Source organism: Anomaloglossus baeobatrachus, chromosome 11 (genome assembly GCF_048569485.1).
Source record: "Anomaloglossus baeobatrachus isolate aAnoBae1 chromosome 11, aAnoBae1.hap1, whole genome shotgun sequence".
Taxonomy (NCBI): Eukaryota; Metazoa; Chordata; class Amphibia; order Anura; family Aromobatidae; genus Anomaloglossus; species Anomaloglossus baeobatrachus.
The window spans coordinates 23,109,585-23,253,285 of NC_134363.1; the positions used below are offsets into that span (position 1 = coordinate 23,109,585).

Consider the following 143,701-nt stretch of genomic DNA (forward strand, 5'->3'; position numbering starts at 1 on the left):
CAGCACTGAGTACAACTGTTCGGCAGGGGTGCCGGGGCTCAGACTCCAGCTGATCAGACATTGATGACCTATCCTATGGATGGGCCATCAATTTTAAAGTAATGGACAACCTCTTTAAGGCAGCGCTTGCAAACTGTATAAACAAAGAGCTTGTAAGCACTGTGCTCCTTGCCGAGGAGACTAGACATTACCGGTAGACTGCAGAGGTGGCCAGCAACCTAGGTAAAGAGCAGGAAACTATAAAACTAAAATTGGACATTTTTGGCAACAATGGTGAAGCCACAGGTGGTCCTCATAGTATGTTAGGGGACGTTTCCAAATTTTGCATACAGCTCTGGGGCTTACAAATTCCCCTTGATTAGCCCAGTAGCGATGGAGCTATATTTTAAGCAATTTGCCTAAATAAATAGGAGCGTTTTACTTTGTTTTCTGGTTTTGTGGTTTCCTTATTTAATAACCAGCAATTCCTTTCACTTCTTCTATTGCAAAAAGCATCCACACCTACCTCACCACCATCCCCACCCAAAAAAAAGAACACTTAAGGCTACTTTACACACTGCGATATCGGTCCCGATATCGCTAGTGTGCGTACCCGCCCCCATCTGTTGCGCGACACGGGCATATCGCTGCCCGTGGCGCACAACATCGCCCAGAGCCGTCACACATACTTACCTGTCCGGCGACGTCGCTGTGACCGGCGAACCGCCTCCTTTCTAAGGGGGCGGTCCGTGCGGCGTCACAGCGACGTCACTGAACCGCCGCCCAATCGCAGCGGAGGGGCGGAGATGAGCGGGACGTAACATCCCGCCCACCTCCTTCCTTCCGCATAGCGGCCGGGAGGCAGGTAGGGAGACGTTCCTCGCTCCTGCGGCGTCACACGCAGCGATGTGTGATGCCGCAGGAACGAGGAACAACCTCGTTACTGCTGAAGTAACGATAATTGGGAATGGACCCCCGTGTCGCCGATTAGCGATTTTTCACTGTTTTGCAACGATGCAAAATCGCTAATCGATGTCACACGCAACGGCATCGCTAATGCGGCCGGATGTGCGTCACGAATTCCGTGACCCCAACGACTCCGCATTAGCGATGTCGTAGCGTGTAAAGCCCGCTTTAGTCTCACGTTGTCCTCTTGATTTTAACCATTTTTGAACTTCCACACAAAAACTGTAACAGATATTGGTTTAAAGCAACTGGCCAAATCAGTCATTATGGTGTCACCCATCGCTTACCTCAACGTCGGAGAGGTCCGGATTAAGAATATGGATACGTTTTTGTACTGGATTCTTGCACAAAGTTTACATATGTCTCTTGCTCTGAAAGTAGTACTAAAAATGGACACAATATCCTGACATCGGGGGATGAAAAGTCACACTCTTTGCTACCATCCTGGTGATCTTCCATTGACGAGTCAACCCAACGTCGTAGAAGTTTGAATCTGGACAGGAGATGTCCACTCCTTTTCTTTGTCCCTTGTGATCTAAACTCCCCCTATTCTGACACTGTTTATTGGGAACTGTTTTTACGGCGTACGCTATGGCGTAAAAATAACCATGGAATATTATTCTCCTCATCGGTACGATTACGGTGACACCAAACATCTCCCATTTTTTTATTATTTAGGCGTTGTAAATAAAATAAAATCAGAAGTTTGTAAAACAAATTTTGGGGGTTGTTGTGTCGTCATTTATTGAGACCCGTAATGTTAAATTTTTGGTTGATGGAGCTATTTTTTTGCGGGGTGAGACCACGTCTTTATTGATACCATTTTGACATAGATATGACATTTTGATCGCTTGTTACAACATTTTTTATGGTTTTGCAGATGACCCAACACAACATATTTTTGAAGCTCCGGAGGTTTTACTGGCTACGGTGTTTAACGATCGGGTTAGTTATTTTTGGTGCTCTTCAATCACGTCACGAGTGCACCGATGGGTGCATTGAATGATGTGCCCCAATGTCGGCGCCTTGTAAATGCCAGTGTTAGGGTTTGACAGCGGCACAGCCCACGATTGTTAGAGGCAGGTCTTCACTATAACATACAGCCAGTTCCTGTCATGCTAGGTACAGGGAAGTACCAAGCAAGCGGCGAAAGGTAAGAAGGGATGGAAACCCCTACGTCTAGGGAAGGGGGAGCTGGTGAGCCCTGACCAAACCTACTGCTGGTCCCTTGTGTCCCACCACCCTAAATAGGTTCCTCACCTATGTGCTGAGCCGGATACCTGACCCTGAGTATCCCTAGTGCTGGACCCTGTTGGGGAATGGATGGGATGAGCTCTTCGTCAACCCCACTAAACGCCAAAGTAAGGCACATGGAAAAATGTATGAACTACATATCCACAGATGACTCACGTAGAAGCTCAGTAAAGCTTCAGTAACAATATTACAGATGAGTATAAGCTGTCTGCTTGCAACCAGAGCTTCAATTAACTGAAAAATATCACCAGCACTAGTCCAGGAAGATGGGAGTATTTAAGCACATGGGGAATACTGATATCAGCAGCTGGACGGAAGGAGAGCGCAGCTGGGTCCTAAAGGGGAAGAGATGAAAATCCAGCAGGAAACTACCTAGTACAATGAATACTAACAGCAGGAGCAACAGAAAGTCAGGGAGAATTCTGCACAGCCAAACGCTGTGACCTTCTACTGCCAGAAACCACATGATTGTCTGTCACCCATGACATTTCCTTGCTGTATACACTCGCTTGCACGTTACATGTACAGCGTATGTTATGAAGTAGTTATGAAAGAATTGTAGTAACATATGGGTGGCCATTAAACCACGCGGAGATGCGGTGGCACTTTTACAGTCTTGTGGTCATCTTTTCACTTTTTTTGCTCCTTAAGTCTTACGAGTTTCAAGCCAGCCCCGAGTGACTCTTTGTGTATCCAGCATTGATTTTACTCTACTTCCTTTTTTTCTACTTTTGGAAACAAGACTTCACAACATTTTGAAGGTTTTTCTTCTTTTATGGGATCACAATATCAGGGATCATCCGGCTGCTTGCACGACTTGTCAACTTTTTGCTTTAGGGGGTACAAACTCTAGCACAATGTAGGGAGAAAGTATAGTAGTGGGCAGTGTGTGGGGATCAAGTTCTACTTGCCCCTGAAAATCCCTCTCAAGAGGGGAGCCCACCTCGACTGGCTCCTAAATCAGTCCGGGTGGATAGTGCAAGCAAGATTGGGGCTTCTTGGCTTCGGCTATTGAAGACCACTAGTCCCTGACCCTCGTTGCAAGATTCTAGCTCGGAAGGACAGGCATGATCTATTGGAGACCCTTCTCCTGCTGGAGAGGGCTGTGATGGACCACATCCTTGTGCCCTTTTTTTCTGGCATATTTGGTTCCTAAAAAAAAATTTGCATAAGTCCTTGGATCTGGTGAAATTTACATTTCAATTTTCATATGACACAGGGGAGTGAACATGCCAAGGTTTAGGAACCTCGGCTCCAGTGCAGAGAAAGATCATGAGGCTACCGGTCCGAAGGTCAGAGGTGGTGACTTTTGGCCTGTGAGGAGTGATAAAGTGAGAAAGTTGCCTGCTGGAGAAAGTGCTGAAGTTTTCTCGTGGAGCTGGAGATACCGTACCACCTGGTTCATGCTACACAAGTAGGGTTGCTATCTATAGGTGGCTCTTAAAGTGGTTTTCAACTTTTTAAAAAGAGGTTCCCAAATGGTAACATTGATATAAAATAAAAAATCATAAAGTACTCACCCTCCCCGGGTCCAGCATCAGCTCCTGTCTGCGTGATTTAGCTGCAGAGGTGCCCTCGGGTCGGCAGCTCACATCACCGATGCAGCAAATCACTAAGCTCAGTGGATCTGCCGAGGCAGACGGCACAAGCTCAAAAACTGGCTGCAGCAGTGATATGCACTGTTGACATGACCGGTATAGCTCATGGCTTAGAGGCACTGTGTATTTAAGGCACCCTCCCATTAGGGGAGATGCCTGCAAAACCTTCCCACTTAGTCAGTGTCCTGTCTGTCTCGTTAGTTGTCAGGTCCTGTTACCCCTGTGTCAGTCAACTGTACCCGAGTCTGCCTTTCCATATCTATATGTCCCTATCGTGCGTACTCGCCTGCTTGTCTGCCCCAGCCATTCTGCCTGTATCCGTGTCCATACATGGGTCCGTCACCTGCCCTGGGGGTCAGCTGTCACAATCCCAGTCACCTCCCTGGGAATGGTATCTGACGTCCGCCTTGCGGTGGGCACTTAGTTAAACCCCTCCCACTAGAAGGTAAACCTGGGGCTCCCCTGTGGCCCAGTGGGTCCACTAATCCCACTCGCTGCTCCTACACTGCCCGTGAGCGTTACAATGGGACTGTTGCAGCCAAAACACAAAGACCTAGCTGTGTCGGAGAGCCAGGGAGGCCGAGGGCATTCTACTTTACATGAAGGGCACAGTTTGGGGGAAACCTTTTTGATGATGGTTCAGCTGATCATTTTGCCGATCTTTATCTCTACCATATATAGGAGCATTCGTTAGGCCAAGAAGGAAACCACCGGATGACATCTTATCTCCGGAAGAACAAAGTGACCGGCTGTCTGAGCTCAAACATGCACGATCAACGTCTCCAGCTGATCAGTTGGCTGGTGCACCCTTACACACTCTAGTGCCGATATCGGCGCACTCGACCAACATTGGTCTAATGTGTAAGGGGGTCTTAAGAAACAGATCTCTTTTTTCTTTAGAAAAGGTAATGTCCATACTTTTGAAACTTTTACAAAATACTGGATACATGGATGTGATGTGGGTAAGCAAGGACATGAAACCTGTCCATTGTTTGACACAGGACAGCTCTGAGTTTGCCGGCACTGTATGTATCAAATCAGGACAGTCCAGGCAGGTTTGGGACCTTCCAAGGATGTCCGTCAGCTGTTGCCTCTCCTCTATCCAGATGGGTGTTCATCGGTCGTTGGGTCTCGGGGTTGGAAGATGTGGAAGAGAAGGAACATAATAAGCTGTCCACCACAGATAGATTGTAAAAATATCACACAACATCCTCATCGCGAGCGTCTAGACAACGTGGGAACTTCAGGAGTTGCGAAAGTAACTTCCTAATTAGTTGAGACAAGTGGTCTCCAGCCGTAGAGAAGCGTCCAGCACAAGCAACGGTGTGTGCGGTGGTTACAAAATTTGCTTGTTCAGCCGTCTGTATCCGGAGATATTCCTGGAAATTTCGGAGGGACTTCTTTACATAGAAATAATGGTCATCAGCATTTAATTGGTTACAACGAACCTGCATGCCTCATTCAGGTACCCATTCCCTTCCTTTCCGGCAAGGTGGCGGGTCGTGATGAGTTGCCATTCCCGCAAAGACCCTACCACAATGGTTGAGGTTGCCAATTTTACTTTATACTGCAATACTCAGGTAGATACAGTGGATATAAAAAGTTTACACACCCCTGATAAAATTATTTTCCCATCCTTAATGTCGCCCATAATCTGTACAAATCCATTGAGCACGAACCTGAAATCCGTTCATGTGGAAAAAGAAAAAATAAAGAAGTAAAATTTAGTGGTTGTATAAATCTGCATATCCTTGCACTAATACTTTGTTGAGTCCGCTCTGAATTTCTGACAGCAATCAGCCTTTTTGGGCAGATGTCTATGTTGCGGACGGGAGCCGCTGCAGGGGCTACTCGGATCCGGGTCCGTTACTGCGGCTCGAGTGGTGACCGGACCCCGGGTCGCACGGCCGTCCGTTCTCACAACCATAGGAATGGAGTATTTACAGGGGATTGGTTTGTCTGTGACGCCACCAGTGGGTTGCGGTGAGAGTGGGTAGCACCGCCGCTGGGTGGTGATGGGACGCCCGGGGCTGATGGAGCGGGGCAGCAGGATGGAATCCCCTCCACGGGTAGGGGAGGTGTAGTCCCGGGGCCCAGGTGTACGGGTGTAATGGCTGCTGGAGGTGGCGCGCTGGGTTAGACCGGGGGTAAATGCTGTACTCACAGTTCAAAGAATCACACACAAGTCCAGTGATAAACCAAATTGCCAGTGACCGGTCGCCTCTGGCGGGTGTATTCGGGTTCCACACCCAGGTGTAGCAAACAGGGGTCCCTTCCTCCTGCACTTCAATGTTTGTGTCTTCACTCGGACGACTCCGCTTGGAACGGGGAAGTCCACTCCCGGTACTGTGTATGTATTTGGGAGCTGTAGCTCGCGAAATCTGACCCTTGGGATTTCTGTGGGTTCTGACGGACACCCTATCCCCCACGTTGGGATGCCGTTTCGCTCTCTGGGCTTCTGAGGAACAAGGCCTGAAACCTTGTCCCCTGCTGGTCAATTAACAAGGGGGCTTGCAACCGTCCTCATCCTAGGGTCCTGATACCCCGACTGTGCATGGCCTCTGGACCGGATTCCCGCTGTCGGCACCGGCGGGCTAAAACCCTGCCCAGTTTACTTAAGGTTTCCCGCGAACGGATTTCCGTCGCCTTTGGTTCTGCTTGCCATCTGCCACCAAGTTCGGTAGTCCAGGGGCCCCAACCCCTGACTCCACTGCACTTCTACACTCCTCCACTATCAACTGTCAACTCCAACTTCAACTGTCGTGTTCCCACCCCTGACACCTCAGGACCCCTAGGTGGGCGCTCCCATCCGCCTGGTCCCGCCCACTGGTGTGTCCATATTGTCATGAGGAGGTGACTAAGCTTTAATGGCTGCGTGTTGTAATTGTCATGAGGAGGTGACTAAGCTTTAATGGCTGCGTGTTGTACCTAGGTGTGGGTTTTGTGTTGGAATCAAGGAGGGTGGACTACTTCTGTGACTACCTGGTTTTGCCAGGACGTCACATCTATTTCTCGGCACATCTGGAATTGGCAATCTTTGCCTGTTCCCCCTTGTAGTAGCTCCACATCTATCACATTGTGTAACACTCTTGTAGCGCCCCTTGAGGCAGGCGGTTAACCTACTCGTCGCCGAGCCGTCAACTGTGGCGGTCACGGGCGGCCTAGCCCGGCTCCGTTGCCCCGAGGCTTAAAGGAAATGGCAGGGGAGTGATGGGGGTAGTAGTGAGGTGAATGTCGTGACGCCACCTGTGGTATGCGGCCAGTGAAGTAGCTGCCGCTGCTGTCGCTGTCCTCCAGTGCAGATGTTAGTAGAAGCCAGGGATGGTATCTCTCTCTACAGGTGGAGTGGGCCCCGTGGAGGATGATGAGGGAAGTAGTAATGGCGGGCGGCGAGGTGCAGGGCGGGGGTAATGGGAATCAAGAGACAGAGTCTATAGCTGCGGTTCCAGGTTGTTTACTCACTCTTTGTGCGGTGCTGCTCACCCGGGTAATACCAGTCACTTGCTATGATGGGCTCCGTCTAACCTGAACCCGTTTAGAGATCAGTCCGGTTTGGTGTTCGGTGGGTTCCCTCCTTGTAACGCCTGTGCTGTGGATCACCTGGCTTGAAGCTACGAGGGGACCCTGGGTTTCATGAGTCGAGCTCTTGTCCCTATCTGCAAGTGCCGCGGTTCCGATATGGGGTCCGCCTCTATGGCACTGGGCTCTAGGGCGCTTTGTGGTCAGGGAAGCTTGAAACTTTCCCCGTCCAGGCAGATTCTGGAAAACCAATATGGAGTATGATCTTCCCTAGGGTCCTGCCGCCCTGTGTGGCGTCGATTCCGTGGGGAGAAGATTCACTCTCCCACGGCAATGGTGTGACCTTCTCCTCCTTCCCACCGGAGCACCGGTAGATGTGACTCCTCCTTTCCTTTCCTGCTGGAGAACTCTCTACCTGTTGTGTTGGCTCCTAACTCCCCCTGCTGGCTGCACCTCCCCCCTACCAGGTCCTACGCTAGTGGGACTGGGGCCCCTGTGTGAGGGCATCCTGTAAATGCCCCTCTGTCAGCGACCCCTCTATTACCCGACCCTAGCCCAGCCCCAGTAGGAACAAGGGCAACCTAGTGTGTATTTGAGTGTATAATGTGGTGAAACCGGGACTGACATCTTCAGGATCCCAGTTTAGCATTACACCCAAATTTGGGTGCAATACTCTGTGGCAACTGAAGCCTCAGGGGCGTCACACCTGCAGCCAGAGATGGTAAAGCGGCAAACTGAAGTGGACCCACTGGACCACAGGGGGACCACGGGCTTACCCTTTAATGGAAGGGGCTTGACTAACCGCCCACGGCGAGGCAGACGCCAGGTGCTACTCTCAGGGCAGAGATCGGGATTGTGGCAGCTGACTCCCAGGGCAGGGACAGACACAGATGCAGAAAGGCAGAGTCTGTAGTGTAGACAGGGACCACAAGGATAGCTGAAGCAGACAGCATGGCCAGGACAGACAGGCACAGTCACTAGCAAGCCTGGAGCCACCGGAGTGGCTGAGGCAGATGGCACGGCCAGGGTTGACGGACACGGTCACTAGCACCAACAAGCCATGACAGACAGGTAGCAGTTACCTACAAGACAGTACAGACAGGAACCAGGTACCAACAGGGCAGGGGGGACTGGAACCAGGTGCCAAGAGGGCAGGACGGACTGGAACCAGGTGTAAATGTGTCGCCCTGGACAAGCCAGGGGCCACAGAGAACAACATCACAACACACCCCACATTCCCTGCAGGCACATCAAGGTCAGACACAAAACCCTTGTTGCCCTCCTCCAGGGGCTGATGTCCACACCAGGGGGTGGAGCCAGGCGGTTGGTCTCCACCCACCGAGGAGTTCACAGTCCTCGAGGCGGGAAAACCAGGCAGATAGAGTTTGGAAGGGAAAGAGAGCAGTTTGCGTAGTGGAAGTAGAAGGAGAAAAGTGACAGCAAAAGAGCCTGAAGTTGGTCCGGGTGTGTGCCTCGGGCGAGACAGCAAGGTTGGCAGACGGCGGTGACCGTCTGCAGGAGTGGCTGATCGGAGTTGCCGAAAGGACCGTGGACGGGTGGTGGCCCGGCGGTACCGGACCGGTACACAAAGTGAGGCCAGCACCATTGGCAGGGGCCTTTCGGACCCCGGCAAGGCTTGGAGTCGCCGTGAATTTGCCAAATCCGTCAGTGCAGGGGACCTCCGGGTTTCCAAACAACTAAGTCCCGATTGAAGTCTAAAGTCCAACCGTATGAGAGGGACACCGCCACCGCCAAGGCACCAGTTCCTCAGGGCCAGCGCCTGCGGGCAAAAAGGGGCTCCTCCGGCCCATATCCAAGTCGGGGAGCGGGTTACCGGTGGGAACCCATCGATACCAACTACCGTATTTAGGTGCAGGGAAGAGACAGTCACCGCTAACTTGCAGGGAACAACAACACAGCAGCCGTCCGAGGGACCCGTCCAACCAGCCGCTTGTTTTACCGTGAACTGTGTCATCATCATTGGGCTGAGTTAGTACCTCCGTGCCGTGCGGCACAGCGCTGCCCCTGCGACCCTGCACCTCATCAGGCCCCGCAACCCGCCTGCCATCCTGTCCTACCCCATCACCGGGCCCCGGGACCACCAACCCCCCTACCCACGGAGGGGAGGACTAACAACTTAGCTGCTCCAGTCACCGCTCCCGGGAACCCCGTTCAGAGCAGCGGTGGTGTCACTAAAATCACCACAACCGTGGGTGGCGTCACGGACAATAACCAAATCCCCACCACCAAAACAAACCCCCTTTCACTCACGGGCGAGGAGTGCCGCTCGAGACCCCGGGATCCGGTCCACCGCTCGAGCCACCACAGAGCAGCCGCAGCCGGACCCGAGCGGTGGGTGAGCGCAGCGTTGCCATCCTCCTCCCCGCCCGCGACATAAACAGAGCAGGACAGACTGCAACTAGGTACCAACAGGACAGGACGGACAGAAAACAGGTACAGGCAGGACAGGATGGACAAGGGGACCTGACAACTAGCTGGCTAGGGAACAAACCGCTAACTAAACACGAGCGTTGATCAGGCCCCTAACCTAGTGGGAGAGTGCCTTGAGTACCCAGTGCTTCATAGCAATAGGCTGAGAGGAACTTCCAGGAAATGGTGCTCTGGCCTTTTAAGAGAAGGGCAGGGGTAAGCGGTAGGAGCACTCCTGGAGGCCATGTGCATTCGCACAGGCCACGGGTGGGGGAAGCAGGAAGAACCCACGTCGAAGAGTGTGGGGACGCCGTGCAGCATGGAAAGAGCTGGCCAGAGCAGTGAGTGAGCATGTGTCCCTGCGGGGAGGAGAGTGAGGGGTGCAGGGATGTTTCCTGTGCACAGCGCCCTCTTTTGGTCACAACAGACTTTCTGTTAGACTCTGGGTCTGGGCTCGGGCTCAGCCATTCCATCTTCTCCTGGAGAAGTCGTTCTTTGGCTGATTTGGAGGTCACTTAGGGTTGTTGTCGTGCTGAAGGGTGAAACTCATCTTCATGTTTTTTGAGGCCTGAGGTTTTTGATGCAAAATTGACTAATAATTTGGAACTGTCCATAATTCCCTCCCCTTCACTAAAGCCCTAGTTCCAGCTGCCGAAAAACAGCCCTAAAGTACAATTCGGTTGCCACCATGCCTCCCTGTGTGGATGTGATCTTCTGGTGATGGCTTTGCACCTTTTGGAACCATGCCCAAAATGTTTCCCCTTCGTTTTCTCAGACATAACTCGTTTTCTTCATGCCTTTGGCAGACATGACGGAGGTTTTGGTAACGCGTACCCGGGTTTGGATGTTTTTCTTTGCAAGTAAAGACTTCCGTCATTCCACCTGACACCACAGACCGGATATATGAAGAATACGGGAGATTGTTGTCACATGCAGGCCACAAACAGTACTGGTCAGAATTCCTGCAGCTCCTTTATTGTTGCTTTCAGCCTCTCAGGCCAATTTTGTTCCGGTCTGTTCCTCAATTTTTGAGTGTTGTCCAAATTTTAACCCACTTTTTCTTTGTCTTGTAGTTCTAATGCCTTGGAAATGTTTGTCTCCCTTCTCCTGACTGACAACTTTCAAGAATGAAACCCTTTGCTCTATTGTCAGTTGTTTATGGCCCAGAAAATGTCAGTAAAATCCTCTTGGAACAGCGACAGATTCTCTGGGGTTAGTCGGAATCATAGTAAATGATGGTGGCCGACTGTGTAACATGGAATCTGCTGATCCTGATCACAACCACATCTCCGATTATAAGAGGGTGTGAAAACTTATGCAATCACATTATTTAAGCTTTTTAAATTCTGTTTTCTGCCTCAAAATGATCTCAGTTTGGTTCTGATTGGATTTGTATGGATTATTGGCGGCATTAAGAGGGGGAAAATGTCTTTGTAGGATTTTTTTACCCATAAAAGCTGAACTGAAAAAAAAAATGGTGGAATTGAGCGTTTTTTGCCATTTGAACGCACTTGCATTTTATTTCAGTAAATTATCTGGTAACAGCGCTACAGCTCGCAGCCCTCATTTGGCGATACAAAAGTTAAAAAAGGGTTAATGTGGCTGTTACCATGGCGACTCCGCACTAGTTTTGTACCCCAGAGCAGAATTCCTCACACCCTCACATATTCTGACTCTAATCAGTCCTGGAATGACAATTACAGGCACAAGAACTAAGAAATGGCAAGAATTGGATCTGCCCACTTGCCCTTCACCAAAATGGCGGCCGGAGCTTCACCTGATGACGTCACGGTAGCGACGTAGTAACAGCTCTGCCTAGCGACGGTCTCCAGGGAACGCTGCTCAGGCGGAAGCGTAGCTAGGAACGTTACGTGGTGACGTCTACGTAATAGGGCGGAGCTTCCTACCCCTGCATGAAAGCTTGGGAGCCCCCGTCCCCGCCCCTTCACATTCTCCCTGACAGGAAGAAACAAGATGGCGGCGGCTGACGGGGACGACTCTCTGTATCCCATTGCCGTGCTGATCGACGAGCTGCGCAATGAGGACGTGCAGGTGAGGACGGAGGGGCCGCCGGGGACCGTGTACAGGGGGCGGGGTGCGGCCGGTAATCCGCCGGGGACGGGCAGGCCTGAGAGGCCGGAAATGGCTGATACGGGTCCGCCCGCCCCTGTGTCCTGCCGAGGGGGCATGCTGGGAGCTGTAGTGCGGCACCGGGGCTTGAGCGGCTGCGGCTATTACAGCTAGGACACGCCCCCACCTGCAGGAGTATCACAGGGGAAGGGCTCAGATACCCTGTATCACCCAGGGTGAGCTGAGAGACTGTATCACACGGGAAGGGCTCAGATACACAGACTGTATCACAGGGGAAGGGCTCAGATACACAGACTGTATCACAGGGGAAGGGCTCGGATACACAGACTGTATCACAGGGGAAGGGCTCGGATACACAGACTGTATCACAGGGGAAGGGCTCGGATACACAGACTGTATCACAGGGGAAGGGCTCGGATACACAGACTGTATCACAGGGGAAGGGCTCGGATACACAGACTGTATCACAGGGGAAGGGCTCGGATACACAGACTGTATCACAGGGGAAGGGCTCGGATACACAGACTGTATCACAGGGGAAGGGCTCGGATACACAGACTGTATCACAGGGGAAGGGCTCGGATACACAGACTGTATCACAGGGGGTGGGCTCGGATACACAGACTGTATCACAGGGGAAGGGCTCGGATACACAGACTGTATCACAGGGGGTGGGCTCGGATACACAGACGGTATCACAGGGGGTGGGCTCGGATACGCAGACGGCATCACACACAGGGGGTGGGCTCGGATGCGCAGACGGCATCACACACAGGGGAAGGGCTCGGATGCGCAGACGGCATCACACACAGGGGAAGGGCTCGGATGCGCAGACGGCATCACACACAGGGGAAGGGCTCGGATGCGCAGACGGCATCACACACAGGGGAAGGGCTCGGATGCGCAGACGGCATCACACACAGGGGAAGGGCTCGGATGCGCAGACGGCATCACACACAGGGGAAGGGCTCGGATGCGCAGACGGCATCACACACAGGGGAAGGGCGCGGAGACGCAAACACACAGATGGTTCAGCAAACGGTATCACGTGGGATTGGCTTCAGAAGCTGGGATTAGATACATTGCTCAGCAGACACTCAGTAGTGGGGTCTTCCTCCTCTGTTGCCTGCTTACTTCATGCGTAACTGTCTCTGGGGGGCTGACGTCTGCTGAGTGGGGGGCCGCTGTGCTGCCTCCTCTTCTTTCTCTGGATTGCAGTCCCAGAGGTCGGACCCCAGTAGCCATAGTCAACATCCTCCAAAGTGATCAGATGTAATGGCTCACACGTGGGCAGGTGACATCAGCTCTGGGGGGGGCAGCAGGTTGTGCCCCAGGGGGAAGGGTAGGATCGCCTCAATAATATCATGATTTACTTTTCTATAACTAGAGGTTCTGCCCCATCTTCTAGAAAGCGGACATATCCTTAAATTCTGACGTCCTGCTCCCCGGGGGTCTGACTGACAGACCCTCAGAATCCCTGCACAGCGTTGTCCACGGAGTGGCAGCGCTACCACCGATCACTTGTTTGGGGGTTAAGCTTTTTAAAAGGAACCCCCTGGAAGCATGAATCAGTAACTCAGCGCTGTGTAGGGGGTTCGTTTTGGGTGCAGGACAAGTATTTTTTTAATTGCACCCTCCGTTTTGTCATGCCCCTGGCATCATGGTAATGTATCAGCCCCCCAATATCGTGTAGTGAGGGGCTGTTGGCACTTGGGTTGGGGTCTGAGTATTGGGGAACACTTTGTCTATTGACGTTGTCCTTTTGTTATGGTGGATATTCAGGTAGGGTTAGATGCAGTTTGTTTTGCAGAACATAAACGTCTTTGTTTTTTCCTTGCAGCTCCGTCTGAACAGTATTAAGAAGCTGTCCACCATTGCTCTGGCCCTGGGGGTGGAGAGGACCCGCAGCGAGCTCCTGCCTTTCTTGACAGGTACGTGAGGGGTAAGACAAAAAATACACTGGAAGATGGAGATTTAAAGGGGTTTATCATATTGAAAGCCTTTTCTTTTCTGCCCATCGTTATCGGATTTTTGGGGGTCCGGCAGCTGGCTGCTCCCGATTCTGGCGGCGGCCCTGTACACTGTAGTGATTGTTGACAGGAGCCTCAGCTGATCTGCAGTACCCTGGAACGGCCACTACAGTGTTTGGCGCTGTACATCTGGCTGCCGCTTCTGATGGGTGGGGGCTGCCGGGCGTCCGTCTCCCTCTTATCTGATACTGGCGACATTTTATATTGATCACCTGTCCTAAAGACTTGAAACTCTCTTTTAAAGGGTATGTCTATCTCTTTAAAGGGGTTGTCCATTACTTTGACATTGATGGCCTATCCTTAGGATAGGTCCTCAATGTCTGGTCAGCCGGGGTCCAACACTCCGCACAGACACAGATCAGCTGGTCTTGGTCCCAGCAGGTGGTAATGCTAATTTCCGGCACTGAGCCATCTTCCGATGGCGGCCGGTTACTGCACATCCACCTCCTATCCTAATCAATAGGAGGCGGATGTTCAGTTCGTGGCCGCTATGAGAAGACTGGTCAGTGCCAAAACTCCTCATTTTTTGGCTGCCGGGACCAAGAACAGCAGATCAGTGGGGTGCAGAGTATTGGACCCCAGCCGATCAGACGTTGATGACCTATCCTAAGGATAGGCCATCACTGTCGAAATAGTGAGCAACCCCTTTAAGGGATATCTTTAGGATGCGTCACCATGTTTTGATCTGTGGGGGTCTGATCTCTGGGACGCTCCTGGATCCTGAGGACTACTGGCATCTAGATCTGCATCCCCCATTCGAGTTATTGATATGCCTGATAGTTTGTGGTTTCCTTTGCCCACATACGGTGGAAAGGGTTTTAATCGCTCTTGGTCAGTCTGTAAAGGGGGCAGAAGTTTGATGTCAGGTGGGCATAATGAGAAAACCTGGATGTGTCAGTGTATGTCTTGTTACCTGCAGATACCATCTATGATGAGGATGAAGTGCTGCTGGCCTTGGCTGAACAGTTGGGGACCTTTACGTCCCTGGTCGGGGGCCCGGAGTTTGTGCATTGCTTATTGGTAGGTGTTTCTATGGAGGTAATGAGCACCGCTCTCTGGCCCTGTCTGTGCGTCGTCTCCCTGACCGGTCCTGTCTCTTGCAGCCCCCTCTAGAGAGCCTGGCCACGGTGGAGGAGACCGTGGTGCGGGACAAAGCCGTGGAGTCTCTTCGGGCCATCTCCCACGAGCACTCCCCCGCAGACCTCGAGGCGCACTTTGTACCCCTGGTGAAGCGCCTGGCCAGCGGAGACTGGTTCACGTCCCGCACGTCGGCCTGCGGTCTGTTCAGCGTCTGCTATCCCCGGGTCTCCAGCACCGTCAAAGCGGAACTCAGACAGTGAGTATATGCATTCATTACCAGGACAGTTATTCATTGGGGTGTTCCTCAGTTATTCCTCCTGGAAATGTATATGCTTTTAAGTCTGACAACATACAATCATTGCTGGCTGGGTTCAGACGGCCATATATCACGGGTTGTGTATGAACCACAGGACTGACTGTAGGTCTCCTAACCTGAACTAATGGCTTCATACATGCCCATAAGGCTGCATATGGACACACCCTACTGACACGGGGGGGAGTGGGAACGCCCTGTTGTATTTTCAAAAAGAGTAACTGAGGAGCAAAATAATGTCCAATTGTTGTTCATTTATTGTGTGGTTTCCTTTAGAGCTATATGTGTCCCACCTTAGTCCCAGGGGTGGTGCTGATAAAGCTGAGCAATAGGGAGCTGTTTGCCTGCACTGATGCTACATAGAGGGTGCACGCGTCCTCGCTCCCGCGCATGCTCGATTATGACGTGACGGCTGATGACTCGCGGGACTTGACCAGCGAGTCAGCGTGAGCGCCATCCCGGGACTTTTGGGTAGGCCTGAATTCCACGGCCGCTGTTTAAACCCGGTGAACTGAGGGACACAATCAGAATGCCTCTCCCCTGATGAAGAATTGACACCAAACATTTCGAAATATACGTCGGGCGTTTTTTTTTGTTAGGTTTCTTCCTGTGACCAGCCGCTATTTTTGATCTTATCATCACTGTCGGTAGTATATATGCAAGCAGTATAGGTTAATAACGCATATGGGATCCTGAGGGGGTCATGTTCACTATGGGCACAGTCCAAAATGGAATATTTGTAGAATAATAATTTCCTTGCAATTTTGTAAATGTTCTGTATATTCTGGACCCCTGAGTGATCTGTATATAGGGCTTGGTCCTGGTATATATTTTATATGCTTCGAATGGATGTTCACCTTATGTCTTAATAAAATCTTTTGTACTAGTTTGCACTATAAAAACTCTGTCCTCTTTTTATATAGAGGGTGCACGGTACCAAAAATTACCAACAGTTCCTTAGATCTCAGCTTCCTCGATCCCTTTAAACCACCAGCTCCTTAGATCTCAGCTTCCTCGATCCCTTTAAACCAACAGCCCCTTTAGATCTCAGCTTCCTCGATCCCTTTAAACCAAGAGCCCCTTTAGATCTCAGCTTCCTCGATCCCTTTAAACCAAGAGCCCCTTTAGATCTCAGCTTCCTCGATCCCTTTAAACCAAGAGCCCCTTTAGATCTCAGCTTCCTCGATCCCTTTAAACCAAGAGCCCCTTTAGATCTCAGCTTCCTCGATCCCTTTAAACCAAGAGCCCCTTTAGATCTCGGCTTCCTCGATCCCTTTAAACCAACAGCTCCTTAGATCTCATGTAAGATAATGGGGTTAATAATTTTTTTTTTTTTTCCTCCCCTCCTTCCCAGGCATTTCCGTAATCTGTGCTCCGATGACACCCCGATGGTCAGACGCGCCGCCGCCTCGAAATTGGGAGAATTTGCTAAAGTTTTGGAGCTGGAACACGTGAAGGGCGAGATAATCCCCATGTTCTCCAATCTGGCCTCTGATGAGCAGGTACAGGCCGTAACCCGTGTAGTGGGCCCGTCCACATACATCTCGCATGCATGGTCTAATCGAGGCCCTTTACGTGTGCTTTTTTTTCCCAGGATTCTGTGCGTTTATTGGCCGTGGAGGCCTGCGTCAACATTGCCCAGCTGTTGCCCCAGGAGGAGCTGGAGCCGATGGTGATGCCCACGCTGCGCCAGGCCACCGAGGACAAGTCGTGGCGGGTTCGTTACATGGTGGCCGACAAGTTCACTGAGGTAAGTGATTGTGTTCTGGGGGCAGAATTTGTAACTGAAAGAAACGACAATGTCAATTGTCGTTTCTTTAAATCCCAAATTTTGACCTATTCAGACCCACGGGACTGGAGATACAGTTCACCACCTCCTTGCCACTTAAGTCTGAGGCACTGACGAGGATGGTTGAGCACAAGGCTTAGTATGGTCCGAGCCCTTCCCTCCATTCATCTCCTCCCGTCTGTGGTCCTGCCGGAGGAGACAACCCCCCCCTCCCTTTTCTAGTGATGGGTGAAACCCACGAGATACAACAGTAATATCCTGGTGATCACTTTCTGCTAAAGTCTCGATAGTATAACCTTCATTATTTGTAATCCCGGGTCATGTCTTTTCCTTTACATGTAGCTCCAGAAAGCTGTTGGTCCAGAAATCACCAAGACTGACCTGGTCCCCGCTTTCCAAAACCTGATGAAGGATTGTGAGGCGGAGGTGCGAGCTGCGGCCTCCAACAAGGTCAAAGGTAACTACAAGGGCCGGTTACTACTATTCAGAAGTTAAAATTGATTGTCCAGGGTTTATTATATTGATGCCATATTCTTACAGTAAGTCATCAGCATCAAATCTGTGGGGGTCTGACATGCATCACCCCCATTGATCAAGTCATCAGTATCTTGATTGGCTGAGGTCTGACATCCCGAACCTTGCATTGATCAGGTCATCAGTATCTTGGTTGGTGGAGGTCTGCCATCCGGGACCTTGCATTGATCAGGTCATCAGTATCTTGGTTGGTGGAGGTCTGCCATCCGGGACCTTGCATTGATCAGGTCATCAGTATCTTGGTTCGTGGAGGTCTGGCATCCGGGACCTTGCATTGATCAGGTCATCAGTATCTTGGTTCGTGGAGGTCTGGCATCCGGGACCTTGCATTGATCAGGTCATCAGTATCTTGGTTGGTGGAGGTCTGGCATCTGGGACCTTGCATTGATCAGGTCATCAGTGTCAGATCGGCGTGGATCTGATATTCTGCAACCCCCATCGATCAACTGACAGTGGCTTCCTCAATGGTCACGAGTAAACTGTGTACGTGCTCTGAAAAAGGAAGGCAGTGCGATCTGTGTCCACATTATTTTCAGAGCCAAACAAGAAGGTCTTGCAAATTCTGCCCATGTGGTTGCCGTTAATAAGTACTGTCTCTTTGATATATGTGGGTTGGGAGTTAGTACTTTCTGTGCCATTATCAGTCACTTACTGGAGAAGACCGGGGTATCTTAGGTATTGTGTTTATAGTAACAGACAAGGCGATAGTGCACTCCATGATTTGCAGGGCGGCGGTACGGTCTGTGCCTCTGTGGCCTTCTGCAGGGCGGCGGTACGGTCTGTGCCTCTGTGGCCTTCTGCAGGGCGCGGTACGGTCTGTGCCTCTGTGGCCTTCTGCAGGGCGGCGGTACGGTCTGTGCCTCTGTGGCCTTCTGCAGGGTGCGGTACGGTCTGTGCCTCTGTGGCCTTCTGCAGGGCGGCGGTACGGTCTGTGCCTCTGTGGCCTTCTGCAGGGCGGCGGTACGGTCTGTGCCTCTGTGGCCTTCTGCAGGGCGGCGGTACGGTCTGTGCCTCTGTGGCCTTCTGCAGGGCGGCGGTAGGGTCTGTGCCTCTGGCTTTTTACAGGGCGGCGGTACTGTGTGTGTGCCTCTGTGGCCTTCTGCAGGGCGACGGTACTATCTGCGCTTATATTTACAATCGGAGACAGGAAGACAGTACTATCTGCACTATAAAACAGAGGAATGTCATCTTCCCTTAAGGTCCAGTCACACTAAGCAACTTACCAGCGATCCCAACAACGATAGGGATCGCTGGTAAGTTGCTAGGAGGTTGCTGGTGAGATGTCACACTGCGACGCTCCAGCGATCCCACCAGCAACCTGACCTGGCAGGGATCGCTGGAGCGTCGCTACACGAGTTGCTGGTGAGCTCACCAGCAACCAGTGACCAGCCCCCAGCGCCGCGTGGAAGATGCTGCGCTTGGTAACTAAGGTAAATATCGGGTAACCAACCCGATATTTACCTTGGTTACCAGCGCACGCAGCTACACGTGCAGAGAGCAGGGAGCAGCGCACACTGAGCGCTGGCTCCCTGCTCTCCTAGTTACAGCACACATCGGGTTAATTAACCCGATGTGTCCTGCAGCTACATGTGCACAGAGCAGGGAGCAGCGCACAATGCTTAGCGCTGGCTCCTTGCTCTCCTAGCTACAGCACACATCGGGTTAATTAACCCGATGTGTCCTGCAGCTACATGTGCACAGAGCAGGAGCCGGCACTGACAGTGAGAGCGGCGGACGCTGGTAACAAAGGTAAATATCGGGTAACCAAGGACAGGGCTTCTTGGTTACCCGATGTTTACATTGGTTACCAGCCTCCGCAGAAGGCGGCTCCTGCTGCCTGCACATTTAGTTGTTGCTCTGTGTCACACACAGCGATCTGTGCTTCACAGCGGGACAGCAACAACTAAAAAATGGCCCAGGACATTCAGCAACAACCAACGACCTCACAGCAGGGGCCAGGTTGTTGCTGGATGTCACACACAGCAACATCGCTAGCAACGTCACAAAAGTTGTTCGATAGCAGCGATGTTGCTAGCGATGTTGCTTAGTGTGACGGGGCCTTTAGTTTCTTTGTCGCTCCATTGGGAGACCCAGACAATTGGGTGTATAGCTTCTGCCTCCGGAGGCCACACAAAGTATTACACTTTAAAAAGTGTAACCCCTCCCCTCTGCTATACACCCTCCTGTGCATCACGGGCTCCTCAGTTTTATGCTTTGTGTGGAAGGAGGCACACATTCACGCAAGCTCCACGTTTTAGTCAGCAGCAGCTGCTGACTATATCGGATGGAAGAAAAGAGGGCCCATAACAGGGCCCCCAGCATGCTCCCTTCTCACCCCACTGAGTCGGCGGTGCTGTTAAGGTTGAGGTACCCATTGCGGGTACAAAGGCTGGAGCCACATGGTGTTTTCCTTCCCCATCCCTTAGGGGCTCTGGGAGAAGTGGGATCCTATCCGGTCATCCAGACACTGGGACCGGTCTCCCTCCGCAGCCCCTGGGGGAATCTGCCGGACAGGAGACGGGAGTATCGTCAGGGACATGGCCCTGCATCCACAGGTACTCTGTGTCCCCGTTGGGACGGCGCATAAAGCACCTTAGGCCCAGACGCTGCAGCGACTGCGGCGTGGGTATGGGTCCGGGACTACCGCGCCGACCGTGCACTGCCGGCCGGCCGCGGTTTTAACTTTAGTCCCCGGCTTTTGCGGCCTAGTATGGGATTCTCCCGCCCCCAGGCCTGCCAGTCAGGGAAAAGAGCGGGACGGTCGGTATGACGCCGACAGTGAGGGCTGGAGTACACTGAGCTGTCCTCCGCCCCCTCACTACTCACGCTGGGGCACCAGATTCCCGCACTTTTTGTGACTACGCTCACGCCTCCCTCCTGCACAGAGAACGCCGTCAGCCATGTTTTCAGCAACTTCTGGCTGCAGCTGAGGGAGACCCGGGGCAGGGAATCTGGTGGCCACAAGCCACATCCGCAGCCCCTGGGGGAATCTGCCGGACAGGAGACGGAGTATCGTCAGGGACATGGCCCTGCATCTACAGGTACTCTGTGTCCCCGTTGGGATGGTGCATGAAGCACCTTGGCCTCAGACGGAGCTGTGACTGCGGTCTGGATTTTTTTGTCTGGGACTACCGCGCCGACCGTGCCTGTTTGCCGGCCGCGGTTTTTACTTTAGTCCCCGGCTTTTGCGGCCTAGTGTGTTAAACTCCCGCCCCTGAGCCTGCCAGTCAGGGAGAAAGGCGGGACGGTCGGTATGATGCCGACAGTGAGGGCTGGAGCGCACCTCGCTGTCCTCCGCCCCCCCTCACTGATCACTATAGGCCACCAGATTCCCGCACTTTTGTGACTACAGGGACAGAGCCCTGCATCATAAGGTACTCTGTGTCCCCTGAGGGACAGTGCATGCAGCATCTGTGTTACAAACGCCGCAGCGGTTGCTGACTGGTTTGTGAGACTGGGACTACCGCGCCGACCGCGCCATGTTTGCCGGCCGCGTTTTTAAATTTAGTCCCCAGCTCTTACGGCCTAGTGCCATATACTCCCGTTCTCGGGCCTGCCAGTCAGGGGTAACGACGGGACGGCCGACTGGACGTCGGCAGGGAGGGCTGGAGCATACGTTGGTATCCTCCTTCCCCCTCACTGAGCACTGGGGGGCACCAGTTTTTCAGGTGCTGTCCCCCCCTTGGGGCCGCAGTGTGTGTGTATATATGTATGTATGTATGTATGTATGTATGTATGTATGTATGTATGTATGTATGTATGTGTGTTTATTTATATGGTATATGATCTCACTGTTCGGCAGCATTATTTGCTTTTGGCTGTATACCCTCACAGATTACTCTGCGGACGACATGCTGTTGTCTGCTCTTAAAGAGTAAGGGTGCCAAGGCACTGGCTTATTTTACAACCGGTACCTCTTGTGCGGCTATATTACAGGCACTGCACAGATGACAGCGACAGAGTTTGCATGATGGAATCAGCAAATCTCTGAATAGCTTTCACATCACAGGACTCAGTCTATGGACAGAGGGTCTGCTAAGATACTGGAAGCCTTGCAGTCCAGACCGATACCACAGGGCCAGGGAGCTGTGAGTTCATCGCTCCCGGGTCCCTCTGGGTCGGTACAACATCCTGGGGTAACACCCAGATCCCACGGTGAGAACTCCGTCACGGACCGCGGCCTATGATAGGCTAAGCGGGCCCGCTGGGAACCTTCCCCGAATTCATCAGGAGTGCGTGTTTTCGATCACTCTAACTCCAGAGGGGCCGTCCAGTAGCACAGAACTTGACGGACAAGCGCTTACTAAGCGCCTTATTGACACGCGTTACCCTTTTCCCCCCTGACGGGCTTGAGGGTTGGGCTCAGTGTCACAGGGTGGATCCTCCAGTCTCTAGGCTGGCGGCTAGATCCGTAGTATTAGGGGCAGATGTCCATCTCTCACGAATGCCACTGACAGGCAAATAACGCTTATGATGAAATCCATCTATGAAGCCATAGTCGCATCTTTTGCTCCAGCCTTCGCAGCCGTGAGGGCACTCCAAGCTATCTCAGCTTCTCTGGCTGAGATTATTTCGGTTGCACATACATCTGCCACGCAGGTTGTGTCCTTCACTTCTCAGGCGTAGGTTTTTTCGTTCTACGCCATGAACGCCGTTCCTGGACTCTGCGAGCCGTACAGCGGTAGCATCAACCAATTCAGTGGCAGTCTGCAGGGCCATGTGGCTACGGGAATGGAAGGCAGGCTCTGCTTCCAAGAAGTTCTTAACCGGTTTGCCATTTTCTGGCGACCGTTTGTTTGGCGAGCAATTGGATGAAGTTACTAGACAGTCTCGTCCTTGCCCCAGTCCAAGACCGATGGGTGAGAGACATTCTGTCTCACGGTTACAGGATACAGCTCTGCTCTCGTCCTCAGACTCGTTTCTTCAGAACATCTCCGCCCCCCGAGTGAACCAGATGCACTTTTTCAGGCGGTGAACACTCTGAAGCCTAGATGTCACAAGGAGACTTCCTAGCATCAATTGACATCAAGGATGCTTATCTCCATGTGCCGATCGCACCCGAGCTTCAACGCTTTCTGCGTTTCGCCATCAGGGATGAACACTTTCAGTTCGTGGCACTGCCATTCGGCCTGGCGACAGCCCCACGGGTCTTCACCAAGGTCATGGCAGCAGTGGTGGCGGTCCTACAGGGCCACTCGGTGATCACTTACCTAGACGATCCTCTAGTCAAGACACCCTCCTGGGTGGCATGTCAACACAACCTGACCATTGCTCTGGAGACTCTCCAGGGGTTCGGGTGGATCATCAAAATTCCAAGGTCAAAACTGACACCGACCCAATCACTGACTTATCTCGGGATGGAGTATTATACTCTCTCAGCGATAGTGAAGCTTCCGCTGCATAGTCAGCGTTCACTACAGACAGGGGTGCAATCTCTCCTTCGGGCCCAGTCACCCCTTGAGGCGCCTCATGCACTGTCCCAGGAAGATGGTGGCAGCAAGGGAGGCAGTTCCCTTGCGCAGTTTCGTCTGCGTCCGATTCTATCGGACACCGCAAATGGGACAGGAGGTCGACGTCCCTAGACAAGAACGTCTCTTTCCCTTGCAGCAAAACCTCTCTTCAGTGGTGTCTTCTTTCCACTTCCTGGGCGAAGGAACAATCCTTCCGGCCCCCAGCCGGGGCTGGGGTCACGACGGACGCGAGTCTGTCAGGGTGGGGAACGGTCTTCCTCCACCACTCGGCTCAGGGAACCTGGACTCCGACAGAGTCCTCCCCTCGGTTCAATGTTCTGGAGATAAGGGCAGTGGATCTAGCCCTAAGGGTGTTCCAGCGGTAGCTGGACGGCAGGCAGATCCGAATTCAGTCGGACAACGCCAAGGCAGTTGCGTACATCAACCACCAGGGCGGCACACGCAGTCATCAAGCTTTCCGAGCAGTTCGGCGGATTCGGCTGTGGGCGGAAGCCACAGCCTCCAACATCTCTGCAGTTCACATCCCGGGCGTAGAAAACTGGGAAGCAGATTTTTCTCAGTCGCCAGGGCATGGACGCAGGGGAATGGTCTTCACCCGCACGTGTTTCTAGAGATCTGTTGCCGTTGGGGAACGCCGGACGTCGATGTAATGGCGTCTCAGCACTACAACAAAGTCCCGGCATTCATGGCTCGGTCCAAGGATCACAGAGCTCTGGCGGCAGACGCGCTAGTTCACGACTGGTCGCAGTTTCGACTGCCTTATGTATGTCCTCCTCTGGCACTACTGCCCAGAGTGTTACGCAAGATCAGGTCAGACTGTCGCCGCGCCATCCTCGTTGCTCCAGACTGGCCGAGGTGATCGTGGTACCCGGATCTGTGGCACCTCACGGTGGGTCAACCGTGGACTCTCCCAGATCGACCAGACTTGCTGCCTTAAGGGCCATATTTCCTTCTGAATTCTACGGCTCTAATCCTCACTGTGTGGTGGCTCCTAGCGTCATCAGGGATATCTCCAGATGTCATTGCCACCATGAGACAGGCCAGGAAACCAACGTCCGCCAAGATCTAGCACAGGACTTGGAGGATCTTCTTATCCTGGTGCTCTGATCAGGGTTTTACTCCCTGGCCATTTGCCTTGCAAAGGGTGGCCTTCCTAGTGGCAGTCACATCACTCAGAAGAGTATCTCAGCTGGCAGCGCTGTCATGCAAAGCCCCCTTCCTGGTGTTTCACCAGGATAGGGTGGTTCTACGTCCGGTCCCGGACTTTCTCCCTAAGGTATCCCCGTTTCGTCTTACCCTCTTGGGGTCCGCATCCAGTTCACCAATGTGAAAAGGATTTGCATTTATTAGATCTGGTGAGAGCACTCCGGCTCTACATTTCTCGCACGGCGCTCCTGCGCCGTTCTGATGCGCTCTTGTCCTTATCGCGGACCAGAGTAAGGGATTTCAGGTTTTCAAGTCAACCTTGGCTCGGTGAATCAAGGAACCGATTCTTGAAGCCTACCGTTCTTTTGGGCTTCCGATTCCTGCAGAGCTGAAGGCCCATTCTACCAGAGCCGTCGGTGTCCTGGGCATTGCGGCACCAGGCTACGGCTCAGCAGGTGTGTCAGGCGGCTACATGGTCGAGTCTGCACACTTTCACGAAACACTATCAGGTGCATGCCGATGATTCGGCAGATGCCAGCCTAGGTAGGCGAGTCCTTCAGGCGGCAGTTGCCCACCTGTAAGAGGGGGCCGTTTTTCGGCTCTTTTATCGAGGTATTCTTTTACCCACCCAGGGATTGCTTTTGGACATCCCAATTGTCTGGGTCTCCCAATGGAGCGACAAAAAAGAAGGGAATTTTGTTTACTTACCGTAAATTCCTTTTCTTCTAGCTCCTATTGGGAGACCCAGCACCCGCCCCTGTTCCCTTCGGGCTGTTGTTCTTTTGTGTACACATGTTGTTCATGTTCAATTGTTCTTTTGGTTCATGGTTTCAGTTCTCCGAACATCCTTCGGATTGAATTTACCTTAGACCAATTTATATGTTTCCTCCTTCCTGCTTTTGCACCAAACTGAGGAGCCCGTGATGCACGGGAGGGTGTATAGCAGAGGGGAGGGGTTACACTTTTTAAAGTGTAATACTTTGTGTGGCCTCCGGAGGCAGAAGCTATACACCCAATTGTCTGGGTCTCCCAATAGGAGCTAGAAGAAAAGGAATTTACGGTAAGTAAACAAAATTCCCTTCTTCTCTTTGCTCCACTTGTGATATTGTAGATATAGATATTTTAGATATTTTCTATCCCATTTATTGCAATTGGCAGCAATGTTGTTTATCTGCCGTGTAACATTTGAGGGTGACTGTGCGGTGATAAATCTCCATGTTAGTATAATATACGGGTGCGTCTTACTGTGAGGATACTGCTGTCCCCGGGACTGAGGCCCCCGAGCCGTCACACAATGGGGTCCTAATCCTTAATGTGACATTTTAGTGTCATTGATCTGTAGACGCCGCCGTGCGTCTCGACTCCAGCCCTCCAGGCCTCTAGCAGCGAGGAGGCGGCCAAGAGTCTATTAAGGAGCCGCGCTGGGAGACTGGGTCGTTAGGATGTCTTCTCATTAAGCCTCAGCTTTTGTGAAGGATGAAAACAGTCCCTGGAATAGATTTATGAACCTGGCCATCTCCGATAAGGAGCGGACAACAGAAGTGATAATCCAAATAGTAAAATATCAATATTTTATGCATAGTAAAATGAGCAAAAAATGCTCCGCAGAATATAAAGTGGCCAATGGGGAAATCCACAGGGGGGGCTATTATGGGAAAATAAATAGTGTCAGTATATGGGCCCTGTAGATAATAGAAGTGCGACCCTCAGGGTGGATTTTGTTACTTAGGATTCTTATAAATGTACCCACCTGTAGATTTTTATTTTTTTGTGTGTATCCAAGAAGGTGATAATTTCCTCTTCTCTATAGACACCCTTCTGTTTCCATAACTTCAGCAGTGATTTGTGAAGTCAGGGACTGTGGCTAAACTAAGTAATACGTCCAGTCAGATCCGAAGCTAGATGAGTACCTGGGCCGTGTCACCAAGGTGTGGGGCAGAGTCAGCAGCCATGGGGAGGTTTACCATCCCATCACTATTGCATTTTTTTTTTTTTTGCAAAGGAAAATTAGAAACCTGTCCCTTTGACTTTTTTTCAAGGTCAACCTATATCTGCGGCTCTTAAAAGGTAACATTAGTGGTTATTGGAGCCATTGTTCTGGCGAGTCCGAGAGTCTGAGTCCGAGAGTCTGAGTCCGAGAGTCTGAGTCCGAGAGTCTGAGTCCGAGAGTCTGAGTCCGAGAGTCTGAGTCCGAGAGTCTGAGTCCGAGAGTCTGAGTCCGAGAGTCTGAGTCCGAGAGTCTGAGTCCGAGAGTCTGAGTCCGAGAGTCTGAGTCCGAGAGTCTGAGTCCGAGAGTCTGAGTCCGAGAGTCTGAGTCCGAGAGTCTGAGTCCGAGAGTCTGAGTCCGAGAGTCTGAGTCCGAGAGTCTGAGTCCGAGAGTCTGAGTCCGAGAGTCTGAGTCCGAGAGTCTGAGTCCGAGAGTCTGAGTCCGAGAGTCTGAGTCCGAGAGTCTGAGTCCGAGAGTCTGAGTCCGAGAGTCTGAGTCCGAGAGTCTGAGTCCGAGAGTCTGAGTCCGAGAGTCTGAGTCCGAGAGTCTGAGTCCGAGAGTCTGAGTCCGAGAGTCTGAGTCCGAGAGTCTGAGTCCGAGAGTCTGAGTCCGAGAGTCTGAGTCCGAGAGTCTGAGTCCGAGAGTCTGAGTCCGAGAGTCTGAGTCCGAGAGTCTGAGTCCGAGAGTCTGAGTCCGAGAGTCTGAGTCCGAGAGTCTGAGTCCGAGAGTCTGAGTCCGAGAGTCTGAGTCCGAGAGTCTGAGTCCGAGAGTCTGAGTCCGAGAGTCTGAGTCCGAGAGTCTGAGTCCGAGAGTCTGAGTCCGAGAGTCTGAGTCCGAGAGTCTGAGTCCTTTTTTTTTTTTTTTTCCTGCAATGTGCGCATATCAAAAAATAAGGTCGAAGGTAGAAAGTACAGTTAGAACTCGTCACCTGACCGACTCTAACAAACCTTTTATGTCCTTTTCTTCAGCGCTCTATTGGGAGACCCAGACGATTGGGTATAGCTACTGCCCTCTGGAGGCCACACAAAGCACTACATTAAAAGTGCAAGGCCCCTCCCCCTCTGGCTATACCCCCCCGTGGTATCACGGGTTCTCCAGTTTTTAGCTTTGTGTGCGAAGGAGGTCAGACATTCCATGCATAGCTCCACAGATTTTAGTCAGCAGTAGCTGCTGACGGTTTCGGATGGAAGAAAAGAGGACACATATAGTGTCCCCAGCATGCTCCCTTCTCACCCCTGGATGGTGTTGTAAGGTTGAGGTACCTATTGCTGGTACAGGGCTGGAGCCTGACATGCTGTTTTCCTTCCACATCCCCTGGTAGGGCTCTGTGGAAGTGGGATCCTGCCGGCCTCTCAGCTCTGATGCCGGGCTCCATCCACAGACCCATTAGAACCTGATGGATTCGGAGCAGGAGTACGATCAGGGACAGGGCCCTGCATCTTACAGGTACTCTGTGTCCCCGGCAGGCACAGACACACTCCGGGCTGGCTGGGTGTTGTAGTGCGCCGGGGACCGCAATGTTGGAGTTAGTGTCCCTACAGATTACTGGGGGATGTTTTGTGTATGGGAACGCAGCGCCGACCCCCTCTGGACCGGGCGGCGCTGCTGTGACTTGTGGTGCGCCGGGGATCCGCCGTCCGCGCTTTTACGGCGGCGGCGGTTATAACTTTAGTCCCCGGCTTTTTGGGCCTAGGACGCCGGCAGCTCCGTTTCGTTCCCGCCCCCACCCTGTCATTCAGGGTAGGGGAGAGACGCTGTTCGCAAGCAGCGACGAGGGCTGGAGCCTGATTTACATGCTCCAGCCCTCACACTATGCACAGAGGGAAGCAGGCTTCCCGCTCTTGGCCAGGAACGCCCAGGGCCCGCCCCCCTTCCTCTCTCGAGACGCCGGCAGCCATTACATGCATGCCTGGCTGGAGGAAGGACGCAAGGCTCTGGGAGACCTGGACTAGGGGCTATCTGGCGACCACACACCCGCTTTTTAAGCGGGCGGTAAGCGTTTTTTCTGTGCTGGTCCCTCTAGTGCCTCACTGTGTATCAGTGTACTGGATACAGTTATATAGATATTGTATTTCTTGCACTGTGAGGTGCGCTTCTGGCTGCATATCCCAGATCGCTCTGTGGAAGCAGCAACATGTCATCCTCAAAACGCAAGGCGGCCAAGGCAAAAAGGGCTGTGTATACTGCGTGTGCTGCATGTGGGGCTAATCTACCAGCAGGCTCTGATGACCCCCATTGTGTGCAATGCTCCGACCCGGTGCTGCTTCGCCAGCCGGAGTCAGGAGAGGTAGCGACCCAGGCTGAGACGCTTGTAAGTTCTGCCCCGGTGACAGGGACGGACTTTGCAGTTTTTGCAGATAATATGTCTGTATCTATGGCAAAAATCCTTGAGACCTTGCAATCTATGCATGGGGCTCAGTCTCTGGGCACGGCGAGGCCTCTGTCCTCAGGTCCCCCTTACTTGGAATGTATCCAGCCCATAGGGGGGTCCCCGGCTTCACAGGCCGAGGATTATGACTCAGATGATGGCCCCAGCCACCCTAAGCGAGCTCGCTGGGAAAGACCCTCGACGTCTTCACACTGCTCAGGGTCTCAGCGCAATCAGTCTCCCTGTGAGAGTGATCAGGAATCCACTCCTGGAACCCCTCTCAACCTGGATACCCCGGATGGGGATGCCATGGTAGACGACCTTATCTCAGCCATCAATAGGCTGTTGGATATTTCTCCCCCAGCCCCTTCAGCAGAAGAGGCGGCTGCGGAGCAGGAAAAGTTTCGTTTCCTTTATCCCAAGCGTAAATTGAGTGCTTTGTTAGATCACTCTGACTTCAGAGAATCAATCCAGAAGCACGACGCTCACCCGGAAAGGCGTTTCTCTAAACGATCTAAAGATACGCGTTTCCCTTTCCCCCCTGAGGTGGTCAAGCGCTGGACACAGTGTCCAAAGGTGGACCCCCCGATTTCCAAACTTGCAGCTAGATCCATAGTTGCAGTGGAGGATGGCGCTTCACTTAAAGATGCCAATGACAGACAGATGGACCTTTGGTTAAAATCTGTCTATGAAGCTATAGGCGCGTCGTTTGCTCCGGCATTCGCAGCCGTCTGGGCACTCCAGGCTATTTCAGCTGGCTTAGCAAAAGTGGATGCTATCATGCATCCAGCAGTGCCGCAAGTGGCGCACCTTACCACGCAGATGTCGGCGTTTGCGTCTTACGCTATCAATGCGGTCCTAGAATCTACCAGTCGCACCTCAATGGCGTCCGCCAATTCGGTAGTTTTGCGCAGAGCCTTGTGGTTAAAGGACTGGAAAGCGGATGCTGGTTCCAAAAAATGTTTAACCAGTTTGCCTTTGTCTAGAGAGAGACTGTTTGGCGAGCCATTGGCTGACATCATTAAGCAGTCCAAGGGTAAAGACTCCTCTTTACCACAACCCAGAACACCCAAACCTCAGCAGAAAAAGTGGCAGCAGAGGTTTCAGTCCTTTCGAGGTTCGGGCAAGACACCATTTACCTCGTCCAAAGGGACTCGGAGGACGCAAAGAAATTCAGATTCGTGGCGGACTCACACACGCCCCAAGAAAGCAAATGGAGGTACCGCTTCCAAAGCGGCTACCTCATGACTTCCAGCCCCCCCCCTCCGCATCGCCGGTCGGGGGCAGGCTCTCCCGCTTTTCCGGCATTTGGATGTCACAGGTCAAAGACCGGTGGGTGACGGACATTTTGTCTCGCGGGTACAGAATCGAGTTCAATTCTCGTCCTCCAGCTCGGTTCTTCAGAACCTCCCCACGGCCAGACCGAGCAGATGCTCTGCTGCAGGCGGTGGATTCCCTAAAAGCGGAAGGAGTGGTTATCCCAGTCCCTCCTCAGGAACAAGGGCAAGGGTTTTACTCCAATCTCTTTGTGGTTCCAAAAAAGGACGGCTCGTTCCGTCCTGTTCTGGACCTAAAACGGCTCAACAAGCATGTGCACGCCAGGAGGTTCCGGATGGAAACCCTCCGCTCTGTCATTGCCTCAATGTCCAGAGGAGACTTCCTTGCCTCAATAGACATCAGAGATGCTTATCTCCACGTGCCAATTGCTACAGAACATCAACGTTTTCTACGTTTTGTGATAGGAGACGACCATTTTCAGTTCGTAGCTCTTCCATTTGGTCTGGCGACAGCCCCACGGGTCTTCACCAAGGTCATGGCGGCGGTGGTAGCAGTCTTGCACTCTCAGGGACACTCGGTGATCCCTTACCTAGACGATTTATTGGTCAAAGCTCCCTCTCAGGAGGCATGCCAACTCAGCCTGAATGCTACGCTGGAGACTCTACAGTCTTTCGGATGGATCATCAACTTTCCAAAGTCGATCCTATCACCGACTCAGTCACTAACGTATCTTGGCATGGAGTTTCATACTCTAGCAGCGATAGTGAAGCTTCCGCTGGACAAGCAGCGGTCACTACAGACAGGGGTGCAATCTCTCCTGCAGGGCCAGTTGCATCCCTTGCGGCGCCTCATGCATTTCCTAGGGAAGATGGTGGCAGCCATGGAAGCAGTTCCCTTTGCGCAGTTTCATCTGCGCCCACTTCAATGGGACATTCTCCGCCAATGGGACGGGAAGTCAACGTCCCTGGACAGGAAAGTCTCGCTTTCCCAGACGGCCAAAGACTCTCTACAATGGTGGCTCCTTCCCACATCATTGTCTCAGGGAAGATCCTTCCTGCCCCCATCCTGGGCAGTAGTCACGACAGATGCGAGTCTGTCAGGGTGGGGAGCAGTATTTCTCCACCACAGGGCTCAGGGGACGTGGACTCCGCAGGAGTCCACCCTTCAGATCAATGTTCTGGAGATCAGAGCAGTGTATCTTGCTCTACTGGCCTTCCAACAGTGGCTGGAAGGAAAGCAGATCCGAATCCAATCGGACAACTCCACAGCGGTGGCATACATCAACCACCAAGGAGGGACGCGCAGTCGGCAAGCATTCCAAGAAGTCCGGCGCATTCTAATGTGGGTGGAGGACAGAGCATCCACCATATCCGCGGTTCACATCCCAGGCGTAGAAAACTGGGAAGCAGACTTCCTCAGTCGCCAGGGCATGGACGCAGGGGAATGGTCCCTTCACCCGGACGTGTTTCAGGAAATCTGTCGCCGCTGGGGAGTGCCGGACGTCGACCTAATGGCGTCCCGGCACAACAACAAGGTCCCGGCATTCATGGCGAGGTCGCGCGATCAAAGAGCTCTGGCGGCAGACGCCTTGGTTCAAGATTGGTCGCAGTTTCAGCTCCCATACGTGTTTCCACCTCTGGCGCTCTTGCCCAGAGTGCTACGCAAGATCAGATCCGAGTGCAGCCGCGTCATACTCGTCGCTCCAGACTGGCCGAGGAGGTCGTGGTATCCGGATCTGTGGCATCTCACGATCGGTCGACCGTGGTCACTGCCAGACCGACCAGACTTACTGTCCCAAGGGCCGTTTTTCCATCAGAATTCTGCGGCCCTGAACCTGACTGTGTGGCCATTGAGTCCTGGATCCTAGCATCTGCTGGATTATCTCAGGGAGTCATTGCCACAATGAGACAAGCTAGAAAGTCGAATTCGGCTAAGATCTACCACAGAACGTGGAAGATTTTCTTGTCCTGGTGCTCTGCTCAGGGAGTGTCTCCCTGGCCATTTGCATTGCCCAAGTTTCTTTCCTTCCTGCAATCGGGGTTAGAAAAGGGCTTGTCGCTCAGCTCCCTTAAAGGGCAAGTTTCGGCGCTATCCGTGTTTTTTCAGAAGCGTCTAGCACGTCTTCCTAAGGTGCGCACGTTCCTGCAGGGGGTCTGTCATATTGTACCCCCGTACAAGCGACCGTTAGATCCATGGGATCTGAACAGGGTACTAGTTGCTCTCCAGAAGCCGCCCTTCGAGCCTCTGAAGGAAGTTTCCTTTTCTCGGCTGTCGCAGAAAGTGGCGTTTCTTGTTGCAATCACATCGCTTCGGCGAGTGTCTGAGCTGGCAGCTCTGTCATCTAAGGCTCCCTTCCTGGTGTTCCACCAGGACAAGGTTGTGCTGCGCCCCATTCCGGAGTTTCTCCCTAAGGTCGTATCCTCTTTTCATCTTAATCAGGATATTTCCTTGCCTTCTTTTTGCCCTCATCCGGTTCACCGGTATGAAAAGGCCTTACGTTTGCTAGATCTGGTGAGAGCACTCAGAATCTACATTTCCCGCACGGCGCCCATACGCCGTGCCGATGCACTTTTAGTCCTTGTCGCTGGTCCGCGCAAGGGGTTGCAGGCTTCTAAAGCCACCCTGGCTCGATGGATCAAAGAACCAATTCTAGAGGCCTACCGTTCTGCGGGGCTTCCGGTTCCTTCAGGGCTAAAAGCCCACTCCACCAGAGCCGTGGGTGCGTCCTGGGCATTACGTCACCAGGCTTCGGCTCAACAGGTGTGCCAGGCAGCTACCTGGTCCAGTCTGCACACTTTCACCAAGCATTATCAGGTGCATACCTATGCTTCGGCGGATGCCAGCTTAGGTAGAAGAGTCCTGCAGGCGGCAGTGACACCCCCGGAGGGGAGGGCTGTTTTGCAGCTCTAACATGAGGTATTTATTTACCCACCCAGGGACAGCTTTTGGACGTCCCAATCGTCTGGGTCTCCCAATAGAGCGCTGAAGAAGAAGGGAATTTTGTTACTTACCGTAAATTCCTTTTCTTCTAGCTCTTATTGGGAGACCCAGCACCCGCCCTGTTGTCCTTCGGGATGTTTTTTTGTTGTTTGCGGGTACACATGTTGTTCATGTTGAACGGTTTTTCAGTTCTCCGATGTTATTCGGAGTTAATTTGTTTAAACCAGTTATTGGCTTCCTCCTTCTTGCTTTGGCACTAAAACTGGAGAACCCGTGATACCACGGGGGGGTATAGCCAGAGGGGGAGGGGCCTTGCACTTTTAATGTAGTGCTTTGTGTGGCCTCCAGAGGGCAGTAGCTATACCCAATCGTCTGGGTCTCCCAATAAGAGCTAGAAGAAAAGGAATTTACGGTAAGTAACAAAATTCCCTTCTTCCATCCATTATTTGGGATCTTGTATGGTTTTTAAAGTAGTTCTGACATCTCTCACTTCTGTTTCGATGGTGATGGTCCCTGATGACGTCTGTGTTCAGCCAGCGATTCTTCCTACCTGATGCTAATGACGTTGACAACTTTTTTTGCTTGATACTTGCCGTCTACTCAACTACTGCTGCTGTATAGTATGTAGTAAAAAATCAGTCTAATACGACGCCCCTGTCTATGGCCAAACATGAAAAATAACACGACTGGGACCTTCAGCAGGTTCCCGGCTTTCATTGGGAAACAATTGATTCCCGTGATCGCATCTCGGGGAGTGTGATTGGCTCCTGAATATCTGAGCTGGATCACTGTTATCAAATTACTTACAGCATTTAACAATGGCAGTTAAGACGTTTACAGTTGCAATTGATGCTGTTAGTCGGCTGATGCCAGCTGTGCAACACAGCCGACATAGCCGCCTCCAAACCCTCGGACACGCTCCATGGTATAATAGTATGTATCGAACAAATGTGCTAGAATTAGGGTGTGGGACACTGATACATTACTGCTTGTTTTTGAACTCTTCTGCCTCTTTATTGCAGAGTTCTGTGAAAACCTGTCCACCGACTGTCGGGAGAACGTGATCATGACCCAGATCCTGCCGTGCATCAAGGTACTTTGTATTTGTGGCGGATTCGTCACAAATTTCACCCTGCACAAAAGTGCAGAAGCCATTATCACAAGATGTCTCATTTGTGTGTTCTGCTTTCATTGTGACCCTAGGAGTTGGTGTCTGATGCCAACCAGCACGTGAAATCGGCCCTTGCCTCGGTCATCATGGGCCTGTCTCCGATCCTGGGCAAGGAAAACACCATTGAGCATCTTCTCCCCCTCTTCCTGGCTCAGTTGAAAGATGAAGTGAGTATATAGCGGCTACTGAGATGTGGGCCGGTGCGCTGTCATGTGGGTCTACAGAGCAATGTCTGCCGGTATGCTGTCATATATGGCTACTTAGCAATGTCTGCCGGTATGCTGTCATATATGGCTACTGAGCAATGTCTGCCGGTATGCTTGTGAAGGTGGTCTGAGCTATAGCTTGTTTGTTTAAACTTAATAAGAATATCTGTGTATGTCAATAATCAAAATTCTAGATGTAGTTGCATAATCTGTGTGTCTATGTAGCAATTGCACAGACCTATAATATAATCAAAGCTGTATAGTCATGAAGGGGTTACCAAGAATGAGTGAACAGATGTACAAACGATGGAAGTCTTTCAATGATGAATAAAGGTCTTATCACTAGTGTTCACACAGAATGTACAAGAAACAAAGATGTGTTTTATAATATGCTGAGAGAAATTAAGGAGTGGAATACTCCTCACTCCCTGTTTAGCTTCAAGGCCGAAGTGGCATTTTGTATAATTTTTTTCAAAATACACGAGTTCAGTTGATGACGCTGGCTGAAGGAGAGAACATGTCTGTGTGTTCATTGTCTGATACATTGATATATCGGCACTGATATACAGCTAATACGGCACAGTCTCTGGATTCCCTGTATGAAGATACCATTAGCACTCTTTACCCAAAATTCCTCCCTTGACATGCTGTCATGTGGCTACTGAGCAGTGTCTGCTGGTATGCTGCCATATGTGGCTACTGAGCAGTGTCTGCTGTGCGCTGTTATATATGGCTACTGAGCAGTGTCTGCGGTGCGCTGTCATATGGCAGGTCAGTCACGGCCTTGTGTCCTCACCTATATAGTCTAATTCTTCTCCGTTGCCTGTAGTCTGTGTGCTGCCGCTGTGTATAGATCTTGGGCGCCCGCCTGTGGTTTTGAAGGATCACATGTGGTACTTACGAGATTTCCCTTAGGACACCCCCTGCTATCGAGTCCGCACACAACAGCTTTCCAGCAGATCTGGGCGAAGGCATCTTTAATTCCCCTTTCATACACTTGAGGAACCTTTTGCTCCTGATTTTTAGTAATGGAGAAAGCTTTGGGAGACGCACAGCTTTTTAACAATCCTAAAATATATGTACGTAATTTTAACCCCTTAAAAGATATCTGCTGTAGATGTGTGGAGTGGACTCTGGATATGAGCCGGCTCATACAGCAGGGGGCGCCGACTGCGTTATGGAGAAGAGGTGATGGTCAACCTTTTGTGCCGATCATTGAGGTTCATAGTTGATGCTGACAGTCGGAAACATGACCTGCTTCTTGTAGATTGCAGTAATGTTACAGTAGCTTCTCGGGATCTACAGCCCTTAGTCAAACGTCAAGTGTGTGTGTGATCTTTGGCTTGTCCTGACCGGTGTCTCGGCTGTTTCTTTTCCTCACCTGATATCGCCCTCTCTCCCTCCACAGTGTCCAGAAGTGCGGCTCAACATCATCTCCAACCTGGACTGTGTGAACGAGGTCATCGGCATCCGGCAGCTCTCGCAGTCCCTCCTGCCCGCCATCGTGGAGCTGGCAGAAGATGCCAAGTGGCGCGTGCGTCTGGCAATCATCGAGTACATGCCTCTCCTTGCCGGGCAGCTGGTAAGAGACCTGAGCAATGGGGGGTGCAGAAGTGGATCACTTAAATGGCAGCTCCCAAACAGAATGTTATTGCGCTGCCTCCTTAAAGCTATGCGTCCACGGGACAATGTAACCGCGGATTTTACCGCAGAAAACCCGTGGATTTATCTGGATTTTCCAGATAAATCCGCGGGTTTACGCAAGTACAGACACTCCCTGTGTTATCCTATGGGACATGGGGAGGGCTGTATCAATGCTGTGGAATATGCTGTGGATTTCCCACATCCGCACGTGACTGTATGTCATATTGAGATAGAGGCCGGGACTTCCACAGGTTATGGGCGGCACGGTGGCTCAGTGGTTAGCACTGCAGCCCTGTACCGCTTGGGTCCTGGGTTCAAATTCCACCAAGGACACCATCTGCAAGGATCTGATAGGGAACCTAGATTGTAAGCCCCAATGGGGACAGTGTATGTAAAGCGCTGTGGAATTAAATTAATAAATATTAATAATTATAATATATTATAATTATATATATTATAATAATTTATAATAATATTATTAGTATATATAATGTAATTTTATTATTATAAATATATATAATAATATTATAAATATATATAATAATATTATAAATATATATAATAATATTATAAATATATATAATATTAAATATATATAATATTATAAATATATATAATATTATAAATATATATAATAATATTATAAATATATATAATATTATAAATATATATAATAATATTATAAATATATATAATAATATTATAAATATATATAATAATATTATAATTATATATAATAATATTATAATATTTATTCATTTATTTTAATATTATATTTAATTTCCGCACTTGTCCCGCAGGTTTACCGCAACAAAAATGCTGGCGTCCCGCAGCAATTGATAGCTGCGGATATCTGAGAGCTGCTGCGGGTAAACCTGCGGCAAAATCCGCGGGTACGTTGTCTTCTGGGCACGTAGCCTTATAGCTTTAAATGCAATAAACGTTTTCGGCACGGCTTGGAAATCTCTTAGGGTCATACTTTTTTCACCGCATAGGATCAGATGGTGATTTGTAGACATTTTCCGTTTTATTTGCTAAAATTAACACTTATTTTGTAATTGGCTGCAACACATCTCAATCTAACCAAAAAAAAACCAAAAGTTGGGACAGGGTTAACAAAAAGCCAGAAAAGTGGCGCTAATGAAAACCAGATGGAAGGTCGACTGCTCAGACTTGCTCTTTTTATATACTCGGGGTCTGTCCGAAGCAAAGGCAACCAGAGGTTCACCAATCCGTGAACAGCTGCGCCTAAAAATTGTGGAACAGTTTCAGAAAAACGTTCCTCAACGTAAAATCGCAAAGACTTTGAATATCCTTCCATCGACCGTGCACAACATCATCAAAAGGTTTAGAGAATCTGGAGATATCCACGTGTACAAGGGGCAAGGCCGGCGGGCAATATTGGACGCTCACGAAGTCCAGTCCCTTAGGTGACACTACATTAAAAACGGGCACCAGTCCATCGTGCAGATCACCGCGTGGGCTCAGGAGCATTTCCAGAAATCATTGTCTGTGAACACCGTCCGCCGGGCGATCCATAAATGCAAATGAAAGGGGAAGAAGCCAAATGGCAACAGGACACAGAAATGCTGCCAAAACTGAGGTTGAGGCACTGAGGCACCACGATATAATTGTGCCGTCATGGGTTTGGAAAAAACACATTACCGGTAAGTAATTACGTATTTTCATGGAATCAACGGACACTGGAGGGTCCAACCAGTTTATGGGCGCACCGTTCCTGCACCTCTGATAACATGAGGGTGCATTAAGACGGGGGGCAGCTAGGACAGGAAATGAGCTATCCATGCCGAGTATTTTATATAGAGGGGTTAGAATTTGTGCCACTTCCAAACCACATCTAATGTAAGGAAGGCCTTGCAAATATCCGCAGGCGAATGTTAGACCATATATTGTCTCCATCACATCGGCACCGCTCTGCAGAAGAAGGGTTCAGGGGATGGACCGGCCGCCTGCAGTCCGGACCTTTTCACCAATGGACAATTGTCACATTAAGCCTTCGGGGACCGTATAGCAGCAAGAGTCCTACATCTGGGACAAGAAGGGGACAACGTACCTCTCCTAAAACTACAGCTGTTCCTCCTTCTTTCCAGACATTTACAGACTATTGTCAAAAGAGGAGGAGAGGCCGGGGCACAACTTTTTTTTTTTTTTTTTTTTGAGATGTATTGCAGCAAAGTATCAAATGAAATGAGAAAATGTCTATAATGTTCACCTACTTACGGTGTGCCTACTCCAAATAAAAAATAAAAAAAAAATGCTACAAACAAAAAAATAGAGACTTACACGCCAAAGCTTTAAACTACTAAAAAACATAATAAAATTTGAGGTGTTTTGTATATTAAAATGGCCATTTTTATACCTGCCCAGTAGCCACGTCATGGTAATCTCATTATCCTTGGTCCTACTCGATTTTTTTTTTTTTTTTTACTTCCTCTCTCTGGGTTTTAAAACCTACATATGTGGACAAAGAGAGACCTGCTTATAAATGATAAACACCTGTGTCTAATGGAGGAGGGGAGGCCTGGAAACATTAATCCATATACATTAGAAACAAAAGACACACGTCAAAGCTTTAAACTACTACAAAAAAATAAAAAAAAATATTTCTTTATCGTTCCTATGGGAGACCCAGACAATGGGTGTATAGCTTCTGCCTCCGGAGGACACACAAAGTACTACACTCAAAAGTGTAGCTCCTCCCTCTGAGCTTATACACCCCCTGGAGAACCAGATCTAGTCAGTTTATCGCTTTGTGTTCAGGAGGCATACATCCACACATGCATTCTCATCTGATTTTTGGAAAGAGTTTGAAGAAAAGCGGGTCCAAGTCTGGACCCCCGGCATGTCCCTTCTCACCCCACTGTGTCGGCGGTGCTGTTAAGGTTGCTTCCAAGGCTGGAGCCTTACATGCCGTGCTCCTTCACCATCCCTCCTGGGCTCTGGCTTGAAGTGGGAGCCAGCACGGTTCTCCATGCTTTGCAGGAGACCGGTCTCCATCCGCAGCCCTTCAGGACCCTGCTGGACCGGAGCACTCATCCCCAGGGACTTGGAACCCTGCGTCTCAGCAAGCTAAGTACTTGAGACGTTTATATATTGGGGGTCCCTGTACTTTATTGTTGTGGGAGAGTGTGCTGAGTGTGTTTTATGACCTTTCCGGCGGGTTCTCTGGCTGTCGCCTGAGAACCGCGCCGATGGTGCCTGCGCGCCGGCCGCACCGCTCAAATTTAGGCCCCGGCTTCGCCGGAGGCCTAGTTTCGGTTTCTCTGCCCTCGCATGTCATTCATGCAGAGGGACAGTGCAGCTCCGCCCAGCGGCCGTTCTGCACAGGGGAGGGTCACTCCTCACTGAGTACATGTCTCCTCCCCTGTAAGTCTCTATGGCCCTCCAGATCCCGCTCCCAGAGTAAGTCTCGCCCCCTCTCTTCGCTCCGGCGCCATTTTATCAGCGTTTTCTCTGCGATCAGCGCTGGCTGCAGCATCCCTGCTGAGGTGCTTGGGGGTCCGGGCTTCGGGATCTGGAGGGCACACAACACCGCTCCAGCGGTCTGGTAAGCCACAACCTCCGGTTGTGGACCTCTGTATATACTCTCTGGGGGTCATTCTGGCAGAGCCCCCACTTCAGCAGCATGTCACACACGAGGAGCAAGGCTCCAAAGCTGTATTCAGTATGCACTGCATGTAAGCTCCTACTGCCTGAACCGAGCACCTATCCACATTGTGAGGTCTGCTCTAACCTGACAATGCCTCAGCCTGGAATCGCACCCCCAGGGGTCTCTCCGGCTGCTCCGGCTCCTGTGGCTGAACCCCCGGCTTGGGTAGAATCCTTTTCTAGGTCTATCTCCCAGTCTTTTGCCGACTCCATGGGACATCTGTCCAGGACTTTGCTGAACATGCTTCAGCCCCCTTCACAGGGTGCCTCTGCTGCTAGGGCTCTCTCAGCGGAGCTCACAGAGGATTCATCATCTGGTCCCAGACCCCGTCCTCCTAAGAGGAGACGCAGGGTCCCCTCTCCTTCCTCGTCCCGCGGCTCTGATTCCAGAGCTGACTCGCAGGACGAGGAGGATGCCGTTACTGGGGGCTCGGAGGCTACCTCCATGTGCCCCATTGATCTGTCCGAGAGTGACTCAGATGTTAGTGATTTGATTGCGTCCATTAATTCTGTACTGGACCTCAATCCGCCAGTATCAGAGGAGCAACCCTCTCTGGCAGAAAAGCACCAGTTTACCTTGCCTAAGAGGACAAGGAGTGTGTTCTTTAACCACTCCAGTTTTCAGGCCGCTGTGACCAAGCCCAGGGCCTGTCCTGACAAACTCTTCCCAAAGCGTGGTTCTGATGACAGTTTTCCCTTTCCACCTGAGGTGGTCAAGGAGTGGGCTCATTCACCAAAGGTAGACCCCCCCCGGTGTCTAGACTCTCAGCCCGGACTGTTGTATCAGTGGCTGATGGCACCTCTCTTAAAGATTCCACTGACCGCCAGGTTGACCTTCTGGCCAAATCTGTATATGAGGTGGCAGGGGCCTCGTTCTCCCCGACTTTTGCAGCAGTGTGGGCTCTCAAGGCCATCTCTGCTTCTCTAGAGGAGATGCATTCCCTCGCCAGGGAATCTATGCCCGAAATGGTTACCTTAACTTCCCAAGCTTCAGCTTTTTCATCCTATGCCATGTCTGCCGTGCTAGAGGCTGCTCACCGCACTGCGGTGGCTTCGGCTAATTCCCTCGCTATCCGCAGGATCTTGTGGCTTCGAGAGTGGAAGGCAGATGCTTCTTCAAAGAAGTACCTTGCTGGACTCCCCTTTGCTGGGTCCCGGCTGTTCGGTGAACAGCTGGATGAAACTAAGGAAGCTACTGGCGGAAAGAGTACTTCCATGCCACAAACCAAAACCAGGAAACCTGTCCAGGGTAGGAATCAGTCGAGGTTTTGGTCCTTTCGTTCCTCCAACTGGTCGTCCTCTAAGCCCTCGGCCTCGTCCACTAACTCAGCCAAGGACCAAAAATCTAACTGGCGCACAAAAGCGCGTCCATAGAAGACCGCAGGAGCTGCTGCCACTAAGGCAGCCTCCTCTTGACTATCTGTCTGCGCCAGCAACGTCCTTAGTCGGTGGCAGGCTCTCCCACTTTGGCGACGCGTGGTTTCAACACGTCTCCGATCAGTGGGTGCGGGATATCATCTCCCACGGCTACAGGATAGAATTCTCTTCCAGCCCGCCAAACAGATTTTTTCTGTCAACTCCCCCCTGCTCCAAGGCCGCCGCCTTCTCTCAGGCCGTGGCATCCTTGCAGGCCAACGGAGTAATTGTACCGGTTCCCGCCCGGGAATGGTTCAGAGGTTTCTACTCAAATCTCTTCCTAGTCCCCAAAAAGGACGGTTCCTTCCGGCCCATCCTGGATCTCCAAGCTTCTCAACAAGCATGTCCGGGTGCGGCATTTTTGCATGGAGTCTCTGCGGTCAGTCATTGCCTCAATGACCCAAGGGGAGTTCCTGGCATCCATCGACATCAGAGATGCCTATCTGCATGTGCCAATTGCAGTTTCACACCAGCGTTGGCTACGTTTTGCAATCGGAGAGGAACATTTCCAATTCGTGGCTCTCCCCTTCAGGTTAGCCACGGCCCCTCGGGTATTCACCAAGGTCATGGCAGGAGTGATTGCGGTTCTGCACCTCCAGGGGTTGGCAGTGATTCCTTACCTGGACGACCTTCTAGTCAAGGCTTCATCCAGCGCAGACTGTCAGCGGAGTGTCTCGCTCACTCTCACCACTCTAGCCCAATTCGGGTGGCTTGTCAATCTGCCCAAATCCACTCTGACTCCGATCCAGAGGCTCACGTACCTAGGGATGCAGTTCGAGACTCTGCCGGCTCTTGTGAAGTTGCCCTTAATCAAACAGCAGTCCCTCCAACTGGCGGTGCGCTTTCTGCTGAGGCCCCGCCGTTATTCCATCAGGCACCTGATGCAGGTGCTGGGTCAGATGGTGGCGTCAATGAAGGCTGTTCCCTTTGCCCAGTTCCATCTGCGCCCCCTGCAGCTGGACATTCTCCGCTGTTGGGACAAGCGGCCTTCCTCCTTACACAGGTTAGTGGCTCTGTCTCCACGGACCAGGAGCTCCCTTCAGTGGTGGCTTCGGCCCCTCTCCCTGTCCCAAGGGCGCTCCTTCCTGGCCCCGTCCTGGGTGATCCTCACCACTGATGCCAGTCTATCTGGCTGGGGAGCGGTATGTCTCCACCACCGAGCGCAGGGCACTTGGACTCCGTCCGAGTCAGCCCTCTCGATCAATGTGCTGGAAACCAGAGCCGTGCTTCTGGCTCTCCTAGCTTTTCACCACTTATTAGCGGGCAAGCACATCCGAGTCCAGTCAGACAACGCGACAGCGGTTGCCTACATCAATCACCAAGGCGGGACACGCAGCCGCCTGGCAATGTTGGAGGTACAACGCATCCTTCAATGGGCGGAGGACTCCAAGTCCACCATATCCGCAGTCCACATCCCAGGCGTGGAAAACTGGGAGGCAGATTATCTCAGCCGTCAAACCGTGGACAGTGGCGAGTGGTCCCTGCATCCGGCAGTGTTTCAGTCAATCTGCCGCAAGTGGGGCACTCCGGACGTGGACCTAATGGCATCTCGTCACAACAACAAGGTTCCGGTTTACGTGGCTCGCTCCCACGATCCTCAGGCATTCACCACGGACGCTCTGGTTCAAGACTGATCCCAGGTTCGTCTGTCCTACGTGTTTCCCCCTCTAGCTCCCTTGCCCAGAGTTCTGCGCAAGATCAGGATGGAGGGCCGTCGGGTTATAGTCATTGCTCCAGACTGGCCCAGACGAGCTTGGTACCCAGACCTGCTCCTTCTGTCCGTAGAGGTGCCGTGGCATCTTCCGGACCGTCCAGACCTTCTCTCACAAGGTCCGTTTTTCCGCCAGATTTCTGCGGCTCTCAGATTGACGGCTTGAGTCCTGGATTTTGACGGCTTCTGGTATCCCCCCTGAGGTCATCTCCACTATGACTCGGGTCCGTAAGTCTTCCTCTGGCAAGATCTATCACAGGACTTGGAAAATTTTCCTGTCCTGGTGTCGCTCTTCCGGCCATTCTCCTTGGCCTTTTTCCTTGCCGACCCTTCTGTCCTTTCTACAGTCCGGTCTGCAGCTGGGACTGTCCTTCAACTCTCAAGGGAAGAGTCTCGGCTCTGTCAGTGCTGTTCCAGCGGCGTATCGCCCGGCTGGCTCAGGTCCGCACCTTCTTGCAGGGCGCGTCTCACATCATTCCGCCTTACCGGCGGCCCTTGGATCCCTGGGACCTCAATTTGGTCCTCACGGCCTTGCAGAAACCCCCCTTTGAGCCTCTTAGGGAGGTTTCTTTGTTTTGTCTTTCACAGAAAGTGGTCTTTCTAGTGGCCATAACTTCTCTGAGTCTCTGATTTGGCTGCGCTCTCTTCGGAGTCACCTTTTTTGGTTTTTCATCAAGACAAGGTGGTTCTCCGTCCGACTCCGGATTTTCTTCCTAAGGTGGTCTCTCCTTTCCACCTTAACCAGGACATTACCCTACCTTCCTTTTGTCCGGCTCCTGTTCATCGCTTTGAAAAAGCGTTGCATACTCTGGATCTGGTGCGTGCTCTCCGGATCTGTGTCTCGCACCGCTGCTCTTAGGCGGTGCACCTCTCTTTTTGTGCTAACCACAGGTCGGCGTAAGGGCCTCTCTGCTTCTAAGTCGACCTTAGCCTGTTGGATTAGGTCGACCATTTCGGATGCCTACCAGTGTTCTCAGGTGCCTCCCCCGCCGGGGATCAAGGCACACTCGACCAGAGCTGTCGGTGCCTCTTGGGCTTTCAGGCACCAGGCTACGGCTCAACAAGTCTGTCAGGCTGCCACTTGGACTAGTCTGCATACCTTTTCAAAGCACTACCAAGTGCATGCTCATGCTTCGGCAGATGCGAGCTTGGGCAGACGCATCCTTCAGGCGGCTGTCGCCCATTTGTGAAGTTAGGCTCCGCCTACTTCTTAGTTTTTCAGTTTATTCCCACCCATGGACTGCTTTGAGACGTCCCATGGTCTGGGTCTCCCAAAGGAACGATAAAGAGAATTTCTTCGGCGCTCCATTGGGAGACCCAGACGATTGGGTGTATAGCAATAAGGATAACGTTTGGAACACCATTCTAAGTCTGAACTGGGTGCAAAAACCTAAAACCTATTCACACAGCAGTTTCTGCTATTCCATGTATTCCCCTTACATAGTCACTGGTGTGCATACCTTATCTCCCCGATTGGGTGTATAGCTACTGCCTCCGGAGGCCACACAAAGCATTACACTAAAAAGTGTAAGGCCCCTCCCCTTCTGGCTATACACCCCCCGTGGGATCACGGGCTGCTCAGTTTTCAAGCTTTGTGCGAAGGAGGTCAGACATCCACGCATAGCTCCACTGTTTAGTCAGCAGTAGCTGCTGACTATATCGGATGGAAGAAAAGAGGGCCCATACTAAAGGGCCCCCAGCATGCTCCCTTCTCACCCCACTCTTGTTGGCGGTGTTTGTTAAGGTTGAGGTACCCATTGCGGGTACGGAGGCTGGAGCCCACATGCTGCTTTCCTTCCCCATCCCCCTGAGGGCTCTGGTGAAGTGGGATCTTACCGGCCTCCAGGCTCTGAGGCCGGGCTCCATCAACAGACCCGGAGATCCTGCTGGATACGGAGCTGGGTACCGTCAGGGACAAGGCCCTGCAACATTCAGGTACTCTGTGTCCCCGTACAGACAGGCACAGACACACTCCAGCGTTGCTGGGTGTTCTAGTGCGCCGGGGACAGTAGCGCTGCGCGCTTGGGTTATACTCACTGCAGCTTAGCTGAGTGAGTTTGTGTGGGGAACTTCCGCGCCGGCCGCCCCCGGAGACTGCGGCGCGGCTGAGACTTGTGGTGCGCCGGGGACTTCGCGCCGACCGTTCTTTTACGACGGCAGCGCTTATAAATCTAGTCCCCGGCTTCTGCGGCCTAGTTACGTTTCGTTCCCGCCCCCAGCCCTGTCAGTCAGGGAAGGGGAGAGACGCTGTACAATAGTCAGCGCCGAGGGCTGGAGTCTTATTTACATACTCCAGCCCTCTCACTGGGCACAGTGGGACGCCAGTTTCCCGCTCTTTGTCTGCAGCACGCCCACGGCCCGCCCCTCTTCACAGGACGCCGGCAGCCATTCCTGCACGCAGTCTGAGCTGGAGAACGGACATAGCCCTGGGAGACCCAGACAGGGGATTCTGGCGACCACACACCCGCTGTTAAGCGGGCGGTAAGCAGCACCTAGGTGCTGACCCCACTAGTGCCACAGTGTTGTTTTGTGTACTTTTGTCTGTACCTATATATATTGCACTGTACGGTCGCTTCTTGGCTTATACCCCTATATTGCTCTGAGGAGACAACAGCATGTCATCCGCAAAACGCAAGGGTGCCAAGGCACAGGCTTCATATACTGCCTGTACCGCATGTGGGGCTGATCTACCGGCAGGTTCCACTGACCCCCATTGTGTGCAATGTTCGGTCCCTGTGCCACTTCGTCAGCCGGAGTCTATGCTAGTAGTGGCCCAGGCAGAGACGCCTGTGAACCCTGCCCCGGTGACGGGGACAGACTTTGCAGTTTTTGCTGATAAGATGTCTGTGACTATGACAAAAATTCTAGAAACTTTGCAGTCCAGGCCGGTCACTCAGACCATGGGCACTGTTGATTCAATGTTCCCCGGTCCCCCTCAGTTAGAACTAATCCGTGCTCCAAGGGGGTCCCAGGCATCACAGGCTGAAGGCTCTGACTCGGATGACAGTCCCAGGCAGCCTAAGCGAGCTCGCTGGGAGAGACCCTCGGCGTCATCACGCTGGTCAGGGTCTCAGCGAGAGGATTCTCTGTATGATGAGACAGAGCTAGGTGATCATGAGTCTAATCCTGAGACCGCTCTCAACCTGGATACCCCTGATGGTGACGCCATGGTGAATGATCTTATAGCGGCCATCAATAGACTGCTGGATATTTCTCCTCCAGCGGAGGAGACAGCAGGAGAAATTCCATTTCAGGTATCCCAAGCGTAAATTGAGTACTTTTCTGGACCACTCTGACTTCAGAGAAGCAGTCCAGAAACACCATGCTTATCCAGATAAGCGTTTCTCCAAACGTCTTAAGGATACACGTTATCCCTTTCCCCCTGACGTGGTCAAAAGCTGGACCCAGTGTCCAAAGGTGGACCCCCCAATCTCCAGGCTTGCGGCTAGATCCATAGTTGCAGTGGAAGATGGGGCTTCACTTAAAGATGCCAATGACAGACAGATGGACCTTTGGTTGAAATCTGTCTATGAAGCTATCGGCGCGTCGTTTGCTCCAGCATTCGCAGCCGTGTGGGCACTCCAAGCTATTTCAGCTGGTCTGGCGCAGGTGGACTCTGTCATACGTCCATCAGTGCCGCAAGTGGCGTCCTTGACCTCGCAAATGTCTGCGTTTGCGACTTACGCTATCAATGCGGTCTTAGACTCTACCAGCCGTACGTCAATGGCGTCCGCCAACTCTGTGGTTTTACGCAGAGCCTTATGGTTAAAGGAATGGAAAGCAGATTCTGCTTCCAAAAAAAAAAAAAGGCTTAACCAGTTTGCCATTATCTCAGGACAGACTGTTTGGTGAGCAATTGGCTGAAATCATTAAACAGTCCAAGGGTAAGGACTCTTCCTTACCCCAGCCCAGATCAAGCAAGCCTCAACAGTGGAGGGGACAGTCGAGGTTTCGGTCCTTTCGAGGCTCGGGCAGGGCCCAATTCTCCTCATCCAAAAGGACTCAGAAGGAGCAGAGGAGCTCAGATTCCTGGCGGGCTCACTCACGCCCAAAGAAAGCAGCCGGAGGAACCGCTTCCAAGCCGGCTGCCTCATGACTTGCGGCCTCCTCTCTCCGCATCCTCGGTCGGTGGCAGGCTCTCCCGCTTTTGCGACATTTGGCTGCCACAGGTCACAGACCGGTGGGTAACAGACATTTTGTCTCACGGGTACCGGATAGAGTTCAGTTCTCGTCCTCCGCCTCGGTTCTTCAGAACTTCCCCACATCCCGACCGAGCCGATGCTCTTCTGCAGGCGGTGTGCTCTCTAAGGGCAGAAAGAGTGGTGATCCCTGTTCCTCTTCAGGAACGAGGTCAAGGTTTTTACTCCAATCTGTTTGTGGTGCCAAAAAAGGACTGCTCTTTCCGTCCTGTTCTGGACCTAAAACTGCTCAACAAGCACGTGAAAACCAGGCGGTTCCGGATGGAATCGCTCCGCTCCGTCATTGCCTCGATGTCTCAAGGAGATTTCCTAGCATCAATAGACATCAAAGATGCTTATCTCCACGTGCCGATTGCTCCAGAGCACCAGCGTTTTCTACGTTTCGTGATAGGAGACGAACACCTTCAGTTCGTAGCCCTGCCATTTGGTCTGGCGACAGCCCCACGGGTTTTCACCAAGGTCATGGCAGCAGTGGTAGCAGTCTTGCACTCTCAGGGACACTCGGTGATCCCTTACTTGGACGATCTACTTGTCAAGGCACCCTCTCAAGAGGCATGCCAACACAGCCTGAACGTTGCGCTGGAGACTCTCCAGACTTTCGGGTGGATCATCAACTTTTCAAAGTCAAATCTGTCACCGACACAATCACTAACATATCTTGGCATGGAGTTTCATACTCTCTCAGCGATTAGTGAAGCTTCCGATGGACAAGCAGCGTTCACTACAGACAGGGGTGCACTCTCTCCTTCAAGGCCAGTCGCACCCCTTAAGACGCCTCATGCACTTCCTGGGGAAGATGGTGGCAGCAATGCAGGCAGTCCCGTTTGCGCAGTTTCATCTGCGCCCACTTCAATGGGACATTCTCCGCCAATGGGACGGGAAGTCGACGTCCTTAGACAGGAAAGTCTCCCTTTCCCAGACGGCCAAGGACTCTCTTCAATGGTGGCTTCTTCCCACCTCATTATCACAAGGAAGGTCCTTCCTACCCCCATCCTGGGCGGTGGTCACGACAGACGCGAGTCTGTCAGGGTGGGGAGCAGTTTTTCTCCACCACAGGGCTCAGGGTACGTGGACTCAGCAGGAGTCCACCCTTCAGATCAATGTTCTGGAAATCAGGGCAGTGTATCTTGCCCTACAAGCCTTCCAGCAGTGGCTGGAAGGAAAGCAGATCCGAATTCAGTCGGACAACTCCACAGCGGTGGCATACATCAACCACCAAGGCGGGACACGCAGTCGGCAAGCCTTCCAGGAAGTCCGGCGGATTCTGATGTGGGTGGAAGCCACGGCCTCCACCATATCCGCAGTTCACATCCCCGGCGTCGAAAACTGGGAAGCAGACTTCCTCAGTCGCCAGGGTATGGACGCAGGGGAATGGTCCCTTCACCCGGACGTGTTTCAGGAAATCTGTCGCCGCTGGGGAAGACCGGACGTCGACCTAATGGCGTCCCGGCACAACAACAAGGTCCCAACGTTCATGGCACGGTCTCGCGATCACAGAGCTCTGGCGGCAGACGCCTTAGTGCAAGATTGGTCGCAGTTCCAGTTGCCCTATGTGTTTCCCCCTCTGGCACTCTTGCCCAGAGTGCTACGCAAGATCAGGTCCGATTGCCGCCGCGTCTTGCTCGTTGCCCCAGACTGGCCGAGGAGGTCGTGGTATCCGGATCTGTGGCATCTCACGGTCGGCCAACCGTGGGCGCTACCAGACCGGCCAGACTTACTGTCACAAGGGCCGTTTTTCCATCTGAATTCTACGGCCCTGAACCTGACTGTGTGGCCATTGAGTCCTGGATACTAGCATCCTCAGGATTATCTCAAGGGGTCGTGGCCACCATGAGACAGGCTAGGAAGCCCACGTCTGCTAAGATCTACCACAGAACGTGGAAGATTTTCTTATCCTGGTGCTCGGCACAGGGAGTGTCCCCCTGGCCATTTGCATTGCCTACTTTTCTTTCCTTCCTGCAATCTGGTTTGGAAAAAGGCTTATCGCTCGGCTCCCTTAAAGGGCAAGTCTCAGCGCTATCGGTATTTTTTCAAAAGCGTCTAGCACGACTTCCTCAGGTACGCACGTTCCTGCAGGGGGTTTGTCACATCGTCCCTCCGTACAAACGGCCGTTAGATCCATGGGATCTAAACAGGGTACTAGTTGCTCTCCAGAAGCCGCCCTTCGAGCCTCTGAAGGATGTTTCACTTTCTAGACTCTCACAGAAAGTGGCCTTTCTGGTAGCGGTCACGTCTCTTCGGAGGGTATCCGAGCTGGCAGCGCTGTCATCCAAAGCTCCCTTCCTGGTTTTTCACCAGGACAAGGTAGTGCTGCGCCCGATTCAGGAGTTTCTCCCTAAGGTGGTATCCTCTTTTCATCTCAATCAGGATATCTCCTTACCTTCCTTTTGTCCTCATCCAGTTCATCGGTATGAAAAGGCTTTGCATTTGTTGGATCTGGTGAGAGCACTCAGAATCTAAATTTCCCGCACCTCGCCCCTGCGCCGCTCGGATGCACTCTTTGTCCTTGTCGCTGGTAAGCGCAAAGGATCGCAGGCTTCCAAATCCACCCTGGCTCGATGGATCAAGGAACCAATTCTTGAAGCCTACCGTTCTGCTGGGCTTCCGGTTCCATCAGGGCTGAAGGCCCATTCTACCAGAGCCGTGGGTGCGTCCTGGGCATTACGACACCAGGCTACGGCTCAACAGGTCTGCCAGGCAGCTACCTGGTCGAGTCTGCACACTTTCACCAAACATTATCAGGTGCATACCTACGCTTCGGCGGACGCCAGCCTAGGTAGAAGAGTCCTGCAGGCGGCGGTTTCCTCCTCGTAGGGGAGGGCTGTTTTGCAGCTCTAACTTGAGGTATTAATTTACCCACCCAGGGACTGCTTTTGGACGTCCCAATCGTCTGGGTCTCCCAATGGAGCGCCGAAGAAGAAAGGAATTTTGTTACTTACCGTAAATTCCTTTTCTTCTAGCTCCAATTGGGAGACCCAGCACCCGCCCTGTTTCCTTCGGGATTTTTGTTTTTTTCGGGTACACATGTTGTTCATGTTGAACGGTTTCAGTTCTCCGATGTTACTTCGGATTGAATTTGTTTAAACCAGTTATTGGCTTTCCTCCTTCTTGCTTTAGCATTAAAACTGAGCAGCCCGTGATCCCACGGGGGGTGTATAGCCAGAAGGGGAGGGGCCTTACACTTTTTTTAGTGTAATGCTTTGTGTGGCCTCCGGAGGCAGTAGCTATACACCCAATCGTCTGGGTCTCCCAATTGGAGCTAGAAGAAAAGGAATTTACGGTAAGTAACAAAATTCCCTTCTTCGGCGCTCCATTGGGAGACCCAGCCGATTGGGGTGTATAGTACTGCCTCCGGAGGCCACACAAAGCATTACACTAAAAAGTGTAAGGCCCCTCCCCTTCTGGCTATACACCCCCAGTGGGATCACTGGCTCACCAGTTTTCTGCTTTGTGCGAAGGAGGTCAGACATCCACGCATAGCTCCACTGTTTAGTCAGCAGCAGCTGCTGACTATGTCGGATGGAAGAAAAGAGGGCCCATACTAGGGCCCCCAGCATGCTCCCTTCTCACCCCACTTTTGTCGGGTGTTTGTTAAGGTTGAGGTACCCATTGCGGGTACGGAGGCTGGAGCCCACATGCTGTTTTCCTTCCCCATCCCCCCTCAGGGCTCTGGGCGAAGTGGGATCTTACAGGTCTCCAGGCACTGAGACCGGGCTCCATCCACAGACCCAGAGAACCTGCTGGATATGGAGCTGAGTATCGTCAGGGACAGGCCCTGCTACATTAAGGTACTCTGTGTCCCCGGGCAAGCGCGCACACACACACCAGCATTGCTGGGAGTGTTAGTGCGCCGGGGGCAACAGCGCGGAGCGCTCGTGCTATTATTCACTACAGCTTTGCTGGGTGACTTTATGTATTGGGAACTGCGCCGGCCGCTGCTGGGTGTTTTTTACATTGTGGCGCGGCTGGGACTTGTGGTGCGCCGGGGACTTCCGCGCTGGCCGTGCACATGGACGGCCGCGCTTATTACTCGAGTCCCCGGCTTTGCGGCCTAGTTTTCGTTTCGTTCCCGCCTCCAGCCCTGCCAGTCAGGGGTGAGGCGGGACGCTGTACAGACAGTCAGCGCCGAGGGCTGGAGTCTGCTTTGCATTCTCCAGCCCCCTTCACTGGACACAGTGGGACGCCAGTTTTCCCGCTCTTGTCTGGGGCACGCCCACGGCCCGCCCCTCGTCACACGAGCTGGAGAAGGACGCCGGCAGCCATTCCTGCACGCAGTCCGAGCTGGGGAACGGAGACATGCTCTGGGCAACCAGTCACAGGGCTCTGGCGACCACACACCTGCGTTATAGGCGGGCGGTAAGCAGCACCTGAAGTGCTGACCCCACTAAATACCGAAGTGTCCATTTGTATTTTATGCTTGTATGCTATACACTGCACTGTAGGTCGCTATCTTTGGCTATATGCCCTCCTAGATGGCGAGATAACAGCAGCAAAAAAGCAAGGGTGCTAAGGCACAGTTTTTCTAGGCTGCTTGTATTGCATGTGCTGAAGTGTTCATTTGTACTTATGCTTGTATGCTATACATTGCACTGTACGGTCGCTACTCTTGGCGATATTCTCCTAGATGGCCGGACAACAGCAGCAAGAAAGCAAGGGTGCCAAGGCACAGGCTTTATAGGCTGCTTGTATTGCATGTGCTGAAGTGTTCATTTGTACTTATGCTTGTATGCTATACATTGCACTGTACGGTCGCTACTCTTGGCTATATTCTCCTAGATGGCTGGACAACAGCAGCAAAAAAGCAAGGGTGCCAAGGCACAGGCTTTCTATGCTGCTTGTATTGCATGTGCTGAAGTGTTTATGCTTGTATGCTATACATTGCATAGATGGCTAGAATACAGCAGCAAAAAAAAAAAAAGCAACACAGGCTTTCTATGCTGCTTTTCCTGCATGTGATACTGTTCCACCGGCAGGTTCCACTGACCCCCATTGTGTGCTCCCCTGTAGCACTTGGTCAGCCGGGGTCTCTACTAGAGGTGGCCAAAGGAACCACCTGTGAACCCTGTCCAGGGACAGGGACGGAGTTGCAGTTTCGGCTGATAGATTGTCATGGGATAGAGACTTTGCAGTCCAGACAGGCCATGGGCTATCTTGATTAATGCTCCCTGGCCACCCTCATTTGGAACATAATCAGTGCTCCGGGGGGGTCCCAGGCATTCCAGGGTGAAGGCTCTGACACGGACGACAGTCCCAGACAGTCTAAGCCAGCTCGCTGGGTGCGGCACTCGGCTTCATCACTGGTCAGGGTCCCAGCAGGAGGACTCTCTGTATGATGAGGCGGACGTAGCTGATCAGGGCTTTGGTCCTGACACCGCTCTCAATCCGGATACACCGGATGGTGACGCCATAGTGAATGATCTTATAGCGTCCATCAAGGGAATGTTGGATATTGCTCCCTCAGCTCCCCCAGTGGAGGAGTCAGCTTTACAGCAGGAGAAATCCTTTTTCAGTATCTCATGCGTATATTGAGTATTTTTCTGGCCACGCTGACTTCAGAGAAGCAGTTCAGAAACACCACGCTTACCAGATAAGCGTTTTCTCCAAACGTATTAAGGATACACGTTATCCCTTCCCCCTGACGTGGTAAAGCGCTGGACCCAGGGTCCAAAGGTGGATCCCCCAATCTCCAGGCTTGCGGCTAGATCCATAGTTGCAGTGGAGATGGGACGTCACTTAAGGATGCCATTGACAGCAGGGCTGTGGAGTCGGTAAGCCAAACCTTCGACTCCGACTCCGACTCCGACTCCTCAAATTCTCTTGCACCGACTCCGACTCCGGCTCCGGCTCCGACTCCGACTCCGACTCCTACATATATTGCTTATAGTTAGGTGAAAAATTTATTGTAGTACATGAATGTGTGTATGTGAACATCAGACATTTAATAATTTTTATGATACAATAATCAAGATATTTGGATAGAACATAAAATATATTTATTGGAATACAACTTTAGAACACAAAAAACTGTAATAAATTGTAAATATGTAATACACTATGTAATATACAGTAGATTACATATATATCTTGTGTGTGTATATACACTATATATATATATATATATATATATATATATATATATATATATATATATATATATATATATATATATATATATATATATATATATATATATATATATATATATATATATATATATATATATATATAACATATTTACAATTTATTAGTTTTTTGTGTTCTAAAGTTGTATTCCAATAAATATTTTATGTTCTATCCAATTATCTTGATTATTGTATCATAAAAACAATTAAATGTCTGATGTTCACATTGTACTACAATAAATTTATCACTTAAATATAAGCATTATACTAAATGTTATTATTTAGTAAAATATTCAGCACATTCTGCATTGCACGACTGTCCCCAATTTATTATATATTTTAGGAGTCGGAGTCGGTGCATTTTATACCGACTCCGACTCCACCAAAATGAGCTCCGACTCCGACTCCACGACTCCGACTCCGACTCCACAGCCCTGATTGACAGACAGATGGACCTCTGGTTGAAATCTGTCTGTGAAGCTATCAGCGTGTCGGTTGCTCCGGCATTCGCAGCCGTATGGGCACTCTAAGCTATTTCAGCTGGTCTTGCGCAGCTGGTCTTGAGCACATGTACATCTGTGCCGCAGGTGGTGTCCTTAACCTCGCAATGTCTGCATTGCGACTTACCCTAGTAATGCTGTCCTGGGGGGACAGTCGAGGTTTCGGTCCTTCCCAGGCTCGGGCAGGTCTCAATTGTCCTCGTCCAAAAGGGCTCAAAAGGCTCAGAGGGGCTCAAATTCCGGCCGGGCTCAATCACGCCCAAGGAAGGCTGCAGGAGGAACCGCTACCAAGGCGGTCTCCTCATGACTTCAGCTCTCTCTCTCCGCATCCGCGGTTGGTGGCTCTCCCGCTTGGCGACATTTAGCTGCCGCAGGTCACAGACCGGTGGGTGAGAGACGTTGTGTCTCACGTGTACAGGATAGAGCTCTGTTCTCGTCCTCCGGCTCGATTCTTCAGAACTCCCCCACCCCCCCCCCCCCCCCCCCACCGAGCCGATGCTCTTCTGCAGGCAGAAGGAGTGGTAATCCCTGTTCCTCTTCAGGAACAAGACACGTTTTTTTCCTCCAATCTGATTGGGGTGCCAAAAAAGGGTGGCTCTTTCCGTTCCGTTCTGGACCTAAAACTGCTCTCCAAGCACGTGAAGGCCAGGCGGTTCCGGATGTAACCCTCCGCTCCGTCATTGCCTCAATGTCTCAAGGAGATTTCCTAGCATCAATAGATATCAGGATGCTTATCTCCACGTCCGATTGCTCCAGAACACCAGCGTTTGCTACGTTTCGTTATTGAAGACGAGCATCTTCAGTGCGTAGCCCTGCCCTTCGGTCTGGCGACAGCCCTACGGGTTTTCACCAAGTTCAGGGCAGCAGTGGGAGCAGTCCTGCACTCTCAGGGTCACTCTGTGATCCTTACTGGGACGATCCACTTGTCAAGGCACCCTCTCAAGAGGCATGCCAACACAGCCTGAACGGGGCGCTGGAGACTCTCCAGAGTTTCGGGTGGATCATCAACTTTTCAAGGTTACATCGGGCACCGACCCAATCGCTGACATATCTGGGCATGGAGTTTCACACTCCCTCAGCGATAGTGAAGCTTCCGCTGGACAAGCAGCGTTCACTACAGACGGGGGTGCAGTCTCTCCTTCAAGGCCAGTCACACCCCTTAAGACGCCTCATACAGAGGCAGTCACTTTCGCGCAGTTTCATCTGCGTCCACTTCAATGGGACATGCTTTGCCAATGGGTTGGGGAGTCGACGTCCCTAGACAGGAACGTTTCCCTTCTCAGACGGTCAAGGACTCTCTTCAGAGGAGTCCATCCTTCAGATCAATGTTCTGGAAATCTGGGCAGTGTATCTTGCCCTGCAAGCCTTCCAGCAGTGGCTGGAAGGAAAACAGATCCGAATTCAGTCGGACAATTCCACAGCGGTGGCAGACATCGCCCACCAAGGCGGAACACGCATCGCCAAGCCTACCAGGCAATCCGGCGGATTCTGACGTGGGTGGGGGACAGAGCATCCACCATATCCGCAGTTCACATCCCGGGCGTAGAAAATTGGGAAGCAGACTTCCTCAGTCGCCTGGGCATGGACGCAGGGGAATGTTCTCTGCACCCAGAAGGGTGTCAGGAAATCTGTAGCCGCTGGGGGATGCCGGACGTCGACCTAATGGCGTCTCGGCACAACAACAAGGTCCCGATTTTCATGGCGCGGTCTCACGAGCAAAGAGCTCTGGCGGCAGGCGCCCTAGTTCAGGATTGGTCGCAGTTCCAGCTACCCTATGTGTTTCCACCTCTGGCACTGTTGCCCAGAGTGCTACGCAAGCTCAGCTCCGCTTGCCGCCGCGCCATCCTCGTCGTCCCAGACTGGCCGAGGAGGTCGTGGTTCCCGGATCTGTGGCATCTCACGGTCGGCCAACCGTGGGCACTCTTAGACCGGCCAGACTTACTGTCCCAAGGGCCGTTTTTTCCACTGAATTCTACGGCCCTGATCCTGACTGTATGGCCATCGAGTCCGAGATCCTAGCGTCTTCAGGATTATCTCAAGACGTCATTGCCACCATGAGACGGGCTAGGAAGCCCACGTCTGCCAAGATCTACCACTAGACGTGGAAGTTATTCTTATCTTGGTGCTCTGCTTCGGGAGTGTCTCCCTGGCCATTTGCATTGTCTCCTTTTTCCTCCCTTCCTGCATCTGGATTGGGAAAAGGTTTGTCGCTCGGCTCCCTTAAAGGACAAGTCGCAGCGCTGTCGGTATTCTTTCAGAAGCGCCTAGTACGACTTCCTCAGGTACGCACGTTCCTGCAGGGGGGTTATCACATTGTCCCTCCGTACAAGAGGCCGTTAGACCCATGGGATCTGCACAGGGTATTAATTGCTCTCCAGGAGCCGCCCTTCGAGCCTCTGAGGGATGTTTTCACTTTCTCGACTTTCACAGAAAGTGGCCTTTCTGGTAGCGGTCACGTCTCTTCGGAGAGTGTCCGAACTTGCAGCGCGGTCATCCAAAGCTCCCTTCCTGGTGTTCACCAAGATAAGGTAGTGCTGCGTCCGATCCCAGAGTTTCTCCCTAAGGTGGTATCCCCTTTTTATCACAATCAGGATATCTCCTTACCTTCCTTTTATCCATTTCATCGATATGTAATGGCTTTGCATTGTTGGATCTGGTGTAGAGCACCCAGAATCTACATTCCCGCACGGCGCCCCTGCGCCGCTCGGATGCACTCTTTGTCCTTGTCACTGGTCAGCGCAAGGGATCGCAGGCTGCAAAATCCACCCTGGCTCGATGGATCAAGGAACCAATTCTTGAAGCCTACCGTTCTGCGGGGCTTCCGGTTCCATCAGGGCTGAAGGCCCATTCTACCAGAGCCGTGGGTGCGTCCTGGGCATTACGACACCAGGCTACGGCTCAACAGGTGTGCCAGGCAGCTACCTGGTCGTGTCTGCACACTTTCACCAAACATTATCAGGTGCATACCTCTGCTTCGGCGGACGCCAGCCTAGGTAGAAGAGTCCTGCAGGCGGCAGTTGCCTCCCCGTAGGGGAGGGCTGTCTTTGCAGCTCTAACAGGAGGTATTTCTTTACCCACCCAGGGACAGCTTTTGGACGTCCCAATCGTCTGGGTCTCCCAATGGAGCGCCGAAGAAGAAGGGAATTTTGTTACTTACCGTAAATTCCTTTTCTTCTAGCTCCTATTGGGAGACCCAGCACCCGCCCTGTTGTCCTTCGGGACTTTTGGTTGTTTTTCGGGTACACATGTTGTTCATGTTGAATGGTTTTCAGTTCTCCGATGTTACTTCGGAGTGAATTTGTTTAAACCAGTTATTGGCTTTCCTCCTTCTTGCTTTTGCACTAAAACTGGTGAGCCAGTGATCCCACTGGGGGTGTATAGCCAGAAGGGGAGGGGCCTTACACTTTTTAGTGTAATGCTTTGTGTGGCCTCCGGAGGCAGTACTATACACCCCAATCGGCTGGGTCTCCCAATGGGAGCTAGAAGAAAAGGAATTTACGGTAAGTAACAAAATTCCCTTCTTTGTTTACTTACCGTAAATTCTTTTTCTTATAGTTCCGTATTGGGAGACCCAGCTCCCTCCCTGTTGCCTGTTGGCAATTTTCTTGTTCCGTGTGTTATCACCGGCTGTTGTTGTAGACAGAGGCTCCGGTTGTTCCGGCTCTTACTCGGTTCTACTTGTGGGTGGCTATTCTCCTTCAGCTTTTGCACTAAACTGGCTAGATCTGGTTCTCCAGGGGGTGTATAAGCTCAGAGGGAGGAGCTACACTTTTGAGTGTAGTACTTTGTGTGTCCTCCGGAGGCAGAAGCTATACACCCATTGTCTGGGTCTCCCAATACGGAACTATAAGAATAAGAAAGAATTTATGGTAAGTAAACAAAATTCTCTCTTTTTTGCATATCAACGTGGCCATTTTCATACTTACCCAGTGATGTGGCTAGTGGGCAGGTATGAAAATGGGCATTTCTTTGTCGCTCCATTGGGAGACCCAGACAATTGGGTGTATAGCTTCTGCCTCCGGAGGCCACACAAAGTATTACACTTTAAAAAGTGTAACCCCTCCCCTCTGCCTATACACCCTCCCGTGGATCACGGGCCCATCAGTTTTATGCTTTGTGTTGAAGGAGGCACACATTCACGCAAGCTCCACATTTTAGTCAGCAGCAGCTGCTGATTGTATCGGATGGAAGAAAAGAGGGCCCCCACGGGGCCCCCGGCATGCTCCCTTCTCACCCCACTAAGTCGGCGGTGCTGTCAAGGTTGAGGTACCCATTGCGGGTACAAAGGCTGGAGCCACATGCCGTTTTCCTTCCCCATCCCTTAGAGGCTCTGGGAGAAGTGGGATCCTAACCGGCCACCTTTCACTGGGACCGGGCTCCCTCCGCAGCCCCTGGGGGAATCTGACGGACAGGAGACTGGGTATCATCAGGGACAGGCCCTGCATCTAAAAGGTACTCTGTGTCCCCTTGGGGACGGTGCATGGAGCGCCTGTGTTACAATGCTGCAGCGGCTGCTGTTTTTTCTGTGACAACCGGGACTACCGCGCCGACCGCGCCTGATCGCCGGCCGCGTTATTAAATTTAGTCCCCGGCTTCTGCGGCCTAGTACCATAACTCCCGCCCCCGGGCCTGCCAGTCAGGGGTAAGGGCGAGACGGTCGACTGGACGTCGGCAGTGAGGGCTGGAGCATACTTAGGTGTCGTCCTCCTCCCCCCTCACTGAGCACCGTGGGGCACCAGATTCCCGCACTTTATCAGTCACGCCCACGGCTCCCTCCTCCCCTGAGAACTCTGGCAGCCATTGTTACAATCACTTCTGCCGGTGGAGGATTTCAGAACGAGCTCTGTAGCTCTGGGAGGCCCAGGCTGGGAATCTGGTGGACACACAACCGCTTTGGGCGGTCGGTAAGCCACACCGGTTACCAGGTGCTGGCCCCCCTAGGGTGCCGAAGTGTATAATATATATATATATATATATATATATATATATATATATATATATATATATATATATATATATATATATATATATATATATATATATATATATATATATATATATATATATATATATATATATATATATATATATATATATATATATATATATATATATATATATATATATATATATATATATATATATATATTATACATTTTCTCTGTTCGGCCGCATTATTTTGCTTTTGGCTATATACCCTCACTGATCACTCTCAGAGGAGACAACAGCATGTCGTCCGCAAAGAGCAAGGGTGCCAAGGCACAGGCTTATTTTGCAACCTGTACCTCTTGTGCGGCTATGTTACCTGCAGGTTCCACCTACCCTCACTGTGTGCAATGCTCGGCCCCTGTGGCACTCACTCAGCCGGAGCCTCGGGCACTGGTGGGACCCTCGGCTCAGGTAGAACCGCCGGCTTCCACTGTCCAGGTGGCAGGGACAGAGTTTGCAGTTTTGGCTGAGAAACTCTGAGTCGCTTTCACAATCCATGGCTCAGTCTATGGACAAATGGTCTGCTAAGATACTAGAAGCCTTGCAGTCCAGATCGGTAACACAGGCCCAGGGCACTGTGAGTTCATCGCCCCCAGGCCCCTCTCGGTCGGTGCAGCGAAGTGCTCCTGGGGTGACACCTAGGTCCCACGGTGAGGACTCCGACACGGACCGCAGTCCCAGACCGGCTAAGCGGGCTCGCTGGGAACCTTCCCCGACTTCATCACGCTGTTCGGGGTCTCAGCATGAGGACTCTCTGGAGGATGAAGCGGAGGTCGCAGCTCAGGGCTCTGATCCTGACGTTGCTCTCAATCTTGATACACCTGAAGGGGACGCCATAGTAAATGACCTTATAGCGTCCATCAACCAGGTGCTAGATCTTTCTCCCCCCAACTCCACCTATAGAGGAGTCGGCTTCGCAGCAGGAGAAGCACCAGTTTAGGTTTCCCAAACGTACACGGAGTGCGTTTTTCGATCACTCTAACTTCAGAGATGCTGTCCAGAAGCACAGAGCATTTCCGGACAAGCGCTTTACTAAGTGCCTTAATGACACACGTTACCCCTTCCCCCCTGACGTAGTTAAGGGTTGGGCTCAGTGTCCCAAGGTGGATCCTCCAGTCTCTAGACTGGCGGCTAGATCCGTAGTATCGGTGGCAGATGGTTCATCGCTCAAGGATGCCACTGACAGGCAAATAGAGCTCCTGATGAAATCCATCTATGAAGCCATAGGCGTGTCTTTTGCTCCGGCCTTTGCAGCTGTGTGGGCACTCCAAGCTATCTCAGCTTGTCTGTCTGAGATTAATGCGGTCACACGTACCTCTGCTCCGCAAGTTGTGTCTTTGACTTCTCAGGCGTCGGCCTTTTCGTCCTACACCATGAACGCCGTCCTGGACTCTGCGAGCCGTACAGCGGTAGCGTCCGCCAATTCGGTGGCAGTCCGCAGGGCCATGTGGCTACGCGAATGGAAGGCAGACTCTGCTTCCAAGAAGTTCTTAACCGGTTTGCCATTTTCTGGCGACCGTTTGTTTGGCGAGCAATTGGACGAAATTATTAAACAATCCAAGGGAAAGGACTCGTCCTTACCCCAGTCCAAACCAAACAGACCTCAGCAACAAAAAATACAACCGAGGTTTCGGTCCTTTCGGCCCGCAGCCAGGTCCCATTCCTCCACGTCCAACAGGTCACAGAAGGGCCAGAGGAACTCTTCTGCATGGCGGTCTAAGTCACGTCCTACAAAGACCGCCGGAGGAACCACCTCCAAGGCGGCCTCATGACTTTCGGCCTCCCCAAACCGCATCCTCGGTTGGTGGCAGGCTCTCCCGCTTTTGCGACGCCTGGTGGCCACATGTCCAAGACCGATGGGTGAGAGACATTCTGTCTCACGGTTACAGGATAGAGCTCAGTTCTCATCCTCCGACTCGTTTCTTCAGAACATCTCCGCCCCCCGAGCGAGCCGATGCACTTTTTCAGGCGGTGAACACTCTGAAGGCAGAAGGAGTTGATTCCCGTTCCCCTTCAAGAACGTGGTCGCGGTTTTTACTCCAACTTGTTCGTGGTGCCAAAAAAGGACGGATCATTCCGTCCCGTTCTGGACCTCAAACTGCTCAACAGACACGTGAGAACCAGACGGTTCCGGATGGAATCTCTCCGCTCTGTCATCGCCTCGATGTCCCAAGGAGACTTCCTAGCATCAATCGACATCAGGGATGCTTATCTCCATGTGCCGATTGCACCAGAGCATCAACGCTTCCTGCGTTTCGCCATCGGGGACGAACACCTTCAGTTCGTGGCACTGCCTTTCGGCCTGGCGATAGCCCCACGGGTCTTCACCAAGGTCATGGCAGCAGTGGTGGCGGTCCTACACTCTCAGGGCCACTCGGTGATCCCTTACTTAGACGATCTTCTAGTCAAGGCACCCTCCCGGGTGGCATGTCAACACAGCCTGACCATTGCTCTGGAGACTCTTCAGAGGTTCGGGTGGATCATCAATTTCCCGAAGTCAAAATTGACACCGACCCAATCACTGACTTACCTCGGGATGGAGTTTCATACTCTCTCAGCGATAGTGAAGCTTCTGCTGGACAAACAGCGTTCGCTGCAGACAGGGGTGCACTCTCTCCTTCGGGCCCAGTCACACCCCTTGAGGCGCCTCATGCACTTCCTAGGGAAGATGGTGGCAGCAATGGAGGCAGTTCCCTTTTGCGCAGTTTCATCTGCGTCCACTTCAATGGGACATTCTCCGCAAATGGGACAGGAGGTCGACGTCCCTAGACAGGAACGTCTCTCTTTCACTGGCAGCCAAAACCTCTCTTCAGTGGTGGCTTCTTCCCACTTCTTTGTCGAAGGGAAAATCCTTTCTGCCCCCATCCTGGGCTGTGGTCACGACGGACGCTAGTCTGTCAGGGTGGGGAGCGGTCTTCCTCCACCACAGGGCTCAGGGAACCTGGACTCCGACAGAGTCCTCCCTTCAGATCAATGTTCTGGAGATAAGGGCAGTGTATCTAGCCCTAAAGGCGTTCCAGCGGTGGCTGGAGGGCAGGCAGATCCGAATACAGTCGGACAACGCCACGGCGGTCGCGTACATCAACCACCAGGGCGGCACACGCAGTCGTCAAGCCTTCCAAGAGGTTCGGCGGATTCTGCTGTGGGCGGAAGCCACAGCCTCCACCATCTCCGCAGTTCACATCCCGGGCGTAGAAAACTGGGAAGCAGACTTTCTCAGTCGCCAGGGCATGGACGCAGGGGAATGGTCTCTTCACCCGGACGTGTTTCAAGAGATCTGTTGCCGCTGGGGAACGCTGGACGTCGACCTCATGGCGTCTCGGCACAACAACAAAGTCCCGGCATTCATGGCACGGTCTCAAGATCAGAGCTCTGGCGGCGGACGCATTAGTTCAGGATTGGTCGCAGTTTCGACTGCCTTATGTATTTCCTCCTCTGGCACTGCTGCCCAGAGTGTTACGCAAGATCAGGTCCGACTGCCGCCGCGCCATCCTCGTCGCTCCAGACTGGCCCAGGAGGTCGTGGTACCCGGATCTGTGGCACCTCACGGTGGGTCAACCGTGGGCACTCCCAGACCGACCAGACTTGCTGTCTCAAGGGCCATTTTTCCATCTGAATTCTGCGGCCCTCAACCTGACTGTGTGGCCATTGAGTCCTGGATCCTAGCGTCTTCAGGGTTATCTCAAGATGTCCTTGCCACCATGAGACAGGCCAGGAAACCAACGTCCGCCAAGATCTATCACAGGGCTTGGAGGATCTTCTTATCCTGGTGCGCTGATCAGGGTTTTACCCCCTGGCCGTTTGCCTTACCCACTTTTCTTTCTTTCCTTCAATCCGGAATGGACAAGGGTTTGTCTATCGGCTCTCTCAAGGGACAAGTATCGGCGCTTTCCGTGTTTTTTTTCCAAAAGCGTCTAGCCAGGCTTCCGCAGGTCCGCACGTTCCTGCAGGGAGTTTGCCACATAGTCCCACCTTACAAGCGTCCGCTGGAACCATGGGATCTTAACAGGGTGCTAACGGCTCTTCAGAAACCACCTTTCGAGCCGATGCGGGATGTCTCTCTATCACGCCTTTCGCAGAAGGTGGCCTTCCTAGTGGCAGTCACATCACTTCGGAGAGTGTCTGAGCTAGCAGCGCTTTCATGCAAAGCCCCCCATCATGGTGTTTCACCAAGATAAGGTGGTTCTGCGTCCGGTCCCGGAATTTCTCCCTAAGGTGGTATCCCCTTTTCATCTCAATCAGGATATCTCCTTACCTTTTTGCCCTCATCCAGTTCACCAGTGTGAAAAGGATTTGCACTTGTTAGATCTGGTGAGAGCACTTCGGCTCTACATTTCTCGCACGGCGCCCCTGCGCCGTTCTGATGCGCTCTTTGTCCTTGTCGCTGGCCAGCGTAAGGGGTCGCAGGCTTCCAAGTCAACCTTGGCTCGGTGGATCAAGGAACCGATTCTTGAAGCCTACCGTTCTTCTGGGCTTCCGATTCCTTCAGGGCTGAAAGCCCATTCTACCAGAGCCGTAGGTGCATCCTGGGCATTGCGGCACCAGGCTACGGCTCAGGTGTGTCAGGCGGCTACCTGGTCGAGTCTGCACACTTTCACGAAACACTATCAGGTGCATGCCTATGCTTCGGCAGATGCCAGCCTAGGTAGACGAGTCCTTCAGGCGGCGGTTGCCCACCTGTAGGAAGAGGCCGTTTTACGGCTCTTTTACGAGGTATTATTTTACCCACCCAGGGACTGCTTTTGGACGTCCCAATTGTCTGGGTCTCCCAATGGAGCGACAAAGAAGGGAATTTTGTTTACTTACCGTAAATTCCTTTTCTTCTAGCTCCTATTGGGAGACCCAGCACCCGCCCCTGTTCCCTTCGGGCTGTTGTTCTTTTGTGTACACATGTTGTTCATGTTGAATTGTTCTTTGGTTCATGGTTTCAGTTCTCCGAACATCCTTCGGATTGAATTTACCTTAGACCAATTTATAAGTTTCCTCCTTCCTGCTTTGGCACCAAAACTGATGGGCCCGTGATCCATGGGAGGGTGTATAGGCAGAGGGGAGGGGTTACACTTTTTAAAGTGTAATACTGTGTGTGGCCTCCGGAGGCAGAAGCTATACACCCAATTGTCTGGGTCTCCCAATAGGAGCTAGAAGAAAAGGAATTTACGGTAAGTAAACAAAATTCCCTTCTTTGATATGCAAAATGTATCTCAATTTTTTTTTTAATTTATTATTTATTATTTATTTATTATTATTATTATATATTATTATTTTTTTTTTTTTTGCTCAAGTAACAGGTCATCTTTAAGTAGCAACAACCTGTTGCTAGAGCGCCTTATTATACGGATTATTATACGGACGCTAATATGAGTAACCAAGGCTACAATGTAAAGCAGGGGGGGATAAATCCGCAGATTTGGGTGTGTTAACCCCTTCACAACCTATGATGTACTGGTACGTCCAAGTTCGTGTCCCTCCCTTTTGATGTGGGCTTGCACGCTGAGCCTGCGCATCATCTGATCTGTTGACAGCAAATGCAAATTGGTGGAATCCACTGCCAATCTCTGGGATTTAACATGCGGCGGGCGGAGGGCATCATTCCTTTCTCTTTGGCTCCCTGTGACCACAATGGATTGGCATGCCAGGCGGCGGATCAACTGATGACCCCCGTCTGTCATTACAAACTGCCTGTGAACTTCATAGGAGGTCGTCCTTTCCAGTGTACAAAAAATAAGCCATCACTTTGCCCGAAAATCCCCCCCCCCCTCTCCAAAAACAAAAAACTATTGTAATAAAACTTTACATGTTTGGTATCTGCTGACCTTGGAGAATCATACGGTCAGGTCAGTTTCACCATAGTGACCATGGTAAATAATAAAAAATAAATAAAAAAAAAAAAAAAAAATTGTGGAATTGCACTTAACTCAGTTTGCAAAAAAAAAACCCCACAAACACTCATATGGCAATATTGATGGAAAATAAAGACCTTATGGCTTTTGGAAGAAGGGAAGGAAAACAATGAATGAATGAATAAATTAAAACCTTTTTAGGGAACATATTACCATGTTACTTCTTTTTTTTGGGATATTTTCCCTGTAACTGGGGCTGGTGTATTCACCTCATTCACTGGGACGGTGTTTCTTACAGTAGCTCCTGCTCCCTCTTTACCCCAGTGGTCACATGATCTCTGGGTCTGGAGGAAGAGGCACTGTCACTGCATCCTGATCTTATGTACCAGTGCTGGAGTCAAGAATAAAAAATGCTGCCAACAAATGGATCCTCACCACACACACACACACACACACACACACACACACACATGTGTATGTATATATTTAATTATTATACACACACACCTACTTACTCTGCACTGACATTAAAGTCCTCGGCGGCTTTCTCCGGCGTCCAGAGCCATGCTGCTCCTTTTCTGAGTGCCGTCTCCACATTGCAGACTCTCTAGCCATGCAGCGCTCTGCGAGACCTGCAAGTAGCTTTTACGATGTAAGTCTATGGAGCATGAGAGCAAGGCTACATAGATTTACATGGCAGAAGAGACTTCAGGCTTAGACACCAAACATAGTGATCTGTGAAGTGCAGGGACGTCACAGAGAAGAGGCGCACAATGGTGCTGGACGCTGGAAAGAGCGGCAGGTGAGTGTATTAATACACCTACACTACATACACAATTTAAAATATTATTTTAATTTAATAAAATAATAATAAAGTTAAAAGCATGATATTAAAATATTATTTTTCATTTTATGATTTTAACATTGATATTAATAATAATAATAATAATAATAAATATTAGAGCAAAAGAGGCCCTGAATACAACAATATATCACTTAGATTCCTGGCTGCAGCCATTGACACAATCTCTGTGCAGAGTGAAGCATGGGCTGCCTGGACGTTTAGTCTACAAATAGTCCAAAAGTAGTTAAGTGTGTGTGTATGTATATAATGTATGTATGTATTTTAATCATAATAAAATTAAAATTTCTTTGTCGCTCCTAATTGGGAGACCCAGACAATTGGGTGTATAGCTATGCCTCCGGAGGCCACACAAAGTATTACACTAAAAGTGTAAAGCCCCTCCCCTTCAGCCTATACACCCCCCGTACTGCTACGGGCTCATCAGTTTTTATGCTTTGTGCGAAGGAGGTCAGACATCCACGCATAGCTCCACAGCTTAGTCAGCAGCAGCTGCTGACTATGCCGGATGGAACAAAAGAGGGCCCATAACAGGGCCCCCAGCATGCTCCCTTCTCACCCCACTTTTGTCGGCGGTGTTGTTAAGGTTGAGGTATCCATTGCGGGTACGCAGGCTGGAGCCCACATGCTGCTTTCCTTCCCCATCCCCCTTAGGGCTCTGGGTGAAGTGGGATCCCATTGGTCTCCAGGCACAGGAGACCGTGCTCCATCCACAGCTCCTGAGGACCCTGCTGGATAGGAGCCGAGTATCGTTCAGGGACATGGCCCTGCTACTTTGAGGTACTCTGTGTCCCCGTGGGGACTGCGCACAGCAACACTCCAGCATTGCTGGGTGTGCTAGTGCACCGGGGACAGCAGCGCTGGCTGCATGTGTGCCACTATACACTCAGCGTCGCTGAGTGTATTTGTGTAGGGGGACTGCCGCGCTGACCGCCGCTGCCATGGTTATGCCTGCGGCGCGGCTGGGACTGTTAGTGCGCCGGGGACTTCCGCGCCGACCGCGCTTATACGGCGGCCGCGCTTATAACTATAGTCCCCGGCTTCTGCGGCCTAGTCTCATTCTTTTCCCGCCCCCAGCCCTGCCAGTCAGGGGAAGGGCGGGACGCTGTACAGGTCGGCAGCACTGAGGGCTGGAGCATGCTTTGCATACTCCACCCCCCTCACTCTGCACAGTGGGGCACCAGTTCCCGCACTTTTCTGGGTCACGCCCACGGCTCCCTCCTCTCCCCAGGACGCTGGCAGCCATTCCTCTCAGCTCTGCTAACGCTGGAGAGGAGAGACAAGCTCAGGGAGACCCAGGCAGGATTTCTGGTGCCCAAACAACCGCTTTGCGCAGGCGGTAAGCAGCACCTGTGGTGCTGGCCCCACTAGTGCAGAAGTGTACTTATAGATTATATGATTATAGACTATACTTTACACTGTATGGTGCACTGTTGATTTTTGTCTATATACCCTCCTGTATTGCTCAGAGGAGACAACAGCATGTCGTCCACAAATAGCAAGGGTGCCAAAGCACAGACTTACTATGCTGCCTGTGCAGCATGTACGACTATACTGCCGGCAGGTTCCACTGACCCTCATTGTGTGCAATGCTCGGCCCCTGTGGCACTTTCTCAGCCGGAGCCTCTGCTAGGGGTGGCCCAGGGAGAACCACCTGTTAACACTGTCCAGGTGACAGGGACGGAGTTTGCAGTTTTTACTGAAAGACTTTCTGAGACTATGGCTAAGATTAGAAGCCTTGCAGTCCAGGCCGGCATCTCAAGCCAGGGGCACTGTGTTATCATTGTCCCCTGGTTCCCCTCAGTTGGAACAGCAATGTCTTCCCAGGGTGTCTCATGGATCCCAGGGTGAGGTCTCTGACACGGACCGCAGCCCCAGACCGACTAAGCGAGCTCGCTATGAAATTCCCTCGACATCATCACAATGTTCAGGGTCTCAGCGAGAGGACTCTCTGTATGATGAAGCGGAGCTAGCTGATCAGGATTCTGATCCTGAAGCCGCTCTCAACCTTGATACTCCTGATGGGGACGCCATAGTGAATGATCTTATTGCGTCCATCAATGAAATGTTGGATATTTCTCCCTCAGCTCCTCCAGTGGAGGAGTCAGCTTCTCAGGAGGAGAAATTCCGTTTCAGGTTTCCCAAGCGTACAAAGAGTATGTTTCTGGACCACTCTGACTTCAGAGAGGCAGTCCAGAAACACCGAGCTTATCCAGATAAGCGTTTTTCCAAGCGCCTTAAGGATACACGTTACCCTTTTCCCCCTGACGTGGTCAAGGGCTGGACTCGGTGTCCCAAGGTGGATCCTCCAATCTCCAGACTGGCGGCTAGATCCATAGTTGCAGTGGAAGATGGAGCTTCACTCAAGGATGCCACTGACAGACAGATGGAGCTCTGGTTGAAATCCATCTATGAAGCTATCGGCGCGTCTTTTGCTCCAGCATTCGCAGCCGTATGGGCACTCCAAGCTATCTCAGCTGGTCAGGCGCAAATTGACGCACTCACGTACGTCTGCGCCGCAGGTGGCGTCCATAACCTCTCAAACGTCGGCATTTGCGTCCTTCGCTATTAATGCTGTCCTGGACTCTGCGACCCGTACGGCGGTTGCAGCCGCCAATTCGGTGGTAATACGCAGGGCCTTGTGGCTGCGGGAATGGAAGGCAGATTCGGCTTCCAAAAAGTGCTTAACTGGATTGCCATTTTCTGGCGACCGTTTGTTTGGTGAGAGATTGGATGAAATCATCAAACAATCCAAGGGAAAGGAAACATCCTTACCCCAAGCCAAACCAAAAACACCCCAACAGAGGAGGGGACAGTCGAGGTTTCGGTCCTTTCGGGGTGCGGGCAGGTCACAATTCTCCTCGTCCAAAAGGCCTCAGAAGGATCAGAGGAACGCCGACGCATGGCGGTCTAAATCACGCCCTAAAAAGACCGCCGGAGGTGCCGCTACCAAGGCGGCTTCCTCATGACTTACGGCCTCCTCACACCGCATCCTCGGTCGGTGGCAGGCTCTCCCGCTTTTGCGACACCTGGCTGCCACAAGTAAAAGACCGTTGGGTGAGAGACATTTTGTCTCACGGTTACAGGATAGAGTTCAGCTCTCGTCCTCCGACTCGATTCTTCAGAACATCTCCGCCTCCCGAGCGAGCCGAGGCTCTTCTGCAGGCGGTGGGCATTCTGAAGGCAGAAGGAGTGGTGGTCCCGGTTCCTCTTCAGCAACAGGGTCACTGTTTCTACTCCAACCTGTTTGTGGTTCCAAAGAAGGACAGGTCCTTCCGTCCTGTTTTGGACCTAAAACTGCTCAACAAACACGTAAGGACCAGGCGGTTCCGGATGGAATCCCTCCGCTCCGTCATCGCCTCAATGTCCCAAGGAGATTTCCTAGCATCGATCGATATCAAGGATGCTTATCTCCACGTACCAATTGCTCCAGAGCATCAGCGCTTCGCCATAGGAGACGAACACCTTCAGTTCGCGGCACTGCCGTTCGGCCTGGCGACAGCCCCAAGGGTTGTCACCAAGGTCATGGCTACAGTAGTTGCGGTCCTCCACTCTCAGGGTCACTCAGTGATACCTTACTTAGACGATCTGCTGGTCAAGGCACCCTCTCAAGAGGCATGCCAACACAGCCTCAACGTTACTCTGGAGATTCTCCAGAGTTTCGGGTGGATCATCAATTTTCCAAAGTCAAATCTGACACCGGTCCAATCACTGACATATCTTGGCATGGAGTTTCATACTCTTCCAGCGATAGTGAAGCTTCCGCTGGACAAACAGCGTTCACTACACACAGGGGTACAATCTCTCCTTCAAGGTCGGTCACACCCCTTGACGCACCTCATGCACTTCCTGGGGAAGATGGTGGCAGCAATGGAAGCAGTCCCTTTCGCGCAGTTTCACCTGCGTCCTCTTCAATGGGACATCCTACGCAAGTGGGACAGGAGGCCGACGTCCCTAGACAGGAACGTCTCCCTCTCTCAAGCAACCAAAGCTTCCCTTCGGTGGTGGCTTCTTCCCACCTCATTATCGAAAGGGAAATCCTTCCTACCCCCATCCTGGGCGGTGGTCACGACGGACGCGAGCCTGTCAGGGTGGGGAGCAGTTTTTCTCCACCACAGGGCTCAGAGTACGTGGACTCAGCAAGAGTCCTCACTTCAGATCAATGTTCTGGAAATACGGGCAGTGTATCTTGCCCTAAAAGCGTTCCAGCAGTGGCTGGAAGGCAAGCAGATCCGAATTCAGTCGGACAACTCCACAGCGGTGGCTTACATCAACCACCAAGGTGGGACACGCAGTCGGCAAGCCTTCCAGGAAGTCCGGAGGATTCTGCTGTGGGTGGAAGCCACAGCATCCACCATATCCGCAGTTCACATCCCGGGCGTAGAAAACTGGGAAGCAGACTTTCTCAGTCGCCAGGGCATGGACGCAGGGGAATGGTCCCTTCACCCGGACGTGTTTCAGGAGATCTGTTGCCGCTGGGGGATGACGGACGTCGACCTAATGGCGTCACGGCACAACAACAAGGTCCCAACATTCATGGCTCGATCTCAAGATCACAGAGCTCTGGCGGCAGACGCCTTAGTTCAGGATTGGTCGCAGTTTCAGCTTCCTTATGTGTTTCTTCCTCTGGCTCTGTTGCCCAGAGTGTTACGCAAGATAAGGGCCGACTGCCGCCGCGCCATCCTCGTCGCTCCAGACTGGCCGAGGAGGTCGTGGTACCCGGATCTGTGGCATCTCACGGTCGGCCAACCGTGGGCACTGCCAGACCGACCAGATTTGCTGTCTCAAGGGCCGTTTTTCCATCTGAATTCTGCGGCCCTCAACCTGACTGTGTGGCCATTGAGTCCTGGATCCTAGCGTCTTCAGGATTATCTCAAGAGGTCATTGCCACTATGAGACAGGCTAGGAAACCAACGTCCGCCAAGATCTACCACAGGACGTGGAAAATATTCCTGTCGTGGTGCTCTGCTCAGGCGTTTTCTCCCTGGCCATTTGCCTTGCCCACTTTTCATCTCAATCAGGACATCTCCTTACCCTCGTTTTGTCCTCATCCAGTTCACCAATGTGAAAAGGATTTGCACTTGTTAGATCTGGTGAGAGCACTCAGACTCTACATTTCTCGTACGGCGCCCCTGCGCCGCTCCGATGCTCTCTTTGTCCTTGTCGCTGGCCAGCGTAAAGGGACACAAGCTTCCAAATCAACCCTGGCTCGGTGGATCAAGGAACCAATTCTCGAAGCTTACCGTTCCTCGGGGCTTCCGGTTCCCTCAGGACTGAAGGCCCATTCTACCAGGGCCGTGGGAGCGTCCTGGGCCTTGCGACACCAGGCTACGGCTCAGCAGATGTGTCAGGCAACTACCTGGTCGAGCCTGCACACTTTCACGAAACACTATCAGATGCATACCTATGCTTCGGCAGATGCCAGCCTAGGTAGGAGAGTCCTTCAGGCGGCAGTTGCCCACCTGTAGGACGGAGCCGTTACGGCTCTATTATGAGGTATTATTTACCCACCCAGGGACTGCTTTTGGACGTCCCAATTGTCTGGGTCTCCCAATTAGGAGCGACAAAGAAGAAGGGAATTTTGTTTACTTACCGTAAATTCCTTTTCTTCTAGCTCCAATTGGGAGACCCAGCACCCGCCCCTGTTTTTTGTATACACATGTTGTTCATGTTAAATGGTTTCAGTTCTCCGATATTCCTTCGGATTGAATTTACTTTAAACCAGTTTATAATTTTTTCCTCCTTCTGGCTTTTGCACCAAAACTGATGAGCCCGTAGCAGTACGGGGGGTGTATAGGCTGAAGGGGAGGGGCTTTACACTTTTAGTGTAATACTTTGTGTGGCCTCCGGAGGCATAGCTATACACCCAATTGTCTGGGTCTCCCAATTGGAGCTAGAAGAAAAGGAATTTACGGTAAGTAAACAAAATTCCCTTCTTTAATTTTAAAATATATTTTAATTTAATAAAATAATAAAGTTAAAATATATTATTTTAATAATTATTTTTCATTTTAGGATTTTAACCTTATGCTTATGATTTTAATATTTTATTATTATTAATAATAATAAATCATAAGCTTAAGGTTACAATGAAAAATAATTAAAACAATTATTATCTTAATATGATTTCTTTGTCGCTCTATTGGGAGACCCAGACAATTGGGTGTATAGGCTATGCCTCCGGAGGCCGCACAAAGTATTACACTCAAAAGTGTTAAGCCCCTCCCCTTCTGCCTATACACCCCCGTGCTCCCACGGGCTCCTCAGTTTTTTGCTTTGTGCGAAGGAGGTCAGACACGCACGCACAGCTCCACAGATTGGTCAGCAGCAGCTGCTGACCATGTCGGATGGGAGAAAAGTGGGCCCATATAGGGCCCCCAGCATGCTCCCTTCTCACCTCACTCTTGTCGGCGGTGTTGTTAAGGTTGAGGTATCCATTGCGGGTACGGAGGCTGGAGCCCACATGCTGTTTTCCTTCCCCATCCCCCTCAGGATTCTGGTGGAAGTGGGATCCTATCGGTCTTCAGGCACTGAGACCGTGCTTCATCCACAACTCCTGGGGAGCCTGCTGGATAGGAGCCGGGTATCGTTCAGGGACATGGCCCTGCTACTTGGAGGTACTCTGTATCCCTGTGGGGACCGCGCACAGCAACACTCCAGATTTGCTGGGTGTGCTAGTGCACCGGGGACCGCGGAGCTGACCGGGTTAATATGTGCCATTACACACTCAGCGTTGCTGAGTGTGTTTATGTATAGGGACTGTCGCATTGACCGCCGCTGCCTTGGAAATAATGCGGCGCGGCTGGGACTTGTAGTGCGCCGGGGACTTCCACGCCGGCCGCTTTTACGGCGGCCGCGTTTATTACTAGAGTCCCCGGCTTATTTGCGGCCTAGTTTCCTTTCCTCCCGCCCATAGCCCTGACAGGCAGGGGAAGGGCGGGACGCTGCATAGAACGAGCAGCACTGAGGGCTGGAGCATGCTTTGCATACTCCACTCCCCTCACTGTGCACAGTGCAGGCACCAGTTCCCGCTCTTTCTGGGTCACGCCCACGGCTCCCTCCTCTACTCAGGACGCATTCCTGTCAGCTCCTCAGACGCTGCAGAGGGGGACAAAATCTGGGAGACCCAGGCAGGGACTCTGGTGGCCTCACAACCGCTTTAAGCGGGTGGTAAGCAGCACCTGTGGTGCTAGCCCCATTGTGCAGTAGTGTAACATTTTATGTTTACTTTACACTGTATAGTGCACAGTCGTTTTTCTGGCTATATACCCTATTGTGTTGCTCAGGGAAGATAATAGCATGGCGCCCACGAAAGGCAGGGGTGCCAAAACACAGGCTTATTATGTTGCCTGCGCCGCATGTACGACCCCGCTACCGGCAGGTTCCACTGACCCTCATTGTCTGCACTGTTCGGCCCCTGTGGCACTTGCTCAGCCAGAGCCTCTGCTAGGGGGGGCCCAGGGGGAGCCACCTGCTAACACTGTTCAGGTGACAGGGACGGAGTTTGCAAAACTCTCTGAGACTATGGCTAAGATACTAGAAGCCTTGCAGTCCAGGCCGGTATCTCAGCACAGGGACTCTGTTGATTCTTTGTTCCCGGGCCCACCTCAGCTGGACCAACAATGTCCTCCCGGGGTATCTCATGGATCCCAAGCTGAGGGTTCTGACACAGACCCCAGCCCCAGACCAACTAAGCGAGCTCGCTTAGATTTTCCCTCGACATCATCATATTGTTCAGGGTCTCAGCGAGGGGAATCGCTGGTCGATGACGCGGAAGTAGCTGATCAGGATTCTGATCATGAGGCCGCTCTCAATCTTGATACTCCGGACGGGGACGCCATAGTGAACGACCTTATTGCGTCCATCAATCGTATGTTGGATATTTCTCCCTCAGCTCCTCCGGCGGAGGAGTCTGCTTCCCAGCAGGAGAAATTCCGTTTCAGGTTTCCCAAGCGTACACAGAGTATGTTTCTGGACCACTCTGATTTCAGAGAGGCAGTCCAGAATCACCATGCTTGTCCAGATAAGCGTTTTTCTAAGCGCCTTAAGGATACACGTTACCCTTTCCCCCCTGACGTGGTCAAGGGCTGGACTCAGTGTCCCAAGGTGGATCCTCCAATCTCCAGACTGGCAGCTAGATCCATACTTGCAGTGGAAGATGGGGCTTCACTCAAAGATGCCACTGACAGACAGATGGAGCTCTGGTTGAAATCCATATATGAAGCTATCGGCGCTTCTTTTGCCCCAGCATTCGCAGCCGTATGGGCGCTACAAGCTATCTCAGCAGGTCAAGCGCAAATTGACGCAGCCACACGCACGTCCGCGCCACAGGTGGCGTCCATAACCACTCAGACGTCGGCATTTGCGTCTTACGCTATTAATGCTATCCTGGACTCTGCGAGCCGTACGGCGGTTGCAGCCGCCAATTCGGTGGTACTCCGCAGGGCCTTGTGGCTACGGGAATGGAAAGCAGATTCTGTTTCCAAAAAGCGCTTAACCAGTTTGCCAATTTCGGGCGAACGATTGTTTGGCGAGCGTTTAGATGAAATCATCAAACAATCCAAGGGAAAGGATACATCCTTACCCCAGCCCAAACCGAACATACCCCAACAGAGGAAGGGGCAGTCGAGGTTTCGGTCCTTTCGGGGCGCGGGCAGGTCCCAATTCTCCTCGTCCAAAAGGCCTCAGAAAGATCAAAGGAACTCTGATGCATGGCGGTCTAAGTCACGTCCTAAACAGTCCACCGGAGGTGCCGCTACCAAAGCGGCTTCCTCATGACTTTCGGCATCCCCACTCCGCATCCTCGGTCGGTGGCAGGCTCTCCCGCTTTTGCGACACCTGGCTGCTACGGGTAAAAGACCGTTGGGTGAGAGACATTCTGTCTCACGGTTACAAGATAGAGTTCACCTCTCGTCCCCCGACTCGATTCTTCAGGTCATCCCCGCCTCCCGAGCGAGCCGAGGCTCTTCTGCAGGCGCTGGGCATTCTGAAGGCAGAAGGAGTGGTGGTCCCTGTTCCTCTTCAGCAACAGGCCCACGGTTTTTACTCCAACTTATTTGTGGTCCCAAAGAAGGACGGGTCTTTTCGACCTGTCCTGGACCTGAAACTTCTCAACAAACACGTAAAGACCAGGCGGTTCCGGATGGAATCCCTCCGCTCCGTCATCTCCTCAATGTCCCAGGGAGATTTCCTTGCATCGATCGATATCAAGGATGCTTATCTCCACGTACCGATTGCTCCAGAGCACCAGCGCTTCTTGCGCTTCGCCATAGGGAACGAACACCTGCAGTTCGTGGCACTGCCGTTCGGCCTGGCAACAGCCCCACGGGTTTTCACCAAGGTTATGGCTACTGTAGTAGCGGTCCTCCACTCTCAGGGTCACTCGGTGATCCCGTACTTGGACGATCTGTTGATCAAGGCGCCCTCTCTAGAGGCATGCCAACACAGCCTCGATGCTACCCTGGAGACTCTCCAGAGTTTCGGGTGGATCATCAATTTTCCAAAGTCAAATCTGACACCGGCCCAATCGCTGACATACCTTGGCATGGAGTTTCATACCCTCTCAGCGATAGTGAAGCTTCCGCTGATCAAGCAGCGGTCACTACAGACAGGGGTACAATCTCTCCTTCAAGGTCGGTCACACACCTTGAGACGCCTCATGCACTTCCTGGGGAAGATGGTGGCAGCAATGGAGGCAGTTCCTTTCGCGCAGTTTCACCTGTGTCCTCTTCAATGGGACATCCTTCGCAAATGGGACAGGAAGCCGACGTCCCTCGACAGGAACGTCTCCCTCTCGCAGGCGACCAAAGCTTCCCTTCGGTGGTGGCTTCTTCCCACTTCATTATCGAAAGGGAAATCCTTCCTACCCCCATCCTGGGAGGTGGTCACGACGGACGCGAGTCTGTCAGGGTGGGGAGCGGTTTTTCTCCACCACAGGGCTCAGGGTACGTGGACCCAGCAAGAGTCCTCGCTTCAGATCAATGTTCTGGAAATACGGGCAGTGTATCTTGCCCTGAAAGCGTTCCAGCAGTGGCTGGAAGGCAAGCAGATCAGAATTCAGTCAGACAATTCCACAGCGGTGGCATACATCAACCACCAAGGCGGCACACGCAGTCGGCAAGCCTTCTAGGAAGTCCGGCGGATTCTACTGTGGGTGGAAGCCACGGCCTCCACCATCTCCGCAGTTCACATTCCAGGCGTGGAAAACTGGGAAGCAGATTATCTTAGTCGCCAGGGCATGGACGCAGGGGAATGGTCCCTTCACCCGGACGTGTTTCAGGAGATCTGTTGCCGCTGGGGGGTGCCGGACGTCGACCTCATGGCGTCCCGGCACAACAACAAGGTACCAGCGTTCATGGCACGGTCTCAAGATCCCAGAGCTCTGGAGGCAGACGCTTTAGTTCAGGATTGGTCGCAGTTTCAGCTCCCTTATGTGTTTCCTCCGCTGGCACTGTTGCCCAGAGTGTTACGCAAGATTAGGGCCGACTGCCGCCGCGTCATCCTCGTCGCTCCAGACTGGCCGAGGCGGTCGTGGTACCCGGATCTGTGGCATCTCACGGTCGGCCAACCGTGGGCACTACCAGACCGACCAGACTTGCTATCTCAAGGGCCGTTTTTCCATCTGAATTCTGCGGCCCTCAACCTGACTGTGTGGCCATTGAGTCCTGGATCCTAGCGTCTTCAGGGTTATCTCAAGAGGTCATTGCCACTATGAGACAGGCTAGGAAACCAACGTCCGCCAAGATCTACCACAGGACGTGGAAAATTTTCCTGTCGTGGTGCTTTGCTCAGGGTATTTCTCCCTGGCCTTTTGCTTTGCCCACTTTTCTGTCCTTCCTTCAATCTGGACTGGAAAAGGGTTTGTCGCTCAGCTCCCTTAAGGGACAAGTCTCGGCGCTCTGTGTTTTTCCAGAAGCGCCTAGCCAGACTTCCACAGGTACGCACGTTCCTGCAGGGGGTTTGTCACATCGTCCCTCCTTACAAGCGGCCGTTAGAACCCTGGGATCTGAACAGGGTGCTGACGGTTCTTCAGAAACCACCATTCGAGCCAATGAGGGATATTTCTCTCTCACGCCTTTCGCAGAAAGTGGTTTTTCTAGTAGCGGTCACTTCACTTCGGAGAGTGTCTGAGCTAGCAGCGCTGTCATGCAAAGCCCCTTTCCTGGTGTTTCACCAGGACAAGGTGGTTCTGCGTCCGGTTCCGGAATTTCTCCCTAAGGTGGTATCCCCCTTTCATCTCAATCAGGATATCTCCTTACCTTCTTTTTGTCCTCATCCAGTTCACCAATGTGAAAAGGATTTGCACTTGTTAGATCTGGTGAGAGCACTCAGACTCTACATTTCTCGTACGGCGCCCCTGCGCCGCTCGGATGCACTCTTTGTCCTTGTCGCTGGCCAGCGTAAAGGGTCACAGGCTTCCAAATCAACCCTGGCTCGGTGGATCAAGGAGCCAATTATCGAAGCTTACCGTTCGGCTGGGCTTCCGGTTCCCTCAGGGCTGAAGGCCCATTCTACCAGAGCCGTGGGCGCGTCCTGGGCTTTGAGGCACCAGGCTACGGCTCAGCAGGTGTGTCAGGCGGCTACCTGGTCGAGCCTGCACACTTTCACGAAGCACTATCAGGTGCATACCTATGCTTCGGCGGATGCCAGCCTAGGTAGACGAGTCCTTCAGGCGGCGGTTGCCCACCTGTAGGAAGAGGCCGTTTTACGGCTCTTTTACGAGGTATTATTTTACCCACCCAGGGACTGCTTTTGGACGTCCCAATTGTCTGGGTCTCCCAATAGAGCGACAAAGAAGAAGGGAATTTTGTTTACTTACCGTAAATTCCTTTTCTTCTAGCTCTAATTGGGAGACCCAGCACCCGCCCCTGTTTTTTTGTGTACACATGTTGTTCATGTTGAATGGTTTCAGTTCTCCGATATTCCTTCGGATTGAAGTTACGTTAAACCAGTTTATAATTCTTTTTCCTCCTTCTTGCTTTTGCACCAAAACTGAGGAGCCCGTGGGAGCACGGGGGTGTATAGGCAGAAGGGGAGGGGCTTAACACTTTTGAGTGTAATACTTTGTGCGGCCTCCGGAGGCATAGCCTATACACCCAATTGTCTGGGTCTCCCAATTGGAGCTAGAAGAAAAGGAATTTACGGTAAGTAAACAAAATTCCCTTCTTTAACTTATTTTATTAAATTAAAATATATTTTAAATTATAAATTTAATTAAAATAATAAAATCATAATGAAATTAAAATCATAACATTAAAATAATAATAAAAAATAATCATTTATTAACTTTTGCATCATTTGCTTTCTGTGACCTTTTGTTGTGCTGCCTCCAGAATGAGTAAACTGAGTATCAATCAGTGAGCTCACCATGACCAGTTCATTTTTTTTTTTTTTTTATTCTACATTTAGTGAGATATTACCTGTCAACCGATCAGATGAATGACTATATGATGCCAGAACCGGAGCCACTTTCTCTGAGCCCGAAAGTGGTGGTCCTGATTGTAGGATCCCTTTTGTTAGAGTTTAGGGTGTTCTTTTTGAGATGTTCCCGCCTGCTGTAGCTTCATACAGATCGGTCACTTTACTTTTGCTTTTTGGATACCATTTCACTTTTTCTCCCTTTTTGCTTACGATGCTGGTGAAATATTAGTGCAATGTTCCTTTCTGTAAACTCCTCCGCGCTCCGGTCTAGCAGGCGAGATTTCCCCCCGGGGCTTGTGCTGGAAGTTTCTGGTAACTGGGACTGTCGAGCCGCGTCCTACACATAGGACTCCTCATAACACATGTAGTATATTATATTACCATCAGGGGGCGGTCTTGTACTTTTTTCTATTTATTTATTTATTTATTTATTTATTTATTTTTTATTATTTTTTTTTTTTTTTTTTTTTCTTAAAGCTCACATGCAGTAACTATTTATTGATTTTTTTTCTCTATTTCTTTGCAGGGTGTAGAGTTCTTCGATGAGAAGCTGAATTCTTTATGCATGGCGTGGCTGGTGGATCACGGTAAGACGTGTGTTTTTTTTTTTTTTTTTTTTTTTTTTTTTTTTTTTTTTGTTTTTTAAATCTTCCATTTTCAGGCCCTCAGCGGAGTAAGTAGTGTTCACGCATGACCCCACTATCTGGATTTGGTAACCCTCCTCCACAATCGGACACTTGGCGGCATTACCCTTATTCCCGTTTCATAAATGGAGCATCGTGGAATAGTTCTTGAACATCACAATTTGGCAATTTTTACTACTTTATTAAAATTTTTTCATCCATTGAGATATTCACTTTCTTCTGATTTATAGCTTGTTGCCTAGGTGACCGACCACCGCAGCTATAACAAGATAGGCCGCAGCGGTGGACGGCAACAAAGTGTTAATATCTCAAATTGCTGCAAAAATCGCATTGGATCAACCCCCGGATACCTTTTTACATTGCATTACCGGACCCTTCTCTCGTTTCCAGTGTATGCCATCCGAGAGGCGGCAACAAGCAACCTGAAGAAGCTGGTGGAGAAGTTTGGTAAGGACTGGGCTCAGGCCACCATCATCCCCAAGGTACTGGCCATGTCCAATGATCCAAACTACCTGCATCGAATGACCACGCTGTTCTGCATCAACGTAAGTGATCGGCAGCTTCTCTTATACATTGTGCCCCCATAACTGTGCCCAGCGTCTGCCTCTGGAGACCCACACCCCATAACACATTAAGTGCGCTCTCCCCATTGCAATAATGCTACACACTTAGTGCGATTTTAGCACAGGTGGGCTCAGAAAAAGGGGGGCATTTAGATTTGGGAGTGCAGACCTCACTAGATTTTATTCGGTGGGAGCCGTGTGGTCTTGGTTCTTCCAGTGACATGAGACCTCCCCCTCCCCCAATGTTTCCACGGACAGTTGACCTGAGTGGAGGTTGTTTTTTTGAGATAAGTTAGGGGGCTTTATTGGTAACAACATTTTTTTTTTTTTTTTTTTTTTTTTTTTTTTTTTTTGTGGAGGGATTGCTACTATCTCTCAATAAAAATGCTCCCCCCCCCTCCCTCATACAGATCAATGTGCAGTAAAAGTGGTCGATCTTGTATGATGTAGATTGGACACTGCAGGATTTTTATTTTTTTTTTTTCTCTCCCCCCCCCCCCCCCCTTTTGAATTTGTGTTTCTTTGTCGCTCCATTGGGAGACCCAGACAATTGGGTGTATAGCTTCTGCCTCCGGAGGCCACACAAAGTATTACACTTAAAAGTGTAAAGCCCCTCCCCTTCTGCCTATACACCCCCCGTGCATCACGGGCTTCTCAGTTTTTATGCTTTGTGCGAAGGAGGCTGACATCCACGCATAGCTCCACATCTTAGTCAGCAGCAGCTGCTGACTATGTCGGATGGAAGAAAAGAGGGCCCATAACAGGGCCCCCAGCATGCTCCCTTCTCACCCCACTCTGGTCGGCGGTGTTAAGGTTGAGGTACCCATTGCGGGTACATAGGCAGGAGCCACATGCTGTTTTCCTTCCCCATCCCTTAATGGGCTCTGGGTGAAGTGGGACCCTAATCGGTCTCCAGGCACAGGGGACCGTGCTCCCTCCGCAGCCCCTGGGGAATCTGCTGGACAGGAGCCGGGTATCGTCAGGGACAAGGCCCTGCTACTTTGAGGTACTCTGTGTCCCCGTGGGGACCGCGCATGGAGCGCTTGTGCCATATACACTGCAGCACTGCTGGGTGTGTTAGTGCGCCGGGGACTACCGCGCCGGCCGCGCTTATATGCCGGCCACGCTTATAACTTTAGTCCCCGGCTTTTGCGGCCTAGTATCGCATATTCCCGCCCCCAGGCCTGTCAGTCAGGGGAAGGGCGGGACGCTGTACAGGACGTCAGCGCTGAGGGCTGGAGCATACTCTGTATCCTCCTCCCCCCTCATTCAGCACAGTGGGGCTCCAGATTCCCGCACTTTCTAGGGCACGCCCACGGCCCCCTCCTCCCCACAGAATGCCGGCAGCCATTCCTGTCAGCACTTCTGACGCTGGAGAGGAGAGACAACACGGCTCTGGGAGGCCCAGGCAGGGAATCTGGTGATCACACAACCGCTTTTTAGTGGTCGGTAAGCAGCACCTGAGGTGCTGGCCCCACTGAGTGCCGGAGTGTACATATATATATATATATGCTTATATGCTATACATTTACACTGTACGGTCGCACTGTTGATTTTTGGCTATATACCCTCCTGGATTGTACTCAGAGGAGACAACAGCATGTCGTCCGCAAAAAAGCAAGGGTGCCAAAGCACAGGCTTACTTTGCAACCTGTACCTCATGTGTGGCTATACTACCGGCAGGTTCCACCGATCCTCATTGTGTGCAATGCTCGGCCCCTGTGGCACTTACTCAGCCGGAGCCTCTGCTACTGGTGGCCCAGGTGGAACCACCTGCTACCACTGTCCAGGTGACCGGGACGGAGTTTGCAGTATTTGCTGACAAACTGTCTGAGAGTATGGATAAATGGTCTGCTAAGATACTAGAAGCCTTACAGTCCAGACCGGTGACTCAGGCCACGGGCACTGTTGAATCATTGACCCCAGGCCCCCCTCAGTTGGAGCAGCAAAGTGCTCCTGGGGTGACCCACGGATCCCGGGGTGAGGTCTCTGACATGGACCGCAGTCCCAGGCCGCCTAAGCGGGCTCGCTGGGAAATTCACTCGACTTCATCACACTATTCAGGGTCTCAGCAGGAGGACTCTCTGGATAATGAAGCGGAGGTAGCAGATCAGGATTCTGATCCTGAGACCGCTCTCAACTTGGATACACCTGATGGTGACGCCATAGTGAATGACCTTATAGCAACCATCAATCAGGTGTTGGATATTTCTCCACCAGCTCCTACAATTGAGGAGTCAGCTTCTCAGCAGGAGAAATTCCGTTTCAGGTCTCCCAAGCGTACATTGAGTATGTTTCTGGATCACTCTGACTTCAGAGAGGCAGTCCAGAAACACCGAGCTTGTCCAGATAAGCGTTTTTCCAAGCGCCTTAAGGATACACGTTATCCCTTCCCCCCTGACGTTGTCAAGGGCTGGGCTCAGTGTCCTAAGGTGGATCCTCCTGTCTCCAGACTGGCGGCTAGATCCATAGTTGCAGTGGAAGATGGGGCTTCACTCAAGGATGCCACTGACAGACAGATGGAGCTATGGTTGAAATCCATCTATGAAGCTATCGGCGCGTCTTTTGCTCCAGCATTCGCAGTCGTCTGGGCACTACAAGCTATCTCAGCTTGTCATGCGCAGATTAATGCAGTCACACGTACATCTGCTCCGCAAGTGGTGTCCTTAACCTCTCAGGCGTCGGCGTTTGCGTCCTACGCCATTAATGCTGTCCTGGACTCTACGAGCCGTACGGCGGTAGCATCCGCCAATTCGGTGGCAGTCCGCAGGGCCATGTGGCTACGTGAATGGAAGGCAGACTCCGCTTCCAAAAAGTTCTTAACCGGTTTGCCATTTTCTGGCGACCGCCTGTTTGAGCGATTGGATGAAATCATTAAACAATCCAAGGGAAAGGACTCATCCTTACCCCAGTCCAAACCAAACAGACCTCAACCACGGAAGGTACAATCGAGGTTTCGGTCCTTTCGGCCCGCGGGAAGGTCTCAGTTCTCCTCGTCCAAAAGGCCTCAAAAGGATCAGAGGAACTCCGATTCATGGCGGTCTAAGTCACGTCCTAAAAAGACCGCCGGAGGAACCGCTCCCAAGGCGGCCTCCTCATGACTCTCGGCCTCCTCACACCGCATCCTCGGTCGGTGGCAGGCTTTCCCACTTTTGCGACGCCTGGCTGCCACAGGTAAAAGACCGATGGGTGAGAGACATTCTATCCCACGGTTACAGGATAGAGTTCAGCTCTCGTCCTCGATTTTTCAGAACATCTCCGCCCCCCGAGAGAGCCGATGCTCTTCTTCAGGCGGTGTGCACTCTGAAGGCGGAAGGAGTGGTGATCACTGTTCCTCTTCAGCAACAGGGTCACGGTTTTTACTCCAACTTGTTTGTGGTACCGAAAAAGGACGGATCCTTCCGTCCTGTTCTGGACCTAAAACTGCTCAACAAACACGTAAAAACCAGGCGGTTCCGGATGGAATCGCTCCGCTCCGTCATAGCCTCAATGTCCCAAGGAGACTTCCTGGCATCAATCGACATCAAAGATGCTTATCTCCACGTACCGATTGCACCAGAGCATCAGCGCTTCCTGCGTTTCGCCATAGGAGACGAACACCTTCAGTTCGTGGCACTGCCTTTCGGCCTGGCGACAGCCCCACGGGTCTTCACCAAGGTCATGGCAGCAGTGGTAGCAGTCCTACACTCTCAGGGACACTCGGTGATCCCTTACTTAGACGATCTGCTGGTCAAGGCACCCTCTCAAGTGGCATGCCAACACAGCCTGAACATTGCTCTGGAGACTCTCCAGAGTTTCGGGTGGATCATCAATTTTCCAAAGTCAAATCTGACACCGGCCCAATCACTGACATATCTTGGCATGGAGTTTCATACTCTCTCAGCGATAGTGAAGCTTCCGCTGGACAAACAGCGTTCACTACAGACAGGGGTGCAATCTCTCCTTCAAGGCCAGTCACACCCCCTGAGGCGCCTCATGCACTTCCTAGGGAAGATGGTAGCAGCAATGGAGGCAGTTCCTTTTGCGCAGTTTCATCTGCGTCCACTTCAATGGGACATTCTCCGCAAATGGGACGGGAAGTCGACGTCCCTCGACAGGAACGTCTCCCTTTCACGGGCAGCCAAGGCTTCCCTTCAGTGGTGGCTTCTCCCCACTTCTCTGTCGGGGGGGAAATCCTTCCTTCCCCCATCATGGGCTGTGGTCACGACGGACGCGAGCCTGTCAGGGTGGGGAGCGGTCTTTCTCCACCACAGGGCTCAGGGAACCTGGACTCCGACAGAGTCCTCCCTTCAGATCAATGTTCTGGAGATAAGGGCAGTGTATCTTGCCCTAAAGGCGTTCCAGCCGTGGCTGGAAGGCAAGCAGATCCGAATTCAGTCGGACAACTCCACAGCGGTGGCATACATCAACCACCAAGGCGGCACACGCAGTCGGCAAGCCTTCCAGGAAGTCCGGCGGATTCTGATGTGGGTGGAAGCCACGGCCTCCACCATATCCGCAGTTCACATCCCGGGCGTAGAAAACTGGGAAGCAGACTTTCTCAGTCGCCAGGGCATGGACGCAGGGGAATGGTCCCTTCACCCGGACGTGTTTCAGGAGATCTGTTGCCGCTGGGGGATGCCGGACGTCGACCTAATGGCGTCCCGGCACAACAACAAGGTCCCAACATTCATGGCACGGTCTCAAGATCACAGAGCTCTGGCGGCAGACGCCTTAGTTCAGGATTGGTCGCAGTTTCAACTCCCTTATGTGTTTCCTCCTCTGGCACTGTTGCCCAGAGTGTTACGCAAGATCAGGTCCGACTGCCGCCGCTCCATACTCGTCGCTCCAGACTGGCCGAGGAGGTCGTGGTACCCGGATCTGTGGCATCTCACGGTGGGCCAACCATGGGCACTACCAGACCGACCAGACTTGCTGTCTCAAGGGCCGTTTTTCCATCTGAATTCTGCGGCCCTCAACCTGACTGTGTGGCCATTGAGTCCTGGATCCTAGCGTCTTCAGGGTTATCTCAAGAGGTCATTGCCACTATGAGACAGGCTAGGAAACCAACGTCCGCCAAGATCTACCACAGGACGTGGAGGATATTCCTATCTTGGTGCTCTGATCAGGGTTTTTCTCCCTGGCCATTTGCCTTGCCCACTTTTCTTTCCTTCCTTCAATCCGGATTGAAAAAAGGGTTGTCGCTCGGCTCTCTTAAGGGACAAGTCTCAGCGCTCTCTGTTTTTTTCAGAAGCGCCTGGCCAGACTTCCACAGGTACGCACGTTCCTGCAGGGGGTTTGTCACATAGTCCCTCCTTACAAGCGGCCGTTAGAACCCTGGGATCTGAACAGGGTGCTGACGGTTCTTCAGAAACCACCTTTCGAGCCAATGAGGGATATTCCTCTCTCACGCCTTTCGCAGAAAGTGGCCTTCCTAGTAGCAGTCACATCACTTCGGAGAGTGTCTGAGCTAGCAGCGCTGTCATGCAAAGCCCCTTTCCTGGTGTTTCACCAGGACAAGGTGGTTCTGCGTCCGGTTCCGGAATTTCTCCCTAAGGTGGTATCCCCCTTTCATCTCAATCAGGATATCTCCTTACCCTCTTTTTGTCCTCATCCAGTTCACCAGTGTGAAAAGGACTTGCACTTGTTAGATCTGGTGAGAGCACTCAGACTCTACATTTCTCGTACGGCGCCCCTGCGCCGCTCGGATGCACTCTTTGTCCTTGTCGCTGGCCAGCGTAAAGGGTCACAGGCTTCCAAATCAACCCTGGCTCGGTGGATCAAGGAACCAATTCTCGAAGCTTACCGATCTTCTGGGCTTCCGGTTCCCTCAGGGCTGAAAGCCCATTCTACCAGAGCCGTGGGTGCGTCCTGGGCTTTGGGCACCAGGCTACGGCTCAGCAGGTGTGTCAGGCGGCTACCTGGTCGAGCCTGCACACTTTCACGAAACACTATCAAGTGCATACCTATGCTTCGGCGGATGCCAGCCTAGGTAGGCAAGTCCTTCAGGCGGCGGTTGCCCACCTGTAGGAAAGGGCCGTTTTACGGCTCTATTACGAGGTATTATTTTACCCACCCAGGGACTGCTTTTGGACGTCCCAATTGTCTGGGTCTCCCAATGGAGCGACAAAGAAGAAGGGAATTTTGTTTACTTACCGTAAATTCCTTTTCTTCTAGCTCCAATTGGGAGACCCAGCACCCGCCCCTGTTCCCTTCGGGCTGTTGTTCTTTGTGTACACATGTTGTTCATGTTGAATGGTTTCAGTTCTCCGAAATTCCTTCGGATTGAATTTACTTTAAACCAATTTATAACTTTCCTCCTTCCTGCTTTTGCACCAAAACTGAGGAGCCCGTGATGCACGGGGGGTGTATAGGCAGAAGGGGAGGGGCTTTACACTTTTAAGTGTAATACTTTGCGTGGCCTCCGGAGGCAGAAGCTATACACCCAATTGTCTGGGTCTCCCAATTGGAGCTAGAAGAAAAGGAATTTACGGTAAGTAAACAAAATTCCCTTCTTTGTTTTGCTAGGGAAATAAAATGCATCAAAACGAATAATGAGCAAGTTTCGAAATACCCGGATACATGATACTTGTAACGAGCAGTGTCTAAGGGTGCTTTCACACTTGCGTTCAGCGGAGTCCGTCACTATGGAGAATAGCGCAGTCCGTTAACGCACTGCGCTATTCTCCATAGACTTGTATGGACGCGCTGGACGACGCAGCGTCGTTATTTTGACGCTGCGTCGGGCGGAAGGAACGCAGCATGGAACTTTTTTTTTTTTTTTTTTTTTTTTTTTGAGCGGCGGAAACCTTTAGTTTTCGCTGCGCATGGTTGTTTTGTTTTTTTTTTTGTTTTTTTTTTTTAATCACAAACTATATTTTGTTTCTTGGTGGCTGAACGTTCAGCTGAGCACCCGGCGGCCGGGTATTGAGAGCTCTCAGCTGAGCGCCCGGCAGCCGGGTATTGAGAGCGATCAGCTGAGCGCCCGGCGGCTTGGTATTGAGAGCGATCAGCTGAGCGCCCGGCGGCCGGGTATTGAGAGCGATCAGCTGAGCGCCCGGCAGCCGGCATGTGAGAGCAATCAGCTGAGCGCCCGGCAGCCGGGTATTGAGAGCTCTCAGCTGAGCGGTCACAATAGTCTGCTGCCGGTAAAACTGTAAAGAAGAAAAAATAATAAAAAAAAAAAGCTTTCCGTTGTTTTGTACGATCCGTTGCATCTGTCTCACAACGCAACGCAACGGATGCTGTTCAACGCAAGTGTGAAAGTAGCCTAATACTTGCATTGCACACGCTACTCAGAACGCGTACACGAGTATTACACAGTACTCGTTACGAATATTGCGAATCTGAGGACGTCAAAACTCGCTCATCATTAATCAAAACCTCTTTCTTCAGCGCTCTATTGGGAGACCCAGACGATTGGGGTATAGCTACTGCCCTCCGGAGGCCACACAAAGCACTACACTAAAGTGCAAGGCCCCTCCCCTTCTGGCTATACCCCCCCCGTGGTATCACGGGTTCTCCAGTTTTCAAGCTTTGTGCGAAGGAGGTCAGACATCCACGCATAGCTCCACAGATTTTAGTCAGCAGTAGCTGCTGACTATTTCGGATGGAAGAAAAGAGGGCCCATATAGGGCCCCCAGCATGCTCCCTTCTCACCCGTGGATGGTGTTGTAAGGTTGAGGTACCTATTGCTGGTACAGGGGCTGGAGCCCCACATGCTGTTTTCCTTCCACATCCCCTTGTAGGGCTCTGTGGAAGTGGGATCCTGCCGGCCTCTAAGCTCTGACGCCGGGCTCCATCCACAGACCCAGTTGAACCTGATGGATATGGAGCAGGAGTACAATCAGGGACATGGCCCTGCATCATACAGGTACTCTGTGTCCCCGGCAGGCACAGACACACTCCGGGCTGGCTGGGTGTTGTAGTGCGCCGGGGACCGTAACGTTGGAGTTAGTGTTCCTACAGTTTACTGGGGGACTTTGTGTTGTGGGAACGCAGCGCCGATCCCCACTGGACCGGCGGGGCTGCTGTGACTTGTAGTGCGCCGGGGACACGCCGACCGCGCTTTTACGGCGGCGGCGTTTATAAATCCAGTCCCCGGCTTTTGCGGCCTAGCTCCGCTTCGTTCCCGCCCCCACCCTGTCAATCAGGGTAGGGGAGAGACGCTGTTTCGCAGCAGCGACGAGGGCTGGAGCCTGATTTACATGCTCCAGCCCTCTCACTAGGCACAGAGGGAAGCAGGCTTCCCGCTCTTAGTCAGGAACGCCCAGGGCCCGCCCCCCCTCCTCTCCCAGGACGCCGGCAGCCATTACATGCAGTCTGGCTGGAGGAAGGACGCAAGGCTCTGGGAGACCTGGACTAGGGGGCTTTTGGCGACCACACACCCGCTCTTAAGCGGGCGGTAAGCGGCATTTCAGCTGGCCCCTCTAGTGCCTCAGTGTGTATTGGTGTACTGTGTCACCAGATATATATATTTATTTATTTCTTGCACTGTGAGGTCGCTTCCTGGCTGGATACCCAGATCGCTCTGAGGAAGCAGCAACATGTCATCCACAAAACGCAAGGCTGCCAAGGCTAGGGCTGTGTACACTGCGTGTGCTGCATGTGGGGCTGCTCTACCAGCAGGTTCCAAAGACCCCCATTGTGTGCAATGCTCAGATCCGGTGCTGCTTCGCCAGCCGGAGTCCGGAGGGGTAGTGACCCAGGCTGAGACGCTTGTAAGTCCTGCCCCGGTGTCAGGGACAGACTTTGCAGTTTTTGCTGATGGAATGTCTGTGACTATGGCAAAAATCCTTGAAACTTTGCAATCCATGACTGGGGCTCAGTCTATGGACACGGCGAGGTCTCTGTCCTCTAATCCCCCTCAGTTGGAATTAATCCAGACTGCAAGGGGGTCCCCGGCTTCCCAGGTTGAGTATTATGACTCAGATGATGGCCCCAGCCACCCTAAGCGAGCTCGCTGGGAAAGACCCTCAACGTCATCACACTGCTCAGGGTCTCAGCGCAATCAGTCGCCCTGTGATGCGTCTGAAGAGAGTGATCAGGAGTCTTATCCTGGAATCCCTCTCAATCTGGATACCCCGGATGGGGACGCCATGGTAAACGAGCTTATCTCAGCCATCAATAGACTGTTGGATATTTCTCCCCCAGCTCCTTCTGCAGAGGAGGCAGCTGCAGAGCAGGAGAAGTTTCGTTTCCTCTATCCCAAGCGTAAATTGAGTGCTTTCTTGGATCACTCTGACTTCAGAGAGTCAATCCAGAAACACGACGCTCATCCAGAAAGGCGTTTCTCTAAACGTTCTAAGGATACACGTTTTCCTTTCCCCCCTGATGTGGTCAAGCGCTGGACCCAGTGTCCAAAAGTAGACCCCCCGATTTCCAAACTTGCAGCTAGATCCATAGTTGCAGTGGAGGATGGCGCTTCACTTAAGGATGCCAATGACAGACAGATGGACCTTTGGTTAAAATCTGTCTATGAAGCTATCGGCGCGTCGTTTGCTCCAGCATTCGCAGCCGTATGGGCACTCCAAGCTATTTCAGCTGGGTTAGCAAAAGTGGATGCTATCATACATCCAGCGGTGCCGCAAGTGGCGTCCCTTACCTCGCAGATGTCTGCGTTTGCGTCTTACGCTATCAATGCGGTCCTAGAATCTACCAGCCGCACCTCAATGGCGTCCGCCGATTCGGTAGTTTTGCGCAGAGCCTTGTGGTTAAAGGACTGGAAAGCAGATGCTGGTTCCAAAAAATGTTTAACCAGCTTGCCTTCATCTAGAGATAGACTGTTTGGCGAGCCATTGGCTGACATCATTAAACAGTCCAAGGGTAAAGACTCTTCCTTACCCCAGCCCAGATCAAGCAAACCTCAGCAGAAAAAATGGCAGCAGAGGTTTCAGTCCTTTCGAGGTTCGGGCAAGACACTATTCTCCTCGTCCAAAGGGACTCAGAGGACGCAAAGAGTCTCAGATTCCTGGCGGGCTCACGCACGCCCCAAGAAAGCAAATGGAGGAACCGCTTCCAAAGCGGCTACCTCATGACTTCCAGCCCCCCCCCCTCCGCATCTCCGGTCGGGGGCAGGCTCTCCCGCTTTTCCGACATTTGGATGTCACAGGTCAAAGACCGGTGGGTGACAAACATTTTGTCTCGCGGGTACAGAATCGAGTTCAGTTCTCGTCCTCCAGCTCGGTTCTTCAGAACCTTCCCACATCCAGACCGAGCAGATGCCCTGCTGCAGGCGGTAGACTCCCTAAGAGCGGAAGGAGTAGTGGTTCCTGTACCGCCTCAGGAACAAGGGCGAGGGTTTTACTCCAATCTCTTTGTGGTTCCAAAAAAGGACGGCTCGTTCCGTCCTGTTCTGGATCTAAAGCTGCTCAACAAACATGTGCACGCCAGACGGTTCCGGATGGAAACCCTCCGCTCTGTCGTTGCCTCAATGTCTCAAGGAGACTTCCTTGCCTCAATAGACATCAAAGATGCTTATCTCCACGTGCCAATTGCTACAGAACATCAACGTTTTCTACGTTTTGTGATAGGAAACGACCATCTTCAGTTCGTAGCTCTGCCATTCGGTCTGGCGACAGCCCCCCGGGTCTTCACCAAGGTCATGGCGGCGGTGGTAGCAGTCTTGCACTCTCAGGGACACTCGGTGATCCCTTACCTAGGCGATCTACTTGTCAAGGCACCCTCTCAAGAGGCATGCCAACTCAGTCTACAGGCTACGCTGGAGACTCTACAGACGTTCGGATGGATCATCAACTTTCCAAAGTCGAATCTGTCACCGTCACAGTCGCTAACGTATCTTGGCATGGAGTTTCATACTCGAGCAGCGAGAGTGAAGCTTCCGCTGAACAAGCAGCGGTCCCTACAGACAGGGGTGCAATCCCTCCTTCAAGGCCAGTCGCACCCCTTACGGCGCCTCATGCACTTCCTCGGGAAGATGGTGGCAGCCATGGAAGCAGTTCCCTTTGCGCAGTTTCATCTGCGCCCACTTCAATGGGACATTCTCCGCCAATGGGACGGGAAGTCAACGTCCCTGGACAGGAAAGTCTCTCTTTCCCAGACGGCCAAGGACTCTCTACAATGGTGGCTCCTTCCCACCTCATTGTCTCAGGGAAGATCCTTCCTGCCCCCATCCTGGGCAGTGGTCACGACAGATGCGAGTCTGTCAGGGTGGGGAGCAGTGTTTCTCCACCACAGGGCCCAGGGGACGTGGACTCCGCAGGAGTCCACCCTTCAGATCAATGTTCTGGAAATCAGGGCAGTGTATCTTGCCCTACTGGCCTTCCAACAGTGGCTGGAAGGAAAGCAGATCCGAATCCAGTCGGACAACTCCACAGCGGTGGCATACATCAACCACCAAGGAGGGACGCGCAGTCGGCAAGCATTCCAAGAAGTCCGGCGCATTCTAATGTGGGTGGAGGACACAGCATCCACCATATCCGCGGTTCACATCCCAGGCGTAGAAAATTGGGAAGCAGACTTCCTCAGTCGCCAGGGCATGGACGCAGGGGAGTGGTCCCTTCACCCGGACGTGTTTCAGGAAATCTGTCGCCGATGGGGAGTGCCGGACGTCGACCTAATGGCGTCCCGGCACAACAACAAGGTCCCGGCATTCATGGCGAGGTCGCGCGATCAAAGAGCTTTGGCGGCAGACGCATTAGTTCAAGATTGGTCGCGGTTCCGGCCCCCATACGTCTTCCCACCTCTGGCACTCTTGCCCAGAGTGTTACGCAAGATCAGATCCGATTGCAGCCGCGTCATACTCGTCGCCCCAGACTGGCCGAGGAGATCGTGGTATCCGGATCTGTGGCATCTCACGGTCGGTCGACCGTGGTCACTGCCAGACCGACCAGACTTACTGTTCCAAGGGCCGTTTTTCCATCAGAATTCTGCGGCCCTGAACCTGACTGTGTGGCCATTGAGTCCTGGATCCTAGCGTCTGCAGGATTATCCCAAGGAGTTGTGGCCACAATGAGACAGGCTAGAAAGTCGACTTCTGCTAAGATCTACCACAGAACGTGGAAGATTTTCTTATCCTGGTGTTCCGCTCAGGGAGTGTCTCCCTGGCCATTTGCATTGCCCACTTTTCTTTCTTTCCTGCAATCGGGGTTAGAAAAGGGCTTGTCGCTCAGCTCCCTTAAAGGGCAAGTATCGGCACTATCCGTGTTTTTTCAGAAGCGTCTAGCACGTCTTCCTAAGGTGCGCACGTTCCTGCAGGGGGTCTGTCATATTGTGCCCCCGTACAAGCGGCCTGTTAGATCCATGGGATCTGAACAGGGTACTAGTTGCTCTCCAGAAGCCGCCTTTCGAGCCTCTGAAGGAAGTTTCCTTTTCTCGCCTGTCACAGAAAGTGGCGTTTCTTGTTGCGATCACATCGCTTCGGCGAGTGTCGGAGCTGGCAGCTCTGTCATCCAAGGCTCCCTTCCTGGTGTTCCACCAGGACAAGGTAGTGCTGCGCCCCATTCCGGAGTTTCTCCCTAAGGTCGTCTCCTCGTTTCATCTTAATCAGGATATATCCTTGCCTTCCTTTTGTCCTCATCTGGTTCACCGGTATGAAAAGGACTTACGTTTGCTGGATCTGGTGAGAGCACTCAGAATCTACATTTCCCGCACGGCGCCCATGCGCCGTTCCGATGCACTTTTTGTCCTTGTCGCTGGTCCGCGCAAGGGGTTGCAGGCTTCTAAAGCCACCCTGGCTCGATGGATCAAAGAACCAATTCTAGAGGCCTACCGTTCTGCGGGGCTTCCGGTTCCTTCAGGGCTAAAAGCCCACTCAACCAGAGCCGTGGGTGCGTCCTGGGCATTACGACACCAGGCTTCGGCTCAACAGGTGTGCCAGGCAGCTACCTGGTCGAGTCTGCACACTTTCACCAAACATTATCAGGTGCATACCTATGCTTCGGCGGATGCCAGCTTAGGTAGAAGAGTCCCTGCAGGCGGCAGTGACATCCCCGTAGGGGAGGGCTGTTTTGCAGCTCTAACATGAGGTATCTCTTTACCCACCCAGGGACAGCTTTTGGACGTCCCAATCGTCTGGGTCTCCCAATAGAGCGCTGAAGAAGTGAATTTTGTTACTTACCGTAAATTCCTTTTCTTCTAGCTCTTATTGGGAGACCCAGCACCCGCCCTGTTGTCCTTCGGGATTTTTTTGTTGTTTGCGGGTACACATGTTGTTCATGTTGAACGGTTTTTCAGTTCTCCGATGTTATTCGGAGTTAATTTGTTTAAACCAGTTATTGGCTTCCTCCTTCTTGCTTTGGCACTAAAACTGGAGAACCCGTGATACCACGGGGGGGGTATAGCCAGAAGGGGAGGGGCCTTGCACTTTTTAGTGTAGTGCTTTGTGTGGCCTCCGGAGGGCAGTAGCTATACCCCAATCGTCTGGGTCTCCCAATAAGAGCTAGAAGAAAAGGAATTTACGGTAAGTAACAAAATTCCCTTCTTCAAAGAACACCCCTTGTCTGATAGAGGGCAAAGGGGGAGAGGAGTGTGTGTGGGGTGAAGCTTTAACTCAAATTCTTGAGTGACTACATGTATACTAGAAGGTTGCCCGATTCTAAAGCATCGGGTATTCTAGAATTTGTGTAGTTAATGTATAATTTTTGTTATATATAGATATAGATATAGATATAGATATAGATATATAGATATAGATATAGATGTTGTTGTGTGTAGTTGCTAAGTGTTTGTGTAGGGGCTGTACATGTTCTGGGTGTTGTCTGGGTGTGGCGGGGGGTGAGAGCGGAGTAGTATGTGTGTTGCGTGTGTTGCGTTGTTTGTGGAGCGCTGTCTGTAGAGTTGTGTGTGTGTTGCACGGTTTGTGTGTGTGTGTGTGGTGTGTTTTGGGGGGAGGTATGTTTTGTGCAATGTGTGTGTTGTGCGGTATGTGCGTATATTTATGTATGCCGCGGTGTTTGTGTGTCGAGTGTGTGTGTGTGTGTGTGTGTGTGTGGCGTTGACTGTGTGTGGGTGTCTGTGTAGGGCGGTGTTTGTGGTTCTGTGGTTCCCAGTGTGTGTGTGTGTGTGTGTGTGTGTGTGTGGGTGTGTGTGTGGGTGTGTGTGTGGGTGTGTGTGTGGGTGTGTGTGTGGGTGTGTGTGTGGGTGTGTGTGTGGGTGTGTGTGTGGGTGTGTGTGTGGGTGTGTGTGTGGGTGTGTGGGTGTGTGTGTGGGTGGGTGGGTGTGTGGGTGTGTGGGTGTGTGGGTGTGTGGGTGTGTGGGTGTGTGTGTGGGTGTGTGGGTGGGTGTGTGGGTGGGTGTGTGGGTGGGTGTGTGGGTGGGTGTGTGGGTGGGTGTGTGGGTGGGTGTGTGGGTGGGTGTGTGGGTGGGTGTGTGGGTGGGTGTGTGTGGTGTGTGTGTGTGGTGTGTGTGTGTGGTGTGTGTGTGTGGTGTGTGTGTGTGGTGTGTGTGTGTGGTGTGCGTGTGTGTGTTGGGGGGAGGTGTGCACCTCCCATCGTGCCCCATCCCCCATGCTGCGCACCTCCCATCGTGCTCCATCCCCCATGCTGCGCACCTCCCATCGTGCTCCATCCCCCATGCTGCGCACCTCCCATCGTGCTCCATCCCCTATGCTGCGCATTCCCCATCGTGCTCCATCCCCTATGCTGCGCACTCCCAAACGTGCTCAATCCGCCATGCTGCGCACTCCCAAACGTGCTCCATTCGCCATGCTGCGCACTCCCAAACGTGCTCCATTCGCCATGCTGCGCACTCCCAAACGTGCTCCATTCGCCATGCTGCGCACTCCCAAACGTGCTCCATCCGCCATGCTGCGTACTCCCAAACGTGGTCCATCCTCTATGCTGCGCACTCCCAAACGTGCTCCATCCGCCATGCTGCACCAGCATCAGCCTCTCTGCCCGCAGCATCAGCCTCTCTCCTTCCAGCCTACCCGAGCCTCAGCCTCCCACAGCCTCTCTTCTCTCAGCCTCCCCCCTCCCCCTCCCAGCCTTCCCCAGGATCAGCCTCTCTCCTCCCAGCATCAGCCTTTCTTCGGCGCTCCATTGGGAGACCCAGACGATTGGGGTGTATAGCACTGCCTCCGGATGCCACACAAAGCATTACACTAAAAAGTGTAAGGCCCCTCCCCTTCTGGCTATACACCCCCAGTGGGATCACTGGCTCACCAGTTTTCTGCTTTGTGCGAAGGAGGTCAGACATCCACGCATAGCTCCACTGTTTAGTCAGCAGTAGCTGCTGACTATGTCGGATGGAAGAAAAGAGGGCCCATATGGGGCCCCCAGCATGCTCCCTTCTTACCCCACTTGTGGTTTGTAAGGTTGAGGTACCCATTGCGGGTACAGAGGCTGGAGCCCACATGCTGTTTTCCTTCCCCATCCCCCTGAGGGGCTCTGAGGAAGTGGGATCTTACCGGCCCCCAAGCCCTGAGGCCGGGCTCCATCCACAGACCCAGTGAACCTGCTGGATACGGAGCTGGGTACCGTTCAGGGACAAGGCCCTGCAACTTTCAGGTACTCTGTGTCCCCGTACAGACAGGCACGCACACGCCAGACTTGCTGGGTGTGTTAGTGCGCCGGGGACAGTAGCGCTGCACGCTGGGGTTTGAGTCACAGCAGCTTAGCTGTGTGACTTCATGTGCTGGGAACTACCGCGCCGGCCACTCTCGGAGCGGCGGCGCGGCTGGGACTTGTAGTGCGCCGGGGACTTAGCGCCGACCGCGCTTTTACGGCGGCGGCGCTTATAAATTTAGTCCCCGGCTTTTGCGGCCTAGCTCCGCTTCGTTCCCGCCCCCTCCCTGTCAATCAGGGAATGGGACAGACGCTGTGCAATCGTCAGCGCCGAGGGCTGGAGCCTTATTTACATGCTCCAGCCCTCTCACTAGGCACAGTGGGACGCAGGTTTCCCGCTTTTGGTCTGAGCACGCCCAGGGCCCGCCCCCCCCTCCACAGGACGCCGGCAGCCATTCCTGCATGCAGTCTGGCTGGAGGACGGACACAGGCTCTGGGAGACCCAGACTAGGGATTTCTGGCGACCACACACCCGCGTTTAGCGGGCGGTAAGCAGCACATTAGTGCTGGCCCCACTAGTGCCACAGTGTTGTATTGGTGTACTTTTTCCTGTACCAGATATATATATATATACTGCACTGTACGGTCGCTTCTTGGCTGTATACCCCTATATTGCTCTGAGGAGACAGCAACATGTCATCCACAAAACGCAAGGGTGCCAAGGCACGGGCTGTATACACTTCTTGTACAGCATGTGGGGCTAATCTACCAGCAGGCTCCAACGACTCTCATTGTGTGCAATGTTCAGTCCCAGTGGCACTTCGTCAGCCAGAGCCTATGGTGGTGGTAGCCCAGGCAGAGACGCCTGTGAACCCTGCCCCGGTGACGGGGACAGAATTTGCAGTCTTTGCTGATAAAATGTCTGTGACTATGACAAAAATCCTGGAGACCTTGCAGTCCAGGCCAGTTGCTCAGACCATGGACACTGCTGTGTCCATGTTCCCCGGTCCCCCTCAGTTGGAACTAATCCGTACTTCAAGGGGGTCCCAGGCATCACAGGCTGAGGGCTCTGACTCTGATGACAGTCCCAGGCCGCCTAAGCGAGCTCGCTGGGAGAGACCCTCCACGTCATCACGCGGGTCAGGGTCTCAGCGAGAAGGGTCTCTATATGATGAGACAGAGGTGGGTGATCAGGAGTCTGGTCCTGACACCGCACTCAATTTGGATACGCCAGATGGTGACGCCATGGTAAATGACCTTATAGCGGCCATCAATAGGCTGTTGGATATTTCTCCCCCAGCCCCTTCAGCAGAGGAGGCAGCTGCCCAGCAGGAGAAATTCCATTTCCTGTATCCCAAGCGTAAATTGAGTACTTTTCTGGACCACTCTGACTTCAGAGAATCAATCCAGAAACACCATGCTTATCCGGACAAGCGTTTTTCCAAACGTCTGAAGGATACACGTTATCCCTTTCCCCCTGACGTGGTCAAACGCTGGACCCAGTGTCCAAAAGTGGACCCTCCAATATCCAGGCTTGCAGCTAGATCCATAGTTGCAGTGGAGGATGGGGCTTCACTTAAAGATGCCAATGACAGACAGATGGACCTTTGGTTGAAATCTGTCTATGAAGCTATTGGCGCGTCGTTTGCTCCAGCATTCGCGGCCGTGTGGGCGCTCCAAGCTATTTCAGCTGGTCTGGCACAGGTGGACTCTTTCTTAAGTCCAGCAGTGCCGCAAGTGGCGTCCTTAACTACGCAAATGACTGCGTTTGCGACCTACGCTATCAATGCGGTACTAGACTCTACGAGCCGTACCTCAATGGCATCCGCCAACTCTGTAGTTTTGCGCAGAGCCTTGTGGTTAAAAGAATGGAAAGCAGATTCTGCTTCTAAAAAATGTTTAACCAGCTTGCCATTATCTGGAGACAGACTGTTTGGTGAGCAATTGGCGGAAATCATTAAACAGTCCAAAGGTAAGGACTCTTCCTTACCCCAGCCCAGATCAAGCAAACCTCAACAGAGGAAGTGGCAGTCAAAGTTTCGGTCCTTTCGAGGCTCGGGCAAGCCCCAATTCTCCTCGTCCAAAGGGACTCAGAAAGAGCAAAGGAGCTCTGATTCCTGGCGGACTCACTCACGCCCCAAGAAAGCAACCGGAGGTACCGCTTCCAAGGCGGCTGCCTCATGACTTTCGGCTGCCTCCCTCCGCATCCTCGGTCGGTGGCAGGCTCTCCCGCTTTTGCGACATTTGGCTGCCACAGGTCAAAGACCGGTGGGTAACAGACATTTTGTCTCACGGGTACAGGATAGAGTTCAGTTCTCGTCCTCCGCCTCGGTTCTTCAGAACTTCCCCACATCCCGACCGAGCAGATGCCCTTCTGCAGGCGGTGCATTCTCTAAGAGCAGAAGGAGTGGTGGTCCCTGTTCCTCTTCGGGAACAAGGACAAGGTTTTTACTCCAATCTCTTTGTGGTGCCAAAAAAGGACGGCTCATTCCGTCCTGTTCTGGACCTAAAACTGCTCAACAAGCATGTGAACGCCAGGCGGTTTCGGATGGAATCCCTCCGCTCAGTCATTGCCTCAATGTCTCAAGGAGATTTCCTAGCATCAATAGACATCAAAGATGCTTATCTCCACGTGCCGATTGCTACAGAGCACCAACGCTTTCTACGCTTCGTGATAGGAGACGACCATCTTCAGTTCGTAGCTCTGCCATTTGGTCTGGCGACAGTCCCACGGGTGTTCACCAAGGTCATGGCGGCAGTGGTAGCAGTCTTGCACTCTCAGGGACACTCTGTGATCCCTTACTTGGACGATCTACTTGTCAAGGCACCCTCTCAGGAGGCATGCCAACTCAGCCTGAATGTTGCACTGGAGACTCTCCAGACGTTCGGGTGGATCATCAACTTCTCAAAGTCAACTCTGTTACCGACCCAATCACTGACGTATCTTGGCATGGAGTTTCATACTCTCTCAGCGATAGTGAAGCTTCCGCTGGACAAGCAGCGGTCACTCAAAGTCAGTCGCACTCCTTAAGACGCCTCATGCACTTCCTCGGGAAGATGGTGGCGGCAATGGAGGCGGTTCCGTTTGCGCAGTTTCATCTGCGCCCACTTCAATGGGACATTCTCCGCCAATGGGACGGGAAGTCAACATCCCTGGACAGGAAAGTCTCCCTTTCCCAGACGGCCAAGGACTCTCTGCAGTGGTGGCTTCTTCCCACCTCATTATCACAGGGAAGATCCTTCCTACCACCGTCCTGGGCGGTGGTCACGACAGACGCGAGTCTGTCAGGGTGGGGAGCAGTTTTTCTCCACCACAGGGCTCAGGGTACGTGGACCCAGCAGGAGTCCACCCTTCAGATCAATGTTCTGGAAATCAGAGCAGTGTATCTTGCCCTACTAGCCTTCCAGCAGTGGCTGGAAGGAAGGCAGATCCGAATTCAGTCGGACAACTCCACAGCGGTGGCATACATCAACCACCAAGGGGGGACACGCAGTCGGCAAGCCTTCCAGGAAGTCCGGCGGATTCTGATGTGGGTGGAAGCCACGGCCTCCACCATATCCGCAGTTCACATCCCCGGCGTAGAAAACTGGGAAGCAGACTTCCTCAGTCGCCAGGGCATGGACGCAGGGGAATGGTCCCTTCACCCGGACGTGTTTCAGGAAATCTGTCGCCGCTGGGGAAGGCCGGACGTCGACCTAATGGCGTCCCGGCACAACAACAAGGTCCCAACCTTCATGGCACGGTCTCGCGATCACAGAGCTCTGGCGGCAGACGCCTTAGTGCAAGATTGGTCGCAGTTCCGGCTCCCTTATGTGTTTCCACCTCTGGCACTCTTGCCCAGAGTGCTACGCAAGATCAGATCCGACTGCAGCCGCGTCATACTCGTCGCCCCAGACTGGCCAAGGAGGGCGTGGTATCCGGATCTGTGGCATCTCACGGTCGGCCAACCGTGGGCACTACCAGACCGACCAGACTTGCTGTCCCAAGGGCCGTTTTTCCATCGGAATTCTGCGGCCCTGAACCTGACTGTGTGGCCATTGAGTCCTGGATCCTAGCGTCTTCAGGATTATCCCAAGGGGTCGTTGCCACCATGAGACAGGCTAGGAAGCCCACGTCCGCTAAGATCTACCACAGAACGTGGAGGATATTCTTATCCTGGTGCTCTGCTCAGGGAGTGTCTCCCTGGCCATTTGCATTGCCTACATTTCTTTCTTTCCTGCAATCTGGGTTAGAAAAAGGTTTGTCGCTCGGCTCCCTTAAAGGGCAAGTCTCGGCGCTATCCGTCTTTTTTCAGAAGCGTCTAGCACGACTTTCTAAGGTACGCACGTTCCTGCAGGGGGTTTGTCACATCGTACCCCCGTACAAGCGGCCGTTAGATCCATGGGATCTGAACAGGGTACTAGTTGCCCTCCAGAAGCCGCCCTTCGAGCCTCTGAGGGAGGTTTCACTTTCTAGACTATCACAGAAAGTGGCTTTTCTGGTAGCGATCACATCTCTTCGGAGAGTGTCTGAGCTAGCAGCGCTGTCATCCAAGGCTCCCTTCCTGGTCTTCCACCAGGACAAGGTAGTGCTGCGACCCATTCAGGAGTTTCTCCCGAAGGTGGTATCCTCTTTTCATCTTAATCAGGATATCTCTTTGCCTTCTTTTTGTCCTCATGCAGTTCATCGGTATGAGAAGGATTTACATTTGTTAGATCTGGTGAGAGCACTCAGAATCTACATTTCCCGCACGGCGCCCCTGCGCCGTTCGGATGCACTCTTTGTCCTTGTCGCTGGTAAGCGCAAAGGGTCGCAGGCTTCTAAGGCCACCCTGGCTCGATGGATCAAAGAACCAATTCTTGAAGCCTACCGTTCTGCTGGGCTTCCGTTTCCATCAGGGCTGAAGGCCCATTCTACCAGAGCCGTGGGTGCGTCCTGGGCATTACGACACCAGGCTACGGCTCAACAGGTGTGCCAGGCAGCTACCTGGTCGAGTCTGCACACTTTCACCAAACATTATCAGGTGCATACCTATGCTTCGGCGGACGCCAGCCTAGGTAGAAGAGTCCTGCAGGCGGCAGTTGCCTCCCCGTAGGGGAGGGCTGTCTTCGCAGCTCTAACATGAGGTATTCTTTACCCACCCAGGGACAGCTTTTGGACGTCCCAATCGTCTGGGTCTCCCAATGGAGCGCCGAAGAAGAAGGGAATTTTGTTACTTACCGTAAATTCCTTTTCTTCTAGCTCCTATTGGGAGACCCAGCACCCGCCCTGTTGTCCTTCGGGATTTTTGGTTGTTTTTCGGGTACACATGTTGTTCATGTTGAACGGTTTTCAGTTCTCCGACGTTACTTCGGAGTGAATTTGTTTAAACCAGTTCTTGGCTTTCCTCCTTCTTGCTTTTGCACTAAAACTGGTGAGCCAGTGATCCCACTGGGGGTGTATAGCCAGAAGGGGAGGGGCCTTACACTTTTTAGTGTAATGCTTTGTGTGGCCTCCGGAGGCAGTGCTATACACCCCAATCACTATGGGGAGATAAGGTATGCACACCAGTGACTATGTAAGGGGAATACATGGAATAGCAGAAACTGCTGTGTGAATACTGACTTGAAAAATCCAATAGCTATATGAAGAGTGAAAATGTGAAAAATGGAATCTGCATTACTGCCATGAACATATGAATCAAGAGAAATTTAGCTACTGAATTGATCAATGCAATAGAGCCCCAACACTACGCCAAAGTATTTCTCTACGTTGGGGTCCCTAGCTTGTGTGTGTCCTCTCATGCAGTTAAAAAACTTACCGTGTATGGGAAGCTGAGACCCAAGCTATTTATGCGTATTATATGGATTGGCAATAGGTGTGGTGGGGAGGGTTCACAAACGAAAAACTACTAACAATAATATTAGGTTTTTTGCACCCAGTTCAGACTTAGAATGGTGTTCCAAACGTTATTCGTTATTGTTAGTAGTTTTTCGTTTGTGAACCCTCCCCACCACACCTATTGCCAATCCATATAATACGCATAAATAGCTTGGGTCTCAGCTTCCCATACACGGTAAGTTTTTTAACTGCATGAGAGGACACACACAAGCTAGGGACCCCAACGTAGAGAAATACTTTGGCGTAGTGTTGGGGCTCTATTGCATTGATCAATTCAGTAGCTAAATTTCTCTTGATTCATATGTTCATGGCAGTAATGCAGATTCCATTTTTCACATTTTCACTCTTCATATAGCTATTGGATTTTTCAAGTCAGTATTCACACAGCAGTTTCTGCTATTCCATGTATTCCCCTTACATAGTCACTGGTGTGCATACCTTATCTCCCCATAGTGATGTTTATTTAGGTTTTTTGCACCCAGTTCAGACTTAGAATGGTGTTCCAAACGTTATTCGTTACTATACACCCCAATCGTCTGGGTCTCCCAATAGGAGCTAGAAGAAAAGGAATTTACGGTAAGTAACAAAATTCCCTTCTTTCTGTCCCCAGCATCAGCCTCTCTCCTTCCAGCCTACCCCAGCCTCAGCCTCCCCCAGCCTCTCTTCTCTCAGCCTCCCCCCTCCCCCTCCCAGCCTTTCCCAGGATCAGCCTCTCTCCTCCCAGCCTCCTCCAGCACGCCGTGCTCCTCTGCCGACACTCACAGATCCGATCGCATACACTCACACGCACACACACACCCGATCGCATACACTCACGCACACACACACTCACACACACCCGATCGCATACTCTCACACACACACTGACGATATTGCACATACGCGCTCACACTCACAACATCCGGAGATACCACATGCTTCTGGCCATGTGATCCTCCGGCAGGTCCTGGAAGCTCACAGCACAGTATCGGCGCAGAGAAGCAAGCGATATCCCAGGATGTTGTGAGTGTTTGGATGCGATGTGATGTGTGTGTGAGGTGTGTGTGAGAGTGAGTGTGATCTGATGTGTGTCTGTTATGTCTGTGCGTGTGTGTATGTTACGCCGCTGCAGGACCTTGATGCGCTGGTAACTATGCTAGCATGGTTACCAGCGTATCTCGTCGCACGGGAGCCCACACCAGCATACGCCGGGCAGGCCCAGCAATGCGAGAGTATGTGTCGGCTGGGTTTGCGGCGTACGCTGATGTGGGCTCCCGGGGGTACAGTTCTCACCTGTGAGTCGTGGCTCCGTCACCGTGTCGGTTCGGGGAATGCGCGGGGGCTAGCGTGCATTACGTGAGGGGGGCAGGGCGTGGCGTGGCCGAGTTGCCAATGCCTGCAGGGTGCCGGGGCGAGAGGCCAATCGGGGGGGGGCGGAGCCTGGGCGAGCGGCTGGCCAATCCGTGTGGGGGCGCAGCCTGGGCGAGCGGCCAATCAGTGTGGGGGGGGCGGGGCCATGGCGAGCCCAGCGGCCAATCGGCTTTGTGTCACCGTAAGGACACCATTTTGGAGCATGACAGACAGACAGACAGACTAAGGCAATTATATATATATAGATAATCCTTGAAAAAAAAAATGTGCCTATGAGGACCCCCACCATTTGTTTATATTTATATATTTTTGGACTCCAGGTTTTGTCAGAAGTTTGTGGACAAGAAATCACCACCAAGCACATGCTGCCCACGGTGGTCCGGATGGCCGGGGACGCCGTGGCCAACGTGCGGTTTAATGTGGCCAAGTCTTTGCAGAAAATAGGACCTACCCTGGACAACAGGTAATAAGATGGCTAGCCGGGTCAGAGAAACAAGCCATGTGCAATGATAAAGATCAACCATGTCAATGTGGAGGCTCCTTTACTCTTTGGCGTTTTGTTTTTTTTTATACTACTACTCTTATCCTTTTTTTGTCCCTGTTCTTGTGATTGAGGGTCTCTTTCTGGCAGTCAGTGGGAATAATGAATAATTGAGAATCGATCCCCTTCCCAGTGGGTCGGGGGCTGGGGGGGGTGAATACTTTTGGCTGGAATATCCCTTTTGTCATACAAAAATATAGTTTGGAAGTCTAGACAAACCCGATCCCTTGTTACCTACACCCAGTGACTGTTGCGTAGATTTTGCCAACAAACTATATTTGCAAGACCAATACAAGATTAACTTCCTGATTTTAATTGTGGGGTACACCCCAGGTGCAAAGACTGTCCCAGAAGCCTTTTTTTATTCTTTAAATATGATGAGACGGCGACGCTTGAGCTCCCGGCAGACATCCTCAGATTTGGGGTGATTGGGGTATAATCTGCTGTCATCATGGCCCTGTTGGAATCGATAGGGATTAAAGTGATATTCAGACACCAGCAAACGCTCCCACAATCTCCACCGATCCTCTCCATGTATCTGCGTCATTAATGTTTCATACTCCTTTGCTTCTTTGTAGCATCTTGCAGAATGACGTGAAGCCAGTTTTGGAGAAGTTGACACAAGACCAAGACGTCGATGTGAAATACTTTGCACAGGAAGCACTCACAGGTACGAGCAGGACGCAAAACTGCAGCTTTTGCCACATGAGAACTTTGTTTTCCTTTCCAATTCCTGGATTTTTTTTTTTTTTCTTTGTCCATAGGGGTCTGTGTACACAATGGCATTTTCAGGCCAAAAGAATGCACTGATTTTACAATGATGTAAAAAAAAAAATATTTTTATTATTTTTATTTTTATTATATTTATTATTTTTATTATTTTTATTTTTATTATTATTATTATTATTATTATTATTATTATTATTATTATCCTGCCACAACTCTTGCAATATTTTTAGTATTTTCTTTTTGTGTTGTTTAACTTTGCAGTAGGTCTAATGGAGGGGACGTTTCTTCTTGTCCACAGAGCCAATCCAAAAATAAGGGGACGTATATGCCATGCGATGCTCCTCTGGTCACTGTATTTACAGATTTAATTTACTAGAAAAGCATTGCATGGGCAATAATTCTCCTTACGCCACCTTTAGGCTATGTGCACACGTTGCCTTTTTTGTGACCACAAAGGTGCAGCGTTTTTGGCCACAAAAAAAGCAGCGCTTTAAAAACTCATGCATTTTTTGCTGCGTTTTTCTGCATTTTCGGCTGCGTTTTTGTTCACTGCATTTTGCTGTTTTTCCAATGCATTGTATGGGTGGAAAAATGCAGAAAATTGACGTTGCGTTTTTTGTTTTTTTTTTTACACAAACGCAGCTAAAAAAAAAAAAGCACGGTGCGGACAGCAAAAATGAAAACTCATAGACTTTGCTGAGGAAGCAAAGTCATGCAGTTTTCTGACCAAAAACGCCATAAAAAACGCAGCCTTAGTGCTCTCCGAAAGGAAAAAGGTCCACCACTAAATACACTGTCAAACCAGGCCTCCTGCTTTGCACTGATGAGGGCCAAAAAAAACCACAACACATTTGCAAATTAAGTGTCTGGTTTGGCTTCTTATTCGAAGTCATATGGCGAGGCTCATTAAAGGGAACTTGTCTCCTACTCACCTGTGGGGCAGTCCGGTCCATTAGGCATCAATAATCTTGACCTGGCGGTTCCTCTATCCTTGTGATCGCTGTGGAGACACGGGGCTCAGTGGGTGCTCTCGTCCGCTGGCCCAGCCGCCTTTAGAAAGACAGCATGGCCCAGGGCTCATCCCAACTAAACCCACGGCCTCCTTAACCGTGGGTGGAACACTACTCAGACACCACAGGGTGAGGGAATCACAATATTAAGACTTTATTGGATCCCCAAACAATTAACGGCACATAGCACATAACCGGCAAAACACACCAGGCTCGCCAGGGATTAGGATGTCCGTGCCTCAGAGCTTCCAGGGCTACTTGCGCCAAACTAGCAGCACCCCGCTTTCGGCGGGCACCCACCGAGAAAGGAATAACGCCGGATTTAGGAAGCTGTGTGAGCCTGTAGTCCGGTGACTGGATTGTCCCAAGCTGGATTCCTTCCTTAGGTAGTCCTTGGTATCAAAGCCGAATCCTTGCATTCAATGCTGAAGTCCATGTAGTGTTATAATCCAGGTTATGGCTTGCCAATCGGATCCGCAGGTCCTAGATTGGTATCATGTCGCAAGAGTCTCTCTGGGCAATGGGCAGTCCTCCTCCTTATACCCCTGAGCTCTCCATTCAGACTATTGGGGTCTTCACGATTGGAGGATAAGGCTGGGCTCTTATTGGCTACTTTCAAGGCATATACAAAATATCCAGAGGCAAGGGAGAGACAGCTAAGTTAAGGTACCGTCTCACAAAACGAGATCGCTGCTAAGTCACAGATTCTGTGACGCAGCAACGACCTCGCTATGTTTGACACATACCAGTGACCAGGCCCCTGCTGTGAGATCGCTGGTCGTGTCGGAATGTCCTGGAGCATTTCGCGGTCCTGCTGGGCAGGATGCATCGGTGTGTTTTGACACCTTACCAACGACCTCATTGACGACTCGGAGCTCAGACGCGTACAGCCGAGATCGTTATACCGGTCGCTACAGTCGCTGCATCGTTGGTAAGAGCTGACTGTTTGACATCTCACCAGTGACCATGTAGCGACTTACCAGCGATCCTCATCAGGTCTTATCGTTATGTTCTCGGATCGCTGGAAAGTTGTTAAACATCACATCTAGCAATTCTTTTAGTAATACAATGAGAAGTTTGGATAATTGATTTATCAGGGTGTCTGACCTTCACTGGCTAAGGCAATTACATGAGTCAACAATAACTTTAACACTAGACGCCTAAAGGCCCAGTCACACTAAACAACTTACCAGCGATCCCAACAACGATACAACCTGATAGGGATCGCTGGTAAGTTGCTAGGAGGTCACTGGTGAGATGTCACACTAAGCGACGCTCCAGCGATCCCACCAGCAACCTGACCTGGCAGGGATCGCTGGAGCGTCGCTACACTGGTTGCTGGTGAGCTGTCACACAGGCAGATCTCACCAGCAACCAGTGACCAGCCCCCAGCCAGCAGCGACGCGTGGAAGCGATGCTGCGCTTGGTAACTAAGGTAAATATCGGGTAACCAACCCGATATTTACCTTGGTTACCAGCACGCACCGCGTAGCACTGGCTCCCTGCACTCCTAGCCACAGTACACATCGGGTTAATTACCTGATGTGTACTCTGCTACGTGAGCAGGCAGCAGTTATGCTGGTAACCACGGTAAACATCGGGTAACCAAGAAGCCCTTCCCTTGGTTACCCGATATTTACCTTCGTTACCAGCGTCCGCCGCTCTCAGCTGTCAGTGCCGGCTCCTGTTCCCTGCACTCCTAGCCACAGTACACATCGGGTTAACTACCCCGATGTGTACTCCAGCTACGTGTGCAGGGAGCCGGCACTGAGAGCGGCGGACGCTGGTAACTAAGGTAAATATCGGGTAACCAAGGTAAGAGCTTCTTGGTTACCCGCTGTTTACCATGGTTACCAGCGTCCGCAGAAGCCGGCTCCTGCTGCCTGCACATTTAGTTGTTGCTGTCTCGCTGTCACACACAGCGATGTGCGCTTCACAGCGGGAGAGCAACAACTTAAAAATGGCCCAGGACATTCAGCAACAACCAACGACCTCACAGCAGGGGCCGGGTTGTTGCTGGATGTCACACACAGCAACATCGCTAGCAAGTTGTGCCTCAGCAGAGATGTTGCTTAGTGTGACGGTACCTTTTTAGAGTCTTGTAGAAGCAATGAGGGGCTTATCTCTCGTCTATAAACAAACTATCTTCATGTCTGGCTGAATTTTAAGAAATTTAACCCATGCTAGGCACTGACAGTCCATGTCGTCACAATCGCCATCCTTCCTGCTTCGTGTCCTACCTTATCCACACCGTGTCCTCCGTTGTTCTCCTTCGCACTTCTTCTCTCTGCCAGCTTGAGGGTAGAGCAATACTGTAAATACGGTCTGCCGTCGTCATGGCGGAGAGACGTACGCAGAAGCGCAATGAAGGGCACCTCCTCTATCCTTGCGAACGATGACGTTCTACGTCATTCACACGAAGCAAGAAGGACGGCGACCTCAAGGATAGAGGAGGCGCTGGCCTGAGACCACAAAGTCCCATCGGACCGCTCCGTAGGTGACTGGTTCCCTTAGAGTCGATATTGATCTTCAGGCTTGGTATTTCTTATGTTTTGCTATAGGTTAAGCTTTCTTCCTCTCATTTCTTCTTTTTCTTTTCAGTGCTGGCTCTGGCGTGAGATTACCCATTTTCAGAAGCCAACGGTGACTCTAATTTTTTTTTTCTGCACGATTTCCACTCACACTTGTGCCCATGACGCCACATCGTACCCTCCCTTGGTCCAGTCCTTACCCGGTGGTGTTCGGTCTCTCCCGCAGCCTCCTGGATCTCTACTATTCTTTCTTTCTCTTCTCATTACGCTGGACAATACTTCCGATGAATTGTTAGTGGCTGTGGCTTTTAACTCTTTAATATGCTATTACTCTGTCCAAAAAAAAAGACTCCGAAGGGGATCATAATGTTCATATCGGGTGCTTTGTTTCTATTGAGGTGTACCAGGAAGAAGACACGGCAGCTTTTCTAAGTATTTTTTATTTTTTTGTGAATTTCTGCTTTCAGGTAATTGCAATTATTCCTATACTATGCTGTTTATTGTTTCAACATCGTGGACATATCGATTGGGTTCCCTCCTTGTCGGCGCAGAGATCATCTCCCCCGACAAAGGGGCGCCATACACGGACGTAACGTTTCAATGGAGCTGCCTACCGCTTTATCCTTCCGTCTGACAACACTATATCGACATAGACCACCTGCATTCAAGCTGCTATTCTTGTCCTGGAATAAAAATGTAATATCGTTTTTTCGTTTTCACTTGTATCTGACATCGTAACAGTAAATGGGGGGGAAGGTTTTCGTAAAAGGTCCGAGATTAAAGGAGGGGGGAAAAGAGGAGATTCCATCCAAGACGGCGCAACGCTGTTGAGGGTCACGGTCTGTAACGTCGACGAGCGTTCATGGATTTGAGCTGCCTTGATTTGTAAAGTCACATTTAATAAATTATACAACTATTTGTTTCCAGAGGTCTCTGTTTTTTTTCATAATTGTATCGGCAGCAATTTTTAAAAAAGGAAGGGGGGAGTCGACTCGTCTTGGCCAGCAAGCAGCTTTACAGTTTTCTTCATAAAAATCTCAAGAATAGAGGGATTTTTAATTGTATGGTGTACTGCTTGTTCCACCTCTGTCGATTGTTGGTGGGATTCCTAAGTAAGGAGGACACGCTTGTATGTGGCTCTCGAATTCTGTCCCAGCACTTTTGAATTGATGCTTCCGCAGCCGTATTGCTGGTCTGAACTGTCGTTCATCAGGATCGGACTGTCGCCATCTCCGGCAAGTAAAAAGATGGAAGATGGGAGCGTTGTGCTCTGAAGATGAAAGAAACTACTGAGAAGAAAACGTGAACTCTTCAGCTCCTACATTACTTGGCTTCTGCTTGTGATGACCTCTCCAACTCCTAGATTACTTGGCTTCTGCGTGTGATGTACTCTTCAGCTCCTGTATTACTTGGCTTCTGCTTGTGATGTACTCTTCAGCTCCTAGATTACTTGGCTTCTGCGTGTGATGTACCCTTCAGCTCCTAGATTACTTGGCTTCTGCTTGTGATGAACTCTCCAGCTCCTAGATTACTTGGCTTCTGCTTGTGATGACCTCTCCAGCTCCTAGATTACTTGGCTTCTGCTTGTGATGACCTCTCCAGCTCCTAGATTACTTGGCTTCTGCGTGTGATGAACTCTCCAGCTCCTAGATTACTTGGCTTCTGCGTGTGATGACCTCTCCAGCTCCTAGATTACTTGGCTTCTGCTTGTGATGACCTCTCCAGCTCCTAGATTACTTGGCTTCTGCGTGTGATGAACTCTCCAGCTCCTAGATTACTTGGCTTCTGCTTGTGATGACCTCTCCAGCTCCTAGATTACTTGGCTTCTGCTTGTGATGACCTCTCCAGCTCCTAGATTACTTGGCTTCTGCGTGTGATGAACTCTCCAGCTCCTAGATTACTTGGCTTCTGCTTGTGATGACCTCTCCAGCTCCTAGATTACTTGGCTTCTGCGTGTGATGACCTCTCCAGCTCCTAGATTACTTGGCTTCTGCTTGTGATGACCTCTCCAGCTCCTAGATTACTTGGCTTCTGCTTGTGATGACCTCTCCAGCTCCTAGATTACTTGGCTTCTGCTTGTGATGACCTCTCCAGCTCCTAGATTGCTTGGCTTCTGCTTGTGATGACCTCTTCAGCTCCTAGATTGCTTGGCTTCTGCGTGTGATTAAAACCATATGTAATCATTCTTGCAGCCAGAGTAAAAGAATTGCATCTGGACATCAGGCGGAGGCTCATCAAAAGGGTTGTTTTTTGGGGTGTTTTTTTTTTTTTTTTTTTTTTTTTTTTGTATATGTATCCACTTTGATCTTATTATTAGCTTGTGTGCATGACTCTGCAGTAGTAAAGGAATCCACATCTGTCGACCATTTTGACTTCAGTGTTTGCAGTTTGTGACTTGGATGAAATATTGAAGTGTAAATGCTATTTGTATAAATAGTTTACTAAACTTTTCTTTGTCGCTCCATTGGGAGACCCAGACAATTGGGTGTATAGCTTCTGCCTCTGGAGGCCACACAAAGTATTACACTTTAAAAAGTGTAACCCCTCCCCTCTTCCTATACACCCTCCCGTGCATCACGGGCTCCTCAGTTTTATGCTTTGTGTGGAAGGAGGCACACATCCACTCATGCATTCTCATTTTAGTTAATCGGTTGGAAGAAAAGTGGGCCCCCACGGGTCCCCCGGCATGTTCCCTTCTCACCCCACTACGTTGGCGGTGCTGTTAAGGTTGAGGTACCCATTGCGGGTACAAAGGCCGGAGCCTCATGCCGTCTCCTTCACCATCCCTTAGCGGCTCTGGGAGAAGTGGGATCCTAAGCGGTCATCCATTCACTGGGACAGTGCTCCCTCCGCAGCCCCTGTGGGAATCTGTCGGACAGGAGTCTATTTATTTATCTTCAGGGACCGGGCCCTGCATCACTAAGGTACTCTGTGTCCCCATGGGGGATGTGCATGGAGCGCCTTCATCCCGGACGCTGCAGCAGCTGCTTATTTGTGACGGCCGCCGGACTTCCGCGCCGACCGCGCCTGCTTGTCGGCCGCGGTCTTAAATTTAGTCCCCGGCTTCAATTGCGGCCTAGTAGCAAAACTCCAGCCCCCGGGCCTGTCTATCAGGGGTAAGGGCGGGACTGCCGACCTGACGTCTGATGTGAGGGCCGGAGCATCCTGTATGTTTCCTCCCCCCTCACTGATCACTGTGGGGACTCCAGATTCCCGCACTTTTCTAGCGCCGCCCACGGCCCCACTCCTCCCCAGAGAGCTCCGGCAGTCATTTTTTTTTTTTGGCATTCTGCCGGTGGAGGATTTCCAGAAAAGAGCTCTGCAACGCTGGGAGACCTAAGGCAGGGAATCTGGAGGACACACGCTCCATTTTTTAGCGGTCGGTAAGCCACACCGGTCACCCGGTGCTGGTCCCCTTAGGGTGCCGGAATAGATACTATATATATTTATATATTTCTGTTCGGTCGGGCTGTATACCCTTTCCCATATACCCTCAGTGATCACTCTCCTAGGAGACAACAGCATGTTGTCCACAAGGAGCAAGGGTGCCAAGGCACAGGGTTATTTTGCGACCTGTACCTCTTGTGCGGCTAAGTTACCTGCGGGTTCCACCTACCCTCACTGTGAGCAATGCTCAACCCCTGTTTTGCTTGCTCAGCCGGAGCCTCGGTCACTAGTGGGCCCCTCGGCTCAGGCAGACCCCCCCTGCTCCCCCTGTCCAGGCGGCAGGGACAGAGTTTGCCGTTTTTGCTGAAAAACTCTGAGTCACTCTCACAATCCATGGCTCAGTCTATGGACAAATGGTCTGCCAAGCTACTAGAAGCTTTGCAGTCCAGACCGGTCCTTACACAGGCCCCGGGCCCTGTTGGATCGTCGCCTCCAGGCCCCTCTCTGTCCGCGCCGCAGCGCGTTCCCAGGGGGGGCCCTAGGTCTCATGTGGAGGACTCCTGCCCGGACCACAGTCCCAGACCGGCTAAGCGGGCCCGCTGGGAATCTTCCACGACTTTTTCACGCTGCTCGGGTTCCCAGCTTGAGGACTCTCTGGAGGACGAGGCGGACGTCGCAGCTCAGGGCTCTGACCCTGACGTTGCTCTCAATCTTGATACACCTGAAGGGGACGCCATAGTAAATGACCTTATCTCGTCCATCAACCAGGTGTTAGATATATCTCCCCCGCCGCCACCTGTAGAGGAGTCGACTTCTCAGCAGGAGAAACACCAATTTCGGTTCCCCAAACGTACACGGAGTGCGTTTTTCGATCACTCTAACTTCAGAGATGCTGTCCAGAAACCCAGAGCGGTTCCGGACAAGCGCTTTACTAAGCGCCTTACTGACACACGTTACCCCTTCCCCTCTGACGTAGTTAAGGGTTGGGCTCAATGTCCCAAGGTGGATCCCCCAGTCTCTAGATTGGCGGCTAGATCTGTGGTATCTGTTGCAGATGGCTCATCGCTAAAAGATGCCACTGACAGGCAGAGCTCCTGGTGAAGTCCATCTATGAAGCCACGGGCGCGTCTTTTGCCCCGGCTTTTGCAGCCGTGTGGGCACTCCAAGCTATCTCAGCTTGTCTGGCTGAGATTAATGCGGTCACACGTAATTCTGCTCCGCAGGTTGCGTCTTTGACTTCTCAGGCGTCAGCTTTTTCTTCCTACGTCATGAACGCAGTTCTAGACTCTGCTAGCCGTACAGCGGTGGCATCCGCTAACTCTGTGGCAGTCCGCAGGGCCATGTGGCTGCGCGAATGGAAGGCAGACTCGGCTTCCAAGAGGTTCTTAACCGGTTTGCAGTTTTCTGGCGACCGCTTGTTTGGCGAACGATTGGATGAGATTATTAAGGAATCCAAGGGAAAGGACTCCTCCTTACCCCAGTCCAAACCGAAGAGACCTCAGCAACGGAAAATACAATCGAGGTTTCGGTCCTTTCGTCCCTCCGCCAAGCCTCAATCCTCTTCGTCCAGCAGGCCGGAGAAAGGCCAGAGGAACTTCTATGTGTGGCGGGCTAAGTCACGCCCCCAAAAACCCGCCGGAGGCAATGCCTCCAAGGCGGCCTCTTCATGACTCTCTGCATCCCCGAACCGCATCCTCGGTCGGTGGCAGGCTCTCCCGCTTTTGCGACGCCTGGTGGCCACATGTTCAAGACCGATGGGTGAGAGACATTCTGTCTCACGGTTACAGGATAGAGTTCAGCTCTCGTCCCCCGACTCGTTTCTTCAGAACCTCTCCGCCCCCCGAGCGAGCCGATGCACTTTTTCAGGCGGTGAACGGTCTGAAGACAGGAGTTGTGATCCCTGTCCCAGAAGGACTGCTCGTTCTGTCCTCCCGTTCTGGACCTCAAACTGCTCAACAGACATGTGAGCACCAGACGGTTTCGGATGGAATCTCTCCGCTCTGTCATCGCTTCGATGTCACAAGGAGACTTCCTAGCATCGATCGACATCAAGGATGCTTATCTCCATGTGCCGATCGCACCCAAACATCAACGTTTCCTGCGTTTCGCCATCGGGGACGAACACCTTCAGTTCGTGGCATTGCCTTTCGGCCTGGCGACAGCCCCACGGGTGTTCACCAAGGTCATGGCATCTGTTGTGGCGGTCCTACACTCTCAGGGCCACTCGGTGATTCCCTACTTAGACGATCTTCTGGTCAGGGCACCCTCTCAGATGGCGTGTCAAAACAGTCTTTCCGTCGCTCTGGCGACTCTCCAGCAGTTCGGGTGGATCATCAACTTCCCAAAATCCAAGTTGACACCGACCCAATCACTGACGTACCTTGGGATGGAGTTTCATACTCAGTCAGCGGTAGTCATGCTACCGCTGGACAAACAGCTTTCGCTGCAGGCAGGGGTGCAATCTCTTCTTCGGGGTCAGTCACACCCCTTGAGGCGCCTCATGCACTTCCTGGGGAAGATGGTGGCAGCGATGGAGGCAGTGCCCTTCGCGCAATTCCATCTGCGGCCACTCCAGTGGGACATTCTCCGCAAATGGGACAGGAGGTCGACTTCCCTCGACAGGAACGTCTCTTTCTTTGTCGCTCCATTGGGAGACCCAGACAATTGGGTGTATAGCTTCTGCCTCCGGAGGCCACACAAAGTATTACACTTTAAAAAGTGTAACCCCTCCCCTCTGCCTATACACCCCCCGTGCCTCACGGGCTCCTCAGTTTTTATGCTTTGTGCGAAGGAGGCTGACATCCACGCATAGCTCCACATCTTAGTCAGCAGCAGCTGCTGACTAGGTCGGATGGAAGAAAAGAGGGCCCATAACAGGGCCCCCAGCATGCTCCCTTCTCACCCCACTCTGGTCGGCGGTGCTGTTAAGGTTGAGGTACCCATTGCGGGTACACAGGCAGGAGCCACATGCTGTTTTCCTTCCCCATCCCTTAATGGGCTCTGGGTGAAGTGGGATCCTAATCGGTCTCCAGGCACATGAGACCGTGCTCCCTCCACAGCCCCTGGGGAATCTGCTGGACAGGAGCCGGGTATCGTCAGGGACAAGGCCCTGCTACTGTGAGGTACTCTGTGTCCCCCTGGGGGACCGCGCATGGAGTGCTTGTGCCATACACACTGCAGCACTGCTGGGTGTGTTAGTGCGCCGGGGACTACCGCGCCGGCCGCGCTTATTTGCCGGCCGCGCTTATAACTTTAGTCCCCGGCTTTTGCGGCCTAGTATCGCATATTCCCGCCCCCAGGCCTGCCAGTCAGGGGAAGGGCGGGACGCTGCACAGGACGTCAGCGCTGAGGGCTGGAGCATACTTTGTATCCTCCTCCCCCCTCACTCAGCACAGTGGGGCATCAGATTCCCGCACTTTCTGGGGCACGCCCACGGCCCCCTCCTCCCCACAGAACGCCGGCAGCCATTCCTGTCAGCACTTCTGACGCTGGAGAGGAGAGACAACACGGCTCTGGGAGGCCCAGGCAGGGAATCTGGTGATCACACAACCGCTTTGAGCGGTCGGTAAGCAGCACCTGGGTGCTGGCCCCACTGAGTGCAGAAGTGTACATATATATATATGCTTATATGCTATACATTTACACTGTACGGTCGCACTGTTGATTTTTGGCTATATACCCTCCTGGATTGTACTCAGAGGAGACAACAGCATGTCGTCCGCAAAAAAGCAAGGGTGCCAAAGCACAGGCTTACTTTGCAACCTGTACCTCATGTGCGGCTATACTACCGGCAGGTTCCACCGATCCTCATTGTGTGCAATGCTCGGCCCCTGTGGCACTTACTCAGCCGGAGCCTCTGCTACTGGTGGCCCAGGTGGAACCACCTGCTACCACTGTCCAGGTGACCGGGACGGAGTTTGCAGTATTTGCTGACAAACTGTCTGAGAGTATGGATAAATGGTCTGCTAAGATACTAGAAGCCTTACAGTCCAGACCGGTGACTCAGGCCACGGGCACTGTTGAATCATTGACCCCAGGCCCCCCTCAGTTGGAGCAGCAAAGTGCTCCTGGGGTGACCCATAGGTCCCAGGGTGAGGTCTCTGACACGGACCGCAGTCCCAGGCCGCCTAAGCGGGCTCGCTGGGAAATTCCCTCGACTTCATCACACTGTTCGGGGTCTCAGCAGGAGGACTCTCTGGATGATGAAGCGGAGGTAGCAGATCAGGATTCTGATCCTGAGGCCGCTCTCAACCTAGATACACCTGAAGGTGACGCCATAGTGAATGACCTTATAGCGACCATCAATCAGGTGTTGGATATTTCTCCCCCAGCTCCTCCAATTGAGGAGTCAGCTTCTCAGCAGGAGAAATTCCGTTTCAGGTTTCCCAAGCGTACATTGAGTAAGTTTCTGGATCACTCTGACTTCAGAGAGGCAGTCCAGAAACACCGAGCTTGTCCAGATAAGCGTTTTTCCAAGCGCCTTAAGGATATACGTTATCCCTTCCCCCCCCTGACGTTGTCAAGGGCTGGGCTCAGTGTCCCAAGGTGGATCCTCCAGTCTCCAGACTGGCGGCTAGATCCATAGTTGCAGTGGAAGATGGGGCTTCACTCAAGGATGCCACTGACAGACAGATGGAGCTCTGGTTGAAATCCATCTATGAAGCTATCGGCGCGTCTTTTGCTCCAGCATTCGCAGCCGTATGGGCACTCCAAGCTATCTCAGCTTGTCATGCGCAGATTAATGCAGTCACACGTACATCTGCTCCGCAAGTGGTGTCCTTAACCTCTCAGGCGTCGGCGTTTGCGTCCTACGCCATTAATGCTGTCCTGGACTCTGCGAGCCGTACGGCGGTAGCATCCGCCAATTCGGTGGCAGTCCGCAGGGCCATGTGGCTACGTGAATGGAAGGCAGACTCCGCTTCCAAAAAGTTCTTAACCGGTTTGCCATTTTCTGGCGACCGTCTGTTTGGTGAGCGATTGGATGAAATCATTAAACAATCCAAGGGAAAGGACTCGTCCTTACCCCAGTCCAAACCAAACAGACCTCAACCACGGAAGGTACAATCGAGGTTTCGGTCCTTTCGGTCCGCGGGCAGGTCTCAATTCTCCTCGTCCAAAAGGCCTCAGAAGGATCAGAGGAACTCCGATTCATGGCGGTCTAAGTCACGTCCTAAAAAGACCGCCGGGGGAACCGCTCCCAAAGCGGCCTCCTCATGACTTTCGGCCTCCTCACACCGCATCCTCGGTCGGTGGCAGGCTTTCCCGCTTTTGCGACGCCTGGCTGCCACAGGTAAAAGACCGTTTGGTGAGAGACATTCTCTCTCACGGTTACAGGATAGAGTTCAACTCTTGTCCTCCGACTCGGTTCTTCAGAACATCTCCGCCCCCCGAGCGAGCCGATGCTCTTCTTCAGGCGGTATGCACTCTGAAGGCAGAAGGAGTGGTGATCCCTGTTCCTTTTCAGCAACAGGGTCACGGTTTTTACTCCAACTTGTTCGTGGTGCCGAAAAAGGACGGATCCTTCCGTCCTGTTCTGGACCTAAAGCTGGTCAACAAACATGTAAAAACCAGGCGGTTCCGGATGGAATCACTCCGCTCCGTCATCGCCTCAATGTCCCAGGGAGATTTCCTAGCATCAATCGACATCAAAGATGCTTATCTCCACGTACCGATTGCTCAAGAGCATCAGCGCTTCCTGCGTTTCGCCATAGGGGACGAACACCTTCAGTTCGTGGCACTGCCTTTCGGCTTGGCGACAGCCCCACGGGTCTTCACCAAGGTCAGGGCAACAGTAGTAGCAGTTCTGCACTCTCAGGGACACTCGGTGATCCCTTACTTAGACGATCTGCTTGTCAAGGCACCCTCTCAAGTGGCATGCCAACACAGCCTGAGCATTGCTATAGAGACTCTCCAGAGTTTCGGGTGGATCATCAATTTTCCAAAGTCAAATCTGACACCGGCCCAATCACTGACATATCTTGGCATGGAGTTTCATACTCTCTCAGCGATAGTGAAGCTTCCGCTGGTCAAACAGCGTTCACTACAGACAGGGGTGCAATCTCTCCTTCAAGGCCAGTCACACCCCTTGCGGCGCCTCATGCACTTCCTAGGGAAGATGGTAGCAGCAATGGAGGCAGTTCCTTTTGCGCAGTTTCGTCTGCGTCCACTTCAATGGGACATTCTCCGCAAATGGGGCAGGAAGTCGACGTTACTCGACAGGAACGTCTCCCTTTCTCGGGCAGCCAAGGCTTCCCTTCAGTGGTGGCTTCTTCCCACTTCTCTGTCGAAGGGGAAATCCTTCCTGCCCCCATCCTGGGCTGTGGTCACGACGGACGCGAGCCTGTCAGGGTGGGGAGCGGTCTTTCTCCACCACAGGGCTCAGGGTACTTGGACTCAGCCAGAGTCCTCCCTTCAGATCAATGTTCTGGAGATAAGGGCAGTGTATCTTGCCCTAAAGGCGTTCCAGCCGTGGCTGGAAGGCAAGCAGATCCGAATTCAGTCGGACAACTCCACAGCGGTGGCATACATCAACCACCAAGGCGGAACACGCAGTCGGCAAGCCTTCCAGGAAGTCCGGCGGATTCTGCTATGGGTGGAAGCCACAGCCTCCACCATATCCGCAGTTCACATCCCGGGCGTAGAAAACTGGGAAGCAGACTTTCTCAGTCGCCAGGGCATGGACGCAGGGGAATGGTCCCTTCACCCGGACGTGTTTCAGGAGATCTGTTGCCGCTGGGGGATGCCGGACGTCGACCTAATGGCGTCCCGGCACAACCACAAGGTCCCGACATTCATGGCACGGTCTCAAGATCACAGAGCTCTGGCGGCAGACGCCTTAGTTCAGGATTGGTCGCAGTTTCAACTCCCTTATGTGTTTCCTCCTCTGGCACTGTTGCCCAGAGTGTTACGCAAGATCAGGTCAGACTGCCGCCGCGCCATCCTCGTCGCTCCAGACTGGCCGAGGAGGTCGTGGTACCCGGATCTGTGGCATCTCACGGTGGGCCAACCGTGGGCACTACCAGACCGACCAGACTTGCTGTCTCAAGGACCGTTTTTCCATCTGAATTCTGCGGCCCTCAACCTGACTGTGTGGCCATTGAGTCCTGGATCCTAGCGTCTTCAGGGTTATCTCAAGAGGTCATTGCCACTATGAGACAGGCTAGGAAACCAACATCCGCCAAGATCTACCACAGGACGTGGAGGATATTCTTATCTTGGTGCTCTGATCAGGGTTTTTCTCCCTGGCCATTTGCCTTGCCCACTTTTCTTTCCTTCCTTCAATCCGGATTGGAAAAAGGTTTGTCGCTCGGCTTCCTTAAGGGACAAGTCTCAGCGCTCTGTGTTCTTTCAGAAGCGCCTAGCCAGACTTCCACAGGTACGCACGTTCCTGCAGGGGGTTTGTCACATAGTCCCTCCTTACAAGCGGCCGTTAGAAACCTGGGATCTGAACAGGGTGCTGATGGCTCTTCAGAAACCACCTTTCGAGCCAATGAGGGATATTCCTCTCTCACGCCTTTCGCAGAAAGTGGCCTTCCTAGTAGCAGTCACATCACTTCGGAGAGTGTCTGAGCTAGCAGCGCTGTCATGCAAAGCCCCTTTCCTGGTGTTTCACCAGGACAAGGTGGTTCTGCGTCCGGTTCCAGAATTTCTCCCTAAGGTGGTATCCCCCTTTCATCTCAATCAGGATATCTCCTTACCCTCTTTTTGTCCTCATCCAGTTCACCAATGTGAAAGGGATTTGCACTTGTTAGATCTGGTGAGAGCACTCAGACTCTACATTTCTCGTACGGCGCCCCTGCGTCGCTCGGATGCACTCTTTGTCCTTGTCGCTGGCCAGCGTAAAGGGTCACAGGCTTCCAAATCAACCCTGGCTCGGTGGATCAAGGAACCTATTCTCGAAGCTTACCGATCTTCTAGGCTTCCGGTTCCCTCAGGGCTAAGGGCCCATTCTACCAGAGCCGTGGGTGTGTCCTGGGCTTTGCGGCACCAGGCTACGGCTCAGCAGGTGTGTCAGGCAGCTACCTGGTCGAGCCTGCACACTTTCACGAAACACTATCAGGTGCATACCTATGCTTCGGCAGATGCCAGCCTAGGTAGGCGAGTCCTTCAGGCGGCGGTTGCCCACCTGTAGGAAGGGGCCGTTTTACGGCTCTATTTCGAGGTTTTACTTTACCCACCCAGGGACTGCTTTTGGACGTCCCAATTGTCTGGGTCTCCCAATGGAGCGACAAAGAAGAAGGGAATTTAGTTTACTTACCGTAAATTCCTTTTCTTCTAGCTCCAATTGGGAGACCCAGCACCCGCCCCTGTTCCCTTCGGGCTGTTGTTCTTTGTGTACACATGTTGTTCATGTTCAATGGTTTCAGTTCTCCGAAATTTCTTCGAACTGAATTTACTTTAAACCAATTTATAACTTTTCCTCCTTCTTGCTTTTGCACCAAAACTGAGGAGCCCGTGAGGCACGGGGGGTGTATAGGCAGAAGGGGAGGGGCTTTACACTTTTAAGTGTAATACTTTGTGTGGCCTCCGGAGGCAGAAGCTATACACCCAATTGTCTGGGTCTCCCAATTGGAGCTAGAAGAAAAGGAATTTACGGTAAGTAAACAAAATTCCCTTCTTCCCTTGCAACCAAGACGTCACTTCAGTGGTGGCTCCTTCCCAACTCTGTCGCAGGGAAAATCCTTCCTACCCCCAACCTGGGCTGTGGTCACCACGGACGCGAGCCTGTCAGGGTGGGAGGGCGGTTTTTCTCCACCACAGGGCTCGGGGAACCTGGACTCTGATAGTCATCCCTTCAGATCAATATTCTGGAGATAAGGACAGTGTATCTAGCCCTATTGGCCTTTCATCGGTGGCTGGAGGGCAGGCAGATTCGGATCCAGTCGGACAACGCCACTGCCGTCGCATACATCAACCACCAAGGTGGCACTCGCAGTCGTCAAGTCTTCCAGGAAGTCCGACGGATTCTGCAGTGGGTGGAAGCCACAGCTTCCACCATCTCCGCAGTTCACATCCCGGGCGTAGAAAACTGGGAAGCAGATTTTCTCAGTCGTCAGGGCATGGACGCGGGGGAATGGTCTCTTCACCCAAACGTGTTTCGAGAGATCTGTCGCCGCTGGGTAACGCCGGACGTTGATCTTATGGCGTCACGGCACAACAACAAAGTCCCGGCATTCATGGCCCGGTCTCAAGATCATAGAGTTCTGGCGGTGGACGCATTAGTTCAGGATTGGTCGCAGTTTCGACTACCTTATGTATTTCCTCCTCTGGCGATGCTGCCCAGAGTGCTGCGCAAAATCAGGTCCGACTGTCGTCGCGCCATTCTCGTCGCCCCAGATTGGCCGAGGCGGTCATGGTACCCGGATCTGTGGCATCTCACGGTGGGTCAACCGTGGGTGCTCCCAGACCGCCCAGACTTGCTGTCACAAGGGCTGTTTTTCCATCTGAATTCTGTGGCCCTCAACCTGACTGTGTGGCCATTGAGTCCTGGCTCCTAGCGTCCTCAGGGTTATCTCAAGATGTCATTGCCACCATGAGACAGGCCAGGAAACCAACGTCCGCCAAGATCTATCACAGGTCTTGGAGGATCTTCTTATCCTGGTGCTCTGATAAGGGTTTTACTCCCTGGCCTTTTGCCTTACCCACTTTTCTTTCATTCCTTCAATCCGGAATGGACAAGGGGTTGTCTCTCGGCTCTCTCAAGGGACAAGTATCGGCGCTATCCGTATTTTTTCAAAAGCGTCTAGCCAGGCTTCCGCAGGTCCGCACGTTCCTGCAGGGAGTTTGCCACATAGTCCCACCTTACAAGCGTCCGCTGGAACCCTGGGACCTTAACAGGGTGCTAACGGCTCTTCAGAAACCACCTTTCGAGCCGCTGCGGGATGTCTCTTTATCACGTCTTTCGCAGAAGGTGGCATTTCTAGTGGCAGTTACATCGCTCCGTAGAGTGTCGGAGCTGGCAGCGCTGTCATGCAAAGCCCCCTTCCTGGTTTTTCACCAGGATAAGGTGGTTCTGCGTCCTGTTCCGGAATTTCTCCCTAAGGTGGTATCTCCTTTTCATCTCAATCAGGATATCTCCTTACCTTCATTTTGCCCTAATCCAATTCACCAATGTGAAAAGGATTTGCACTCATTAGATCTGGTGAGAGCACTCCGGCTCTACGTGTCTCGCACGGCGCCCCTGCGTCGTTCGGATGCGCTCTTTCTCCTTGTCGCTGGCCAGCGTAAGGGTTCGCAGGCTTCCAAGTCAACCTTGGCTCGGTGGATCAAGGAACCGATTCTTGAAGCCTACCGTTCTTCTGGGCTTCCGCTTCCTTTGGGGCCGAAAGCCCATTCTACCAGAGCCGTGGGTGCGTCCTGGGCATTGCGGCACCGGGCTACGGCTCAGCAGGTGTGTCAGGCAGCTACGTGGTCTAGTCTGCACACTTTCACGAAACACTACAGGTGCATACCTATGCTCCGGCAGACGCCAGTCTAGGTAGGCGAGTCCTTCAGGCGGCGGTTGCCCACCTGTAAGAGGGGGTCGTTTTTGGCTCTTTTTATCGAGGTGTTCTTTTACCCACCCAGGGACTGCTTTTGGACGTCCCAATTGTCTGAGTCTCCCAATGGAGCGACAAAGAAGACGGGAATTTTGTTTACTTACCGTAAATTCCTTTTCTTCTAGCTCCTATTGGGAGACCCAGCACCCGCCCCTGTTCCCTTCGGGCTGTTTGTTCTTTTGTGTACACATGTTGTTCATGTTGAATGGTTCTTTTGGTTCATGGTTTTCAGTTCTCCGATCATCCTTCGGATTGAATTTATCTTAGACCAATTTATAAGTTTCCTCCTTCCTGCTTTTGCACCAAAACTGAGGAGCCCGTGATGCACGGGAGGGTGTATAGGCAGAGGGGAGTGTGAGGTAGTGTGGTCGGCTGCGCAGCAGAAGACACGGGATCCAGGCACCAAGGTTCACAGCACACGGTTTAATATTCAAACAAGTCCACAACAGTACACATGTGCCTCTCCGGCAGAAAACTCAGGGAGTTGTGTTCACTCCCTCACACCCGGCACACCCGCCCTTGTTCCTGTTTCCTTTTAACCCTTCTTTCAGCCTGTAGGGAAACAGCATTAACCCTGGAGTGGAGTTACTTTCTAGCATGGAGTGAGCACAACCGGGGCGAGACATACCGGCCGTCATAGATAACCCCGGTCACAGTCTCACATACCCCCCCGCTCAGTTCAAGCGTGCGGGGTTGAACTCCCGCCATCAAACACGGGCCGCGGGACAAGGCATCGGCGTTGCCCTGCAACCTACCGGCCCGGTGTTCAACCGTAAACCGGACGTTCTGTAGAGAAAGGAACCACCGGGTAACCCGGGCATTCCGTTCCTTGGCGGACCTCATCCAGACCAGTGGAGAGTGGTCCGTCACCAAGCGAAACTGCCGTCCCAGCAGGTAATAGCGTAGGGACTCCAAGGCCCACTTGATCGCCAGGCACTCCTTCTCCACTACGCTATAATTCCGCTCGGGAGGGGTGAGCTTTCTACTTAAGAAGGTGACGGGGTGTTCCTCCCCCTGAACCACCTGAAACAGCACTGCCCCCAGGCCGACCTCAGAGGCATCAGTCTGTACTATGAACTCCTTCCGGAAATCAGGGTTTACAAGAACGGGCTGTCCGCACAGAACCCCCTTCAGGGCCCGGAAGGAGTCCTCGGCCTGCGGAGTCCAGCGCACCATGACGGACTTCTTGCCTTTGAGAAGGTCCGTCAAGGGGGCTGATAGTCCCGTAAAATCTTTTACAAACCTCCTGTAGTACCCCACGATACCCAGGAAGGCCCTAACCTGCTTCGTGGTCAGGGGTCTAGGCCACTTCTGGATCGCCTCAACCTTGTTAATTTGGGGCTTAATCACTCCTTGGCCTATCACGTAGCCCAAGTAGCGGGCTTCCGTGAGTCCCAATGCACATTTCTTGGGATTGGCTGTCAATCCGGCTGTTCGAAGCGCGTCCACCACAGCTTGTACCTGTTCCAAGTGGGTCTGCCACTCGGAGCTGTAAATGATGATGTCATCAAGGTACGCTGATGCATACGCCTGGTGGGGTTCCAGCACCAAGTCCATCAACCTCTGGAACGTGGCCGGAGCGCCATGTAACCCAAAAGGCAAGCAACATAGTGGAAGAGACCCTCCGGCGTAACAAAAGCGGTTTTCTCCTTGGCGGACTCCGTCAGTGGCACCTGCCAATACCCCTTGGTCAGGTCGAGCGTGGTGAAATATCGCGCCTGTCCCAGCCTATCAATCGGCTCATCCACCCGGGGCATGGGGTAGAGATCGAACTTGGATATTTCGTTCAATCTCCTAAAGTCATTGCAGAACCTTAAGGAGCCATCGGGTTTTGGTATTAGGACAATGGGACTAGCCCATTCACTCCGGGATTTTTCGATGACCCCCAGGTGTAGCATTGTCTTCACTTCCTCTGATATGGCTTGTCTTCGAGCCTCCGGCACGCGGTATGACTTCAGGCGTACCTTCAGGTGGGGCTCGGTGACAATATCATGTCGTATCAGACTGGTCCTACCAGGCAGCTCGGAGAAGACATCGGGGTTCTGCTGAACCAGCCGTCTGGCCTCTCGCCTCTGTGTCTTGGTGAGGGCTTCTCCAATCCTTACTTCCGGTTCGTCCTCTCCGGAGGTCGCTGGAGCCGGATGTGAACGACCCGAAGAGGAGGGAGATGGGGAAAAAACAACCATCAGGCTTTCCCGTTCCTGCCACGGTTTAAATAGGTTGATATGGTATATTTGTTCAGGTTTCCGCCTACCGGGCTGCAATACCTTATAGTTGACCACCCCGACTCTTTCCTTTATCTCGTAGGGGCCTTGCCACTGAGCCAGGAATTTACTCTCCGCCGTGGGGATTAAAACCAACACCCGATCCGCGGGCTTAAAGGTCCGCACGGTGGCTTGTCTATTGTAGCGGCCGCTTTGCGCGGCCTGAGCCTCCTGTAAATGCTCCTTCACAATTGGCATGACCGTGCTTATGCGGTTCTGCATTCCTAAAATGTGTTCAATCACACTTTTATGGGGGGTGGGCTCTTGCTCCCATGTTTCCTTTGCCAGGTCCAACAATCCCCGGGGATGTCGCCCGTATAACAACTCAAAAGGCGAAAACCCCGTGGATGCCTGTGGCACCTCTCGTATGGCAAACATCAAATAGGGAAGCATCATATCCCAGTCTTTCCCGTCTTTGGAAATCACCCTTTTGAGCATGGTTTTCAGGGTTTTATTGAATCGTTCTACTAACCCATCCGTCTGAGGATGATACACAGACGTACGCAACTGCTCGATCTGGAGTAGCCGGCATAGCTCTTTGGTCACTTTAGACATGAATGGGGTCCCCTGATCCGTAAGGATCTCCTTGGGCAACCCCACCCGGCAGAACACCGCAAACAACTCCCGAGCTATAAGCTTCGCCGCAGTATGTCTGAGAGGTATCGCCTCTGGATATCGGGTGGCATAGTCAACGATCACAAGGATGTGTTGGTGCCCTCGAGCAGACTTTACGAGGGGCCCCACCAGATCCATCCCTATCCGTTCAAAAGGGACTTCTATAATGGGTAACGGTACCAACGGACTGCGAAAGTGGGTCAGGGGTGCGGTAAGCTGACACTCCGGGCAGGTTTCGCAGAACCGTTTTACCTCCCCAAAGACCCCGGGCCAATAGAACCTTTGCAATATTCGCTCCTGCGTTTTCTTGACCCCTAAGTGGCCACTCATCAGGTGTTTATGAGCCAAGTCGAGGACCCGCCGGCGATACGGCTGGGGCACCACCAACTGCTCTACCCCCACGCCCCGTATTTCATCTACCCGGTAGAGTAAATCCTGCTTAAGAGCGAAATGGGGGTACCTTACCTGGGCACCGGGCAGCTGTGCCACCCCGTCAACTACTGTCACCCGACTCCGGGCATGTATTAATGTAGGGTCCTGGAGTTGGGCTGTCCCAAACGTATCCGGGGACACCTCCAACTCCGGGATGGGCTCGACCGTCTCAGCCTCTCCTGCCAATACCTCTAGGGGCGACCTATCGGGTTCACATTCTGTCCCTATCATGGGAACCCCTACGGCAGGCGTCCCGGATTCAGGATTGTAGGGCTCAGGTCCCGGACTGACCAATATCTGAGGGGACTTAGGAGGTCCCTTCCATAAAGTCCAAAAATAGGGCAGATCCCTTCCTAGGATCACGTCATAGGGAAGAGTGTTAATAAGTCCCACCTCATGTTGCACCTGACCGCAAGGTGCTGTGATGGTGGCAATCCCCGTGGGATAGTCTCGGCGGTCCCCATGTATGCAAACCACCCCCACGGTACGTCCTGTGACCTTTACTTTAGCCCTTAGGGTTGATCGCACAAGGGTCACTAAGCTTCCGGAATCCAACAAGCCTGTAACCGGACATCCATTCACCTGTATTTGGCACAAGTGGGGCTCAGTCTGGGGAGACCAGGTCAGCGGTACACACCACCTGAGCATACATTGAACCCCGCCGGGTAACCCCACAATCCATAGGCTCCGTGGTGAGTGGACACTGGGCTTCCATATGCCCCACCCGCTGGCACCGCCAACATCTAATAGGGAAGGAAACCCCCTTGACGAGTTGTCGTTTAGGGTACATAGCCTTCCGAACCTCAGGGACGGCGGGCGCGGCCTCAGACGGGACGGTAGCGGACTCCTGCACCGGTGTCGGCGGTGGGTCCTTGGCCCTAGGCTTGGAGGGGCCGGACCGACGGGCGGTACGCATAGTCTCAGTGTCCCGTATCAAGTCCTGCGTACCCACATGCCGCTCTACCAGGGACACTAATTGGTCCAGGGTACTCGGGTCGCCCTGTCCTACCCACCGTTGAATGGTGACGGGTAAAGTGCGCACAAAACGATCAACTACCACCCTTTCCACCATTTGCGCCGGGCTCAGAGTGTCAGGCTGCAACCACTTTTTTACGAGATGCAACAAGTCATAGGCCTGGGAGCGTACGGGTTTGGCTTCCTCATAGAACCACTGATTTACCCGCTGAGCCCGTACATAGGTATTCACCCCCAACCGAGCCAGTATTTCGGCTTTCAAAGTCGCATATTCTATGGCGTCCTCGGTACAGAGGTCCAGGTACGCTTTTTGGGGTTCCCCCGTCAGATAGGGCGACAATACCTCAGCCCACTGGGGGGTCGGCAGTTTTTCCCGCTCGGCCACCCGCTCAAACACCGCCAGGAACGCTTCCACATCATCCCCCGGGGTCATCTTTTGCAACGCTTGTCTCACCGCTTTCCGGACGCTGCCGTCGTCACCCGGTCCCGGGGTTGTTGCTGCCGGTCCGGCACGGATCGACTTGGCCAGGAGGACCATCTGTTCTTGGTGCCTCTGTTCCTGCAATTTCAAGGATTGCTGCTGATGATCCAACGTCCGGAGCAGGTGTGCATTGATCTCTTGCTGCTGCTTTAGTATTTCCTCCATGGTGTCGCCGGGTTTGGGCTGTAGTATAGCCGCTTGAATCCAGGACATGTGCTACCGGGTCACCAGAAATGGAAGCTACACCTCACCGGGCTGGCATGCCCGCATTCTCCACCATATGTGAGGTAGCGTGGTCGGCTGCGCAGCAGAAGACACGGGATCCAGGCACCAAGGTTCACAGCACACGGTTTAATATTCAAACAAAAGTCCACAACAGTACACATGTGCCCCTCCAGCAGAAAACTCAGGGAGTTGTGTTCACTCCCTCACACCCGGCACACCCGCCCTTGTTCCTGTTTCCTTTTAACCCTTCTTTCAGCCTGTAGGGAAACAGCATTAACCCTGGAGTGGAGTTACTTTCTATCATGGAGTGAGCACAACCGGGGCGAGACATACCGGCCGTCATAGATAACCCCGGTCACAGTCTCACAGGAGGGGTTACACTTTTTAAAGTGTAATATTTTGTGTGGCCTCCGGAGGCAGAAGCTATACACCCAATTGTCTGGGTCTCCCAATAGGAGCTAGAAGAAAAGGAATTTACGGTAAGTAAACAAAATTCCCTTCTTTTTAATTAATATATATATATATATATATATATATATATATATATATATATATATATATATATATATATATATATATATATATATATATATATATAATATAGAGTTCATTAAATGTGGTCTGTCTGCAGGATTTTGCTATGTAATCTGAAAGCTGAGTACTGTTGGATTTTTTTCCTTTTTTTATTTTTTTTTTTTTTTTTTAATTTTTTTTTCTTATCCGTGCACCCTTGCAGGTGAGCTGGTTTTCTTTTTTTTTTATTCTGAAAGCTGCATAATGTATAGGTATGGCGCCTGATACATCACTACAGTGCAGTTTTGATGGAATCCTTGTTTTCACAGCTGTTTATGTAGCAGTGCTTAGAATGCTGAGCGGTGTATAACCCTGCCCACACTACTGAATGGACAGTGTACATGGGGATCTGTCATTGTCAGGAATCTGTCAATCAATGGAGGGCGGGGTGACAGTCTAGCTAGACTGTCTGGTTGATGACTAAGGGGTGCTTCACACATAGCGAGATTGCTACCGAAATCGCTGCTACGGCACGGTTTTGGTGACGCAACAGTGACCTCATTAGCGATCTCGCTGTGTGTGACACTGAGCAGCGATCTGGCCCCTGCTGCGAGATTGCTGCTCGTTACACACAGCCCTGGTTCGTTTTCTTCAAAGGCGCTCTCCCGCTGTGACGCACAGATCGCTGTGTGTGACAGCGAGAGAGCGACGAAATGAAGCGAGCAGGAGCCGGCAGCTGCGGTAAGCTGTAACCAGGGTAAACATCGGGTAACCAAGGTGGTTACCCGATATTTACCTTAGTTACCAGCCTCCGCAGCTCACACTGCCTGTGCTGCCGGCTCCGGCTCTCTGCACATGTAGCTGCAGTACACATCGGCTTAATTAACCCGATGTGTACTGTAGCTAGGAGAGCAAGGAGCCAGCGCTAAGCAGTGTGCGCGGCTCCCTGCTCTTGCGGTTATGATCGCTGCTTCGGCTGCTGTGTTTGACAGCTAAGCAGCGATCATAACAGCGACTTACAAGGTCGCTGTTACGTCACAGAAAATGGTGATGTAACCGCGACCTCGTCGCTGTCGCTTAGTGTGAACCAGCCCTTAGTCCTCTAGTGATCATCTCCTGCTGATAAAACACTGATAATATTTAAACTGCACCAAAATTAACGTGTCTGATTGTACAGTGCCTTGCGAAAGTATTTGGCCCTTTTGAATTTTTCAACTTTTTCCCACATTTCAGGCTTCAAACATAAAGATACAAATGTTAATGTTATGGTGAAGAATCAACAAGTGGACACAATTGTGAGGGTGAATGAAATTTATTGCTTCTTTTAAACTTTTGTAAAAAATAACAGAAAATTGTGTTGTGCAATATTTATCATCCCCTTTACTTTCAGTGGAGCAAACTCACTCCAGAAGTTGATTGAGGATCTCTGAATGATGCAATGTTGTCCTAAATGACTGGTGATGATAAATATAAGCCCCTGTGTGTAATCAAGTCTCCGTATAAATGCACCTGCTCTGTGATAGTCTCAGGGTTCTGTGTAAAGCACAGAGAGCATCATGAAGACCAAGGAACACAACAGGCAGGTCAGTGATGATGTTGTGGAGAAGTTTAAAGCTGGATTTGGTTACAAAAAGATTTCCAAAACATTAAACATCCCAAGAAGCGCGATCATATTGAAATGGAGGGAGTATCATACCACTGCAAATCTACCAAGACCCGGCCGTCCATCCAAACTATCATCTCACACAAGGAGAAGACTGATCAGAGATGCAGCCAAGAGGCCCATGATCCCTCTGGATGAACTGCAGAGATCTACAGCTGAGGTGGGAGAGTCTGTCCATAGCACAACAATCAGCCGCACAAATCTGGCCTTTATGGAAGAGTGGTAAGGAGAAAGCCATTTCTCAAAGATATCCATAAAAAGTGTTTAACGTTTGCCACAAGCCACCTGGAGACACCAAACATGTGGAAGAAGTTGCTCTGCTCAGATGAAACCAAAATCAAACTGGGCACAATGCCAAACGATATGTAACAGCAACACAGCTCATCACCCTGAACACACCATCCCCACTGTCAAACATGGTGGTGGCAGCATCATGGTTTGGGCCTGCTTTTCTTCAGCAGGGACATGGAAGATGGTTAAAATTGATGGGAAGATGGATGGAGACAAATACAGGACCATTCTTGAAGAAAACCTGTTGGAGTCTGCACAAGACCTGAGACTGGGACGGAGATTTGTCTTTCAACAAGACAATGATCCCAAACATAAAGCAAAATCTACAATGGAATGGTTCACAAATAACCGTATCCATGTGTTAGAATGGCCAAGTCACAGTCCAGACCTGAACCCAATCGAAAATGTGTGGAAAGAGCTGAAAACTGCTGTTCACAAACGCTTCCATCCAACCTCACTCAGCTCCAGCTGTTTACAAAGGAAGAATGGGCGAGAATTTCAGCGCCTCCATGTGCAAAACTGATAGACACATCCCCCAAGAGACTGCAGCTGTAATCACAGCAAAAGGGGGCGCTGCAAAGGATTAACTTACAGGGGATGAATAATATTGCACGCCCCAATTTTCAGTTTATTTTTTATAAAAGTTTAAAATAAGCAATAAATATTCCTCACCTTCACAATTGCGTCCTACTTGTTGATTCTTCACCATAAAACTTTAATTTTTTATCTTGGTTTCAAGCCTGAAATGTGGGAAAAGGTTGAAAAATTCAAAGGGGCCGAATACGTTCACAAGGCACTGTATTTATACTGTATATTTAAATTAGTAGACCCCACTTGCTACACTTATGGGAGCGAGGGCCCACGGTGCACTCTTTTTGGGTCTCAGCCAGTGCTTGTACACACGTGGGTTGAGTTCAGGCAGCGATTGCTGTGGAAAAGGAGTGCTGTGAATCAGAAGCAGCGGAAGACCCCCAACATGCCAAAAGAGGGGGTATAATTGTGCTTTTGCTTTCAAAATGTTAAAGTAATGCAAACCATGATCAATAACAGATCTTGTGTATATAATATGTATCGTAGAAAGATGGACAACAGTTCCCTTGTAGTAAGAAGTGATTTAGGGGGGAAAAAAGTGGGAAAAATGGTTGCAAAAACGATGGCCACCATTAATGGTCTGGTGAGATGCATTTGGGAGAAGGTCTGTAATATTTCACCCCCTGTGTCCTGTAAGAGGTGCCAATCCGGTCATCCCGGGGGGTTTTTATATTTATGAACCCAACTGCACTATCGTCACATCGTCATTTTTGAGGTTTGGTTAGTTTGGGACTTTTAAAGCTCGTTTTACACGCTGTCTGTTCTAACTGGTTGTCTCGCGTGCATAATTCTTAGTCTCCCCTTACCACGGATTCCTATTTTTAGCGTTTTTAAGCAGGAAATTCACTATTTCAGAGAAGCTTTATTAACCAGATAAGTAAAAGATACTTCATTTTTTTTGACGAGACAAGATAGAAGCAAAGCTGGGCGATTAGGTAAGATCATATTAGGAGAGACTAACTAATGGCTTCTTTATAATATGATTGTGGGAATGTAAGGATTTTATTACAACTATATTTGTTAGGTCTGTCTGTGAAGAGGGGCAGGGTGTCACGCTACATACAGGGACGTGCTATGCTTACGGTGATCAAGAAGACAAAACAATCTCTGATCTCGGGGAGACCAGCCAGAGAAAACATTGCCGGCAGCCAGCAAGGGCGCTCCACACAGTGAAATCCTAGGTGCATTGCCCCTGGGAAGTATGCAAACCAAAAAGGTCCGTGGAGCCTCTGTTAGGAGTCTCGACACGGAAAATAGCCAGCTATCCCTCCGGGAAGGACCTAGCCAAGGAGTGGCTCTTTTTAGGAGACCACCGTACTACGTGTTCCTTTTAGTCAGTATCCAACTCTTGACGAGTTTAACGATGATATGACGAGGGAATTACCAAGGCCAGGTATCCATTCACAGACAGCTGTTTCGGGGTATTGCCCCTCATCAGTGTGGAGTAGGATTCTGGCTAGTTGGTAGCAATGCCTAGTAGACCAGCAAGACAAAACAATCACTGATCTCGGGGAGACCAGCCAGAGAAAACACTGCCGGCAGCCAACGAGGGAAGACTCTGTCTTGCGAAGGGTGAGAAAGTGACCGCTGACCACCCTAGATAGGTTCCGCACAATGCGCCAAGCAGGATACCTGGCCCTGGCTGACCCTGAACTGAGCCCTAGGTAAGGAATGGACAGGCTAAGTGCTTAGCCAACCCCACTAAGCTCTAAAGAAGACACACTGAGGGAAGTGAATGAACAACTTATCTGCAGGAAGACTCAGGGAGAGAACGGGCAACAAACAACATTTCCTCAGATGATTGCAATCTGACTGTTTACATCCGAGACCTGTATGGGAATATACCTCTATCACTAGCAAACGCCAAGGAAAAATGTGAGTACCGTATTTTCGCATTATAAGACTCACTTTTGTTCCCCCAAATTTTTGGGGAAAGTAGGGGGTGCGTTGTAATGGGGGGAGGTAAATCTTGCTGTACAGATTCCTATTTTAAGCTTGATTCACTGTCTTATTTGTACTGCTTCTGTGCACATTGCATTGTTTGTAAGTAATCACCCCCAATAGTGCAAGGTTATAGCCTCTTGAGGCGCTTCCATCCTTGGGTGTGGGGGGAGGTGGGCCTAGAGTCGACCTACTGTAAACTGTTTACCTGGGAGATTCAGGCAGTCTGTTTGGAGAACTTGAAGGATTGATCCTCTGGGAGAAACTGGTGGCTTATCGCTTACCGTGCTATATTTGTGTTACTGGACTAATTTTACCCTCTGTTTTGTGGATTATGTTATGGACAATTTGATTTGCTTGGAATAAATGCTCTTTGGATTGTACCGCCATTTCTCGCTCTGTTGATTGTGTGACATGGGAGAAGGACCCCGTCACATGCGTCTTATAATCTGAATATACGGATTATATGCTGCAGGGCCCAGGGGAGGTTTGGGCAGCTGTGGAGCGGTGTTGGAGGCTGAAGCAGGCTGGTGGAGGCTGCAGGAGGCAGCGGGAGATCTCCTGCTCATATAATATGCATTGCCGCTGTCCATCACCGTGGTACTGAAACCGCACCGTGGTGATGGGCTGGGGGAGCGGCGCATATATGTGCCTGTGCCCCCCTTTGATGGAACATGCCGCCCCCCCCCTTCCCGTGTTTGATATGGCCCTCATGCTGATGCCCATCCTAAAATAAAAAAGCTTTACTTGCCTCCTCAGCGCTGATCTCCTGGTGGCCCCCCGGTCTCCCTGCTGCCGCTGTGATCAGGCACGCAGAGATGTCACTCTGCTGTGCGGATCACATGACCGGCACCGAGAAGCAGGAAGTGGAGGAGCTCAGCAGCACGGAGGGAGACACCAGGAGGACCGAGCTGGAGAAGGTAAGTAAAGAGTTTTTTTTTTTGTTTTTTTTTTTTTTACTATGGGCAGCACAGGGGGACGTGGGCCATACATAGGGGGCCATGGGCAGCACAGGGGGACGTGTGCCATCCGTAATGGACGTGTGCCAGCAATGGGGGACATGTGTAAGCACAAGGGGGCTATATTCAATATAAGGGGGCCATATCCAGATTAAGTGGGCTAATTTTAGGATGGGGGGCATATACCCTATATGATTTGTTAGACGGACACTGGCATTATAAGACGGACGCCATTTAACATTAAAAGAAAAAAAATCTCTTTTCCTTAACCAAATTTGGGGTTGCGTCATATAATCAGGTGCGTCTTATAAAGCGAAAAATACCCAAATACCGTACATTCACACGATTCTGGCATCGCATCACCCTGCGCAGCTGCACACTGTGCGGCTGTGCCTGGTGGTGCGATGCAAGACATACGCTTGTATGAGAGTATCCTTTAGGCTACTTTCACACGTCGTTTTTTTTTGCCATCAGGCAGAATCCGATTCGTGCCTGATGCAACGGATCCGTTGCAGATTGTGGCATAACTGTTGTGAGGGATCCAGCAAAGAAAAGGTTTCGTCATGCAATTTTTTTTTTTCTTTCTTTCAAAAAGTTAGGTGATAATGAAAACCAGGATCCTGGAAGGAGAGAGAGTGGGAATGATAATGGATCAGGCGCCCATTGGCTTCCATTGTAAAAAAAAAAAAGACGCTGCCAGATCCGGCGCCCTTTGGTTTTTCGCCGCACATAGCAAACGTTTGTTTGGATGTTGATTTGGGCGGCCACACAGACCTATTTCGCCGGATGAAACGCGAGGCCATATGGCACAATCCGGCGCTAATAAGTCTGAGTAAAAGAACGGATCCTGCGGCAGATCAGTCTTATTCGCAATTCGCTAGATTGTGCCTGATGGCTAAAAACGGATGTGTGAAAGGGGCCTTAAGGACGCAAGGGGAAGTGATGATTAGCAGCTAAAAGGTGAGGATACCCGCAGGGTCCTAAAAGGAAAGCGATAAACCCCAAGCAGAGAAGATGCATAGGATACCATTGAAACCACAGCAGGAAGAATAGAAGGTCAGGGAGCAGTTTGTGTAGCCAAACGCTGTGACCTTCTACAGCCGGATACCACGGGACTGTCATGCATGACCCAAGGATTGTGCAATTCGATGGTATTTGTACATCTATAATATAACTATTAATAATTGCATTGACCCATGACATAAAAATAAACATTACCAGTATCTTCTTGAGAACGATTATCAGATAAGTAACTGGGCGTTGAGCCTCGAATGTCAAAAAAGGAAGTTTTATCTAAGATATGGAAGTTTTATAGCACAATGTTAATGCTTTTAGAATTAAGGCCGTTTCACACATCCGGCGTTTCGCCAGATTACCGGATCCTATACACTCCAGTACAGTGTAATATAGTACAGTGGCATAGCGGCAACCCCCGATCACATGGTGTCATATGACCGGAGCTTGCCGCAGTACCATTATACAGTATTAACACTACTGGAATGTGGCGGATCCGGTAATCCGGCAAAATGTCGAATGTGTGAAACGGCCCTTAGAAAAATGGTGGATTCTGAGTCTAAAAGCGACTCTTGGTTTGTCTACAGCTCGTATGTGGACTTGCAGCTCCGTCTCGTCAACGCACGACACTGATCACTCCCAAGACAATGATATTTCTTGATAGAGATGACGTGGATACTTTATATTGTATCTGTCATTTTGGTTTTTCTTTTGCAGAAATCATGTTTCTGACGAATGAGTCGGAATCCCAATTGAACGTATCCGATGGAACTTCACATCCCGAAATCACGGCACCGAAGGTGGTATCTGCCATCGTCCTGCTAATCACGTCTCTGTTTGGATTGGTCATGAATGTTCTCTACATCTGGGTCTTGAGATTTAGGATGAGTCAAAATGTCAACACCACTTGGTTCCTCCATCTCGTCATCACTAATCTTATCTTTACGCTGAACATGCCGTTTATAGCCGCCTACGTGCTGAAGAATCCGCTTTGGTCTTTCGGAAACTTTATGTGCAAGTTGAATAATGCTTTGATTTATACCTGTGTGCACGCCGCCATCTTCTTCCTCACCGCGATCAGCCTTGAGCGCTTCTTTTTGGTATATTATCCACTTTGGTATCGAAAGCGGATGAATCTTCGTTGGGCTTCTAGCATCTGCGGTTCATTATGGGGGGTGGCTATCTTGTGTAGCTCTCCCTATCTACTGCTGTGCCACGAAGAACAAGAAGGCAACATCGCAGTCTGCTGTTCAGATCTAATCATCTCTTGGAAAGAAGGACGTCCTCAAAAACTTGACCGGGCAACTTCATGGGGCCTTTTTGGTTTCCACTTTGCTTTGACCTTCGTGTTACCGTTTGGACTCTTGAGTATTTGTCATCTCCTAATCGGCCTCAAAATTAGAACGGAACACCTTACCAGGTCCACCAAACCGTACAAACTGATTTTAATAGTTCTGGTCTCGTTTTTCATTTGCTGGACCCCCTATCATATTCGGAACGGGATGATCGTAGAAAAAGGGAAGTTTCCTGAGGATGTATTACAGCTACTGATCGTCCTTACAACCTGCTTTACTTGTGTGAACTCTTGCTTTACCCCCATACTTTATCTCTTCATCGTAGATAGTTTTAATAAAGAGTTCAGGAGATCCGTACAACTTCTTATCAGCTTAGCGTTCCGGTAAGTTGCTACCGCCAGCCATGTTGTTTTATTGTATGTGTCTGCTTACTATTTACTTCCAAATAAAGTAATAATGCGTTGGATAATTTTAGTTTTATTCATTTTCGTTGTACTGGCTTTTACAAATATTCACCCCGGGTTTTGAAATTGGTGGTTTAGTCTCATACCTTTTATGATTGGGGCCTGAAGACTAGAACCCCCCAGATGACCAGAAAATACGTAAATACTTACCTGTAATGTGTTTTTTCCGAACCCATGACTGCACCCTTATATCGTGGTGCATCATGGGTTCGGAAAAAACACATTACCGGTAAGTAATTACGTATTTTATGATTAGGGTCTGAAGACTAGAACCCCCCAGATGACCAGAAAAAAGGGAACTCTAGTTGTTAATTTCCAGAGGAATGAATTGTGAAAGAAGCCATGGGTGTAGTGACTATTTTGTCTTGGGAAACCACCCATAGAGTCAAACGCGGTGAATGTTGCAGAGAAAAATTGCAAATAAGCCCTTGTAATGCCCAGTACATTGTAGTGCCCATATATTGTGCCAAGCTCATGTTTCTAGAGACCTGCACCTCGTAAATCAAGTGGGCTGTCCTCACTACAATAATGTCAAATTGTGGTTTAGACACATTGTGGGGTTTAGGAGGGAAGAAGGTATTTGGCTTTCCAAGTGCTGGTTTTCTGTTAGGGGAAGCCATAGCCCTTCTGCAGAGCCTTTTGTGCTACTAGTAAAGCCCATTTCACACATACGGCAATCTGGCGAAATGCCGGATCTGGCACACTTCAGTACAGTGTAATACAGTACAATGGCATCGCGGCAACCTTTGGTCACATGCTGTATGTGATCGAGGGTTGCCGCGATGCCATTGTACAGTATTACTCTGTACTGGAGTGTGCCGTATCCGGCAATCCGGCGAAATGCTGCATGTGTGAAACGGGCCTAACATAGAGGCTGCCTATATTTCTGTTAACATGATGGCGGACCTGAGTGGGGACTTGTTTTTTGTGGATTGAATTGAATAATGCTATTGAGGACGATTTGGCTAGGGAATGTTTTGGATAAGTTCACATTTATCCTGTGCTCTATGCTGAGCACTTACATTAAGGCTTACATCTACATCTCGACATGCGATTCCGGTGAAACCTCGATGGACCAATTCACTGAGTCAGCAGAGTTAAGGCCCCGTCACATGCTATGATATATCTAAGGATATGTCGTCGGGGTCACGGAATTCGTGACGCACATCCGACATCGTTAGAGATGTCGTAGCATGTGACTCCTCCGAGCGACTGTGAACAAGCAAAAATACTCTCCTTATCGTTGCTCGTTGACACGTCGTTCATTTTTCATAAAGTTGTTCCTCCTTCTGTGCGCCGGTTGTTCATCGTTCCCGAGGCAGCACACATCGTTCCGTGTGACACCCCGGGAACGACTAACACAGCTTACCTGCGTCCCGCCGGCAATGCGGAAGGAAGGAGGTGGGCGGGATGTTACGTCTCGCTAATCTCCGCTTCTATTGGGCAGCCGCTGTGTGACATCACTGTGACGCCGAATGTCCCTCCCCGTTCAGGAAGAGGATGTTTGCCGCCCACAGCGACGTCGTGAGGGAGTTAAGTACATGTGACTGGAGTAAATGACTTTGTGCGCCACAGGCAACTAATTGCCCGTGACGCACAAACGATGGGGGCGGGTACGATCGCACGATATATAGATGCATATGATGGGGCCTTTACTGCGGACTCTGTTTGGACTCAGTTCAGTGGTGTCCGTCTTTTCAAAGGGGAACAAAACATGTTGGCTGCACTTCTGTGTACATCTAAAAAGATGGACTCCGTCGGTCACATGTCGGTTCAAAGTGACTCCCTTTGCCTCATTACAGTGAATTTTCCATTCGGAAAAGCCGATTTTAGCTGTGGTTGTTTATTCTGAATACAAAAGATCGCAGTATTGCGCGGCTCACATTTATCCTGCGCTCTACATTGAGCACTTTATACGTAAATCTCTGAAAATTGGGATTAAATCAAAATTTCCCAACGGAAAATACACTGAGGCAGACGGAGTGACTTTGAACTGACCTGTGATCCGGCGGTGCCCATCTTTTCACGCGACTTTTATAGACATACACAAGTGCGGTCAACAACAATTTTGATCCCCTTTTGAAAAGACCGACACCGTGGAGCAGCGGCAAACTGAATCCAGAGTAACTGAGATACCAAATATGTGTGTAGATGGGTAGGTAGCTGGCTTAGTGGTAGAAAACAAAGAGTGGTTATTAATGGCACATACTCAGATTGGGCCAGGGTTACTAGTGGGGTGCCACAGGGGTCTGTATTGGGCCCCCTACTATTTAATATATTTATTAATGATCTGGTGGATGGTTTACAGAGTAAAATATCAGTATTTGCAGATGATACAAAACTATGTAAGGTAGTTAACACAAAGGAGGACAGTTTGCAACTACAGATGGATTTGAGTAAATTGGAGAATTGGGCTGAAAAATGGCAAATGAGGTTTAACACAGATAAGTGTAAGGTTATGCACATGGGAAGGAGAAACAGATGCTACGATTACTTACTAAATGGGAAACTGCTGGGGAAATCAGACATGGAAAAAGACTTAGGCATCTTAGTGAATAAGAATCTAAATTGGAGTGCCCAGTGTCAGGCAGCAGCCACCAAAGCAAATAGGGTGATGGGATGCATTAGAAGAGGTTTGGGGGCACGAGATGAAAACATCATTCTCCCTCTGTACAAATCACTCGTCAGACCACACTTGGAGTATTGTGTGCAATTTTGGGCGCCGGTGCTGAAGAAAGACATTACTGAACTTGAAAGGGTTCAGAGGCGAGCTACTAAAATAATAAATGGAATGGGTGCATTACAATACACGGAAAGGTTATCAAAATTAGGTCTATTTACTCTAGAAAAGAGAAGACTTAGGGGAGACCTAATAAATATGTACAAATATATCAGAGGGCTATATAGAGATCTCTCCCATGATCTGTTTGTACCAAGGACTATGACAAGAACAAGGGGGCATTCTTTTCGATTGGAGGAAAGAAAATTCCTACATCAGCATAGAAGAGGGTTCTTCACGGTAAGAGCAGTGAGGCTCTGGAACTCTCTTCCTGAGGAAGTGGTTATGGCCAACTCACTGAATGAATTTAAGAGAGGAATGGATGCATTTCTGGTTAGCAAAAGTATAGAAGGTTATAAATAGCATAATCTTACAGGTAGATAGAAGAGCGACCAAGATTATTAGAGGAATGGGTGGGCTGCAATACCAAGACAGGTTATTAAACTTGGGGTTAGTTAGTTAGGAAAAACAAAGGCTTAGGGGGATCTAATCACAATGTATAAATATATGAGGGGACAGTACAGAGACCTTTCCAAAGATCTCTTTACACCTAGGCCTGCGACTGGAACACGGGGGCATCCGCTACGTCTTGAGGAAAGAATGTTTAATCATAATCACAGATGAGGATTCTTTACTGTGCGAGCAGTGAGACTATGGAGCTCTCTGCCGTATGATGTTGTAATGAGGGATTCACTAGTAAAATTTAAGCAGAGCCTGAACGCATTTCTTGAAAAATATAATATTACCAGTTATGTATATTAGATTTTATGACAGGGTGTTGATCCAGGGAACTAGTCTGATTGCCGTATGTGGAGTCAGGAAGGAATTTTTTTCCCCATTGGAGCTTATTTGACACATTGGGGTTTTTTTGCCTTCCTCTGGATCAACATGTTAGGCTACAGGTTGAACTAGATAGACTTAGAGTCTCCCTTCAACCTTAAAAACTATGAAACTATGAAACTATGTTTACTGGGTTTTGTTTATTCAGTATACATTCAGTACTTATTGGTATCCTTTTTTTGTGCTCTTTATGTTGTGATTTCTTTTAAAAAATGTAAAAAAAATTTTTTACTTGGTCACTTCTCTGCGACATTAACTTTTAAATACATTGATTGCTCATGCATTGCAGTGCATCAGCATTGCAATTGATTATAACCGGCAGTTTTACACTGACAGAAGACTCAGACCATGCTTTTGGCTTTCCATAACTTGGTGATCCGGAGGGTGTCACCGCGTATTCATGACTACCTCTGTTGCCATAGGCCAACAATTGGGCCCCCGTGATCATATCAAACTCACTCTCCCAGCCCTTAAATGCTGTGATCACTATTGATTGCAGAATTTAGTGGATTAAACGGCCAGGGGCGGCGCAGGGACTTCTCCTGGGTGTGAGAGCCGGATCTTGGCTTTCACATAAGCTGAAGTCCTCGCGACGCTCATGGTGGCACAGCCCCTGTGCCCATGCGATAGCCATGACTTACACCATATGTGATCGGTCAGGAACCTCTTCCCAACCGTGACTTACGGCATTGATAGTGTTAGGTTCTCGACCGCCATACTAAAAGCGTGGCTTTCATTCTTAGTCGTGGTGGTGCAGAACTTTGACCGAGAGCCAACTGTGATTACACACGATGTTCACTGTGCCGTGAGCAGTGACTACAGTCGCGCCGGCGGCTCCCGGGACCTGCAATTTCAACACTATGACCGGTCACCTCTTATAATGCTGTTAACCTGCAGATTAACCCTATCTGTAGCGTAATATCGAATGTCACCAGTTCCCTTTCAAGCAGATAAGAAATTATCTATTTCGATTGCCGGAAATTTCTTCCATTGTGCTTGATTGATTATCTCCATAAACCTTTTTTGTAGGGGAGAGGAGTTTAATTTTTTGTCTACTGTCCTGTCAAGTAATATTTGACTTGTAGAGATAAGTAATCGATTCCATGCAAATCACATTTGTGTTTGAGCTTTCAGAAATTTGCAGGATGCAGCAAATCCAAAGAATTTGCCAGTCACTCCTGGAGAAACGCCAAACCGTTGCAATCTTCTGCTTAATGTAAAAATAGCATAAAAAAAATAGCTCAGATGATGTAAGGTGCAGCCTTGTGTTTGTCCTCATGATGCCATGCAGCTATCACATTATAGTCCATTTTGAGTGACTATCCTTATCTATCAGAGCCTGTATGAAAGCCGAGGCAGGGAATGCAGCAGCCGTTTTATGGTGAATTTGGATAATGAACAGACATCCCAGCTTAGTAAGAGATAGGGAAGAATATGATATAAAAACCTTAAGGCTATGTGCGCATGTTGCGTAAATACATGCAGTTACGCTGTGCTTTGTAGCGCAGCGTAACTGCATGCGTCCTGCGTCCCCTGCACAATCTATGGAGATTGTGCATAGGCCGTGCGCACGTGGCGTCTTAGAGCGCAGCGCTTCGGCTGCTGCCCGAAGCGCTGCGTTCTAGAAGTGACATGTCACTTCTTCCGTGCGCTTTGCCGGCAGCCCTTGCTATGTCTATGGCAGGAGCTGCAGGCTGAGCGCACGTTCTGGCCGGCACCATGCGCTTCAGAATAGAGCTTTTCAGCTGCGCTCTGAAGCGCACCTTTTCGGTGCGGTGCAGAGCGCACACGTGCGCACATAGCCTAAACATTGCAGATGGTGTGTGACAGCTCACCCGTGAAGAACATCTACCATATGTCTAGCCATAAATGACATTCTAAACACTGTTTTAGCAACAGGAGCTTATAATGGACTGGATACAGTCCTATGGGACCTCAGAATGTATACTTTTTTTTTCTGAAGGCGCCACAATAATTTGCTGAAAATATCGTATTTTCCAGTTTGTAAGACACACATTCCCCCCCCCCCCCACTGGGGCAAAAATGGGGGTACGTTTCACAAACCGCATATGGCTTACCGGCGTTGCAGTGGTGACGCAGGGACAGCGATACGGAGAGCTCGATATGGGTGTCACTGAAGTGGAGCAGCTCTGGAGGGTCAGTGTGAAGCAGCAGAGGGTCTGCGAAACTACGGACTCATAGGGTGTCACGGCGGCGGGCACTATTAATCTTCCTGGCTGGCTGTGACGAGGTGGTGTCGCGACTCAAGAGGGTCAGTGTGCGGCAGCAGAGCAGATACTGTGGGCTCATGGGGTGTCGTAGCAGCGGGTGCCATTGATCTGCGGGCTGCTTTGAATTGCCGGCGGTTGATACGATTGACTTCAAGAAAATAGCTGTGATCTACGCACACGCAACCTCCATGGCCATTTTCTTGACGTTCATCATGTTAAGGGCCAGTGATTGATTTGCCTGCGGACTGCAGGCTCCATTCAATGGCGCTTGCCGCCGTGATACCCGATGAGCCCGCAGTATCACCGACCCTCTGCTCCGCACCCCCTCCAAGCCCGCCGACCGATCATTGGTGCCCACCGCTGTGACATCCCACGAGTCTGCAGTATTACTAACCATTCTGAGCCGTGGCACCCCCTCCTCCGAGTCCGCAGCATGGCCTACCCTGTTTCCTGTGACCTTCCTGAGCTGTTCCACCACCGCCGCTTCCAACTGGTGAGCTAATCTAAGAGGCACTAGGATTATAAGATGGAACCCTATTTTAAATGTAGAAATTTATTTATTTTTCTCCTTCAAATTTGGGGTGCGTCTTATAATCCAGTGCGTCTTATAAAATGAAAAATGCGGTAGATTTTTTTTAAAAAAAATTTGGCAATTCTAGAAAATTTAAATTTGAAAACATTTGCTAATTTCTTGGTGTGCCGGTCCTTTGTGACAGATGAACGTTGCAGGAAAGTGACTTGAGTCAGGCCTCTGAATAAAATAAATGTTGTGGCTGGGAATTTATTCTGGATCTTGAAGACCTTGTCATTGGGAGCAGCGCAGGAAGACTCATCCTGTTGCATAGCCACAGAACACTGTACTGGGAGGACTAACCACAATCTTGATTGCATCTGTTGCCTGTGCTTACGTGCACTGGAGGAGGACATTTTCTTTTCAGATATTTTTTTTTTTTTTTACCCAATCGTTATTTTCTTCAGCGCTCTATTGGGAGACCCAGACGATTGGGGTATAGCTACTGCCCTCCGGAGGCCACACAAAGCACTACACTAAAAAGTGCAAGGCCCCTCCCCCTCTGGCTATACCCCCCCGTGGTATCACGGGTTCTCCAGTTTTAGCTTTGTGTGCGAAGGAGGTCAGACATCCACGCATAGCTCCACAGATTTTAGTCAGCAGTAGCTGCTGACTATTTCGGATGGAAGAAAAGAGGACACATATAGTGTCCCCAGCATGCTCCCTTCTCACCCCTGGATGGTGTTGTAAGGTTGAGGTACCTATTGCTGGTACGGAGGCTGGAGCCCACATGCTGCTTTCCTTCCACATCCCCCTGAGGGGCTCTGAGGAAGTGGGATCCTGCCGGCCTCAAAGCTCTGACGCCGGGCTCCATCCACAGACCCATTTGAACCTGCTGGATACGGAGCTGGAGTACCGTTCAGGGACATGGCCCTGCACCATTACAGGTACTCTGTGTCCCCGTACACACAGGCACAGCACACTCCAGACTTGCTGGGTGTGCTAGTGCGCCGGGGACAGTAAAGGGTTACAGTCACTGCAGCTTTGCTGAGTGACTTTGTGTTTTGGGAACTACCGCGCCGGACGCTCCGGGAGCGGCGGCGCGGCTGGGACTTGTAGTTCGCCGGGGACTGGGCGCCGACCGCGCTTTTACGGCGGCGGCGCTTATAACTCCAGTCCCCGGCTTCTGCGGCCTAGTGCCGCTTCGTTCCCGCCCCCTCCCTGTCACTCAGGGAAGGGGACAGGCGCTGAGCAATCAGCAGCGCCGAGGGCTGGAGCCTTTTTACATGCTCCAGCCCTCTCACTGCACTCTGTCGGACGCCGGATTCCCGCTCTGCCTTGGGGGCACGCCCACGGCCCGCCCCTACTCACACGAGCTGGGGAAGAAGCCGGCAGCCATTACTGCAGAGCTCGGGGCACCAAGGCAGGACAGTGGCGATCATACACCCGCTTATAGGCGGGCGGTAAGGGCACACATAGTGCTGACCACGATATAACTGCAGTGTATACATGTGTTGTTTTTAACTACATAGGTCGCTATATGCCCGCTTGGGGAGCGACACATCAGCAGCAGGAAAGCAGGTGTGCTAAAGCACAGGCTTTCTAGGCTGCTTGTTTTGCACGACTGAGGTGTTCATTTGTGTTTATGCTTATGTGCTATACATTGCACTGTACAGTCGCTAGTCTTAGCTATATTCTTCTGGAATGGCTAGACTACAGCAGCAGAAAACCAAGGGTGCTGGGGCACAGGTTTTTTTCTATGCTGCTTGTATTGCATGGGCTGCAGTGTGCATTTGTACTTGTGCTTGTATGCTATACATTGCACTGTATGGTCACTCTTCTGGGCTATATTCCCCTAGATGACTAGTCTACAGCAGCAGAAGAGCAGAGGTGCCAGGGCACAGGCTTCTATGCTGCTTGGATTGCATGTGCTGCAGTGTTCATTTGTACTTGTGCTTGTATGCTATACATTGCACTGTAGGGTCACTCTTCTGGGCTATATTCCCCTAGATGACTAGTATACAGCAGCAGAAGAGCAGGGGTGCCAGGGCACAGGCTTCTATGCTGCTTGTATTGCTTGTGCTGCAGTGGTCATTTGTACTTTATGCCTGTATGCTATACATTGCAATGTACGGTCACCAATCTTGGCTATATACTTCTAGATAGCTAGTCGGCAGCGGCAAAAAAGCAACACAGTTTTCAGTGCTGTTTTTACTACATGGGATGCTGTTCATGACACCGTCCCATTGTGTGCATGCTCCCCTGTAGCACGTCGTCTGCCGGGGTCTCTAGCACTTCGTCTGCCGGGGCTCTACTAGTTGTGGCCAAAGAAACCTCCTGTCAACCCTGTCCATGGACAGGGACGGAGTAGTCATAATATAGAGACTTGCACCCATGGGCAATCTACTTGAACAAAAGGCAGCTCTTCAGGGCTTTGATACTGACATCGCTCTCAATCCGGATACACCGGGTGGTAACGCCATACGGAATGATCCTATACCGTCCACCAATGGAAGGTTGGATCTTTCTCCCTCAGCTACCCCAGTGGAGATAGGAGACGAACAGGAGAAGTTCCTTTTCAGTGTCTCACGCAGATATTGAGTATTTTTCTGGCCACGCTGACTTCAGAGAAGCAGTCCAGGAACACCACGCTTACCAGATAAGCGTCTTCTCCAAACGTTTTTAGGATACACGTTATCCCTTTTTTCCCCTGACGTGGTCAGCGCTGGACCCAGGGTCCAAAGGTGGATTCTCCAATCTCCAGGCTTGCATATAGAGCCATAGTTGCACTGGAGATGGGGCTTCACTTCAAGATGCCATTCACAGACAGATGGACTCTGGTTGAAATCTGTCTAGGAGGCTATCGGCGTGTCGGTTGCTCCGGCATCCACAGCCGTATTGGCAACCTAACCTTTTCTGCTGTTCTTCGCAGCTGACCTTGAGCAGGGACATCTGTACCGCAGAGGCGTCCGTGACCCCGCAATGTCTGCACTGCGACTTACCCTGTTAATGCTGTCCTAAAAGTACAGTCGAGGTTTCGGTCCTTCCCAAGCTCCGGCAGGTCCCAATTGTCCTCGTGCAAAAGGGCTACAAAACCTCAGACGGGCTCAGATTCCGGCCGGGCTCAATCTCGCCCAAGGAAGGCAGTCGGAGGAACCGCTACCAAGGCGGTCTCCTCAGGACTCTCAGCTCTCTCTCTCTCTCTCCGCATCCGCGGTTGATGGCAGACTCCCCCGCCTTTGGCGACATTTAGCTGCCACAGGTCACAGACCGGTGGGTGACGGACATTGTGCTCACGTGCACAGGACAGTGTTCTGTTCTCGTCCTCCGACTCCATTCTTCAGAACGGCCCCACCTCTCCACCGAGCAGATGCCCTGCTGCAGGCGGTGGACGCTCTAAGAGCAGAAGGAGTGGTGATCCCTGTCCCCCCTCAGGAACGAGGGCGAGGGTTTGTACTCCAATCTCTTTGTGGCTCCAAAAATGGACGGTTCCTTCCGT

At 51.4% G+C, this 143,701-nt stretch overlaps 2 protein-coding genes across 2 annotated transcripts; both read left to right on the forward strand.

Annotated features, from left to right (window-relative positions):
- Positions 1 to 11,672: 11,672 nt before the first annotated feature.
- PPP2R1A (protein phosphatase 2 scaffold subunit Aalpha) lies at positions 11,673 to 107,119 on the forward strand. The gene is made up of 15 exons (XM_075329054.1): positions 11,673 to 11,798; positions 13,678 to 13,768; positions 14,787 to 14,887; positions 14,971 to 15,203; positions 16,615 to 16,762; positions 16,855 to 17,010; positions 17,392 to 17,506; positions 33,796 to 33,866; positions 33,977 to 34,111; positions 35,559 to 35,732; positions 78,049 to 78,109; positions 78,557 to 78,711; positions 101,703 to 101,845; positions 102,502 to 102,593; positions 106,264 to 107,119. Exons 1-15 carry the CDS (start codon positions 11,721 to 11,723, stop codon positions 106,278 to 106,280), a joined length of 1,770 nt encoding a protein of 589 aa, XP_075185169.1. The 5' UTR covers positions 11,673 to 11,720; the 3' UTR covers positions 106,281 to 107,119.
- A 25,506-nt stretch (positions 107,120 to 132,625) lies between these two features.
- LOC142255732 (putative G-protein coupled receptor 33) lies at positions 132,626 to 133,764 on the forward strand. Its single transcript, XM_075327189.1, has 2 exons — positions 132,626 to 132,692; positions 132,800 to 133,764. The coding sequence occupies exons 1-2, from the start codon at positions 132,626 to 132,628 to the stop codon at positions 133,762 to 133,764; spliced, it is 1,032 nt and encodes a 343-aa protein (XP_075183304.1).
- The last annotated feature ends 9,937 nt before the right edge of the window (positions 133,765 to 143,701 follow it).

What these genes read in the sequence shown, in the direction of transcription:
- PPP2R1A (XM_075329054.1), top strand. Translation starts at nt 11,721, where the DNA reads ATGGCGGCGGCTGACGGGGACGACTCTCTGTATCCCATTGCCGTGCTG. An exon ending in TGGCCGACAAGTTCACTGAG is followed by an intron (nt 17,011 to 17,391) that starts GTAAGTGATTGT and finishes CTTTACATGTAG; the next exon opens with CTCCAGAAAGCTGTTGGTCC. An exon ending in GGCCTCCAACAAGGTCAAAG is followed by an intron (nt 17,507 to 33,795) that starts GTAACTACAAGG and finishes TCTTTATTGCAG; the next exon opens with AGTTCTGTGAAAACCTGTCC.
- LOC142255732 (XM_075327189.1), top strand. Translation starts at nt 132,626, where the DNA reads ATGGTGGATTCTGAGTCTAAAAGCGACTCTTGGTTTGTCTACAGCTCG. An exon ending in GTATGTGGACTTGCAGCTCC is followed by an intron (nt 132,693 to 132,799) that starts GTCTCGTCAACG and finishes TTTCTTTTGCAG; the next exon opens with AAATCATGTTTCTGACGAAT.